This window comes from Citrus sinensis, chromosome 9 (assembly GCF_022201045.2).
Source record: "Citrus sinensis cultivar Valencia sweet orange chromosome 9, DVS_A1.0, whole genome shotgun sequence".
Classification (NCBI taxonomy): domain Eukaryota; kingdom Viridiplantae; phylum Streptophyta; class Magnoliopsida; order Sapindales; family Rutaceae; genus Citrus; species Citrus sinensis.
Window position 1 is genome coordinate 26,634,062 of NC_068564.1, and position 143,623 is coordinate 26,777,684.

The following is a 143,623-nucleotide window of genomic DNA, read 5'->3' on the forward strand; positions in this document are numbered from 1 at the left end:
AGTTACCTTTTTCTTAATGAGTTCAAAACTCTTTTGAGCTTCATTTGTCCATTTGAACGTACCTTCTTTCAAGCACTCTGTCATGGGGACCACAATTGAACTAAAACCTTTAATAAACCGCCAGTAGAAAGAAGCCAAACCATGAAAACTTCGAATGTCATGAAGAGTTCTAGGAGTTGGCCAATTTAAAATTGATTCCATTTTGCTAGGATCCATCTTAATTACATCCTTTAACACAACATAGCCTAAAAACATAAGGCTATCAGTAAAGAAGTTGCATTTCTTTAAATTGACATAGAGCTTTTTATCTCTCAAAGTGTGAAAAACTTGGCGAAGATGCTCTAAGTGTTGCTCATCCGTCTTGCTATATACAAGAATGTCATCAAAATAGACAACCATAAATCTATCAATGAATGGTCTGAAAACATGCTTCATTAGGCGCATAAAAGTACTTAGAGCATTGGAAAGTCCAAACGGCATCACCAAGGCCATCTCTTACTCTGAAAGCTGTCTTCCATTCATCTCCGGGTCCCATTCGGATTTGATGGTATCTGCTGCAAAGATCAATTTTGGAAAAAACTGATGCACCGTGGAGTTGGTCAAGAAGATCATCAAGGCGTGGGATAGGAAAGCAATATCTGATTGTGATTTTATTTATCGCTCTACTATATATCAACACACATACGCCAAGAACCATCCTTTTTAAGCACTAGAAGTGCAGGAATGGCACAAGGACTCAAGCTTTCTCTTATTAAGCCTTTTTTCAAAAGCTCGTCAACTTGTCTTTGAAGTTCTTCATGCTCTTTTGGGCTCATCCTATATACTGCCTTGTTAGGTAAGATAGATCCATGAATTAAATCAATTCGATGTTGTATGTCTCTCACTAGTGGAAGACCGAACGGAATCTCATCAGGAACGACATCTTTAAATTCTTTGAGAAGCTGTTGCATAACTCGTGGTGGCTTACAACTGCCTTTATTCTCTTCCAATACCACTAGGAAACAGGCCTTTTCAATTTTGTTCAACTCTTTTTTACTTTGAGAAAAGGTAAGTAAATTATGCTCTTCTCCCTTTGAAGGTTTGGGAGTAATTTCTATCTTTAAGGGCCCTAAAGTAACTTTGAGACCATCCTTGATGAAAGAGTAGGTGTTTTGTGACCATCATGAATCACCTTCCAATCATATTGCCATGGACGGCCAAGAAGTATATGACAAGCATCCATTGGTACAACATCACACCAAACTTCATCCTTATAATTTTTCCTAATGGAAAATGAAACAAGGCAACATTGATTAACCTTTATTTCATTTTCTTTTTTAAGCCAGGAAAGCTTGTAAGGATGTGGATGTGTCTCAATCTTGAGTTTCAACTTGTCCACCATTTCAGAAGCTACTACATTCTCAAAGCTACCGCCATCAATGATGACGTTGCATACTTTTCCATTATAAGTGCATCTAGTATGGAAAATATTTTTTCAAAGCCAATCCTCCTGATCTTCTACATGATTAGAACTTAAGGTTTTTCGAAGGATAAGAGACTCTCCTTCATCAGCATATGTAACTTTTTTTTCTTCGTCACCTGGATTTTTAGTATCGGCTTCATCACTACCATCACTTTCTTCTTCAACAAGAGTGACAATTCTTCGGTTTGGACAATCAGAGGCAATATGTCCATACCCTTGACATTTAAAGCAACGACGAGAATTAGTGTTTGAAGTACTTGCTGGCTGCTTCAAGTTACCACCAACTTCATCCTTTTGAGGTACTTCAGGAGAGGATTTTATAGCTGAATTTCGCTTTACAGAAATAGGATGACTTCGGCTGAACGAGCCGGGTCGAGTATAAGATTGTGAACTATTGTTACGTGCCTCCTTTTGTTGCCTTTCTACTTTTATGGAAAGCTTGCAAACATCTTGGAAAGTCCAATAAGGCCGCAACTGCACTATGTTCCCAATTTCTATTCTCAAACCTCCAAGATAATGAGCTATGGTTTGTTCTTCTGGTTCCACAATATCACACTTCATCATAAGTTGTTCAAACTCAGCAGTAGATTCTTCAATGAACAGGTCCTTCTACTTCAAATTATGAAACTTAAGAAAATTGTCTTGCCTATAATTGTCAGGCTCCCTTTTCATCTTTTCCCATGACACCATCTTGTTCCTTCCTTCTCGTGCTCTTTGCCTTTTAAGGTTTTCCCACCACAAAGAAGCATATTTTCTTAGCTTCAAAGTGGCAAGTTTCACCTTTTATTGCTCAGGTACATCTTTATAGTCAAAAACTCTCTCAACCGAGTGAAGCCTATCTAGAAATTCATCAGGTTGCATCTTTCCTTCAAATTCAGGAATATCGACCTTGATATCAAAGGACAATCGATAATGTTTATCGCGCCTTCGATCTTGGGAATGAGGACTGGAGCCACTGCTCAAGTCTTGATAATTATGGAAAGGATTTAGGCTATCTTTGTTATTATTTGAAGCTTCATCATCCGAACTTTGATGAGAAACAGTCCATGAGTTGCTTCAAATTGTTGTAGACGTTGCTGAAGTTGTTGAACTTGTCTTGTTAAATCTTCTTTTTCAATATAATCCAAGCCTCTCTCATGACGAGGCGTTTCTTCAACATTTGGACCAGTTGACGACGATTTTCTATGGATTACGAAACCTAAGGCTCTGATACCAAATCTGATACCGGTAGAGTTTTAAAATAAACTTTTATTATTATCTAACAAAGGTCACCACTCAAGAGGGTTATAAAGAGATACAGAGATTTACCACCCAATGATATCCTACAAGAGATACAGGGCTTCTCAACTCACTACTCGAAGGAATCCACCCAAGAGATACAGAGTTTAAAGAAGGAACTCAAAAAAAAGAGAACTTTTCTAGGCTATATTCTCAAATCACTCACTCTTATGTCACCGGATGTGATGAGCATTAATTAATTGTAAGGTGGAATATCACCATTGTTTTGCCCTTAAAACAATATCAATTTTCTTTCTTGATTGTTCTTCAACATTCTGAAATACATTAAATTTATTCTAAATTGTTTTATTTGCATAACAACATAATCAAAAAAATGTAAGGTTCATTTGATTTACGATAAAAAAAAGATATATAATTTTCAAAAATCAAAATAGAATCTGAAAATATATGCCGGAATTTTCATGTGTTTATTTACTGCCTCAACTAGATGGCATCTAAAAATATTAATATGTTTTTATATTATCTAAAAATGATAATTCCAACAACTGAAACATGTCTAACATAATTTCTAATTAAATAAAATATAAAAGTACATATTTAAGTGTTGTGATTTCAGAGGTGACTAATATTTAATGAAGTATTAAGTGTTTACCAAATCACAAATTTGTTTTCTTTTTAATTAATTACATGCTCCAAGCAATAACTTGAAAAAAAAAAACATAAAGCAAGCTTCATCAAGATATATTTCAATATTGATTATCTTTATCTAGTTATTTTAGCCTATGTCCTGTATTTCTGTTACATTGTACATCTAGAACAACAAGAAAATTCGTCCCCAAACTGAAGGCAGAAACACACTAAAAATAATAATAAAATTAATGGTAATGGGGACTGATTTACAATACAAATTGCCAACATGGAATATATATACCCTGAAACAGTACAATTACAATATCCATTAGCAATTTTTTTCATTTTTTAAAAACTTTTTCTATCCATCAGCACCGTCGAGCCTCGTGCAGCAGCTGTAGGTTCTTGGCTATTTCTTCCGTGATGACAAGAATCCAAGCTGTCTTCAATACATGCTTCCTCCTTGCTGTGAGCTAAATACTCTATTGCCGTTACGACGTCGCTCATCATTGGCCTTGTTCCAGCTTCTTCTTGCAGACACATCGCTGCCACTGCAAGTGCCTGGTACAAACCCTTTATTGGGTAGTTCCCTTCCAGCAATGGATCAGCCATCATTGTAAATTTTCTTCTATCTTTGAATAATGGTGTTGCCTACAAAAAGCAGAAAAAAAAAATTTATTCGAAGGTTTTGTAAACTAAAGATGAAATCACTAAGTGCCAAGTAAAAGTCCATAGTTTCGAGGATTTTTAGACGTACCCAAGTGACTAGATTCTGTTCTTCAGTGGGTCTGCTATTGTCGATGACTCTCCTTCCCGTGATTATCTCTAAAAATACAACACCAAAGCTGTAAACGTCGGATTTGGCTGTCAATTGGCCTGTCAATGCATATTCAGGAGCACAGTACCCGTAAGTACCCATCACTCTGGTGGAGACATGAGATTTATCCCCTGTTGGACCAAGCTTTGCCAATCCAAAGTCGGAGAGTTTTGGATTGAAATCTTGATCTAAGAGTACATTTGACGCTTTGAAATCGCGGTATATCACTGGCGGTTGGGCTGATTCATGTAGGTACTCGAGTCCTCTCGCCGCACCATGTGCAATTTTCATCCTAGTATTCCAATCCAAAGCTTTTCTGTTTGGAGGCAAATCTACACGAAGTAAAAGAATCGAGCAAAATTTTGTCTTTTAGCAATTCTGTGTACCTAGAATTAATTGATGCAAGAGAGAAGTTAAATTTTGACATACCAAGAAGGTGGTCTTCCAGGGAGCCATTGGGCATGTACTCGTAAACTAAAATTCTTTGATCCCCGTCAACACAATAACCAACCAAATTGACAAGGTAAGGGTTGGAAAGCATACTCAACATAAGAACCTCCACCAGAAATTCTCGATTTCCTTGAAATCCATTCCTGTCAAGTTGCTTCACAGCAACATCCTGAATGCCAGAAAACAACCCAAAAAAGAAGACAAACTTATCAAAAAAGCTCCTTTGACTAGCAGAAAGGCCATTCTGAAAATGCACACAGACTCATCTTATCATAAACGAATCAAAGGAAGAAGGAAATAGATTGGGAGTGTTACTTGATTTGTGCCTTCAAGTTTTCCTCTATACACCCTCCCAAACCCTCCTTCTCCCAGCAGATTGTCAGGGTTGAAGTTCGTCGTCGCGACACTGAGCTCCCGGTATGAGAAAATCTTAGCAGTAATATTATTATTCCCTTTTCCGATTTTTCTTAATTCTTCTGTTATGTATCTGTGCCTACTGCTCTCTGCAGAACAAATATATATATATATATATATATATATATATATATTCAAATTAGATTTCTATCGTTTAACTTTCTAGCTTTGTTATTTCAGAAATTTTCATTTGTCAATAAATTTGCAGACAGGGCAAAAAACTTATATGGAATAGTCTTGATTGATGCTATTCGGTAGGCACATAGATCACGTGGCGCGCCCGTCTCACCTGAAGGTTTTTAGTGCACAGGTATATGAATATTATTGTTACCTGTTTTAAAAGAGATGTTGGCAAAGGAGGCTAAAGATTTAGCCTCGCGGTAGCCTTTAATGCTTTTCTTTATAGATTTTCTGTGGAATTTTTCCTTTGCAACGCAACAATAATGAAAGCAGCCCATCTTTCCTTCTTCAGTTTCCTCCTTCAATCCAGCCAACATCCTCAGATTCAGCAACCATCATAATCTTGAATAGGAGCCGTTTTTATCAGTGTACATAACTATCATGCTTATACAAGCTTTCATGAATTGTACTTTCTGAAAAAAAATGAAGGACACCCCAATTCAAGACCAAATGATTTGAAAAATCTGAGAAATGGATCTGCTGAGTTGTTGGAAACCTCTACCCCTGGATGAAGCCAATTGTTTTTCTTGGTTTCTCAGGAGAAAACAGAGCAACTTTCCCTGCAATGATTGTATTACTACATCTCTGCATGGAACATTGAACTCGGGTTCGAAAAAGACTCTGTCAAATTTGCTAAAATTAGAAATACACGGGTACTTATTTTAGCTTAACTGTATTTTTTATTTCAAATATCGTTCAGCTAAAACGTGGTCGTAAATTAGCATTTCTTTTCATTTACTTCTAGTCTTGCTAACTTTAGCATTAAAATACCAATGCAAAAGATTAGATTTGAATTTTTTTCGGAATTGGAACCACCCTAACTAATGCAAGGCTCATTTATCAGACTTTTTTTATTAGATAATAAAGTGAAGGTAGATGAGGCAAGGCGAGGAAAGAAACAGAATCCAACCTAGTTAGAATTTCTAACTGACTACATATAGTTATCATAGAGTCCATTTTCATATAATAATATGATACATTACGGTGAATCCAAAAGTAAAACCGTGCACAATAAATACAAAATCAAACAATTTTGCGTGGGAGTGGACCAATACAAAATTACAAATGATGTCAGAATTTCACACAAGTTTGATATACTTAAATCACATAAACTTATGTTGTGTTTACCAACCCGGAACGGGAGAATCAGAATGAACAACTTCTTTACCTATTAAATTGAGGCTCTGATAAGGAAGGAGCTTTGCGGGCCCGACATAAATTTTGGATTGATTGCTGGAGTTCTGATTCCAGGAGGGAGATTGAATCAAACCCCATTCCTGGAATGACAAAATTATCCCACTACTTTTAATATTCACAAAATATTCTTTTGGAAATTAAAAAAAAAAAAACTGAAAACCTAAGCAACAGCTGCTGCCCTAAGGGAAATGATCAGACTCGTCGTCGCCGTTGCTCGTGCTTGTCACCGACATCATAGCTGCTCGTGCTCATTGCCTACATCACAGCTGTTCGTGCTCGCGCTTGTCGTCGCGTTTCTCCCTTCGTCACACACTTGTCGTCGTCCACACATCGCAACAGCCCGTCACCGATTGGATTTGCGCACCTCCGTCACGCATCGTCGTCGTCCCACATCAAAGCTCGTCATCAGGTGACCTAATTTGCGCTCCTCATCACCGATCGTCCCCACATTTATTTGTTAATGCAATTGTTATTAAGATTAATTATTTCTGTTTTGGTTATTAATTATTACTATTATTTATTACTATTTATTTATTATTAATAATATTATTATTACTATCATCATCATCAAATGACAATATTATAAAAAGAGCATTTTAATAAATTAAAATTGTTCATTCCAATTCCCAGACAAAATAAACATATCAATGAAAATAAAATTTATTTTAATTTCAATTCTTACTGTTTAAGTAAATAATTTATTTTAATTTTTTTTTAATTATGATTTTAGTCGATTCTGATTTCAGCACATTTCAATAATAAATGCAGTATTAAAGGACAGCCGATGACCTCAGGCAGCTCAAATGAGTAGGCAATATTCATGAACGTTTACAAATCCACAATGCAATCCAAGCAAATATATTTAGGTTAATTGACTAGAATCTTCGCTGCTCGTACGATGTCAAGATACAAGGACCTATAGCAATGTCATTGCAGTGGATAAAGTCCCGGCTACTTTTCAACATTTTGTGTCGGTGGATTTTCCAGACTGATTCCTCACCAATTTGGCAACCCCTCAGATTTGGAGTATTTTGGTCTTGGTCAAAGCATTGGCTTACATACTGAGAAATTTTGGTTGCTACTCATCTTTCTTCCCTTGAGCACAATGACTCGAGTAAAGTTGATCTCAGCTCAGTCTCTGACTGACTGCTGGTTATAGACACACTCACTTCATTAGTAGTGAGCGTGTTTCAATGAACTTGAATCATTAGATTTAAGTAATCAAAGGGAACGATAATCCTAAAACTTGGAGAAAATTCTCCATCTCGGGAATTGACTGATTGTTGGATGAAATGGCAACACTTTGTCGGTCTTGAATTAGGCAACAGTAAGTTCACCGGTGGCCTCCCCAGTTGCATGGAAGCTTTAAAGTCCAGGGCCAAACGGGCTAGCTGGGCTTTGAAAGCTGGCCTGGATTTTTTTTTTAAAGAAAAAAATGAATATTATTTGAATAAAAATGTTAGAAATACAAAATTATTTGTTAAATTTTGATAATTATATTATAAATGTCTTCAACTTTTATCCTACAATTAGTGATTTACCAAATATATATATAGATAGATAGATAGAGAGAGAGAGAGAGAGAGAGAGAAAGAGAGTCATTCTAAGGTGCAAGCGCACTTTTTTAATGCGGATAAGCTCTTAAACCATGCAGTTTAAAAGCGTTATTTTTTAATGAACTATTAAGTTATGAGATTTAAGAGAGTTAAAAATTAACTCTCTTAAACCCTATGGTTTCTGTATTAAAAAAAAAAAAAGAGGACCCATGCACTAGAGAAAGACTAGTACATATTGATGCTAAACATGCCCTATGTTCCCTCCAGTCATTATACTTTTTCATAAATAGCTCGTTTGAACATGTCACTTAAAAATAAATTTTTAGGGAAGATTCCTATAGAAATTACAAATTTTAGACGTGGATTCTACTATAAGATTGAGGGTTTTTTTTTCTTTTTTCTTTTCTTATGCTAATTGCCAGTGCCACTAATGTAGAGTAATATTATATATAATAACAAACTCTTTGTAGAAATTGACATGATAATATATTTTTCTACTTTATATTTATATTTAACCAATCATATTGATCTACTTTAAATAAAATAGATCATACAAAAATTATGGTGGTATCATTTTTCATAATAAATGATGAACTAAATTGATGTGACATGTCCAAATTTTGCAACAAAGTAGCAAGGGTGCATGATAGAGAAATTAGTAATAATCACACAAAACATATACCAATGAATAAGGTTCGACTTTTTAGTGACAATGCGGAAACAGTTAAAGTTGATTGATAGGAAAAATAAAGGTTTATGGATAATGATGTTTATTAAATAAGTTTGGATGAATAAAATTAAAGTTTCGGGCCCCTTTATATAACAACCTTAAATATCGCGAATTTACTAAAATAAATAACTTTGAAATATTATTTTATAATAAAATTCTCATACTCTAAATAAGAACAGCAAAATAAACAGAACCCAAATCCGACATTTAGAGAAAAAAAGATAAAAATCCTTAAAGAAACCAGAAAAATAAGAAAAAATCTTAAAGTTGAAAAACAATCAGGAAAGAAGTGGAGTTTTCAACTCAACCCATGAGCTAGAACTACACAAGTTGTTCCGAACTTAGTTTATCTTATTGTAAGTTTCGAAACGATATATTATACACCTAAAACGGACATATGTAGTCCAAATGATAACCTCTAAAATGTACCCTACTTGTCCCACGCAACTATCGTATATCATTTAGTCTATACTTTGTCCTTTGGGAAAGATAATTGGGCCGAAGACGTGCATAAGGTACCGATAAATGACCTAAAAATCAATGGCAATATCCAATTTAAATATGGATAATTAACACTCATGTCAAGTTAAATCCGAACTTATTAAAGATGTTCATATTCCATACTCATGCCCACCTCCAGAGAGCTTGGACATAGATATAAATTTTATCCACGTTGATAAAGAGGCAGAGGTTAGTGTTAATTTGAATGCATCTTTTGACTATTTATTTGTTGAATAAATAAATTTCCCACCTTAGATATAATATGCTTCGTTATACATGCTCCCTTTCTTTTTTCTTCAAACTTCGCTCTGCCGCCAGGGATACTAATTAGTTTTATTAATTTTCATTTGTGCATATTACGGGGCAAGGCGAAAATTCATTCCTTTACTATTTTTGTTAGTAATTATGATATATTTGTAAAATTATGATATTGTTGGACCAAAAATAAAATAGGCCCAATCAAAGCCCAATTAAATTTACTCTTAATAAAGCCCATGAAATGGTGAACAAACCACCTAGGATTAAGGATGGCAATATAATCCGGACCCGGCCCGAACCCAGACGAACCCGCACCGGAGTTGAATTAAATGCGGAACCAAATTTAATTTTTTAAACCCGGATGTGTCCGGGTCCGGATCCGAATTTAAGTGAACCTGTATATCCGGAACCCAGACCCAAACATCTTTATTTTAATAGTAATTTTTTTAATATAAATATAAAAGAAAGAAAGGGAAAGAGGAGCCCTAGCACAACCGGACCTAGTTTGCAATTCACATTTTCCTCTTCTCAAATCTCACATCTGCGGGCTGCTAACCATATTTCGTCTTCTCTTCACCAAATCAAATCATTGTCGTCATCGCTTCAGCCATTTCCTCTTCTCTACGTTCATTATCAACATCATCAGTTGCTTTGTTCCTCTTCTCTGCGCTGTCAAGACATCCAACCCTTCTCAATCGTTCAACTGCTGCAAAATTGAGTGGACTAGCTTCCACCTCTAAGCCCACCTCTGCTTCTCTCTTGTCATCTCTTCATAAACTTTCTCTCTCTCCATGGTTCCAGTGGAACTGGGTGGGGGCTCGCTTGTCAACACTTCACAAACTCTCTCTCTCCATAGTTCTCGTGGAGATGGTTTGTGGGTGCTTCCTTTGACGTCATTGCATGGTGGATCTGGGTGGGCCTTTGTGTTTGATGCCATTCAAAATTAACTGTAATTTTCATGCGTCCACTTATTATATTAATTTAATCTTAATATTTTTTGGCAGTAATTGTAGCATCTCTATATCTCTATAAGCTTCTATCATGTGTACTTGACAGAATATCATCAACTAAGAAAAAAATGTTTCATCTGGTTTAATCTGTGATTGAAATGTAGTGTCCAACTTCATAAGGAGATGGAAATTTTTTTTTTCAAATCATAATTCATAAAGCAATATGGGTTTCAAACTCGGATTTTTCCGAGTTGAACCTATTCCGAACTCGTATGCAGGAAAACTAGATTTATATTCAGGTCTGGTACAAGAAAATAGCACCCGGGTCCGGAACCAGAAATGCCGAACCCAGACCTGGACCCGAATTTTGCCATCCCTACCTAGGATAATCCTCCTAGGTAACAAGGCTTAAAAGCCCAAAATTTTACAAGGTCCAAGACTAAAAGTTTCTAAAGTTCTAAGACCCAATCTTAAGATAAACCACCTAGGATAATCCTCCTAGGTAACAAGGCTTCAAAGCCCAAAGAGTTACAAGGTCCAAGACCGAAAGGTTCTAAAGTTCTAGGATCCTATCGTAAGACAAACTACTTAGGATAAATCTCATAGGTTCTAAGGTTCCCATCATCCTAGAGTCTCAGTAAAAACAACATAAGGTTAAAACGCTTAATTCTTTAATCTATGGACAAGTTTGCATATCCATGTGTCAATCAACATGGGCACAAGCAAACAAGTGTCGCCAGATGTCACAAGAACAATGACACTTGTCATAAAAATAATTAGGACTCAAGTCAAATCAACTTCGCCTATAAATATGTCTCATATTCTCACTAAAAGGTAAGAAAAACAGACTTAAAAGGGGAAACACTGACTTTTTTTCTCTAATGTTTCTCTCTCTAAATTTACATAACTAAAAATTTAGTGACTGACTTGAGCGTATGAGGGTTTATGCCGGTAAAGCGCCCCCTTTGATCATTTTCTTGTGCTTATAGAGTATCATTAGGTAAGGGCATTTTCACCTCCTAAGGAAGTAGACCCAGAGGAGACTCAAAGGCCCATTAAGATCAATTCAAAGGGAAAACTCATCATCATTAGATCCAACTAAGAGGAATCCCAGTCCTAAAGGGGGGTCGTCTTTGGTTGGAATTTTTACCTAATAAGTTGGGAAAAAATTTACACCAACAGATACAAAATTCGTTCTTTTAATAATGTCATACATAATGCGTTATTCATTTATTAATTGATATTGTAATATTATCTCATTAATGATAATATAAAAGGTCAACTATTATTAAACACATTGTAATCATTGGTTTGGTGAGACAACATTTATGCATCATTACTGTATTTTGAATTTCTGATCTCTAGTTTGCTAAATTGAAGATATTGATAACAAAATTATTTTGATTTTTTTTTGGGGTTTGGGAAATTATCATTTTACTACCAAAGTTATTCTGACATATCATGTCAGTACCATGGTTTGCCGAAAAGTGTATTTTACTCCCAAACGTTTGTGCCGTTATCAATTCACTACTATTCTGTTAAGAAAACGTTAATGTTTAACAAAAATTGAGTTAAAAGTCGATTTTACCCCCAAGAGTTTAAAAGACAATTTTACCTGTTGTAATTTAAGCATTATATATCAGAATAACTTTGGTAGTAAAATGATAATTCCCCTAAAACCTTGGTAGTAAAATGATAATTTATCTATCAAAATAACAAACAATTTTACTCTTATAGCTGGAAATGTCTTTGATGCCCTTATGACATCAACAAGACATCAACAAATGTTGCAATGGTCTCAAATTATATGGCAAATATTGATGAGGGTGATAGAAAAAAAATAAAAATAATCACAAAAAGCACACATATGATATATGTAGTTCAGCTTTTTAACCCACGTTCATGGGCAAAGAAAAAGAAGAATATTTTATTATGAAAATGGGGAATATAAGAATTGGAGTACTTATTTTACAACCCAAAACCTTAGTATACTCAAGCTCTCGAATCGCACAAGAACCTTTTAATTCTCTCAAATGCTTAGGAATTACTTCTCATAAAATACTCTTAAGTTCTCAAATTGATAGAGAACTTCAACCATACGCCAATGACTTTAGCTTCAAGATCCGTCTCTATTTATGGGCAAAGTGAACATTCAATTATCAAATAATTCGGGACCCAAATCCACTGAAATAGCCTACATTTGAGCTTAATAATCTTAACTTTTATAAGCCACCAAATGAACACAGTAATTGCATGAATAATGGAGCCGAACTTATCCCGCACGCCACCATGCATGAAATGAAGTCATCGAGCATTTATTGAATCTTGACTCTTTGCTATAAAAGTGTGGTAGAATGGCCATTTAGCGTGAAAGGTAAAGAAAGTGGACTAAAGACTAAAGAGCTTGTTGTAAAATGAGGTCCAGCTGTGTTACGACGGTTGCACCATGCCACACTTGTCGTCAACCATTTAGCGTAAATGTGTCTTCACCTTAACATGAAACACATGTAAAGAAATTCAAATGGAAACAGTTTCGGTCATCGCATCACTACAGTAAATTAAACGGGGATGTGAATTTGGAAGGAAAATTCATTACATGACTAGGTCGGCTATGGGGACAAAAGTTTCACCTTCACACACGTGTTAGGCCTCCAACTTCCGTTGGAAAATTTGCAAAACAATTTCCTTGAATTTTACCCTTTCCCATAATTTCAATATTACTTTTTAATTGCTCTACCAAAAAAAAACAATTAACAAGTTGCTTTGAGGTCCCACTTCTGAAAATGGAGTAAACCCCGAGTCAATCGTGGAATTACAAAACCAAAAATAGCATGCATAAGTTAACTATTTTCTGAACAAAAATATCAGGTTATAAAATTTAATAAAAATAATGGTACAATTCAAAATTATTATTATTATTATTATTATTATTATTATTATTTTCTTTTACATGAGTTAGACGGATTTTTTATGATTAATTCAATCCAACTCAATTATTAGATTGAGTTAAAAAAAATTGACTAAATTAACATAGAAAAACTCACTTAACCCGTAAAAGTTAAATTGAATTTGATTAGACTGGATTCAATCCATTTTGTTGGATTGGATTTTCACTTACCCCTAGCTTTGGGCGTAGGGGGTTTTGGATAATGGCAGAGGCTAGGATTTGGGTTCTACTCGACCAGTAAGGTTTCGGTTTTTATGATTCCTGTCTGACTACGAATGCGGTGCGGCGAATGATACGACAGCGAATCGACGGCGAGTGATGGCAATGGCGGACCTACAGCTGGGCTAGACCGGGCTGTAGCCCGGTCTAGTCCAGAAAAAATCATTTAAACCCCTTGTCTTTAGATTAATTCTATATAAGAATAGAGTTTTTACTTTATTTTTATATAAGTCCTTAATTCAGTTGCTTTTATGTTTTCATCAAATTTCATAAAACAATAGAGTTTTTACTTTATTTTTAAATGTATCCCTAATTCAATTATATTTTTTTATTAGTGGCTTATTTTATAAAATGATTAAATTATATACTTATTGAATAGAATGAAAACATTAGGGGTCGAAAATGTTATTACTACTTTAATTTGTTTTTAAAATTTTAATTTAAAAAAGTATGTCAATGTAATATCACATTGTCACTAGTGTTAAAAATACTAAAAAGATATATAATAAAAATTATTAACAATTTCATAAAATTTTATGCGAATGTTGAGATTTTATTTATTAGTTACATTAACTAAGAGGATAAGTTAGAAAACAAAATTTGAGTATTTTGATCTGATTTTTTAAAGTGAGTCAGAGTGTCTGGCAAATAAATAATGGCACACAAATACATTTTTACTACGTTAGAGTTTAGTTTATTATTGAAACTCTTGACAACTAATATTTTTATAATTTAAAAAGATGAATAAATTTTAATTGTTTAATTTATTTAAGCTTGGTAATTAAGTACTTTTCAAACATAAAGTTCTATTTGCAATATTTTAATTGATTATAATTACATGTATTGATTTATTCAAACTTGAAATTCTTAATTGATTTATTAATTCTTATATAATTAGATGTTAATATATGTTGCAATGTTATATTCCATAATTAAAAAATAGTATTTTTATATTTGAATTATCTTTTGTTTTCTATTCTTTTTGTATACTTATTTTTATTTAAAGTACATATTTATAGGGTTTTTTGTATCCCCTTATTTGATGTACTTTTTTTTACTTATAAATGTTTATGTTCACTCCAAAATATAAAATTTTAAATTTAGCCCAAGGTAATATAAAGTTCTGGGTCCGCCCCTGAGTGATGGTCAGCACGGGAGGGCAGCGTTTGAGAGAGAGACGTGAGAATGAGTGACAGACAATTAGAAAAAAAAAGTATTCAGGGTTGTTTTGTTGCATCATTCAATAGGCCATGAAATGGCGTCGTTTAATTTTCCTTAAAAAAAAAGTTATATTTTCTTTAATTATTCAGTCAGTGAAAATACTGGTCAAATTCAAAGTTAAAATAAAATTCTATCTTCACCGCGTAAAGACAAATTTTACATCACTGGTAAATCATAAATGTTTAACAGCCACAAAATCGATCACAGTTATAATATGAACACTCTTCTTCCTCCAAATTGCTTTCTGTCTTCTCTCTCGGCTTCCATGCGGCTGCCGAATAGGTGGCCTTTTATAATATTGCTAACCGCTTCTTTTTGTCAATCACTACGCCAAAAGGATTTCTAATTAAAAACAAACTAAAACCTTTGGGAAAATTTACGAAAATAACCATAAAAGTTTTACTATTTTCACAATTAATCCTCTCAATTTTTTTCTATCAACATTAGCCAAACACACGCTTTTCTCCCCAAATTACCCTTCTTTACAAACCAAAAGCAACTTTCTTTCTCCCCTTTCGTCAAACCAAAGGCAGCTTTCCACTCTTGAATCATCAACCAACGGCGACGGCAAAAGGCAACGATAAAAGTGAAATCCGATCATAATATATCCGGATCCAACACTAATCAGCATCACATAGTGGTATGAGTTATTTTCTCAACTTGCTCGAGAGTTTTAGTCAGATGCGAGTCGTGGATAAATCTGGCGACAGGTTGCCTGTTGCACTAAGAGGCAAATTCATTGCAACTGTATTAAATTGATAGGGCTCAAATAATTTATTTATTTTTATAATTTCAGGCTTAATGGATTCAGTTATACTTGAATTGTGTTACGATGGTTGGTGGGAGACATTAGAGGATGGCCGTATGGAGTATGTGAATGGTAAAAATAGAGCTTTTTTTGTTGGAAAAAATTGTCTGTTTGATCAGTTATTAGCAAGAGTATACGAGGTGTTACAAATAAACCCCAATGAATATAGTATCACAATGAAAACAACTTTGAAATCTAGTAACACATTATATCGTATATGTGCACTGCCCATTGATATATTTGATGATGAAATGGTGAGGGTTGTGTTGCATATGGCATCCAATGTAGCCAATTTTGGATGCATTCCTATATTCGTGACCACATCACCTCGAGTTCCGAGCGAAGGTATTGAGCCACATGTCGATACAGAAACTTCGTTTAGAGAAAATATGTCTGGCCCCGATAATGAAGAAGAGGTGTTGCCAAGGACAATATCGCTGCAGCAATATTATTCTCCAATCCACAACAATTATGACAACATTGATGATAACGACATTACGTTACAGGATGTTGGAGCAACGATATTTCTAATAACGACGTCGTTGGACCAACGGTATTCTTCGTATCACAACCATGATTTTTGGGACAATGATGATCTTCATGATGAGATAGAGAGGGATAATGTTTGTGCAGAACCTTCTAATAGTATGTGGGGCACTCATTTCAATAATGATGGTGATTATGGAGGAGCCGGTCCTTCGAATATTCCGTCGTTTCAGCATGAGGATGAGTGTGAAGACAATACTCCTGTGAATAACAGAGGCAATAGACTTATTCCTCCTATGGTTCGATCGAGAAGGAGAATTGACCCCCTCACAAGTCTTGCTCCAACTTTGCCTTCAAACATGGTTGCTCCAAGCTTTGTTAGCAGTTGTGACTCAGATGATATTAGTGTAGGTAAGCTATTTGCTGAGAAGAATGAGTTTATATTACAACTACGCAAGGTTGCCTTTAGGGATAAGTTTGATTTCAAGATTGCACGGTCTACAACGACACGTTTCGAGGCTCACTGTTGTTCAGAATCATGTAAATGGCGTATTCGAGCAACTAGAAGTTCGAACGAGCAAAATGTTCCTTGGGTGGTACGGAGAATTGATAATATACACACTTGTCATAATGAGGTATTGGTTTATGGACGTCATCAAGTAAGGAGCCGGGTTGTCGGTCATATTATCGCAGAAAAATATATTCAAGACAAGAGAATTTATACTCCGAATGACATAAGAGTAGATATGCAACAGGAATACGATGTTCAGTTAACATACCAGCAGGCATATCGGGCGAGAGAAGTTGGTCTTAAAATAGTTCGAGGCAATCCTGCAGAGTCATACAACTTGCTCTCTAAATACTCTCACGTACTAACTACAGCGAATGAGGGTACAGTTACTCACCTCGAGCAGGATGGAGATGGTAATTTCTTGTACTATTTTGTAGATGGTACTCATCTGAAAGGGGTATATCGTGGAAGTATGTTCGTGGCAACATGTCTTAATGGTAACAATCAATTGTATCCGTTAGCCATTGAGATCATGGATTCAGAAAACAATGATGCTTGGGAATGGTTTATGATTAAGTTACACGGAGTGATTGGCGATAGACCTGAGTTGGTAATTATCTTTGATCGATGCACTGCCATAAGGAGAGCCGTTCTTAAAGTATTTCACTATGCAACTCATGGCATTTGTTTTTACCACGTGAAAGGTAATATTAAGTCACAGTTTAGAATGTCCAAAGCTCTTTGGGATGAATTTAAGCCTGCCTTTATTAATGCAGCAAAAGCATATGGCCACGAGGAATTTAAGAGACAACTTGAAGGGTTGTGGATGATCCACTCGGGTGCTGCTGATTACCTTGAAAATAATGTTGGTACGTGTAATTGGGCAAGGTCTCAGTTTGAAGGTAGGAGGTACAACATACTTACCACCAACATCGCAGAGAGTGTTAATTCTTTCATGAGGGAACCGCGAAAATTTCCTGTTACTCATCTTGTTGATCACTTTAGGAAAACATTGCAGCAATCGTTTTTTGATAGAAAAATTGTGGCTGAATCAATGAGTACTCGGCTAACAATATGGGCGGATGAAATAGTCACTGGGAGGAGAACTATAGCTGAAAGAATGATAGTTCGGCTGGTGTCTCCGCATCGATTTCAAGTTATAGGTGGTGGGCTTAAGGAAGGTTTGATTGACTTGCAAAAGAAAATTTGCTCATGTAGAGTGTTTCAGCTTGATCAGCTTGATCAGCTCATGCAATTGCGGGGTGTCTAACACACCAGGTAGATTTTATTAGGCTTTGCTCGGACTTTTACACTACAGAATGGTTGGCGATGGCTTATGCACAACCAGTGGAGCCAGTTGGCGATGTGGCTGATTGGGAAGTTCCAAATGAAATTAAGGAGATGCAAGTATACCCACCAGTTGAGGCACCACCACCTGACCATCGTAAAGAGCTCCAAATACCCTCGGCTGGCGAGGACGTTAACTGGCGGATTGTACGCTGCGGGCGGTGTCATGAACTGGGCCATAATCGTAAGCAATGTAAGAATCTCATTGCGTCAACTCGAAGTTAGTTGTATTGTTTCAATAATTCGTTGGTTAAAATTGTTATTATTTTTTTGTGTATTGTACACTTATATGTCATGAAATTTGATCTTGCGATGCACATCACCAAAATACGTATTCCGTAGCCTATGCACTGTTTTGTTATCTCTTAGTTCAGTATCAATACCATATGAAAGTCCAGTAACCAAGCACCATTCTACAATTGACAAGCGAATCAAATGCTCACCAATTTGAAACCATAACTGATTCTCACAGCTATCTTCTTCATGGGCCACTTGCCTCAATAAAAGATTGTGCAAAATTACTCCACTAAATGGAAAACTTCGACACTCTAAGAAATGCCCAAATATATCATTCTTGAACATATTCAACTGCCGCTTTGTTAATTTTTCGTCGATGGTTTTTACGACCGAAGATAAATTACACATGCTCAAAATTCGTCACGGAAAGTGATCGGCATAACAAAAATACATCTTGCCTACTTTGATATCAAACGATTCTGATTTCGCCATGTATCTGTAATATTTATAACATTATTACATTGCATTTACAACAAAAATAAATAAATTCACTTGAAAATAAAGTAAAAAAAATTATTGTAATTTGGTGTGACAGCCGCCTGTCGCACCAATTTTTAGTGCGACAGCACGGCGCACGCGCGCGCGCTTGCCCTCACACCCAAAACAAATCCCCAAATCAACATACTCCCAAAACAACCACCACAAACACCACCACCACCACCACCATTATTCTCAAACTACAATCATTATTATTCTAAAGTTTCATTTTAAATTAATGAAAATAAGTAAAATGGCTAACCTAAGTTTTGTTGAAGGCTGTAAATGGTAGACGAGAGATGGAGCCGCCGCCGATGAGAGCTGCTGTTGCCGCCGATGATGGGAGTTTCTTTGGTTTGGGAGAGATGGGTGAAAGAGAGTTGTTAAGTGTTAGAAAATGCATATTTATAAAGGAGAAAACCGTCATTTTATATTTCAAGTCTTACTAACAACTCTTACTTTTATGTATTTAACCTTCTTGTGATTTAATTACGTGTGTTTTATTTTAATTAAGTATTTGATGTATTTTAGGGGTATTATAGTCATTTCACAATAAAAAGAGAGATCAGATGACAAAACGGACATCACTTTTGAACTCAGGACGATCGAAAACCTAAGGAGGAGCACAAAAGGAAAAATGACACTATTTACATGTACGGTACTATTCATGTGTACGGTACTGTCTACGTTACTGTTCACGATACTGTTCACATAGATGGATCGATGACGTGGCATTGACCGATGATGTGGCATTGACTGATGAGGTGTTATGATCCTGTTGGACTAAAATTCTTATGTACTGTTGATGGTGACGTGACAACATATCAGTGAACTAAAAATCTCGCGTATGGTACACGCATCACACAGGATTATTTTCAACCAAACCGCGTCACTGTTCAACCCGGGTCAAACCGTGTTACTGTTCATCCGCGTGGTCAAACCGCGTACTGTTGACTGATGACGTGGCGCAATCCTGAGCGTCCAAACTGTTTTTAATCTGATGGCCATGATTTACTCCATGTATCTATAAAAAGGGGCCTCTCCCCCCTAATTGGATAGCTCTGAATCCATTTTTGGGATTTATTTTCTGTAATTCCTTCTCCATTTTGTATTTTCTACGTATTTTAATAAATTCCCATTTTGCCCCTAGTTCAATTATGAGTGGCTAATTTTCTTTCAAGCTTGGGTTGAAAGTGAAGTCTCAACATGTGTCATGGGCTTTATTTGGTAAATTTACTTTCTCTTCTCCTCTAATTTTTGTGAATGTTTTGACTTCTCGTCGACAAATAATACTAATTTTGTCTAGTACCGCATTGGTTTCACCGGCCCCCTAGTACAAGGTTATTATTATTTGGCACGATAAGCCCTTAGCACCATATTGATTAGAGTGTGGTTCATGAGGTGTGGATTCCCCCCTCATGATTTAATTGGTATTTGATGGGTGTCGAAGCCAACAAAAATAAATTCCTACTCTAAATAAATTGTGTATAGTGATTGAGCAGGGTCGTGTCCACAGAGATCGGTAATTATTTAAATCCTTTTGAAACGTAAAACGTAAAATGGGGGAATTGTTGACAATAATAAAAATCAAATTAAAAATAACAAGAATGCAAATTAAAGTTGTAATTCAAATTGGAGAAAGCTCTGGTTGAAGGAATTAACTCAGCTTGATTCGACTACTGATCATTGATTCAAATATAGATTATTATTACTCATGAATAGACCGGTTATAGCTACTGAAACCTTCTAATAGCCAATCTCTCCTTAACTAGTCGATAACCAAGGTACGACCGTTGGTTATTTCCCTAATCAATAGACAACCCTAGATACGATCATAGAATTTAATCAATTGACAGCCTGAAAAACCAGAGAGACCCAAATCCTAATCAACACATATGATGATTCATTTAAATTAGATTATTTATTCTCACAACACAACTCTCTGCTATGTTATTTGTCACAAACATTAAATTCTTCATACGATGAATCTTTTAATTGACAATAGATTAAGTTGATAATAAAATAGTGGCCAATTACCTAATTAACAAACATAATCATGAAAATAATTCAGAGAATAAACAAATACCCAAAAAGTAATAAAACAATTAAAGCACAAGAAAGATCTCACAGTAGTGATGAATCAAAGCTTCATTAACCTTCAACCAGAAAAATGGGTTTAGTTCCTCATAGAGAGAAGAGAAAAATTAGATCTAGGGTTTCTTTTTCTCCAATCCAAAAATCCCCCCTTTTTCACAATTGATTCCTCCCTTAAATACTCTCTCTCTCTTCTCTTTTAGAGTTCTATTTAAAATAAAATACTAATATCTAAAATATTAAATTCGTAATTACAAAAATAGCCAAAAATATAAAACACGTTAAACTAAAAACTGCAGGTCCGCAATTGACAGCACGCGCCCACGCCTTATCAACAAAGTTCTTCTGCCGCTCATAATTTCTCCAAGGGAACAATCATCCCTAAACATCATCTTGTAGCTCAATTTTATCACCAATCAATAGAATTGCACCTACAAAAGTAAATCACAGGTAAATCACTATTATTAAATGCAAAACATCGATATTAAGGGAAGTAAACAATGCAAAACTAGTGCATAAATTGCACTCTAACAGTATTAGTAAGGAATATTTAGCCCATGGTGCATGTTGATACAGATCCAGATACTCAAGTACGTCATTTCAATAGATTTCTCTTCAATTTATTCTCGCCATTTCAATTTCATTTTTAGAATTTATTCTCGTCAATTTAATTTAAGATTTAGCATATTCCAAATCATTTCCACCACAAATCCAATCACCCATTTACAAAATTAATTCTACACACAATCAAAATCCACCTCCTCGTGAGATCGACACTCGTCACCATTGATCTATACTACAATAGATTCGTGCACTTGCGAGTTTAATAAAATTTGCACAACAAGAGTGTTGGGGGAGAGATGAGAGAGAGGGATATTTTGGTCTCAAAGATTCTTTTATGGCTAATGTTGATAGAAACTTATTTGGGGGGTTAAGATGGAAAAAGCCAAAATTTTTATGACTATTAGTGTAAATTTCCCAAACCTTTGTACATGATCCCATTAACACATTTAGCCGCCACTTATTAACTCTTTAGCCAATAGTTTGCGAAAATAAATATATTGCTTTGCATGTGACATTCAATGTCAAAATTGGTGATCAAATTATTTTGATAAAAATTTTAATTTATATCACTTTTGTATTCCTTTCCTCTTTTTTTTCATAGTCTGTAATTATTTTTCATTTAAGCTCCAATTTGTTCATTCTTTTTATTTGAATATTTCTAATGAAAAAAAAAGTAAGAATCTTAATATTTTAGTCTCAAAATTAAATTTTAATATCATCTGTCACTCATCTATTTAATAATAAATTTCATAATTTATAAAATTATTTAACTATTGTCTAATGAATAAATATCACATCAATCAAAACTCAAAATAAAACTTAAATACTAAAGTACCTTATATTACTCTATTCACTATAAATACCTACACTAAGAAAAATGAAAAATAAGATAAAAGCCAACAGAACAAAAATTAATTTAATATAAAATTATGTCAAGCAACCGTTAAAAATAATATATAAATTATGGGCACATAAGGGTTGCTTTTATAATGCTTGCGACCGACGCTGCATCAATTTTGGAAGCCAAGCCAAATTCTTAAGCCCAAAGGCTTTATAAGATTCCCCTTTTGATTTGAATTTAAAAGTCTTACACGTGCAACTCTATTAATGCCATAATGGATTAGGCTTCATATTTAACTTCTTGTTCTTTGATCTTCAAATCCTTGCGCAGCAAATTCAATAGCGTTTAGCTCTTTCAGATTTTGATCTCTTCAATTAAGTTTATTTCCTAATCTTCAATTCATTATGTTGTTCAATAGAAATAAATTAATTAATTAATAAATAAAAATTAAAGGTAAAATATATGGATAAATGTTGTCCAACAAGATTCAATTAAGAAGTATGAGGTGAAAAACGTGAGCTCAAATCAATAAAAGCTATACAATTTATTAACTTAAAAGAAGCAAATCATGATTTTTTTTTCTTTTATTAGGAATGCATTGTGGAACAACATTAATTGTGCATTAATTAATCACTAATCAAAATGGGTTGGAATCAGAATGTGCTGAAATCAAAATAAAGAATGGAAATCATAATAAATTGTTTATTTTAACTATAGGAATCGGATTCAAAATGAGTCGTATTGGCATTGATGTATTTACTTTATCTTAAAATCGAAATAAAAATAAACTAGATTGTTACAAATTACTGAAAAGTCCTTAATTACCTATTGTCATAATTATTATTTTGTATTTTAATTATTGTTGTTGTTGTTAAAAAATATTATTATTATTATTATTATTATTATTATTAATTATTGTTAATAATAATAATATTAATGTTTACGTTAATATTAATTAATTAAATGTTTTTTATCATTAAAATAATAATAATAATCAACATCATCATCAGAACCGGCAGTTATTGGGGACGGGACGGCTACTGTTGGTTGTTGCCCAAACAAAGTTGACGTGATGGCCAATCGGTGGCCAGCTGCTACTCCATTGACAATGACCAACGGTGACGATGAGGGTGTTGTGCTTTCGACAGCGACGTTTGGCTTTCATGGCTTCGACGAGTTTGGGGGTATGCTGTTCTTTATTTTTTGTTATTTATATTTTTTAATTTAAACTGATGGTAGTTTTGTAATACTAAAAGCTTAGTATGGGTAAAATCGATACTCCTCAAAATGAGAGTCTGATTCCCACCCCTTAGGAATCAATCTCTCACTCTCCAAAATCCAATTTGATGTGGATCCCACCTAAATGATTTTTATTCTGCACCTTATTTTTTGAAGTAAATATTGTCGATTATTCCAATTCTAAATTTTGTTTTCTCAATTCAAAAAGTAAATGCATCGTAAAATTATTTTTGTGAAAAATCGTAAAGTTATTTTTGTGAAAAACCGTAAAGTTATGCTTGAGCCACTAATAATATCAAAATACTTAAAATTTTCTACTTTGTTGAACCAATAGCGATAAAATTGTCTTTGAAATTTAGATGCAAAGTAATGATCAAAGAGACCATAGGCAAATACGTGAGGACTGTTGGAGGAGGAAGCTAGAGTGCGATGGTATGAAAGTAGAAAGTATTCGTAGTAAGAGAATATGGTTAGAGGAAGTAGTTGAGAATTGAGAAAAGATAGGACTTAAAGCCCTTATGGTTTAACTTTAACTTATTTTATTAAAATTTTCCGGTTCACACTTTCACAATTGAGCAAATGCTTCAACTTATAGTGCACGTCACCGACATTACAAATGCATTTTATCTAACTATTTTTTGACCACTCAATTAAACTAACTTATTTTTCTACCACATAAATTTTTCACTAGCTAATTTCCAACCAAAATTACTCTCTAGATATTTAGCGCTTAGCTCTTGAAGATTTACAAATTAATATTTCAAGAAGGACGCTATAAATAGCAGGCTGTATATTGAAGCGTTCTCTCAACCACATGAATTTCTATTTTCTATTGAAACCAATAATGAAACTTGCTGTTGCCCTTCTTTTACTAGAGTTGCTTGCTCTAGCAAATATCAAAATTGGCTATTGCAATGGAAGCGCTTATATTGGTTGTATTCAAAGTGAAAGAGAAGCGCTGTTAAGGTTCAAGCAAGATCTCAAAGATCCCGCGAACCGGCTGGCCTTATGGAGTGATGGGAATTGTTGCACTTGGGCTGGTGTTGTCTGCAACGACTCGACAGGCCATGTCCTAGAGCTCCGCCTCGGAAATCCTTTTCTGCATGATGATGAACCTTTTTGGCTTGAAGATTATAAGGACGAGACGTCAAAGTTGATTGGTAAGATAAATCCATCTCTGCTTGATCTGAAGCATTTGGTTTACTTGGAATTGAGCAACAATAATTTTGAAAAAGCTCAGCTTCCTGTATTCCTTGGTTCCATGGGGAGTTTAAGACACATTGATCTCTCCAGAGCAGAATTTACGGGAATGATTCCTTACCAGCTCGGGAACCTTTCTAATCTCCAATATCTTGATCTCAGTAGTCAAATCCCTTTGTCTTTTTTATATTTGGAAAACTTATCCTGGTTATCTGGTCTATCTTTGCTAAAGCACCTTGATTTAACTGGCGTGGATCTCAGTACAGCCTCTGACTGGTTTTTGGTGACAAACATGCTCCCTTCTTTACAAGTGTTAAAATTGTCAGCTTGCAGCCTCCATAACAGCTTGCCCGAGCTACCTATTGCAAATTTCTCATCTCTCTACACCCTTGATCTCAGTTACAACGAGTTTGATAACACTTTGGTTCCTAGTTGGGTTTTTGGTCTAAGTCATTTATGCTGCGTTTACTTTTTGGATTGGAGTGGGAATCTTGAGGAGTGGGAATCCTGAGGAGTGGGAATTCTTGGATTAGGAGTGTGGAGTGGGAGTGAGAATAGGGTGTTTACTTAGACTAAATGAAAGTATGGATTGTCAATCAGAATCCTAATTATTTGTTTACTTTGTCTTGGATTGGGAGTAAATTGTTTTAATTTATAATTTTATCCTTATGTACAGAATTATAATTTGTAATTAAAAAATTAATAAAAAATATATTTAGAAAATAAAATAAATATTTTATTATATTTATAAATTAATAATAATTACTAATATTCTTAATTATATAAATCATAATTTTTTATTAATTTTAATTTAAATTATGTGAATAAAAATTATTAATAATAGCAACACAAATGAAATATTATTATTGATAATATAGTACAAAATTAATATTTTTTTAGAATAAAATATTTATTATTATTAAATAAATAATTAATTAATATTTATTAAAATTAATGTTTAATATTATTAATTTAAATATAATATTTATTTATTTTTATTTTATTAAATTTAATAAAATAAATATGATATAATTATTATTTTTAATAAATATGATATTATTTATTTTATTAAATATTATTTATTTATTTATTTATTTATTTTTATAAGGATAAAATGGGAAGAGGGGGGAGTGTATTCTCACTCCCACCTCCTCCCATGGGAGTGGGAATCTCACTCCCCACTCTAAAATTAAGTGGAACCCACAAATTCCCACTTCCACTCCCCCTTTTTTAAGGTAAGTAAACACTGGAGTGAGAGGAATCCACACTCTACACTCCCACTCCAGAAAGTAAACACTATCTTAATCTTTCTTGATCTAGGTTTTAATTCCTTTGGAGGTCCAATCCCTGATGGACTTCAAAACTTGACTTCTCTTGAACATCTTGATTTGCGTTCCAACAATTTCATTTCTTCGATTCCCACCTGGTTGCATAAATTCACCCGTCTTGAGTACCTTTCACTTCGTGGCAATAGATTAGAAGGCCAGATTTCTAGCGTTGTAGGAAATTTGAGTAGTACTATCAAATCACTCAATCTCGATTACAGTGAAGTTCAAGGGAAAATTCCAACCTCAATTGCAAGACTTTGTAACTTGAGGTCAATCTCTATAATAGGTGTCAAGTTGAGTCAAGACATATCCCAAATCATAGATATTTTCTCAGGATGTGTTTCAGATGTGATAGAGATTGTTGACTTACGCGATAATAAACTCTCGAATCAACTGATCAATGAACTTGGGCAATTTAAAAGTCTACAAGGTCTTTTACTGGGTGACAACATGATTTCTGGTCATATTCCATCTTCTCTGGGAAAACTTTCATCCTTGCAAGCTGTAAGTCTTTCAAATAACAAATTGAACGGAACTCTTTCTGAAATTCATTTTGCCAATCTCACAAGTTTGTTAGCTTTTTATGTTTCTGGAAATTCATTAACTCTCAAAGTCAGTCCTGACTGGGTTCCTCCTTTTAAAAAGATCAAATCACTAGACTTAGGTTCTTGTAATTTAGGCCCTCAGTTTCCATCTTGGATTAATTCACTAGAGCATTTGCTTTATCTAGATATGTCCAACTCAGGAATTTTAGGTACCATACCCAGTAGGTTTTTTAAATCTATACCCCGTAGATTAAAGCATTTCAATCTCTCTCACAACCATATCTACGGGGAAATTCCTAGTTTATCTGAGGCTACTCAACTGGAGTCTGTTGACTTGAACTCGAATAGTTTATCTGGTCCAATACCTTTTATTCCCTTCAACATACGTTTACTTGATTTGTCCAACAATGCTTTAGCTGGATCCCTGTTCCATTTCTTGTGTTCTGAGAGAAATGAAGCGAAGCATTCGATGGAATTTCTCATCCTTGCGAACAATTCTTTGTCTGGAGAATTACCTGATTGTTGGATGAATTTGCAACATTTGTCGGTCCTGAAGTTAGGTAACAATGCGTTTACTGGTGCCCTTCCAGCCTCAATGGGAAGTTTAACTTCGCTCCACTCGTTGCAGCTTGACCACAACAATCTTTCTGGGCCAATACCTGCATCACTTCAAAATTGTGCAAAGTTAGTAGTCTTTGACATTGGTGAAAATGGGTTCTCTTGAAATATTCCAGCATGGATTGGAGAAAAGCTTTTAATAATGATCCTCCGCCTTCGAACAAACAAATTCCACGGCCATATACCAGCCGAGCTTTGTCGTCTAACTTCTCTACATATCTTAGACCTCTCTCATAATAATTTTTCTGGAACTATACCGAGATGTATCAATAACGTCACAGCCATGATGAACCAGAGCAATTCTATGGAGACTGATTTAGAATATTATACCTTTAGTATTCACTTTATCATTAGGTTCATCGAGAATGTATTGGTCGTGATGAAAGGAAGAGAGCTGGAGTATAATACCATGCTTAAATTGGTAAGATGTATGGATCTGTCTGGAAATAATCTTTCAGGAGACATTCCGGAAGAAATGACAAATCTTGTAGCATTGCAATCACTGAATTTGTCACACAATTTTCTTACTGGAAAAATTCCTGAGAACGTGGGCGCCATGAGATCATTGGAGTCCATTGATTTCTCTGGAAACCTTCTTTCTGGTCGAATCCCACAAAGCATTTCAAGTTTGACGTTTCTGAGTCACTTGAACTTGTCTGATAACAACTTGACCGGAAAAATTCCTTTGGGCACTCAACTGCAAGGCTTTAACGCGTCCTGTTTTGCTGGAAACAATCTTTGTGGCGCTCCACTTCCCAAGAATTGCACAGATCAGAATGTTCCGATACCCGCTGAAAATGAAAATGGCGGTGAAGATGAAGACGAAATGGGCTATTGGTTATATGTGAGCACGGCATTTGGATTTGTGGTGGGATTTTGGTGTGTAATTGGCCCTTTGTTGATCAACAGAAGATGGAGGTACAAATATTGTCATTTCTTGGATCGCATTATTGCCAAATTAGGATGTTTGTAAGAAATGTTGCTTGACTGGACTATTTTATGTAATATATTTACAGCTGTGTCTTTTCATGTATCTTGTCCAACAAATGGAGATTCGAGAATGAAATTAATGGACAGCTTTTTTCTTATATTTCATTCTAGTTCTATTCCTATTCTCTTTCCCTTGATATGTGAAAGTTCACGAAATTAATTAAATAATAATAGAATCGATTCAATAAGTGAGGATCACTTTAATATTTAGCCCTCAATATAACTCAGCGTACTATTTTGAAGCTTGAGAATGTAATATTTTATTATTTATGCTAAAAATCATTGCAGCGTTTTGTGGAACTTTTAAGGCTTAATTAATGAGATACAGTGACCATATAGCATGAAATCTCCCATGAACTTCGTTACTGGTTAGTCATTAGCCTCTACCTCTTCCACTATTGTTTGTCGCTCAATTCTCAATCATTTTTAATTCTTAATTTTTATTGATTTTCTGGTTGAAAAACAGAGCGTGAACAATCCTGACATGTTATAGGCATGGAATTGGTATGTAGCGGATAAGCTGACCCCGTTTAAAGATCCAAGCTTTTTAGCCCCAGCAAATAATCTCATCGGGGCCTATTCCGAGATAGAGGAATTTTATTCATTGTGTGACATTAGATTGTACGTCGAATAAACGGAACAGTTTTTTTTTTTTAACCTTTTACTCATTCAACTGTATTGAATTACATTCAATTTTGCTGTGGGCTATTCTTGTCAGTGAGTAATTGCAATCAAAACAGAACATAGGACCAGCCAGTGCGATATTCTTCCAGTTCTCATTAGGAAAACTACTAAAACACATGTATACATATGCATAAATATGAATCCACAACATTCTTTCGAATAAGAATGTTTTTTCTTCAAATATTTTCTTTTGTGTTTCTTGTTCACAACCCAAAATGATCAAACCATTCGTAAAAAGGCTCAAGAAATTCCAGTGCAGCAGTTGGAGACAGTCTAGGAAACTCCTTTACCTGTCTGCTAATCTTGATGGGATACTTAACACCTGAATATCCCCAGGTAATGCTCATTTTCTGCAATACTTGTCCACACTTTAATATAAACCTTACCAACTCTAGTTGATTCTCGTTACCGTAAAACTCCAATATCTCAACCGTTTTGAGATGATGTGTCAGACATGGAATACCCTTATCTGGTATTTTCCAGAGATCACCATCTTTAAACTGTCACAGTGAAAACAAATAAAATATCAATGCCAAAAGTAAGGAAGTCATTCTGACAAAACAGGTTATATGCCAATCAGGTTTTATGCCAAACAACACTCCAAAATCCAAGTGCTGACCAGGCGAAAATAAATATTCCAAAATTAGCCGATCAATTGGATGGATCCAATTCCATAAGAAACTAATTCTCAGCTAATGTTCACACATTCTTCTGTGCAAACATGACCTAAGCTGTGGTAATCATCAGGATGCTATCTTCATGGGATAGGCCCAAGGAGGCACTCAATTTTTTGCATGTGAGTACTCGCATGCTTATAAGTGTATTATCTTCAGTTTGAACCACAACATTGCCAAATCCAATTAACATTAAACAAGATTAATTACGCCTAACTGGAGCAATAATTCTAGGTATTGAAATTACCCAATCAAAATATATTGCAAGTGCTTCAAGATTGGGAGAGCAGTTGAGCAAGTTGATTGTTGATTGTATGGTCTGGTCAAATGGGCCAACAATCAGCTTTAAAGACTTCAAATTATACAATGGAGAGAAGAAGCAATCCGGCTTAGCAAATACAACATTGAGAAGCTGCAGGTAGCACATAAAAAGAAATGATAAACCATAAGGATCGGGATTCCGAGATAATCACAAGCAAAATTCAACTATGTACCAATGATATTCATAAAGAGTCGTGACTTACATTTGAGTCTCAGTAAGCAACAAAAAAGAGTTTTGCTTACAAGTTGGCTTGGCAATGGTAAGAGCTAAGAACATCAACTAATGCTTTCAATGTTCATAGCATACAAATGTTCTACATAAGGCTCATAAAAAGAAAAATTGAAAGAGTGAGGCGGTAGGAAAAATAGAAAAAGAAAATAGGCACAATTAGAAAGACAGGTCTGCAACTAGCAAATATCAAATGATACAATTACATCCTAATTATATTTATAGTACACAAGTGATATGTCAAACATATATCAAATTCCACAAACGGCTTACAAGATCACAGTTATTTAAAGCAAACTAGACTCCATTGAAACCAGTTGCATTGTCAAATGTAAACGGTCAACAAAATCACCAAACAAGAAACCAAATAGTAGCACATATAAGGAGAGCATAGATTCATACCCAGGAAACAACCATATTTAGTTTCAGAACTTCAGCATTGCGAACTCCATTGAATATTTTACTCACACCATAACAAACATCATCATCACCGTCAATATCTAAGTAAATGTATGCCTTTTTTAAGGACTTTAACCCCTCAAAGGAGAACTCCAGTTCGGCTGAGCCTGAAAATTTCAAAGACAGAAGATTTGGGCAGGCAAGCTTTACCTCACAGTTGGCCAAACCTTTTGGTTCACAGAATCCAACATCATCTATGGTCAAATGCTTTAAACTGGTTGTTGAAATATCAAGAATCTTGAAATCACGGAAAAAACAAGCCGCCATATTCAAATTTTCAAGGAGTGGACAGCTTGAAATAAACTTACGGAACAAGTTAGAATCCAATAACTCAACCTTTTGCAAATCGAGGGACTTGAGCCGGGTAAAACCAGCACAAGTAGGCAGCTCTAAGACACCCTGATGGTACACTTTTTTGCCAAAATCTAACTTCAATGACACCAATGACTCACAAGTTACAAGACAAAGGGGCAACTTAATAGGTTCTTCTGAAATAATATCCAAATCAAGTACTTGCACATTTCGTTGTGCCACAGCACTTAACCATCTGTAAAGTGTATAATCATCGACACAATTGAAGCACGAAAGAAGAAATCTTTGAATATTAATGGACCCATTTTGAGACAGCAACACCCAGTTGACAAAATCTTTGAACTTCTCATTGATTTTTTCAAGTGACCATTTTTCCTGCGGATTTGACCAAATATTGTGAATATTGAAGTTCAAGTAAGGAATGGAAAGCCAGAAGCACCTCCATTTTCGCGAAACAGCGCTTGCTCTAACAACATCAATTGTGCCAAGGAACGAGAATATGTGATGAATAATGGGCTCAGGAAGATTGCTGAGTCTGTCAACATCTTCACCGCCACATCTCAATCTCGGAATTTTTGTGCTCTTAAAAGCGCCTACCATTGAACTAGAATTTTGGGTTTTTATGTTCGTATCGATCTGGGGTATCAATGGATCCACTTACTCATCCATAGATACTTTTCAAGTGGAAAGGAGATTGGGAATTCCGACGTTAGAAATGAATACGGTGGGGGGAAATTTTCCCGCCAAATTAAAAAACCCTAATTTTGGGGATTTTATAAATGGACGAATTGCCTACTTCAAACGAATAGTTGTCTTGTACTCTTGTTCTCCTTTCGTGGATCTTTAAGGCAGTAAGGCCTGTTACTTTCCTTTTCTCAAAAAAAGCATTTTATTTATTCTGTATGTTATGAAAAGTATAATATCATACCAGATCATAGTTGTATAACATACAATTAGAGTGCAAATCGACAACAATTTGAAATAAATATTAATATCATAATTCATAAACCCTTTCAGAATTGGACAACAGAAAACTGAAAAGCTGCATAATTGGATGGTATTTTGAAGCAAAATACATTGCTGTCCTTGTAACTGGCTCTGTTTCCACTTTCCACAAATCCAAAAGAATGTTCGCTTCAAGCAAATCAAATATAGATGACAAACAAAGTTACTCTCACATATATCATATTTCCATCATAAGTCAATCATCTTAATATTTCACAGAAGTCAAAAGATGATTTAGGCTGAAGGAATTTCAGTATAACACTCGAAGATGATCTCGGAAACTTCATTATCCTCGAGATGATCTCCCTACGATTGTAGACATCTTCCAACCAACTAATCCTCAATTTTTGTAACACGTGTCCATTCTTTAGAAGAAATCTCACCAACTCAAGTTCATATTCATGACCTTTAAATTCAACTAAATCAACCGTCTTGAGATGACATGTCAAACACAAAATAGCCTTGTTAGATATTTTCCACTCATCAAAGTATTCATCCTGTAAAGAGAAAATGGATAGGATGTAGGTAAGTAATGCAAGGAAATAAATCTGAACAACAATAATTTTTTAAAGCAAATAATAGGGTAAGATAAGACTTAAGTATTAAAAGGTAAATCATCTTAATTGGCAAAACATAATATTCTCAGTTGGCGGAGCCACCCTGCTGAGTCTAATTTTTTTTAAGAAACCATTTCTTTTTAATTTCAACAAAAAAATTATTTGCTCCAATTCAATTTTTATTTGTTCCAGCCGGCTTTAAATAATATACAAAAAAGTAGGCTCAAAGACTCAAACTCACAATAGATGAGTATGTTAAATCCAAAATGCATTGCAAACAATAAGTAAAATCAAATTCTTCTAAGTAAATTAAATTTACCCTCACTCGGTTTAAGGTCAGGCTATGCCATTGCACATATGCCCTTTCTTGTTATGGTAACACAACAAAAGAGCATCAAGATTAACTTTTACCATCACGCTTTATCAGACCTACTTTGAAAGTATTGTATTAATTGAAAGCAAGCCTGGTGACAATTTAAAAAGATTAAACTCCTAGTACATAGATGAGATTTATGATAAAATAAGTGGGTAGGAGAAACTGTGTCTAACAAATGAACAAACTTAGGTGTTGAGATTACCGCATCAAAATATATTGTAAGAGCTTCAAGGTTTGGAGAGCGGTTGAGCAATCTAATTATTAACGGCACGGTCCATTCAGCCATAGTCACGCAAAGTATTAAAGACTTCAAATTATTGAATGAAGCAGAAAAATATGATCCTTCTTCAAGTGAAGCGTTCAGAATCTAGAGATCCACAAAAAAAGAAAAAATCAAAAGAGTAAACATAGGTCAGAGGAAATGCAATAATTAAAGAGAAAACCTAACTACCGATGATTTCTGCAAATTCGAGTCACATACCAATTGGTCCAATTCTTGATATTAAGAACAAACTGATTATTCAGATTAATGTGGCATCATCATATAATGTCATTATGGCTTACAAAAGTATATTGAGTTCAATTGATGTTTATAGAGCAGATAACAAGTCATTTAATGAAAAAGATTGAAAAAATTAAAGCTGTAGACAAGTACTAATGAAGTCATGTTACAGCACAATGAAAAATATGAAAACATACCTCGTAAAGAGTACACGATAGTTTTAGAACTTCAACTCCACAAAGTCCATTAAGGATTTTGGACAAACGATGACAAATCTCTATATCCTCCATGTGCTCCCCGATAGTTTCCAAGAAAACAAAAGCATTTTGTAAAGAGTTTAAGCCCTCCAAGTTGAAGTCAGGTAATAGTAGAGCAAAAATTTTGAAAGACACAAGATTTGGGCAAGCAATCTTAAGCTTGTAGCTCCCCAATTCATCACCACCAAACTCGATGCGATCAAGTGTCAAAGACTTCAAACTAGCAGAAGAAATGTCAAGAATCCTCAAATCAGGAAAACGACATGAATCCATAATCAAATTCTCAAGGAAGGGAGAGCTTGAAATAAGTTTAAGAAAGAAACTATGGTCCAAGAACTCAACATGTTTCAAATCAAGAGATTTGAGCCGACTAAAACCAACAGAAGTAGGTGGTGGCTTTAAAACATACTTGTCAATCCCCCAACCAAAATGTAACTTCAGTGCCTCCAATGACTCACAGATTACCTCACAGCTGCGCAAACCTTTTGGTTCACTTAATAAGAACTCATCTATGGTCAGATACTTTAAACTGGTTGTTGAAATATCAAGAATCTTGAAATCACGGAAAAAACACTCTTTCATATACAAATTCTCAAGGAGAGGACAGCTTGAAAGAAACTTACGGAACAAGTTATAATCCAATACCTCAACATGTTGTAAATCAAGAGACTTTAGCCGGCTAAATCCAGCACAAGTAGGCAGATTTAAGACACCCTGGTGCTCTCGGTTGCCAAAATTTAACTTCAATGACACCAATGACTCACAAGTAACAAGGCAACGGGGCAACTTGATTGGTTCTTCTGAAATAATATCCAAATCAAGTACTTGCACATTTCGTTGTGCCACGGCATTTAACCATCTGTAAAGTGTATAATCATCGACACTATTGAAGCACGAAAGAAGAAATCTTTGAATATTAGTGGACCCGTTTTGAGACAACAATACCCAGTTGACAAAATCTTTGAACTTTTCATTGGTTGTCTGAAGCGCCTATCTTTCTAGCGGATTTGACCAAATATTGTGAATATTGAAGTTCAAGTACGGAATCGAAAGCCAGAAGTACCTCCATCTTCGCGAAACAGTGCTTGCTCTCACAACATTAATTGTCTTCAGGAACGAGAATATGTGATGGATAATGGGCTCTGGAAGATTGCTCGATCTATCGCCACCTTGGCAATCGCCGCCAATATCAGAACACACTGCGAATTTCAGAATTTTAGGGTTTTTTCGAAGAGCATTTTCCATTGAATTGAATTAATAAATTTATGGGGTTTCTGGTTAGGTTTGTATCTTGAGAGGTGGATTTGGGGGTTTCAATTGAAAAATTAGCGTGAGAATCTATTACGGCGGGAAAATAAATGATTTTCGCGCTTCTTATTTCTCTGATGAGAGTGGGCCTTACGTTCCATTGTGGACCCAATAAAAAGCAGACACCTCATCGCGGTTCGTACAAGCCATAATCACTACACTCACGGTGAACATCGTCACTGTAACTCAACAACGGTGGGAACGATAGCGGGCACTCCTCTAATGTCGTAAGTAGACCATTGAGAGTGCTGGTGCTATCAGTGGCCATATCGAAAATGAAATGTTTATTTTCCTCTTTTGAAAGATTTTTCTTTTATTAGGTCCCCAGTGATGAATAAATTATAAATATGCAGCAATATTTTTTAGGGTACTGAATGAAATTTTTATGGAATTTTTTTCCCCCAAAACTTTATTTTTTCAATTTGAACTTGGAGCTAAATTAGGGCTGATTGAGCTTGCACTATTGTTGGATGCTGCAATAATTGAGGAAGTGAAGTGAGAGAGAATAAATCCTAGAATCGCAGTATTTTATTAAATGAAAATTCCAGTTTGCGGGTGCTGGAAGATTTAGCAGCTTCTTTTGTTACTTTTGCTTAATTTTGCCCTTCTTGTTAGAGATCTACTGATGATGATTCCTTTCTTATGGGTTTGGCTTCAAGTTCAGAGTAAATTAAGTTTCAATTTTTTTTTGGGGCATTTATTTAGGAAAAAAGACGGCACTTTTACATTTAAGGGCAAAAAAATCATATAACTAATTTTCTGTTAATTCTCTTACTTGAGTGAAGATGGAAGTGGATGGGTTTAACAAAATGTAATTTTAACTGAAATTCTGCCAAAAAAAAAGTGTATTCTTAAGAAAATTAAAAAAATATGTAGTTAATGGATAATTGTCTTAAAATTATATGTGATTTTGGAAATACATCATCACCCATGAAGGAGTTTAAGTCTCTCTTTAAAAAAAAAAAATCTATGGGGAAATTCCAGATTTATTAAAAGAGTTTTGGACTTTTGGGAATAAAATGAAGAACAAAACATTATGATCCATATACTAGTAGGTATTTTAGGCCATAATGCACATGAGAACAGGATTATGGAAAAATACATTTGTGCAGTGACAACATTTGAGTCCATTTATTTCTCTGGAAATCAATTTTCCAGTCGAATCCCACAAAGCATTTTATGGTGGGCTTTTGGTGTGTAAAACTGGCCCCTTATTTATCAGCAGAGGATGGAGGTACAAATGCTTCTGGACTGGCCTTTTTGCCAACTAACATATTTGGAGCTGTGTCGTTTATGCATCTGGTTCATCAAATAGAAATTAATGTTCGATAATACTTAAAAACTCATTAATTGAGTGGCGTGATAAAGCTTAACAATGCTTTCGACATACAAAAGCAGAAGGGTCTTCTAATAATTTTCCAGCTTCATTGACAAGATAAATACATGGATAGCCGAGAATTTTGTTTTTCTTTTTTTTTTTTGGGCGAGTATTAACATGTACACATTACAACCATTAAAAAATAGAACACGATCTTCTCCTGATTTGAACACTACTGAACTTTTAAGAATTTTTTATCATGTGTCTTTTATTAGTAGTGTATGGGTAAGATTTAACTTCTTCTATTTGTTTATTTATTAACAACCAATCAATAATTGAGTTATTTACTCATGACATGTTCAGGTCAAGAAAATTACTTATTTGCTCAATACATGCTCAGATCATGAAAAAATCCTAACTTTTAAAAAATAGCTCAGCCTATAAATGCATAGGTGAAGCATATGCCCAATTTAAACATTGAGTTGTGATGTTTGACCTTCCATTATATCTCACCAACCCCCACCAATCACTTTTTAACTAATAAACTAACTATTTTATCTTTGTATAAAATGACTTAAAATGGAAAATAGTTTTTTAGTGTTCCCGCATGATTATTTCTATTAATTTCTAATTTGGCTAATCTAATTTCATAAACCTTAATTCCTTTTAACTTTTTAAATTATATCTCTTCTCAAATATTGTATACGGGTAAAAGCTCATTTAGTCCTTAACTTTTGAAGTTAGTGTCTGTTTAATCCCTATATTTTTAAAAATACATCAAACCATCCCTAGCATTAAATTATTGACACTCTTGTCATTATATTTTGTTCCTTTTAACTTATTTTCAAAATATTACCCTATTATAATAATTTTTTTAGACATTATTAAAAAGAAAAAATAAATTATCAGTTTAACACCAAAAAATAAAATAAAATATATATTAATTTTTGTGAAACACTCTCCTGAGTTAAAATATTAATTTTTCTAAAAAAATTGATAATTAAATTTTTTACAATATTAATTTTTTAGACATACGTGTTACGTGAGCTTCCACAAAAATTAATATATATTTTATTTTATTTTTGAGTTTAATTTGATAATCTATTTTTTTATTAATATCCAAAAAAGAAATAATATTGTAAGAGTGTAATATTATAAAAGCAAGTTAAAAAGAATAATAAATAATGGCATGAGTGTCAATATTTAGCAGCAGGGACGTTTTGAGATGTTTTTAAAAATATAGGGACTAAATGGGTACTAACTTCATAATATAAGGACTAAACAAGATTTTATCCTGGTGTATACTCTACTTTTGTAATTATGGAAGAAATTAATTTACAGTACTCAATAGAAGATAATGAAGAAGTATCAAATCTTCTTTTATAATTATAGCAACCATGGATAAAATATTTGAAAAGAAAAATAGAGATTATAGTGATTTTGAGATTTTTTTAAATTTTAAAATAGATTTTTATAAGTTTTATATAGTGGATCTTTGGAAAAAAAAATAAAAATTATAATAAAGGTAAATTTAGGATTAGACAAGGCATGTTAAGAAATGAAGATTAATTTAAAATTTTTAATAGGATTAACTAAAGAGTGAAGGTTGGTGAGATATAATAAATAGGTCAAATATCATCATTCTTAAAAAATTTAAAAAGATATCCTCACAATAAATGGGAAGGCCCCCCCAACTCACGAACTTCAGAATAAGGCAACAACGTGCTCACCGCTTTTATCATTGTCATTAATGTTCCCATCTAAATCGCTTCCCCACATCCTCACCATATCACGAGTTGAATTTTCTACTATCAGTTGAAATTCCATTGTTGTCTCCAATCCAATCTTAAACTGGTTGATTCTGCATAATCTTTTTCACCAATTTTGTCTGAGGTTTAATAGCTTGAACACTCTCACACTCTTTGAGATTAACTTAGGGATAACAATAGGTCAGATATGGGTTAAATCTATTTGTTCCAAATGTAGCTTCATAGTAAAAATCTAAATTTTTATCTGCCTAAATCCATTATGGATCCATATTTTTTGCTTCATATCCGAATTTAAAAAAGGAATAAGCATCTATGTCTGCTCCAAATCTCAAAATAAAAATTTAAATCTGCTCTAAATCCGTTATGAATTCTAAAATTCAACAATAAAAGAGCAATAAATTTTTAGAATGAAAATAAAAGACTAAATTGTATTGATACCAACTAAATTATATAATTTGTCTTAAAAATCTAGTAAATATTGTAGCTTATACTTTTATACTAAAATAATTAATTAAAAAAAGATAATAAATTATCCTTCAAAAATTAACTTTGTGACAATTTTGTACTATCAAAATTTTATATTTATGCTAATTATAAGAGAAATAACTATATTATTTAAAAATTATTTCGCCAGTGTTATGAAATAAATTGTCAGATGTTATTAGTTAGCTTACAATTTAAATATTGCACGTGCGCGCTGTATAGCTTTAGAGCTGGCTAAAGCTAAAAGGAATGGCTAAATTGACTACACAACTTTTTCAGCGTAAAAACCTGTTCATCCCTTAAACCAAAATCACTTGCAACTTCCAAATTGGATTTGGGAGGAAAACCTGGAGGAGCAGGGGAATCATTAGCTTCATTCTTCAATTCTAAGCTTGGTGACGACGGTGAGGCGATATTAGTGTTTAATTCACGATCTTCACTCTTTACAACCATTAAATCCGTCAGAGACACGAGATTTTCTATAAACGCAGTCAAATCTTCATAAAGAAAGGCCGGTGCAATTGCAATTTGAATGCCTCTAGCTAAACGCGCAGCTAAAGGAATAACAGATTTTCACAATTGTACGATCAGGGCTACACAGACCTTGACAATCATAATACAACAAAGGCTGCGAATTCGACTTGACTTTTTGCTATTCCAGAATTTCTTCAACCACTTAACATGCCTGCTCCTTAGCCCCTCCGGTAGGTTCTGTTTTGCTTGATTCGCTTTCGTTTCTACTTGCTTCAACTCATCAGTTCAAGAGGGCCCAAAACAGAGTATACCCTGCAAATCATCAAATCTTCTACTAGTTTTATGGTTGCTTCACCCCATGGGAAAATGAAACTTCTCGTTTTGAAATTGTATTGTGAAGCTTACCGTTGCCTGTTCATTTACGAAATTTTATAACTTCATTTACAGTATTCTTTATGAAAGAGCTATTATTGTAGTCTTATACGGTTATGCTGTCTTCTTCTTATTGGGCGGGCCGACTAGGTATCGCTGAGGCCCACTCTCATCAGATTAAAAAGTAGCGGGAAAAGAAAATCATTCATTTCCCAGCCGTGCAAATTTCTCGGTCGGAGCTCAAATCTCTTTTACTTGAGGGGATAAGTCTTCAATTCAACCCCTAAATAATCATCCGCGACATAGAAACCTGACCAGAACACCTCCCAAATTTTAATTCAAATCAATGGAAAATTCTCTTCAAAGAAGCCCTATAATTTCAAAATTGACATGCGGCGTATGTTATAATGTTGGCGGCGAAGATGGTGACAGACTCAGCAATCTTCCAGAGCCCATTATCCATCATATCTTCTCATTCCTGGAGACAATTGATGTTGTTAGAGCGAGTGCTGTTTCGCGAAAATGGAGGTACTTGTGGCTTTCAATTCCTTACTTGAACTTCAATGTTCACAATATTTGTTCAAATCCGCTAGAAAGATGGTCACTTCAAACAACCAATGAAAAGTTCAAAGATTTTGTCAACTGGGTATTGTTGTTTCAAAATGGTTCCGTTAGTATTCATAGATTTCGTCTTTCTTGCTTGAATCGCGTCGATGATTATACATTTTACAGATGGATTGCTGTTGTGGCACGATGAAACGTGCAAGTTCTTGATCTTGATATAATTTCAAACGAGCCCATTAAGTTGCCCCGTTCCCTTGTAACTTGTGAGTCATTGGTGTCATTGAAGTTAGATTTTGGCAACCGAGAGCACCAGGGTGTCTTAAATCTGCCTACCTGTGTTGGCTTTAGCCGGCTAAAGTCTCTTGATTTACAACATGTTGAGGTATTGGATTATAACTTGTTCCGTGAGTTTCTTTCAAGTTGTCCCCTCCTTGAGAACTTGTATATGAAAGAGTGTTTTTTCCACAATTTTGAGAGTCTTGATATTTCAACAACCAGTTTAAAGTATCTGACCGTAGATGAGTTTTTATTAAGTGAACCAAAAGGTTTGCGCAGCTGTAAGGTAATTTGTGAGTCATTGGAGGCACTGAAGTTACATTTTGGTCGCGAGATTGACAGGTGTGTTTTAAAGTTACCACCTACTTGTGTTGGTTTTAGTCGGCTCAAGTCGCTTGATTTAAAGAATGTCAAGTTATTGGACCATAGTTTTTTCTTAAACTTATTTCAAGTTCTCCCCTTCTTGAGAATTTGAAAATGGATTCATGTTGTTTTCCTGATTTGAAGATTCTTGACATTTCTTCCAATAGTTTGAAGTCTTTGACACTTGAGCGCATTGAGTTTGGTGGTGATGAATTGGACAACTACAAGCTTAAGATTGCTTGCTCAAATCTTGAGTCTTTCAATATTTTTGCTCCACTCTTACCTGACTTCACCTTGGAGAGCTTAAACTCTTTACAAAATGCTTTCATTTTCTTGGAAACTATCGGGGAGTACATGGAGGCTAAAGAAATTTTTCTTCGCATGTCTAAAATCCTCAATGGACTTCGTGATGTTAAAGTTCTGAAATTGTCGTGTACTCTTTACCAGGTATATTTTTATATTTTCATTGTGCTAAAGAATGACTTTATTAGAACTTGTTTACTGCTATCTTTTTTCTTTTTTCATGAAATGACTCATTCCCTGCTGTGGTGAACTTCAATTGATCTGAATATGCTTTTCTAAGCCATGATGACATTGAATGATGCCACATTAGTCTAAGTAATCAATTTGTTCTTGACGTCTAGAAAGGGACCAACTGATTGACTTGAGTTTATAGATATCATCAATAGTTAGATTTTGTTTTTAGTTAATTACACTTCCATTGACTTCTGATTACTCTTTTCATTTCTTTTGTGGTTCCTCCAGTTTCTGAAGGCTATACTTGAACAGCGATCCTATTTTTCTGCTTCATTCAATAATTTGAAGTCTTTAATACTTTGTGTGACAACAGCCGAATGGACTGTGCCATTAATAATTAGACTGCTCAACCGCTCTCCAAATCTTGAAGTTCTTACAATATATTTTGATTTGGTAATCTCAACGCCTAAATTTATTTGATTTGTTAGCACACATTCTTCTACCCATTTATTTTATCATATCTCTCAACTATGTACTAAAAGTTCAATCTTGTTAAAGTGTCACTAGGCTTGCAGCTTGCTTTAATTTAAGACAATACTTTCAGAGTAGGTATGATATGTTATCTTAATTTTTTCCTTAGAGCTTAATAGTAGAAGTTAATCTTGATGGTCTCTTTTGTTGTTACAAGAAATAGCAGATGTGAGTTTTTTGTTTTGCAAGTTAAAAATATTTCCCTTTTCTCTTAGTCTTATATTATTACCCTATTATTTGCTATTATTCTTCTTAATATTTATTTCGTTGCATTACTTACGTATAGTCTTGTCTGTTTTCTCTTGACAGGACGAATACTATGATGATTGGGAAATACCTGACAAGGTCATTTTGTGTTTGACATGTCATCTCAAGACAGTTGAGTTAATTGATTTTAGCGGTAATGAGAATGTACTTGAGCTGGTGAGATTTCTTCTAAAGAATGGACATGTATTGCAGAAATTGAGGGTTAGTTGGTTGGAAAGGTGTGGAGAATCGTAGGGAGATCATCTCAGCGATAATGAAGTTTACTATATCATTTTCAAGTGTTGCTCTAAAATTCCTTGAGCCTAAGCCATTTCTTGATTTTTTTAACACATTTTGATGATTAGGCGCAGGAGGGAAAGTATTAAATATGTGAAAGAAACTTTGTATATTATATATATTTGCTTGAAGCAGACGTCCCTTTGAATTTGTGGTAAGTGGAAACAGTGACAATTACATTGTCAGCCATATGTTTTTTGAAATACCACTAATTATGCAGCTTTTAATTTTTTTCTGAAAGGATTTATGAACTGTAATATTCATATCCAATTCATATTCTCTGATTATGTGATTATAATTATCTAGTAAGTATTATACTTTGTTCATGATACATAAACATAAATGACATGTGTAACATATGTCGTCCACGCATTCTAAAATGCGGTTTCAACATTTTGCAAGGCCTTAAAAGGTATTGCAGTGGTAGAAAATGCAGGATCTGCGTAGCCCCAGTCAGTACAAAAATTATTTTTTTTTTTTTGAGAATAAAGTAGATCTTTCATTTAAAAGAAGCCATCAAACAAGCACAAAACATCGGCTGGGAATTCATCCCGCCAGATGACAGAACCTGAGCTTTTTAAAGCTCTTTTGACTAGAGAGTGAGCACTAGTATTACATTGTCTTGGTACATGCTGGAAATCTATCGATTGGAAGTCTTGCCTGCTGCTTTGAATTTCTGCTATCGTCCACCATATCTCTGTTTTGTTGCTGACTTTGTTGTTGGCTAAGTCAGCCACCATGCTGCAATCAGTTTCGACAATCACATTTGTGAAGCTAGCTTTGCTTGCCACCTCCATTCCCCATTGGACAGCTTTGGCTTCTGCTATCGAGACATCTCCTTGAAAATTAATGCTTTTCACAGCTGCAACTACCACTTGGCCTTGCGAGTTTCTGATCACAGCCCCTAAGCCTGCCATTTGACTCTCTGCATGCACCGCCGCATCAACATTGATTTTCAGCTTGGAACTAGGTGGTGGATTCCATCTTTGCGCCTCCTTTTCCTTTATGCTTCTTGGACTATCTTGCTCTTTAAATTGCATTGACTGATACGCGACCACAATTGCTTTGGCCTTGGCCACTGTCTCCCTTGGATTTGGCTTTTTCCCCTCAAAGAGCAATTTGTTCCTTGCGTGCCAGGTCGCCCACCAGATAGATGCAACATAATCAATCTCAGACTTGGCCCCCTTCCTCATTAGACTGTGCATAGTACTCAGCATATCATCCCTCCTTATTGACTGTACTGCAGCCTCCATATCAGTGCATCTCCATATTTTCCTAGCCAATTTGCATTCCATAAGAGCATGGAATACGTCTTCTCTTCCCTCTTTGCAGATTGTACAGATTGGTTCCTGCAGTATTTTCCTCCTCCAAAGGTTTTCGGCTGTTGGAAGGAAATTTTTGGCTGCTTTCCACACAAAAATTTTAATTTTTCCTGGCAAGTTCAGTTTCCATAGGTTCTGCCACTCCTGAGAAGCTCCTGCAGAACTTGTTGGTGGTTCGGGAAACTTAATCTTGAGCGCTAATTGATAACCACTTTTTACTGAGTACAAGCCTTTCTTATCATAGTGCCAGATTATCTCATCTTCTTGGGGGGTTCTCGGTAAAAGAATACTCTTAATAATGTCAGCATCCATCCTTGCAAAGCTTTGGTTGATCATACTTTCGTTCCACTGCTGATTTGGAAGGATGAGTTCTGAAACTTTAGCTCCTGTAGGCAGAGAGGGTTCAACAATTGGCTTAAAAGTTGTTGGCCTAGGTATCCAGTTGCTCGCTTGAATTTGTATTTTCTCTCCATTTTCTATCCTCCACCTCGTACCCTTTTGCAGCACCTGTCTCCCTCATAAAATGCTCCTCCAAATAAACGATGGACTTGAGCCTACTTTAGCATTTAAAAAGTCTGTGTTCTTGTAGTATCTAGCTTTTATCACCTTAGCCACCAAGGACTCTGGATTTTGCAGTAATCTCCAGCCTTGTTTTGCTAAAAGAGCTTGATTAAAGCATGAAACATCCCTGAAGCCCAACCCCCCTCTGATTTTGGCATAGCTCAATTTCTCCCATTTTCCCCAATGAATTCCCTTCTTGTCTTCCTTGGATCCCCACCAAAATCGTGCCATTGCTCTTTGGATGTCATTGCACAATCCTAGAGGTATTTTGAACACGCTCATGGCGTAAGCTGGTACTGCTTGAGCTACAAAAATTATTTGGTCTGAAAGAAAATGACTTTTGGGAAACAAACAGGCTTGACTTAAAGATCCACGAAGGGAGAAGGCCTAGGCAATTGGTCCATTTATGATTATGAATTAGAGGTTCTTTAATTTGGCGTGGAAATTTTCTTTTGACAATTCAACTGGTTTCGACTTTCGAGAAAGTCTTGTTTGTGTTTGTGTTGCATAATTATTGCTTGGAGGCATTTAGGTGTTAAGTAATCCCAGCAAGATTAGCAGAGAGGTAAAGGAGTTTCCTTGATTGTCGCACTGGAATTTATTAAGCCTATGTATCAATTGTTTGATTATTTTGAATTGTGAATTAGAAACACAAAAGAGAATCTATGAAGAAAACGCATTGGAATGAACATTGTTGGATTCGTGTCATGTACATGTGATACACCTCCCAGCAAATATAGAGCTCTATCAATTTCACTACACGACATAATCTTTAAACCATCTAGGGGTCTTCTCACTTGTGTGCCTGTGTACTGTTCATTACGAGTTGCTTCTTCCTCAACAGGTAATGTGGCTTCCTTCATGGGCTGCTCATAATTGGACTCATCGATGGGCTGCCCTTCTTGTAAACATTCAGGTTGATCCAACTGAATGTGGAAGGTTGTATCAACATGTGTATTTTTTAGTACATGAGATTTGATGAGGACATTTTCACAAATATGACCATATAAATTCAAAGAGAAGATATCATTCATCTTCATCTTTGTTTCTGAATGCCTTCAAAAGCTCATTGCTTTTATATGCAGAGCAAAACAAGCTAACTTCTTGTGCTATCTGGTTTCGTTGCTGCCTATGGATGTAGAAAACAGAGTAAATATGGTGGATTTAGAAGAAAAGATTACTAGCCCGTCATAGTCTACTACTAATTAAGGTTTTGATTGATATTGAGGCTGGACAGTTGCAGTTTAAATACTATAACTTTAAAGTGTTTAGTAAACACTAACTGTTATAACTTGAAAATTAAGTTTTGTTCTTATACTTGTATTATGAAAAACCTATAATATCTTTACTTTTTTTTGTCAAAATTATTATTTAGAAGTTGTATTTACTATAGATTATCAACTTATATTTCATAATTACATTTTTTTTTTCTACAGAGCTGAAAGTTATAGCATTTCAATATCAAATAGGACATCCATGCTAGTATAGGATGCATCAAAGTTTTGTAGTTGGCTGCTTGAAAGAATTTTTCTGGACAAATTGTTATCGGCTAAATTCTATACACTCGAAAACGTCAAATGCCTCGATTCATTTCTCCCATGATATAAGACGAATTGATTGTTTAAATCAAATGCTTAAGATGAATCCGAGAGGGATTCATCTTACCAATCAACTTTGACTGGTTAACTTTCTTTCAAAAATTCAGATTCCCGAATTTCATTAGAACTTAACGCTATTATATCTTTGTGGCTGAGTTTGATTATAGTGATGGGATTTTTTAAAATCTTGCAATCACTCCCCATGATCGCTGTTACTGCACAAAATTTAGCTGCTATCTCCATGTGAATAACGAGATTCCGAATCATCAAGCTAATTTTATCCCAACACAACTTACCGAGCTAATTGTATTCGCACGTAAAATGTTGTAGTTGCCATCTTTAATTTTTGCATTCCTCACAATTCTCAAACCTAAATATAATTTGAGAATACTTTTCTATCTTTGCCCTTTGTTGTAATCTCAAGCAACTGTATAATTTGATATGCAATCCAAAGTCCTTAGAAGCGATTTTAATTGGTTTTTTATTACTTGATAATTTGGGTTAGATTGAGGAGAATTTAATTTAATTTTTTTTTGGTGTGGTTCATCACCTACTTTTTTTTTTTATTATTCTAATACGAACAAGAAACCATGTAATGATTTCTTTAGGTTTTCATAATATCAAATCAAAAGAAGAAAAAATCATGTAAACGGCAATTGCGTGATAAATTTTGCTTAAAAATAATTAGAGAAATGGTAGGGTTATTTAAACCCACTAAAATACTTTCTGAACCCAATTGTTTATTAAATCCATTACTAAAGTTAAAATTTTTAAAATTTACTCTATAAACTCACCTAAATACCTAATATATCCCTCTTTAAACTAAAACCTCTTTATAACATAGTTTACAGGAAAAACAATGAGAGTTCTTTTCTATTTTCTTTTTTCCTGATCGAGTTAAATAATAAAAATGTATAATCGCAGCCTCTGTTTCTTCCTGCGCAGGTGCACTGCAATTTGGCTATTTTTTTATAACCGAAAAGTGCTTTTTTTTTTTTAATTCAAAAATTTAGAGTACACCACGAATTAAATTAATTTGCTATCACTTGGATCTCAAAATTTTAGGATGCTTCAAATTTTTGTTTGAAACAAATTGCATCATTCCAACGAGAGAATTGAAAAATATTAAAATTATAAGGAGATTATTTTTTATTTTTATTATTTTATGAATTGAATTCTAAAGAGATTTAATTCAAAAGAGAAGAAGAAATTTAATAAAATCCAGTATCAACCACTGTATACCCAAATTACAATTACTAGAACAACAAACAAAAGTTGGAAAGGCTCAACTTTGGATGAGGGATAAGCATACTTCGATTGTGCTTTGCGGTGGGTTCAAAGAGGGAATAAAAAGTAAAATAATTTTATATAATTATTTTTGTCTATAATAGTAATTTAGATTATGAGTAATTATGTAATAAAATTATTAATAAAAAAGTGAGTTTGAAAAGTAATTTGGTAGGTTCAAATAAAAAAAAAAGCGTGATAAATTTCGTTTCTTGTCATTACTAGAATGCCCTTGTGGATAACGAATATTAACAAAAGGTCTTTCTGAAACCATTTGTCATTATAAAATCGTTTAAAGCACCGGACAACTCACAGCTCAATCTCGATGATCCAGATTCAAGCCAAGGGCATCAAGTTTATGCTATTAACGGTTATCTGTGACTCTGTCACCAAAAGGTCACTCTCCTGCTGCTGCTGACTTTCTCCCCCCCCCACCTTCCCTTAAAAGGGAAAGAAAATCAACCATCTAATTCTCTTTTTCTCGGGGAAGCCGAAGGTTTGACATTCCCTCTTCTTGAAAGCCTAAACACACAGAACGCTTAAAAGTTAAAACCCACAAACTCATCACACAAACTCGTCTGTTGTTGAGACAATATTTTATTTGTGAGGTTTCAGCAATGGACGAATTAGAAGAAGACAATGGGTTTGAAGTGAGAGAGGAGCTCATGATTTCACCCAATGGTGGTCCAAAGCCTACACAGAGACTTGGCCATTTTCTCAAACCTTGCGTCAACTCCATTAAAGGCCAAGTTTTTGAGCTTCCTACTCACTGTCTTTCCTCCTTGCCCCCCATTTTTGAACCCAAAAGTTGGCCTTTAAATGTAAACTTTCACGGATGGAGGCCGCCGCAAAAGAAATGGAAAGCTTGGGTTGGAAGGATGGCTGCTCTGTATGAATCTATATGGAAGAAAGCCGGTATACATGAAGTAATCTTGAATTCGACGCATGAAATTTGGAGAAACTATGATTTGGTTCTTGGTCTTGCTGAGAAATGGTGTCCGGAGACCAAAAGTTTCATTTTTTCATTGGGTGAAGCCACCATTACATTAGAGGATACGATGATTGCAGGGTACTCTGTTTTGGGTTCCCCTGTTTTTAGCCCTCTTGAAACAGATGAGCTGATGGAAACACAGGAGAAATTGAATCAAGCTGTAAAGGAACTCAATAGAAGTACAGCTAAGAAGCCGTAACATGGTAAGTGGATGGCTAAATTCATGGATAGTGGAGCGAAATTGATCATGAAGCCTTTCTTTCCCTGTGGCTGTCGAGGTTTGATTTTCCAAACTTTAATTCTGTAATTAGCAGATCTGTTTTTCCAATTGCTGTAAAATTAGCTAGAGGGACTAGAATTGCACTCTCGCCAGCTGTTCTTTCTGGAATTTATATAGATTTGAGTTTTTTAAAAGAAAATATTGTTGCTTTAAGTTTGGTAGACAGTTGGGAAGATGAAAATAGGAAGTTAGAGATTACTATATGGTCACCGTTTCGGTTAGTTCAAATATGGGCTAGGGAGAGGTTTAAAGATTTGAGATCTGAGCCTAGTTTGATCATGAGAGGTGAGCCAAGATTTGCTCAGTGGCACAAATTAATGATGAAAGATGAGAATGTGAGGATGGTTCTAGTCTTCTTCTAGATTCATCCCTGGAGTGTTTTGACTGGCGTCCCTATGCGAAAACTCTAAACAACTTGAAGCTGCCTATGTTTTACGGAGAAAAGGAAATAAGGGTACTGGTTGATGGTGACTTGCCAGAGGAATTACAATCATGGGGTCAATGCTTGAGGGTTTCGGAGCTACTTGGGCTGGACTGTGTAGAGCAGTACCTACCGCAGAGAATCACAATGCAATTTGGGATGGACCAAGACCTTCCAGCTAGTGTTGCTCCAGCAAATAAGAGTCCTAAATCTGCATGGAGTTCTTTCTGTAAGCCTGTCACTTATGCCAAATTGTACATACCTTCCAGGCATTACGAGGCAGGTGTTACCACCCGATATCTGAAGTGGTGGAAGAAATCACTGTCACGTCTGCAAAGTGCAAGTGATGGTGCTTTGCCACAAAAAAAGAAATCCCTCGATGTCTAAGATAATACCAAAGGGATCAAAAGGAAAGAGAGAAAATAGTTTCCCTGGTTTTAAACAGATCCCTAAGAAAGCAAAGAGAATGAAGAAAAGTGATGCTGCTGCCTCTACTTGTTCTCATTTTGCATTGAAGAGCTTGGGAAGATCACCAAAGTCATTAAAAAGGAAGAACAGAAACAATGATAACAATAAAGATAATACCAAAGGGATCAAAAGGAAAGAGAGAAAATAGTTTCCCTGGTTTTAAACAGATCCCTAAGAAAGCAAAGAGAATGAAGAAAAGTGATGCTGCTGCCTCTACTTGTTCTCATTTTGCATTGAAGAGCTTGGGAAGATCACCAAAGTCATTAAAAAGGAAGAACAGAAACAATGATTTCTCTCCTGCCCTTGGTTGTCCTCCAAAGAAAGTTCAAAAGCTAGTTGAGCTTTCAAAACAAAAGAAAACTGAATCTGCCCCTGTTGAATTACCTTCAAATAGGCCATCATTGTGTCTAGAAGTGAAGAAAGATGCTAATGACTCTCCTGTTCCTCCTTGTTTTCCTCCCAAATCTAATCATGTGGTGACAACTGATTCCTCTGAAGAAGATAGTCTGACCATAGCAGAACTAATCAAGTCTAGGAAGAAGCATGATGGTTTGTGGGATGAACATGTTGGCAATGCTGAAAATCTGCCTGATCAATCTGAAGCTTATTCTTCAATTGCAGAGTGTGAAGTTGTTAAAGTTATTCCGCCTGAGACAAATTTGGTATTGGGCTCTGGTGTCCAAATTTTGTATGGTGGAATATTATATGGTTAAAATCTTTGGTTGCTTCATTAGCTGATGATACATACATACTTTTGCTTCTTCTGTTGCATGTTTTGCATCTTTTAATTGCTGGTTTGTTTCAGGGCAATTACCTGTAAATTATATGCATATACTGGAGTTATAATCAGCAGTCTATTTATCATTTGGGTGTAAATTCTTTTTGAGTGGGGCTGGATTTCCATTTCTACAGAATCTAAATTGTGAAGCTCCCCCGCAATCATATCTTGAATTTTCGCATCATACTAGAAAATTTCTGCAACAATGTTGGATGGCAGTTGTTTTAATTTTGATCTAGGGGCAGAAAACTTTAATACTAGACTTTAATGCCAAGTGTTTGATAGTGTCTATTTATTCTGTGAGTCTTTTAATTAATGTTTGATAGAACAAAGTAAAATAAAATTTTATAAATAATCCTAGTTAGATATCATACATATTTTGACAGTTTCAAATGTTTGAATGGGTGACTTCAAATATTGGAGTCAACAAATGACTCAATACAAATTCCTTCGCATTTATTGGCTGATCAAATTACATAAGAAGAAATTAAAAAAAAAAAAAGAAAAAAAAAGTTGTACGTAGGACGAATAAACAAAAGCTTCACAATGAAAACATCTACCAACATTTTCTCACAACCCAGAAAATTTTGTTGCCAAGTCTATCAAGGAAATGATAATACCTATACCTCCATTTTCTACTGACAAGTAAAGGACCCATCACCAACCAGAAGCCAACTACAAATCCCAATGCCAAGCTTACATAGAACCAATTCACTTCATCTTCATCACCATCATCATTTCCATCAATATCATCTTCACTTTCATTTTGTGGTGCGGGAGCAGCCACAAAACAGTTGTTAGGAAGTGGAGAACCACAGAGTCGATTTCCAGCAAAAGATGAGGGATCAAAACTTTGAAGCTGTGTGCTTAAAGGAATTTTCCCACTCAATTTGTTATTAGACAAGTTCAAATGACTCAAAAATGTCAAACTTGAAATACTCTGGGGGATTTCACCATAAAGTTGATTTGCAGAGAAATCAATAGACAATATTGATTCCAAAGCACCGATGCTCTTAGGAATTCTTCCGGTGAAAGAGTTGCAAGACAAATCCAATGACACCAATGCTCTGAGATTCATTATTTCTGAAGGAATCTCTCCTGAAAACTTATTTTTGGAGAGGTCTATAAGTCTTATCAACTTAAGAATTGTGTTATATTCAACTGCTTTTCCTTTCAGCACAAGTAATGCATCCTCAATATACTTTCCTGTGGAAACACTTGGATATTGTATATCAGTGCCTATTGAAAAATTGGCTGTCACCATGGAACTAATGTTACTGATGCATTTTGGTATGCTCCCAGAAAGATGGTTATCAGCAAGGTCTAAGACATGCAAAGAAGTTAGACCACAGAGTTGGTTTGGTAAAACACCACGAAACTTATTTGAACGAAGGTTGAGGATCATTAAGCTTGAAAATCTTATTCCAATCCATGTTGGAACATTTCCTACAAACTGATTTTCGCCAATGTCAAGCATTACCAGCTTTGTGCAATTCTGAAATGACACTGGTATTTGTCCGGAGAGAGAATTTTTCCGAAGGTTTAATGATTGAAGGGAACTTAACATTCCCAGAGAGATTGGAATATTACCGGTAAAATTATTGTTGGCTAAATTCAAGACCAACAAATCTTGCCAATTCATCCAACAATCAGGTATTTCCCCAGAAAAATGATTTTCACCTAGTTTGAGAATTCGCATTCCCTTCAATTGATTGATCCCATCACACAAGAAATGAGAAATGGATCCTGACAGGGAATTGCTTGAAAGGTCAAGAGCATACACACTGAATGAAACAAGAGGTAAGGGACCGGATAAATTGTTGAAACTCAAGTCAAGTGACTCAAGTTGACTCACATCAGTTAGATTTGGGATCTCCCCGTGGATATAATTGTGAGAGAGATTTAGATAATTAATCTGGGAGAGATTTTTCCAAACCCAAGTAGGAATTGTACCTACAATTCCTGTATTGGAAATATCTAGAAAAGTTAAATGCTTTTGTGAATGAAGCCATGGGGGAAATTGATTGCCTAACTCGCAAGATTGCAAACCCAACACTTCAAGTTGAAAAGGGGGAAACCAATCAAGACTGACATTGAAGGTTAATGAGTTACCAGACGCTTTGAAGTCCAGCAACCTCGTGAGATTAGAAAAATGAATTTGAGTAAGGGTTCCATTTAATCTGTTCAAGGAAAGATCTACAACTCTCAATGTTGAAAGTTCACCTAAAGACAATGGAACGTGCCCAGAAATGAAATTGTCACTTAGATCAAGAGTGTCTAGATTTCTAAATTGCCCAAGTTTATCAGTCAAAGGACCAAAAATGCGGCAATTTCGCAAAACCAAAATCTCAAGCCCATCAGAAACACATCCTGAGAAAATATCAAAGATTTCAGACATCTCCTGACTCAAGTTGACTCCTGACAAAGATATTGACTTCAAATTGCAAAGTCTTCCCAAAGATCTTGGAATTTTCCCTTCAAGCCTATTCTTTGAGAGATAAAGCCTATTGATAGAAGTAAGATTTCCCAATGCACCCGAAACCTTACCTTCCAAGCTATTGGAGTTAAGAGAAACTTGCTCAAGAAGGCTAAACCTATGGAACCATTTGGGAACGGAAGAATTAAAATGGTTGTTGGACAAATAAAGGTGTCTAAGGGAAGTCAAGTTCTGAACTCCATCAGGAATTTGACCGCCGAAACTGTTATTTCTAAGATCAAGAGAGACTAAATTATGAAGACCGAAAATCCAATTGGGTTCTAAAGAGCTTTGAAATTGGTTATTGGAGAGATCAAGTGTGGCAAGAGATGAAAAATTTGCAACGGACAGAGGAGGAAAGTAAGAGAGACGACAACCTGAGAGCCGCAGCAAGACTAAGGAAGGGAGTGTGTTCATAACAAGCAACCAGTCAGAAGCTCTGCTGAGGTCTACATTGCTTAAGTCAAGGTGCTCCAATGAAGAAAGACCGGATAGCCACCTTAAATTCTCAGCGTATAAACCCAAGTATTTCTGACTGAGGTCAAGATACTGTAGATTAGAGAGATTTGCAAGTTGGTGAGGAATCATTCCCAAAAATCCAGCACTTGAAAGATCAAGGTAGCTTAAATTCACCATGGAACCAAGAAATGGAGGAATCTGAATTCCTCCGAAGTCATTAAAGCTTAAGTCCAAGTAAACCAAATGCTTTAAATTAAGCAAAGAGGGACTTATCTTACCACCCAACATTGATATCTGGGAAGGATTATTTCTGAGTTGAAGCATACGGACATGGCCTGTGAAGTTGTCACAGACAACACCAGCCCATGTGCAGCAATCTTCTTCATCACCAATCCAACTGGCAAGCCGGTTCGAAGGATCTATGAGATCTTGCTTGAACCTTAAAAGTGCCTCTTTCTCACTCCCCATGCAAGCCACATAAGAGCTTCCATTGCAGAAGCTAATATTGATGGTTGCTATGGCAAGTAATAACTTGAGAAAAAGCAGGGCAGCAACTTCACTCATGGTTGAATGGTTTAATTTCATAATAATTAGAAAATCGATAGCAGTGAATCTCCTTTGGTTACCATACAATAGGCTGTTTATAATGACCACGATTTCCACGTATAAGTTGTAGGAAGTTTCTGCGAGTAATTAAAATGCAGGAAATTATACAGTATATTCAAAGAATTTTAATTGTAATGGGTCCAGAAGTAAAGGAATAGACTTTTAAGTCTATTCGAGAGTTTATTTTTTGGGTAAACCCTCAACGTCTCTTCTCATTCGGAAGTTCTGAAATTTCGTATATCATTTAATAATTGTTAAAAACAAAAAAAAATGTAAAGAATGCTAGTTAAGTTTTTGATTAGCGAGCTGGAGGTCCAAGAGCTCCATGGACAACAAGAACATTGATATTGAACATCAATCGGTTGATGTTATTACATGGGGTTAACAGGCCGGGTTGTTCTTATCAAATCCTTTCTTTAAGTTCTATTAATTCCAAATGATATTGTTTCTTAATTATGTAATTATCAACTATTACTAATCGTTCAATCTAAGTGTGGAATTTTTCTTTTTTTTCCGTACATTGATATTTGACAGTAAAAATTCTACTAATATTATCAGATCTCTACTGAAACTAACTTAAATCATAAATATTATGATATAACCTAGAGTTCTTCCTTCACTATCGGGAGTTGAGTCCGATGCTTCCTGGGACTTGGAGTCAATACTAACAAGAAACTATATATTTATTTATTTCTTTTTCGTGCAGGTCCCGCACTTTTTATCGTATTAGTTGAAGTTTTTGCTTTTGAGTGTGTATTTTTATAGACTCAAGTCAAGTCAAGGCTTAATTAATGTATAACAATTATTGAATTGTATACTTTTAGAGTAATTTCTGCATATGCAGTTAAGAAAGACTAAATGGAAAAATGCCAACCGGGAAACTCTACGTGAAGATCAAAGAAACCACAAGGAAAGTCATTACTCATGACTTATACATATAAAATAAATAAATTAATGGTTTCTTATCAGTCAGTTGCATGTAACGTGGACTGATATTATGGCTAAGCCATTTTAGTCCCCAACGACAAAATTTATGGCTTGTGGCTTGTTATCATCTCCTTTATCATAAGGTAAATCGTTTTTGGGGGCCAATATGCTTATAACTAAATCGTCCCGAGGATGTGAATAATGGTGATTGGAATTAGATGAAGAATTTGAAAAGAATTTCATCCTCCCAAATCAAGAAGATTATGAGCTAAAATTAAGACAATTATGACATACATATTGCCATATTTCTTCCTTAATTCTCTATTGATTGCAGCTGAGTTCTGTAATTTGGCCTCCTTCCTGACTACTCATTTTCTCATTTTCCCTATCTTTAACGGTTCTAATTCTTAACCTGTAGTCCCAAAAAAAAATATATGTTTTATTCTCTATAATTTTTTTTAATATACTGACTCTTTTGAACTTCTCCAAATTTAATTATATAAACTAATCCGCAAAGTTTATCACCAGTCAAACAAGACGCATCGGAGCTATGCAGTACAAAGACGATTTTTTTTTTTTTTCTAATTAAGTTGTTTTCTAGATAAATTTCATGTAGATGAGAGGGAATTGAATTGCCATAAGCATATTAATATTTTTAAACAAAAAGTGTTTTTATTCGAGCCAATGCTCTGCTACTCCCCTTCTTCTTCTTTTTTTTTTTTTTTTAAATTTTAATGTTACCCATCTCCGAACATACAATTGAAGTACGAGAAAAATTTTCCCAAAAATTAAGAAACAGGAACTATTACAACTCCAACAATATATTCCCACAACATTGTTGAGCATCTTTTATTGAGAAATAAGAGCAATTACACTCCAAAAATCAGCAATATAACTCCTAGTAACAAGCTGACATTAAGCCAGCTCAGTTCATGTTTTCCTCCTGATCCACGTTCGTATACAGGTGTTGAAACATTCCCCGCACACAATTTTCGAAGTGGAAGTCCACACAGATATTCGTTGCCGATATAAGAGTCTGAATCAAAGGTAGCAAATTGACCTTGGGCAGGAGGAACTTCCCCGCTCAAGTTGTTATACGATATGTTGAAGATTTCTAAAAACTCCAAATTTACCATATTCTTGGGGATTTCACCCTGGAGCCGGTTAGAAGAGAAATCAAGAGCCTCTACTGACTTCATAGCACCCATATTCACTGGAATTCTTCCACTGAAGAAGTTATGTGACAATTTCAATGTCTGTAGCCCTACAAGATTCGTCACTTGGGATGGAATCTCTCCTGAAAAATAATTGGCTGAAAGGTCTAAAACTTTAAGATAATATGGATAGCCTATAGGGTATTTGACCACTTTCTTTTTGTACACAATTAGTGCATCTTCAAAAAATTTGTCTACTTCAAGAACTTCCTTGGCCATACCTGCTAAGTTATTGATACATCTTGGAATAACACCGGTAAGATTGTTAGAAGAAAGGTCTAAAATTTGTAGAGAAGCTAAACCACAGAGTTCCGGCGGAAAAAAGCCATGAAACAGGTTTGCCCTAAGTGACAGAAGTATTATTCCTGATAATCTCTCTCCAATCCATGTTGGAATGTTTCCCACAAACTCATTTTCGCTAATGTCAAATAATCTTAACTCGGTACAGTTTTGAAGTGACACTGGTATTTTTCCAGAGAACCTGTTACCGCGAAGGTGCAGTATCTGAAGGGAGCTTAAAGTTCCCAGCGACGTTGGAAGGTTGCCGGTGAAATCATTTTCACCTAAATGGAGGAAGAACAAGAATGACCAATTCATCCAACAATCAGGTATTTCTCCGGACAAAGTATTGTTCCCCAGGTTGAGAACTTGCAATCTCATTGAGTTATTCATCTCATTGCATAAAAACCTGGAAAGGGTTCCTGACAAGAAATTGCTGGAGAGGTCAAGTGCAGTTAAACTGGAAGGTATGAGAGGCAAAGGACCGGACAGGCTATTGGAACTCAAATCAAGTGTTTCAAGCTGGGCAGCATCATTTAAATCTGGAATCTGTCCGAAGATTTGGTTATAAGAAAGATTCAAGTAATTTATTTGAGAGAGAGATTTTACTAGCCTATCAGGGATGGTATCTGAAATGCTTGAGTTGGACAAGTCTAGATAAATTAAATGATTTTGTGAAAGAAGCCACTGCGGAAACTGAGGCCCAATAAAACAAGAGCTCAATCCTATTGCTTGAAGTTGAAATGGAGGGGTCCAACTAGGACTGACGACTTTCAACACTAAGGAGTTCCCGGATGCATCAAAACCCACAAGTTTTGTGAGATTTGCAAAATGATTTTCGGAAAGAGTTCCATTCAAATTGTTTGTAGAAACATCTAGGTATCTTAGAGATGAAAGTTGCCCTAGAGATAATGGAATATGACCAGATATGTTGTTGAAACTTAAGTCCAGAGAATCCAAATTTTTAAAGTTCCCAATTTGATTAGTCAAAAGACCAAAAAGCGTATTGTTACTCAAATCCAATGACTCTAGTACATTTGAAGCACATGCTGAGAACATATCTAAGACTTGAGATATCTCCTGACTCAATTTGTTACCTGACAGGTTGACAGACCTTAAGTGACGAAGTCTTTTGAATGCTCTTGGAATTTTGCTTTCAAGTCTATTGAATGACAGATCAAGGCTTTTTATGGAGGTTAGGTTCCCTAGAGAACCTGGGATGGAACCTTGCAACTCATTGTAGCTGAGAGACAGGTACTCAAGATCAATGAACTTGTTGAACCAGTCAGGCACAGAGGAGCTGAAGTGGTTTCGAGATAAATCAAGATGTTGGAGAGAAGTGGAGTTTTGAATTGCATCAGGTACTGCACCTTGGAAATTATTAGTGCTCAGATCCAGAAAAACCAAATTAACAAGGCCAAGAACTTGATTAACAATCGAAGAGTCGGCGAATTGATTATCAGAAATATCAAGAGTAACAAGAGAAGAGAAATTGGCAAAAGAGAGTGGAGAAATGTGATGCAGTAGACAACCTGAGAAACGCAACGTTTCCAAAGAATGGAGTGAATTTGTGATCAGTGGTCCATCAGATGTCTTGCTAAGATCCACACCACTCAAATCAAGGTGCTTCAACAAAGAAAGATGAGATACCCAACCAAAATCCTCAACGTATAATCCACCCAAGTAATTAGGACGAAGGTCAAGAAATTGGAGATTGGAAAGATTACCAATTTGGTGTGGAATAATTCCAACAAATCCAGCTCTAGAAATGTTCAAGTACATTAAATTCTCCAAAGAACCAAGAAATCGAGGAATTTGGATCCCTTGAAAATCGTTGTAGCTCAAGTCCAAGTGAATCAAATGCTTTAAACCGAGCAAAGACGGGTTTATCTTACCAACAATTTTTGACCTCTCATAAGCTTCATATTCAGCAGGTGATCCGTCATCTCTGGAAGGATTTCTGAGGCGGAGCTCAAGGACATGGCCTGTGATGTTGTCACACACAACACCATACCATTTGCAACAATCTCCAACGCCAATATTATTCCAAGAGGCAAGCCGGTTCGAAGGATCTTCCAGATCTTGCTTGAAGCTCAGAAGTGCTTCCCTCTCACTCTCAATGCAACCTGCTGCAGCATATGAGCTTCCATTGCAGAAGTTTATGTTATTATTAATGGTTGATATCACCAGAAAATGGAGGAATAGAAGGGCAACACCGACACTCATGGTTGGTTTGTTTGATTTCTTGATAACATGAACAACAGATTGCTATTTTATTTATAGTAAATTAACATCTCATTTTCAGCTTGCAGGATGCGGGAAATTTCTTTCCCGATAACTTAATTCGTTTTCTGTTCTAGTTAAAGACAAGACTAAAGACATCAATATTTGTAGTCTTCGTTGACTTAATTTTATATTCCAACTTGAACACTCTGTTTCAACTTAATAGTAACTAAGATTGAACACCCTGTTTCTTTCTTTTCTTTTTTAATAATTCTTTTTCATAAAATATGAAATTCTGGAAATGAAATCCAAAGCTTTTGTAATTTCCTATACCTAGAAGTGGGACCAAAAGCAACTCATCTTTAACATCTTGAGACAAAGTAAGATCAAGGAAATTTCCTTGAGAAATTTGAGTGATGCAGATCTTTTTAGGTGGCTTGATAAATCAACACGAAACATTTAGACAGCCTTGATTAAAGTGAAAACTCCATTTCTGGTCAATAACCAATTGAATGGAAAAGTTTGTGAAATTCACTTTGCAAATCTCTCAAGTCTAAGTTTGTGAAATTTGTTAATTTTCATCAATAAATAATAATTAACTTAAATAAATGATTCATCATATGAAAAATGATTTTTAATAATTAAAAAAATTAAATATTTAGTCCATGAAATAATAATTGCTAATTTATCGTTTTACGTAGAACACTTTAAATTATCTCTGTAACTAAATTATTATCAATCAATAATACGACATGTCATCTATTTTCTTATCATAGAAACAACACTTCATACAAATCCTCAAAAATATATGACATGCCACCCATAGGAAGAACTTACAAAACGTGAGATCATACAATCTTAACCCATGTATGAGTTTTACAACGCGTCATCTATGTACTAAAACTATACACAACTTGTCGTGCAGAATTCGTAAATTGCACCAGATGTCAACTTTATGACAAGTTCAAAATGACAAGTCATACAGTTTTCTTTTAAGAGTAAGGTAGCGGTTGTTTTTTAACTTAATAATTTAAAGTGATTTGATTTAATTAATTAAGTTAATTAGAGGTGTTTGTTTTTAGAACTTAATGATACTTTTTTGATAATTTTGACTTAATAAAATAAACCAATTTTTTTGGCTTTTTACTTAATGGAGAAATCTTAATTAAATCAATTACTTGCTAATGTCAAAAATATCCCTACTTTATAATTTATTTTTCATGGCTATCCCAAAACTCACCCATAGACATTTACCCCAAATAAAAATATCCATGTTTTTTCTTTTTTATATTATATACGATAAAATTTGAAATTTATGGTATTTTATATATTAAAATTCTAAAATAATTATGTATTCACTTGAATATAGTTTTACTTATAAATGTTAAAATATTGTAGTATTTAATATATTATTTATTTGACATTCAAATTTAATAAGGATACAAATGTAAAAGTACATATTTTCAACTTTTTAAGTAAAAAAAAAAAACTTAATACTTATTTTTCGAGATTCAAACGAAAAAACAAACATATTATTCAGATTCAGATATTCAGATCTATTCATAATTTAGATTAATTCAGGTCTATTCAGATTTCAAACAAAAAAACAAACGCCACCTAAGTATTGTGTGGCTGTGGTGGTGGCCATGGCACGTCATCTTTGCAAGAACTGTGCTACTGTCGTCCCGGATGATCCTGAAGCTTGGTCATAATAATTTAGTTATAGAGACATTTTAAAACAGAACTTAGAACACGATCTGTATAGTAATGAATATCCCCAACAAGAACAGTGGAATGTTAAAAGTAATTTTTTTTTTTTTGGTTGTGTTAGACCAAAATATGAAAGGTCCAAACTCATGAAAAATATAGGCCCAATGAAATTATTTAATATAAAATAACTCAGGCATGTTCTCTATATGAACGACCAAGATACTAACAATTCTAACTAAAGTGTCTAAATGCAAGACACGACAAAAAAAACCAAAAGCGTGATTCAACAAAGAACGACCTAGGTCCATTCTTGACAAAGAACGACCTAGGTCCATTCCTCGCAAAGAACGACCTAGGTCCATTCCTCGCAAAGAACGACCTAGGTCCATTCCTCGCAACGAACGACCTAGGTCCATTCTTTACAAAAAACGACATAGGCACTTAGAAAATATTTCTAAGTAAAACGTTCAAATGGCGAGTTTTCAAAAAAGTGCCAAAGACATGATTTAACAAAGAATGACCTAAGTCTATTCTTTACAAAGAACGACCTATGTCCATTCCTCGCAAAGAACGACCTAGGTCCATTCCTCGCAAAGAACGACCTAGGTCCATTCCTCGCAAAGAACGACCTAGGTCCATTCCTCGCAAAGAACGACCTAGGCACTTAGAAAATATTTCTTAATACGCCTAAAGGGCAAGGCTTTGGCAAAATGTCAAAGGCATGATTTAACAAAGAACAACCTAGGTCTATTCCTCCTAAAGAACGACCTAGGTCCATTCATCACAAAAAATGACCTAGATACTTCGAAAATATTTCTAAATAAGAGCACACGAGCTACTTGAAATGGGCCTACGGGCAAATGCGGAATGGGCTTACAGGCAAATACAGATTCTACGGAATGCGCCTCCGGACAAATACATATTCTATGGAATGCGCCTACGGGCAAATACACATTATACGGAATGGGCTTACGGGCAAATATAGATTCTACGGAATGCGCCTCCGGACAAATACACATTCTACGGAATGCGCCTACGGGCAAATACACATTATACGAAATGAGCTTACGGGCAAATACACATTCTACGGAATGCACCTTCGGGCAAATACACATTCTACGAAATGCGCCTACGGGCAAATATACATTCTACGGAATGGGCCTATGGGCAAATACACATTCTACAGAATGCGCTTATGGGCAAATATACATTCTACGAAATACACATATGGGCAAATATATGCATTTTACGGAATGCGCCTACGGGCATAATGCACTTACAGGCAAAATGTTGCAAAATCAATCTTCTTTGTAAGGAACGAATATAAGTGCCGAATTTAAGTTAAAGTCCATTAAAGGTTAACAGCCCAAAAACATGACAAATGTCCAAAGATTATTTGTCATGAACAAGCTTGACACATAATGACATGTGTCTTTATGCATGAGTTTTGCAAACACTTGTCACTAAGACAATGCCACGTGTCATGATGGCACCTCAACCTCATAGATCAAATTGCCTATATAAAGACCAAGACTCCCCATTTGAAGGTAAGAGAAAAAGGGTAAGGAAATGTTGTCATTCTCTCTCTAAATTCTCTCTTTACAATCAAATTTAAAAGGCTAACTTGAGTATCGGAGGGTTATTGCCGACAACCCCAGCACCCTTTGATAATTGTTTCTTTTTGCAGAACAATTAACGACAAGGAGACATGTAATTTGAGACACTCGCCTCAAGGAAAAAATAAGCCACAGAACTCGATTTTGAAGAAAGCCCGAAACACAAATCAATCGCTGTACATTGAGCAAAAATTTTGCATCAACAGGTTGAAAACCTAATTACGTGAACACAAATTTCTAATCATATTGTCGATCATCCTATGTATGTCCTATGACTTCAGTGATATTTTACACTAATATTTCGTAAGAAAACCATGTCACAATACAACTGTTATTGTCTAATAAAATTTTCACTGGTGCAAAGACGTTCAATTATATCAGTTAATCATTTGTGATTAATTAATATTGTGTGATTCTGTGAAAAGAAATAATAATAACATCGTGTGTTATGTTAGACAATATATAGATTTATTAATGCACCACACAAATTTTTACTATTTATATCATCTTATTGTGTTTAACGAAAAATAATCTTATGGAATTTTGAAATATTACTCAAGATATTTGCCTGACATATTTGAGCAGGGACTATCACATCAATTAACATATTACAGAATATTAAAATTAATAATACAATAATAAGAATTTTATGAAATGAATTAAAGTGTTGAATGCTTTATGATCCTTTAACGAAAAATTATCTTATGGAATTGTTTTATTTTGTTTGTTGGAATTTTTTTTTTTAATTGTACCTATTCATATCTTTTTGGTGTTTGTCAATCGGCTAAACATAGTTAAGAAAAGAGATATTATTATTGTTAGTCTAAAAGATAGTCGAAGGTATTAAATACTTTCTATCAAGGATTAAATCCAGACTTTGCATTGTTGTCGTGTGATTTTTAATAAAGATTTAATTTGGTTCGAATTTTTAAAGTCCTCTTTTCCAATGTTTGTTATGTTTTCGAATACAGTTCCAGCATATCCTTTGTGTAAGTGGTCATAAATTATGGCATTCATAGTTGTGCAGTATTCCTAAGTAAAATTACTCATTCAACTATAGGATCAGGATTCTCTCATGATCTGATCATGTTCTGAGCAAATAACTCAATCACTGATTGGGTGTTAAAAAATAAAAAAGTGAAAAAAGTTAAATCTTATCCATACACTACCATTAAAAGATACATGATAAAAAAATCATTAAAAACTCAATAATGCTCAGATCAGGAGAATATCCTGATCCTTCAACTATAAACTTTCTAATTAGTCATAAATCAATATAAGTGGTGGGTTTTAGTATTAATTTATATTTCATGACACATTATATAATATTAAACATCATGAAAGAGATTTCTCTTATTTTTATTTTATTGTTATTATTGTTTTTAAATAAGCCATTGCGTACCGTCTAAAAAGAAAAAAGAAAAAAAGAAAAAAGGCCATTGCATAGTGAGGTAGATAAATGCAGTCGTCTATGGATCAATAAATGCAGCCATCTCCCTTGAACTTACTCGCTCTAGCCCACAACCTCATACAGCCCAGACCTAAATTTGTTATGGGCATCGCCGCTGAGTTTCTCAGATTGAATAATCCCAACTCAAATAGAAAATAATATCTCTAGACGAGATACCCACCTAATATTTTTTATATATTATTTTATTATTAAGATTTTTTTCACAATTATATTTTTATTACGTGATATTTCAATTGTTATCATTTTACTACCAAATAATTAATTTCTTTTAAAAAATGATGTAGTCACAAGGCTGTTTAGTGTATTTTAATTTGATAAATTTAAACAATAGTGATAATTTGATATAAACTGAAAAAGATAAATAGTAATTTAATAATTTCCCATAATTCAGGTGGTAAGTAGATAAATTTTCAATAAAATAAAATAATTATTTAGGATTATTAAATTAATTATTGTAATTGATATGTACTTATTAAATTGATTAGCTAAATACAAATGTTAAAAGAACAAGCAACCAAGATAAAATAGTTTTCTTAAAATAATAATTTATTTTTATAAAATTTATTATAATTTATTTTGATTTATTAAAAATGATATAAAATAAATATTATAATAACATTATTTTATTAATATAAGCAGTTATTTTCAAAAGTTTTAATATTGAAAATATTTTTTAGATTTTTTTTAATTTTAGAGGACAAAATCATTTATCTAAGCACTAAGGGTTAAAATAGTCTTTTAACAAAACAATTATTAAATATTCTATTATTTTTAATATTTAGTGGTAAAATGTAATTATCAGAAAATTTGAGTGATAAAATAATATGTAAGAAAACATTAGATAAATATTTCTGAGTATCCTTTCTAAATTGAAACTTTGAATTCTAATAATTATAAAAGTTTGAAGAATTTAATATTTTGTGTTGGTTAACTTTATTATGGATCTGTTAATATTGTAATACTGATTAATAAATGAAATATCACACATTCCACCAAATTTACAACTAATATATATAGTATATGTGGTACTAAAAAGATGGCTAAATTAAATAGTAATAGTGGAGGGAGGAGGGTATTTCGTTGTGACAAATGACCCTTCTATAATAAGTATATGATGCTTCCAGTGCACAGAAAAAATTTCGACTTTAAAGAATACAATTTCAGTGATCAACATTCAAGTTTCAAGCCCACGAAATTTAAGTTCTATGCCTCAAGAATGGGGACTGTGAGTCTGACCAAAAGTATTCTTTCACACGACGAAACCTATTTAAATATTAAAGAATGAAAAAAGGAAAATCAACCATTCAAATCTCAAAATGCTGACACTGTTTCTTCATATTTAACTCCAATCTCCTTTTTTTGGGAAGCAAGAGGCTCTATAGATTCCCTCTTTTTGGAAAGCCACAAACACTTATTATATAACCCACAAACTCATTTCTCATTTTCTTGTTCACAAATAATTCATTTGTGAAGTTTCGGCAATAATGGAGGAATTAGAAGAAGAGCACGGTTTTGAAGTGAGAGAGGAGTTCATGATTGCACCAAATGGTGCTGCAAAGCCTTCAAAGAGACTTGCCTGTTTTCTCAAACCTTGCGTAAACTCCGTTAAAGGGCAAGTTTTTGAGTTTCCTTCAGATTTTTTGTCCTCCTTGCCACCCACGTTTGAACCCAAAACATGGCGTTTAAATGTAAATTTTCAGGGATGGAGGTCACCGCAAAAGAATTGGAGAGCATGGGTTGAAAAGATGGCTCCTTTGCATGAATATACATGGAAGAAAGCTGGTATATATGATGCAATTTTAAATTCAACGTATGAAATTCGGAGAAATTATGATTTGATTGTTGGGCTTGCTGAGAAATGGTGTCCCGAGACTAAAAGTTTCATTTTTTGTTGGGGTGAAGCTACAATTACTTTAGAAGATATGATGATTGCAGGGTACTCTGTTTCGGGTTCCCCCGTTTTTAGCCTTCTAGAAACAGATGAGTTATTGGAAACAGAAGAGAAGTTGAATCAGGCAAGAACGGAACTTACTAGAACTGCAGCTAGGAAGGCATACCAAGGAACGTGGTTGAAGAAGTTCATGGACAGTGAAAGTGAAATCGAACATGAAGCTTTTCTTGTCTTGTGGCTGTCAAGGTTTGTTCTTCCAATCTCCTCTAGAGTAAACCGTGTAATTAGCAGAAATGTGTTTCCTATTGGTGTACATTTAGCGAAAGGCACTAGAATTGCACTTGCTCCAGCTGTTCTTGCTAGCATTTATATTGATTTGAATTTGTTTAAAGAAAAGATTGCTTCTTTAAGCGTGGTAGACAAGTGGGAGGACAAAGACAGTAAGTTAGAAGTTACTACATGGTCTCCGTTCCAGTTGCTCCAAATGTGGGCATGGGAGAGGTTTACTGATTTGAGACCAAAGCCTAATTTGATTAAAAATGGTGAGCCAAGATTTGCTCGGTGGCACAAATTAATGATCAATGTTGAGAATGTGAGGACAGTTCTGGATTCAGCCCAAGGGAGTTTTGATTGGCGTCCCTACACAAAGCCTCTAAACAACTGGAAGCTGCTTACGTTTTATGTAGAAAAGGAAGTAAGTGTATCAGTTGATGGTGACTTGTCTGAAGAATTACAATCATTTGCTAGATGCATGCGTGTCTCGGAGCTAGTTGGGTTTGAAAAGGACTGCATAGAGCAGTACCTTCCACATAGAGTAGCAATGCAATTTGGGATGGACCAAGACCTCCCAGCTTGTGTGGCTCGAGCAAATGACAGTCCTGAACTAGCATGGAGTTATTACTGTAAGCCTATCACTTACACAAATTTGTGCATACCGTCTAGGCATTATGAGGCAGGTGTTACCACCCAATACTTGAAGTGGTGGAAGCAATCACTGTCACATTTGCAAGGTGCAAGCAATGGTGCTTTGCCAGATAAAAGAAAGTGCTGGAGTTCTAAGATAATTCCAAAGAGACCAAAAGGAATGATAGAGGGTAGTTCCATTGGTTCTACAAAGGCCCATATGAAATTGAAGGGAAAGAGTAAAGGGGATGCTGTCCCTACTAGCCCTCATTTTTCTGTGAAGAGCTTGGAAAGATCACCAGAGACATCAAAAATGAATATCAATGATGCTGATTCCTCTTCTCCTCTGGGGTGTCCTGTGAAGAAAGATAAAAAATTACTTGAGTTTTCAAAAGAAAAGAAAAGGGTTAGTGGTGGATCTGCCTCTGCCGAGTTACATTCAAAAAGGCTATCACTGAGTCTAGAAGTGAAGAAGGAAGCTAATGACGCACCTGTTCCTCCTGGCTTTCCTCCCAAATCTAATTTGTTGGCGGCAAGTGATTCCACTAGTGAAGATAATCTGACCATTGGAGAACTTCTCAGGTCTAGGAAGAAGCATGATGGTTTCTGGAATGAAGAGGTCAGTAGTGCTGAAAGTTGGCCGAGTCAATCTGACACTCTTTCTTCAACTGCCGTGTGTGAAGTTGTTAGAGTTTTTGAACCACAGTTGCAGACAGAATTGGTGGAAAAGAGTAGATGGAATGAACCATCAGAAATATCTATTGAAGATTCAACTGAGATTCAATTGGTTAATTCAGCTCATGATTTGGTGAGGATGCAGGGTGGTGATAGAGATGGCAACATTAATGACAATGAGATAAGTGAGAGACCTGAATTGCATCTTGAAGAGTGGGTTAGTAGGCTTGAGAGGATCGTTGCAAAGCTAAAAGCCAAAAGATTTGGACATACAGGCCAGCTTTAGTATCAGCGTTCACTCATCTTCTATTTATATAGTTTTACAACTTTAGCTACACATGTCAGATTCGGCCACTGCCATTTTGCTTTGGATGATGACGAATTAACAACTGTGCAGAATAGCCTTAACCGCTATGAAATCTGATAAGTACTGTGGTTTTGTAATATTTGCTGAAGAAATTTGATGTTCAGCACGTCACTTATGTTTCCTAAGCAGCCACACATAATGTGTGTGTTATTTGCAAATTTAGATTCAGCCGAGTATTCTCCTTTGTGTATCTGAGATCAATGTCTGAATTTCTCAGTTGAAATGCTCCCTCTGCCTAAAATTGAGCTGCTGATGATATACATACATGCTTTTGCTTCTCCTATTTCAAATTTTGGCTCTTTAACCACTGGTTTCTTATAGGGGAACTAGCTGTAGATTATATGTATATGGTGGAGTTATAACCAGCCGTATGTTTATCATTTGACAGCAAATTCCCTTCAAGTTAGACACGGATTTCCATTTCTTGAGAAAATGATGTATTGAATCCTTGTATCATACTGCTGTAATAACTTTCAGCAACAATTATTGATAGCATTGTTCAAGTACATGTATCCTTGTCTCACCTTTCATTATGCCTTTAAGAGAAAGACTTAATAGACCCTGAGAATTGAAAAAACAAGAAATTCTCAACCTTCATCATGGTCTCAAAAATTGTTTGCAGAATTGAACTGATCATCAGCTCACAAATAGCAATTCTAGCGATGGCTTTTCCAAGCATGAATCCTAAATCAATGTTCATAAGAATTTCCATCAAGCTGAGATCTCACTTGTGTGTTACTTTATATTCCTGCTAAGTGATACTTGCAGCACTGATCATGTGAGAAGGGACACCTGAGGAGTTACTTATGCTGCTGACTTGTTCCAAGCTTGGCGTTGAGCCTCCTGATAAAAAGCTTTTGATCAGTGCGACGGCAAGTTTGGGTCTGTGCAATGGTACCTGCATTGATGACCACAACATATTATGGTCAATGCATTTATTTTAATGCAAAACAAAACAAGGTTGGCTCAGTGGCTGGGATGCAGTAGTTTGATCCATTCTGTTGCATAATTGAAGCAAAGAAAGAACATATATGGCCCACAGGCTAGTGGGGAGGCTCAAATCTTTTTCTAGTACTACATTTAGAAACGGGGTTGACCGGGAAAGTAAAGAATCCTGACAATAAAGAGGTTTTAAGGGGGAAAAATTTGAAAAAATGAAATGAAATATGGAGAAGGAAAATTATCTCATATTTCCCCCGAGGTTTGACAATTTATCACTTAGATTATCTTTCACTCAAATGTACTAGGCACTCACCTTGAATCTTGAAACTATTTATTAAACAACTTGCATCCTTTAACAAAATCTAGCAAAAAGACTATTACAACTGTAATATAAAATGAAAGCAATGGCTAATTATTGAATTAGAAAATAATTTACACTTTTTCTTTTGAGATTTATGTGAGATAAACTAGTGGAAATTCCCAACAAATGTACTCCATGCATTTTTAAATAAAATATCACCTTGTATTATGATTGGTCAATTAAAATGGGTGTGTATCAAAATGTTATTAGACAGATGCACAAATGACGTATGGTGTGCTTATTACATGTATTATGTCCTCATTTTTCTCAAACTTATTTCATCAAACCTGTCATGGGCAATTCCTAATTATTCTCATTTCAACTTTCAAGTACCATCTTGAAATGTTTACATATGTAGTTCTCTACACATGACTTTACTAGAATCCAACTGAAAGTTCACCTCAACAAAATCTCAACAATCCCCAATGTGTCTCTATTTTGACTAAGTTTCACTGTAATAACAACTCAACATAATTCTCCCACAAGAAAAAAAGGTAACAATGAACACCAAAAGAAGTTTTTCTCTCTTTGTCTTCCTAGTGTCCACCAACCCAACACTTAAATTAGAGCCTTTTAAGATAATTAGTTTCAATGTTGTAAACAAATTAATACACAATTATAAAAAGGGAAAGGTTGATTTCAATCAAATAATTTTAGGGGTCCTAACCCAGATTTCCGTTGAATTTAATATTTATTTTCATTGCTATTGAAGAACTTAATGCCCAAAATTCTTCTATAAAGTTGATAGACATTAGACAGTCGGCACTATGATTCTCAAAACCTCAGGGGCACCATGTGATAATTAACCTATTGCAGAATAACCAACTTATAGGCGTGAGCGTGATGACAGATGTTAGTACTATGTAAGGGCAGTTCCTCTGATCGCTGGTTATTTTCTTTCTGAAAAAGAATTCAACCACTCACAAATGCTGCCGCAGTCCCTTCTTCAATTTCCAACTCTATATATATTTCTTGGAAAGCCAAATTGTTGACCAAAATCTGTGATGCAAAGTTTCCTCACATTCTCCCTTTTGCAAAAGCTATAAACAAACACAACCCACAAGCCCATTGTTTGCAAACACATCATTTGGGAATTTCGGCAATGGATTTATCAACCGACATTGGTTTTGAAATTAGAGAGGAGCTCATGGTTTCACCAAGTGATTGTGCCAAGCCTACAAAGAGACTAGCCCATTTTCTCAAACCTTCGACAAACTCCATTGAAGGGAAACTTTTTGAGCTCCCTTCACACTCTCTTTCCTCTGTGCCCGCCGCCTTTGAGCCCAAAAAATGGCCTTTGGTTGTGAAATTTCCCGGATGGAATTCACCTCAAAAAAAGTGGGTAACATGGGTTAGAAAGATGGCTGCTTTGCATGAATCCACATGGAAGAAAGCCGGCATACATGAAGCAATTTTGAGTTCAACGTACGAAATCAAGAGAAACACTGATCTGGTTCTTGGCCTTGCGGAGAAATGGTGTCCCGAGACTAACAGTTTCATTTTTCCTTGGGGTGAGGCAACTGTTACATTGGAAGATGTGATGGTTTCAGGGTACTCTGTTTTGGGTTCCCCTGTTTTTAGCCCACTTGAAACAGACGAGCTGAAGGCGGTAGAAGAGAAATTAAGCCAAGTGGAAAAGGAATACATCAGAAGTGCATCTAGGAGAGCAGAGCATTATGCGTGGATGAATAAATTCATGGACAGTGGGAGCGATATTGAACACGAGGCATTTCTTGTCTTGTGGTTATCAAGGTTTGTTTTTCCTCGCTCCTATTGTCTAATTGTCAAATCTGTGTTTCCTATTGCTGTACATCTAGCTAGGGGGACTAGAATTGCCCTTGCACCGGCTATTCTTGCTAGCCTTTATAGAGATTTAAGTTTGTTGAAAGAGAAGATTGTTGCCTTAACCAAGTTAGTCGGTTGTGAAGATGAATATAGTGCATTAAAAATGATTATACGTTCACCGTTTCAGTTCGTCCAGGTTTGGGCATGGGAGAGATTTGTAAAATTGAGACCAAATCCTAATTTGATAAAAAACGGTGAGCCAAGATTTGCTCTTTGGCACAAATTAATGATCAGAGTTGAGAATGTGAGGACTGTTTTTGATTTATCCCAAGAGTGTTTTGATTGGCGTCCCTATGCCAAAACTCTAAATAACTGGAAGTTGCCTGTGTTTTATGGAGAAAAGGAAATGAGGGTATCGCTTGATACTCATTTGTCTCAAGAATTACAATCATTTGCCCGATGCTTGAGGTTTTCTGAGTTGGTTGGCATTGACTGTATAGAGCAGTACCTTCCGCATAGAGTAGCAATGCAATTTGGGATGGACCAAGACCTTCCAGCTTTTGTTCCGCGGGCAAATGATAGTCCTTATATAGGATGGTGTGTTTACAATAAGCCTATCAGTTATGCAGATTTGTATGTGCCATCCCGGCTTTATGAGGCTGGTGTTACCACCCAATATTTGGAGAGTTGGAAGCAATCACTTTTGGGTCTCCAAGGTGAAAATGATGATGCTTTGGCACAGAAAAGAATTCTAACAAGTTCTGAGACAGCACAAAAGAGATCAAAGAAATTGAAACAAACAAAGAAAAGGAAATTCGTTGCGAGGACCAAGATAACGCCAAGGAGATTGGATGGAACTAATGATTTGGATAATTCATTGGAGACTTCAAATCAGAAGAGAAGTACCAATGCCACTAAAAGAGCGAAAAAATCAGTGTACACTACAGAAGACAAGAAGGAAGATAGTGATGCATATGCTTCTTCTGAGTTTCCTTTAAAAATGCTGCCACTGAAGCTAATATTAATGAAAGAAGCTGATAATTCCCCAGTTCCTCCTGGTTTTCCTCCCAAATCTAATTTAGTTCGATCAAGAGATTCAGCTAAAGAAAATAATCTAGCCATTACAGAATCAATGGTATCCAGCAAAAAACAGAATGATTTTCAGAATATGAAGATTAGTAATGGAGAAAATTCTTCAAGTCAATCCCAAACTCTTCCCTCCTTAATTGCAGATAAAGAGGCTGTTAAAATTACTGAGCCAGCAGAAAAGGTTATGCAGAATGAACCTGCTAATGGTGGATCAGAGAATGTTAGGGAAGATTTGACTGAGAGTGGAGAAATGTTTCTTCCTCGTGATATGTCAAAGAATGAGTGCAGCAACGGTGAAGGTAAGAACTTTGTTAGTATGGTACCTGATGAGCTCGAAGCTTGGGTTGGTAGGCTTGAGAGGATTGTTGCAGAACTAAAGGCAGCAAGATTTGGTCATAAAATGCCAGTCTGAGCACAATCATGTTTGTCATTCAGGTATACGAAATTGTGTTAGTTCCAGCACTTTAGCCACACATATTAGATTCAGCTTTTACCAATTTGAAACTGCCTCATGACTTGTTGATCTTAGGAAAACAGCAATTGTACATCAAAACCTTTACCTCAAGCGAACCTGGTAGCCTTTACTCTTGCTTTCTATATGAACACAGATGTTTCACACGAAGTAACATGTGATGCATGTAAGCCACATTTAGAAAATTATCAAGTTCTCTTCTTATTGTATGCGTTATTGACGATGAAAATTGTCAGTTAGACTGCTGTATGGTTAAAAATTTCTGACTGTTATGAGACATTTGAGTTACTGATGATACATGATTTTGGCTTTTCTGCATTTTGATTTCTGCCTCAGAAACATCAACATCTTTTATAGAATAAATTCTAGAATACATTAGAGATACCATGTCAATCATATAACAAATAAATGATGTTATAACATCTGTGTGTTTATTTTGAAAAACCATGGTGGTTATATCAAATTCAAAAGTGTAGATTGTATGCTTATGCTGCATTGATAACCTGCAGGATTGTTGCTTCTACAAGAAATTAAAAAAAAAAGGAAGAAAGAATTATTATTTTTAGTCTAACTAATTGTTGCCGTATGTCTATAGTGAAAGTTCTACAAACATTATTAAATGACTTTGAAAGTATTGAAACGCAGAACTTGGTGAACTTCATTTGCTCTTCTTCTGGTTATGTTTGTTATTTTCGTTGGTACCTAATTAGTAAATCTAACAGGATAGCTTCCTTAGCAAATACATAAATGTGCCTGGTAATAAATTAAAGGGTGTGAACAATGTGCACACGACAATAAATCTTGAAAAACTAAGGCAAGTTAAGATGAGGAGAGCATCCTTAATTTTTTTTTTCATTGTATCGGTAAATAAATGCATTAAAAGAACACGAAAATGGGGGATAGCTAGTATTGAGATATGTGACTTCACAATCTCTAAAAAAAAAAAAAATTATCTCTAAGATGACTGTATATTAACTAAATAATTACAAATATAATATTAGTGTTTTTTTATTGGAATATTTGATGCTACCACCCTCAATACTATACCAAGATTTCCATCAATAATCTTGCAGCTCAAATTTCTGGATCAATTGACCAAAATCTCGTTTAGCACTGCTGGGGTGAGTCAGCTGTTTTTTTATTTTTTTATTAGTCATTTTAAATAAAAATTCATATACTAAGGTGGCGTTTGTTTTTTAACTTAATGACTTAAAGTGACTTAACTTAATTAATTAAGTTAATTAGAGGTGTTTGTTTTTATAACTTAATGAGACTTTTTAGATAATTTTGACTTAATAAAATAAGCCAATTTTTTAGGCTTTTTACTTAATGGAGAAATATGAGTTAAGTCAATTACTTACTAATGTCAAAAATATCCTTACTTTATAATTTATTTTTTATGTCTATCCCAAACTCACCCATAGACATTTACCCCACATAAAAATATCCATGTTTTTTCTTTCTTATATTATATACGATAAAATTTAAAATTTATGGTATTTTATATATTAAAATTTCAAAATAATTATGTATTCACTTGAATATAGTTTTACTTATAAATGTTAAAATATTGTGGTATTTAATATATTATTTATTTGACATTCAAATTTAATAAGAATACAAATGTAAAAGTACATATTTTTAGCTTTTTAAGTTGAAAAAAAAAACAACTTAATACTTATTTTTTGAGATTCAGACAAAAAAACAAACATATTATTCAGATTTAAACATTCAGATCTATTCAGAATTCAGACTAATTCAAGTCTATTCAGATTTCAGACAAAAAAACAAACGCCACCTAAGTCTTACATAATAATACCTGCCAAATACTCATAAGTTCTTTTTTACGGTTATGGTTTTTGTGCGGTGATAAAATGAGTGTAAATCAGTTGTAAAATGGTGCCGTTTTTGGACTCGAAAGGTGACTTGAGACCAACGTTTGATTTCATGTTATATTGATATCTAAATGTCCTCAAAAGCTTACGGCTATTATATGCACAACAGATCAGTACAACTGTACCAGTTCATTTCTTTTCACAGTCTCTCATCATACATTCAAAATTTTTCATTAAAAAATTTCTAAATTGTGTAAAATATTTTACCTCTTTCAAGAACTTTAAAAATGTAACATGAAATTTGAAAACCTTAATAAATAATGTTAAAATGGAATCCTAAAAAAAAAGTTTATCAAATAATAGGTGGATTAATTTGTTGTAACACACTCACTGTTTTGTTTTTAATAGAAAATTCACCCTTTTAATTTGTTTTTAAAAATTCACCATTTTAAGAACTTGCAAAAATAGGTCGGTGTCTACACTCTCTGAACATACTACAACACAGCCAATAGACTGCTACCGCCCAAAGCTTTGTCAGAGACCAAGCAGAGGTGGAAACACAAAAGTGAGAAAACTCAGAAATCCATTTATTCTAAAGCATTGTTCTTGATTTTAAAACAATGGAGGAACCATTAGATGACGGTTTTGAAGTGAGAGAAGAGATGATGGTTTCATTAACTGGTGGTGGAAACCCTACGGAGAGAGTAGCCCATTTTCTCAAACACAACATAAACTCTATTCATGGCCCAGTCTTTGAGCTTCCTTCTCATTGTCTTAACACAATACCAAAAACTTTTGCGCCTAGAAATTGGCCTTTAGATGTGAAATTTCATGGATGGAGGTTACCCCAAAGAAAGTGGCAAGCATGGGTTGGCAAGATGGCAGCTTTGCATGAATCTACGTGGAAGAAAGCTGGCATACATGAAGCCATCCTGAACTCCAAGTATGCAATACGAAAAAACAATGATTTGGTTCTTGGTCTTGCGGAGAAATGGTGTCCTGAGACCAAAAGTTTCATTTTCCCATGGGGTGAAGCAACTATTACATTAGAGGATATGATGATTCCAGGGTACTCTGTGTTGGGTTCCCCTGTTTTTAGGCCTCTCCAAACCGATGAGTTGAAGGAAATAGAAAAGAAGTTGAACCAAGTGAGAAAGAAACTCGATAGGAGTACACATGGGAAGGCAGAACACAGCGCGTGGATGAATGAATTCATGGACAGCGGAAGCAAAATTGAACACGAAGCATTTCTTGCCTTGTGGTTGTCAAGGTATGTTTTTCCATCCTCTTTTTGTATAGTGGTCAAATCTATTTTTCCACTTGCTGTTCATTTAGCTAGAGGGACTAGAATTGCACTTGCACCCGCTCTTCTTGCTAGCATTTATAGAGATTTGAATTTGTTGAAAGAAAATATTGTTGCTTTGATTGAGATAGACCATTGGGAGGATGATGACAGTAAGCTATCAGTTACTCTACGGTCACCGTTTCAGTTAGTCCAAATTTGGGCTTGGGAGAGGTTTATTGACTTGAGACCAAAGCCTAATTTGATCAACAGTGGTGAGCCAAGATTTGCCCAGTGGCACAATAAAATGAGTAGATTTGAGAATGTGAGGAGAGTTTTAGATTCAGCCAAAGAGAATTTTGATTGGCGTCCCTATGCCAAAATTTTAAGAAACTGGAAGCTGCCTGAGTTTTATGGAGAAAGGGAAATGTGGGTTGCTGTTGATGCTGGTTTGTCTCAAGAATTATGGTCATTGACTCAGATCTTGAGGGTTTCTGAGCTAGTTGGTCTTGATTGCGTAGAGCAATACCATCCACATCGAGTAGCAATGCAATTCGGAATGGACCAAGACCTTCCAGCTTTGGTTGACCGAGCCAACAAGACACCGTGTGTAGCATGGAGTGATTACTGTAAGCCGATTAGTTATGCAAAACTGTATGTCCCTTCAAGGCTTTATGAAGCTGATGTTACAACTCGATACTTAGACTGGTGGAAGCAATCGTTGTCGCGTCTACAAGTTGCGAGTAGGGCTGTTCTGCCTCGGCTGCATATTTTCAGTACTTCTGAGATAAATCCAAAGAGATCAAAAAGAGTGAAAAGAAGTTTTGCAGGTTCTAGGAGGATGCTGGAGAGAGTACAAACAATGAAGAAAATTGATAGGTTCTCGTGGCCTAAGATAACAGCAAAGAGATAAAAAACAACAAAGAGAAGGAACTTCATCACAACGGTTAATGCAAAGCCTAGAAGATTGGACAAAATGAAGGAAGGAGATGGTTCCTTAATTCATGCTAGTTTTTCTTGCAAGGGCCTGGAAAATTCACCATTACTGACTTTAAATATCAAGAAGGAACTCAGCGATGCATCTGCTTCTATTGGTTTCCATTCACAAATATTACCATTGAGTCTAAGACTAATGAAAGAAGCAGATAATTCTCATGTTCCTCCCGGCTTTCCTCCCAAATCTAATTTAGTCAAAAGGGATTCAGCTGAGGAAGATAACCTGGCTATTAAGGAATCATTGAAGTTCAGTGAAAAACAGAATGATATCCAAAACACAAGGGAAATTATTATGCAGAATGAATCTACTGATGTTGTCTCAGTGACGGATACAGAAGATGTAAAGAGTAGAGCGAGGGACCATGTAACGGAAGGAAATGGTGAGAACTATGCTAGTGAAGTACCGGAGGATCTTGAAGCTTGGGTTAGCAGGCTTGAGAGGATCGTTGAAGAGCTAAAAGCAGCAAGATTTGGTTATAAAAGGCCAGGCTAAGCATCGATTTGAATAAACTCGTGTTTAACATGATACATGAAATTGTTTTAAGTTCTAGCATTTCAGCTAAAATTCTTGTTCTAATTATCATTTGAAAGAGAATAGAGTTTATGACAATCTTTTTTTAAACCGTACAAATATGTATCAATGACTTCAAGTGAGCTTTTGTGGTCTATAGCTCTGCAGCTAGCGAGCTTTGGGGATTTAGAGCCCTAGTGCAAATGAGCTTTGGGAATCTAGAGCTCTGGAGCAAATACCTTCAAGAATAAAATTAGGTATTGCTTTTTCAATTGAAATAGAAAATGCTATATGGTATTGGGAGTGCATTCATTTAATGAATTTTTTTTCACATTTTTTTTAACAAAAATTTATCTTACACAAGAGGTGTAGTTGATTCTAGTACGTCAAATTCAACTCCCCTTATAATCAAAATGTGGAAGAATATTTTCTTCAAATTTCGGGAGTAAATTTGGTTTCCTGTCAGATTTCTGATCCATGCCATAATAATTACATGATTTCTAAGCAGACAATGTATTAAATATCGCAAATATAGAAGTCGATGTTATTACTTTCAATAATATTTATTTTGCCAAGATTTGAAGACGATGAACATAGCAGCTTAAGAAAATAATAATATTTATAGGATAGCTTAACTAATTACTAGTCTCCGGATTTACATGGGGATAAGGTGATGATTCAGAAGTTCAAAATAGAGGATAACTGGGATACGCTAAGAGGTGACAAAATGAGTGTCAAATCACCTGAAAAAGGGTGCGGTTAATTTGTTGATTCAGAAGTTGACTTGAGCAGCATTGTAGGATTAAATTGTCATTTACAATATCAACATTATCCCTAAAGCTACAAAATTAAAAAAAGAGAATACATGATACAAATACGCCCAAAATAATAATTAATATAAAAATGTTCTAATTCAAGATTTTAAATTTGGCAAAGTCTGGGAAAGCTAGTAAAATGTGTGTATCTAGTCCAAATCTTGGATTCTATTAAAGTTTGGAAAAACTATTAAACCATGCAATTTAACAGTATAATGCCACTACACTTTTAAATCAATGGTTTAATAACTTTCATTGTCATTACACTATTAAAGCTTTTCCAAACTTTAACAAATACAGGATCCTAAATTAGAACATACACACGCGCGCGCGCGTATATAACAAGGAAGAACCTAAGTTCTAAAGGCTTGAGCTGCAAGTTTTCAATTTGAATACACAAAAATAATCAAATGGGAACACAAATCATATGTCATTTAGTTTATAAACTCGTCCATTAAAAAATATCATTTTTTATCTTACCCAGATACCTATTTTGTAATGACTATAAGACTTTCATCATTTCATTTAGTCCAAATATGCGCATGGGAGAGATTCATCGACTTAAGACCAAAACCTAATTTGATTAAATGGGGAGCCAAGATAACGAGTGGAGTTGAAAATGTGAGGACAGTTGTGGATTCAGTAGGACAGATTTTTTATTGGCGTCCCCAGATTAAAACTATGAAAAATTGGAATTTACCCAACTTTTGTGGAAAAAAGGAAATGTCGGTAACCATAGATGCTGATTCGTCTGATGAATTTCAGTCATTTGCTCGATGCTTGAGTACCTCCAAGCTAGTTGGTCTTGACTGCATAGAGTAGGACCTTCCACATCGGGTAGAAATGCAATTTGGAATGGACCAAGGCCTCCCAGCTTGTGTTGCTCGGGCAAATGAGAATCGTCATATATATTGCATGGAATAATTTCAGTGAGCCTATAAGTTATGCTAATTTGTATGTTTCATCTTAGCTCTTTATGGCTGATGTTACCATCCGATACTTAAAGTGGTGGAACCAATCATTATCCCGTCTGCAGTGCAACTGATGGGGCTTTGCCACAGAAATGAATTCTCACATGTTATGGGATTAAACCAAGCAGATCAAGAGGAGCAAAAGAATGAAGATACACTACCTTTGATGGGAAGCCGAAGAGAGCAGATGCAATATGAGGAAAGTTTTAGTCTCCCATGGTCTAAGCTAACATCAAAGAGATCAAACAGATAAAAAAAAAAAGAACTTCGTTTGGATTAATCTAACACCAAGGAAATTGGATAGAATGAAGGAGCCATACGGTGCCTTAATTCGTCGTAGCATATCTCTGACGAGTAAGGAAAGCTCAGTAGAGAGTTCAAAGCAAAAGAGAGATGTGCAAATGTCTCTGTTGCTCTTGGTTTAACTCTGAAGAGAGTAAAAAGATCGATGCCGATTTTGAAAGAAGAGAAGGAAGTTAGTGATGCTTCTGCTTCTGAAAAGCTACCGCTGAGTCTAGTAGCAATGAAGGAATCTGATAATTCCCCTGTTTCTCCTGGTTTTCCTTCGAATTCTAATTTACTCCAAACAAGGGGTTCAGTTAAGGAAAATAATTTAGCAATTAAAGACTCATTGAAATCCAAGAAAAATAAGAATGTTGTTCAGAATACAAAAGTTAGCAATGAAGAAAACTTGTCATGCCTATCTCGAACTTTTTGCATATGCATTTATGACCAGCAGTAAAACTTGTAATTTCAGTGACAGTATTGTTGTTTTAAATTGCGACACATCCGGCAAGGCGACAACAGTGACAGCGAGGATTTCATAATCAACCCTTTGCAACAGATTGTTCAGCCTCTGGTCCATCTCGGGAATGTGGAAATAGGGCAAAAAGCAAACTCCTCAGTCCTCAATAAATATTGTTTGGTAATGAAATAAATTCCCAACTTTAGTGCCTCAAACAAAACTGGAGCGTGAACACAGAAAGATATCCGTGTCTGCATACAACTCTGTTCAAGGACCTTAAAAATATAGTATGATAGTATGATAATACAAACAAGTTTGTTGGAAACGTGTCTTAGTTGCTTCAGTAACAGATTTGCTCAATAATTGGTCAACAGACCAAGTCTTTAGGAATATTTGGTTAGATATGACTAGATATTAGAAAGATATTTTGTTTTCTGTTATATTTTCCAGCTTTGTATAAAAAAGTGTTGCAGTGAATAATAGTTGTATTCCACTAAAATCTCTCTTCCTTTAGTTACTTTCAAATATTTTTCTTTTATTGTTATAAATTTTTTGCCTTGTTCTCTGCAATAAATCTACAGATTGGTGTCAGAGCATTTTTTTTCTTGAAGGACCTGTGAGTTGTGTGAGTCTAAACATAAAGCAAAAACACAATAACCAAAAAACCACAAATATAATTACCTTAAACTGATTTCTCCCATATTACACCACCAATTTTTTATAGTGATAACTATCAAGTCTGGTCTGTTAAAATGACATTCTATCTGGAAGCATTAGATCTTTGGGAAGATATAGAGGAAGATTATGATGTGCCACCATTGCCGGCAAATCCTACAATGGCTCAACTTAAGACCCACAAAGAGAGAAAGACCAAGAAGTCAAAAGCTAAAGCTTGCCTATTCATTGTTGTTTCAAGCACTATCTTTACAAGAATTATGAATTTGGAGTCAACGAAGAGTATATGGGACTATACCTCAATAAGGAATACCAGGGCAATGAAAGAACTACAAATATGCAGGCACTCAACTTGATTAGGGAGTTTGAAATGCTGAAAATGAAGGAAACAGAAACCATCAAAGACTACTCTGACAAGCTGCAAAGTATAGTAAATACGGTAAGGTTGCTTGGTAAGGACTTCTCTGATGAACGAATTGTGCAAACAATTCTTGTTACTGTGCCTGAAATATATGAGTCTAAAATTTCTTCACTAGAAGAATCTAAGGATTTGTCAAGAATATCCTTGGCTGAATTGGTAAATGCATTACAAGCACCAAAGCAAAGGAGAATGATGAGAAAAGAAGAAACGATGGAGGGAGCTCTTCAAGAAAGGCAGAAAGTTCAAGAGTAGGTAAAGACATGAACAACAAAAAGAAGAAAAAGATTGGCAACAACAACAATAGGAACAAGGATGAGACCTATCTAGCATGCCCACACTGCAAAAAGACAAACCATTCACAAAGGAAGTGTTGGTGGAGGCCTGTGTCAAGTGCAGAAAATGTGGTAAGATTGGACACATGGAGCGGATTTGTAAGTATCAACAACCTGAAGATGCAAATACTTCTTCGAAGCAACATGAAAAGGAGCAACTTTTTGTCCCAACATGCTTCGTGACAAGCAACAGCTCTAACGATTCCTGGTTGATTGACAGTGGCTGCACAAACCACATGACTAATGACCAAGAGCTCTTCAAAGAACTTGATAAAACAATCATTTCCAAAGTAAAAATTGGAAATGGTGAATTTATTTCAGCCAAAGGGAAAGGAAAAGTGGCTTTAAAAAGCTTAACATGTTTGAAGTTATTACCGATGTTCTATATGTGCCTAATATTGACCAGAACCTGCTTAGTGTTGGCCAGCTGATTAAAAAAGGCTTCAAAGTTATATTTGAAGACAAATGGTGCTTGATCAAATACGTGGAAGGTAGAGATGTATTCAAGTTGAAGATGAAAGCAAAAAGCTTTGCTTTAAATCTATTGGAGGAGAAGGAGCAAATAGCATTTTCAAGCATTGTAACTAATGCAGAATTGTGGCATAGAAGGCTCAGGCATTTCCACCGTGATGGACTTCTATATATGCATAAACATAATTTGGTGAAAGGTGTTCCTTTGCTGGAGGACAAGCTAGCAGATTGTGTGGCTTGTCAATATGGCAAGCAAACTAAAAAAACATTTCCCTCAAACAACATGGAAATCAACACACAAGCTGCAACTTGTACACACAGATGTTGGAGGACCTCAGAAAACATCATCTTTAAATGGTAGTAAATATTACGTTGAATTTATTGATGATTATACCAGATTTTGCTGGAAATATAAAGCTTTAGTGGAGAATCAAAGTGGTTGTAGGATGCAAAAGATAAGGTCTGATAATGGGAAAGAATACACAAATGAAACTTTTGACAAGTTCTGCAAAGAAGCTTGTATTGAACACCAACTCACAACTCATTACACACCATCATCCCAGAGTCTTAGTAAAAACAACCTAAGGTAAAAAACGCTTAATTCTTTAATCTATGGACAAGTTTGCATATCCATGTGTCAATCAGTATGGGTACAAGCAAACAATTGTCGCCAGATGTCACAAGAACAATGACACTTGTCATCAAAATAATTAGGACTCAAGTCAAATCAACTTCGCTTATAAATATGTCTTCTATTCTCACTAAAAGGTAAGAAAAACGGACTTAAAAGGGGAAACATTGACTTTCTTTCTCTAATGTTTCTCTCTCTAAATTTACATATCGAAAAAATCTGGTGACTGACTTGACCGTCTGAGGGTTTATGCCGGCAAAGCATGCCCTTTGATCTTTTTCTTGTGCTTATAGAGTATCATTCAGTAAGGACATTTTCACCTCCTAATGAAGTAGACCCAGAGGAGACTCAAAGGCCCATTAAGATCAATTCAAAGGGAAAACTCATCATCATTAGATCCAACTAAGAGAAATCCCAGTCCTAAAGGGGGGTCGTCTTTGATTGGAATTTTTACCTAATAAGTTGGGAAAAAAATTACACCAACAGATACAAAATTCGTTCTTTTAATAATGTCATACATAATGCGTTATTCATTTATTAATTGATATTGTAATATTATCTCGTTAATGATAATATAAAAGGTCAACTATTATTAAACACATTGTAATAATTGGTTTGGTGAGACAACATTTATGCATCGTTACTGTATTTTGAATTTATGATCTCTAGTTTGCTAAATTGAAGATATTGATAACAAAATTATTTTGATTTTTTTTTGGGGGTTTGGAAAATTATCATTTTACTACCAAAGTTATTCTGACCGTGGTTTGCCGAAAAGTACATTTTATTACCAAACATTTGTGCCGTTATCAATTCACTACTATTCCGTTAAAAAAACGTGAATATTATGGTACTGACATGATATGTCAGAATAACTTTGATAATAAAATGATAATATCCATGGGGGTTTTAATTTCATAATTGTTGCAATGGTCTCAAATTATATGGCAAATATTGATGAGGGTGATAGAAAAAAAAATAGAAATAATCACAAAAAGCACACATATGATATATGTAGTTCAATTTTTTAATCCACGTTCACGGGCAAAGAAAAAGAAGAATATTTTATTATGAAAATGGAGAATATAAGAATTGGAGTACTTATTTTACAACCCAAAACCTTAGTATACTCAAGCTCTCGAATCGCACAAGAACCTTTTAATTCTCTCAAATGCTTAGGAATTACTTCTCATTAAATACTCTTAAGTTCTCAAATTGATAGAGAACTTCAACCATACTCCAATGACTTTAGCTTCAAGATCCGTCTCTATTTATGGGCAAAGTGAACATTCAATTATCAAATAATTCGGGACCCAAATCCACTGAAATAGCCTACATTTGAGCTTGATAATCTTAACTTTTATAAGCCACCAAATGAACACAGTAATTGCATGAATAATGGAGCCCAACTGATCTCGCACGCCATCATGCATGAAATGAAGTCATGGAGCATTTATTGAATCTTGACTCTTTGCTATAAAAGTGTGGTAGAATGGCTATTTAGCGTAAAAGGTAAAGAAAGTGGACTAAATTACTAAAGAGCTTGCTGTAAAATGAGGTCCAGCTGTGTTACGACGGTTGCACCATGCCACACATGTCGTCAACCATTTAGCGTAAATGTGTTTTCGCCTTAACATGAAACACATGTAAAGAAAATTCAAATGGAAACAGTTTGGGTCATCGCATCACTAGAGTAAATTAAGCGGGGATGTGAATTTGGAAGGAAAATTCATGACATGACTAGGTCGGCTATGTTTCTTTTTTTTTTTTGGGGGGGGGGGGGGGGACAAAAGTTTCACCTTCACACACGTGTTAGGCCTCCAACTTCCGTTGGAAAATTTGCAAAACAATTTCCTTGAATTTTACCCTTTCTCATAAGTTCAAAATTACTTTTTAATTGCTCTACCAAAAAAAATTTAACAAGTTGCTTTGAGGCCCCACTTCTGAAAATGGAGTAAACCCCTAGCCAATCGTGGAATTACAAAACTAAAAATAGCATGCATAAGTTAACTTTTTTCTGAACAAAAATATCAGGTTATAAATTTTAATAAAAATAATGGTATAATTCAAAATTATTATTATTATTATTATTATTATTATTATTATTATTATTATTATTATTATTATTATTATTATTATTATTTTCTTTTACATGAGTTAAACGGATTTTTTATGATTAATTCAATCCAACTCAATTATTAGATTAAGTTGAAAAAAAATTGACTAAATTAAAAAAGAAAAATTCACTTAACCCGTAAAAGTTAAATTGAATTTGATTATATTAGATTCAATCCATTTTGTTGGATTGGGTTTTCACTCACCCCTAGCCTTGGGCGTAGGGGGTTTTGGATAACGGCAGAGACTAGGGTTTGGGTTCTACTCGACAAGTAAGGTTTCAGTTTTTATGATTCCTGTCTGACTAGGGATGGCAAAAATCCCCACGGGGATGGGTACCCTCGGGGATTTTCCCCATTCGGGGAGGGTACGGGGATAATTTTATACCCAATTTTTTTTTCGGGGAGGGGACGGGGAAAATTTTTTTCCCAACTTTTTATTCGGGGAGGGGACGGGGATGAGGTGGAATCCCCATCCCCTACCCATTTCCCCATTTTAATTTTTAATTTTATTTTTATTTTTAAAATTACTAATAAATAAATAACAAAATTATAAATATTGTTAAAAATAATAAATATCAAAATAGTTGTATGTTGGGAAAGTGGTCACCCTTTGCCGGGAATTAGTTGAAGAGTATTAATTGAAGTTTTCACCAACTGTTTATTGCTTTGATTATACTGGTAGTAGTTCTTCTACTAGATCTACAGGGGATTCTTATAAGAAAGCAACCAAATGGATGACAGGTTTTAATGATTATGTAAACAATGGAGATTGTGCAGTTGTTGCAGATGAATTAGATTCATATTTGGATGAGAAAGTTATATCTCGGATGGAAGATTTTAATATTTTGAGTTGGTGGAAGACAAATGCTAATAGGTATCCTACATTAGCTCGAATTGCTAGAGATATTTTGGCAATTCCAATTACAACAGTTGCTTCTGAATCAGCTTTTAACACTAGTGGTAGAGTTGTGAGCTCATACCATAACAAACTTCATCCAAGCACATTGGAGGCCTTAATGTGCTGTCAAAGTTGGTTACGAGCTTACAATAGCGGTATGAGTTTATTTTAATATGATTAATTTAAAATCGAAAATAAAAAATGTATTAGACTATTAATTATTCGGGGACCGGGGACCCTCGGGGATCCCCTGTTATTATTCGGGGAGGGGATGGGGATTCTCTCAAGCAATTTTGACGGGGACGGGGAGGGGACGGGGACATATGCAAAACATCGGGGATGGGTATGGGGAGATTGGTCCCCTCCCCTCCCCTCCCCATTGCCATCCCTATGTCTGACTACGAATGCAGTGCGGCGAATGAAACGACAGCGAATCAACTAGAAAAATAAATAAATAAATAAGGTGTTAAGAGTTGTTTTGTTGCGTCATTCAGTAGGCCATGAAATGGCGTCGTTTAATTTTTAGTGTTTAAGTTTTATTTTTTTAATTATTTAGTCAGTGAAAATCCTGGTCAAAATCCAAAGTTAAAATAAAAATCTATATATCTTAACTGCGTAAAGACAAATTTTAAATCACTGGTAAATCATAAATGTTTAACAGCCACAAAATCTACCACAGTTATAATCTGAGCACTCTTCTTCCTCCAAATTGCTTTCTGTCTTCTCTCTCGGCTGTGGCTTCTATGCGGCTGCCGAATAGGTGGCCTTTTACGATATTGCTAACCGCCTCTCTTTGTCAATCACTACGCCAAAAGGCTTTCTAATTTAAAACAAACTTAAACCTTTGTACATGATCTCATTAACACATTTAGCCCCCACTTATTAACTCTTTAGCCAATAGTTTGCGAAAATAAATATATTGCTTTGCATGTGACACTCAATGTCAAAATTGGTGATTAAATTATTTTGATAAAAATTTAATTTATATCACTTTTATATTCCTTTCCTCTTTTCTTTCACAGTCTGTAATTATTTTTCATTTAAGCTCCAATTTGTTCATTCTTTTTATTTGAATATTTCTAATGAAAAAAAAAGAGTAAGAATCTTAATATTTTAGTCTCAAAATTAAATTTTAATATCATCTGCCACTCATCTATTTAATAATGAATTTCATAATTTATAAAATTATTTAACTATTGTCTAATGAATAAATATCACATCAATCAGAACTCAAAATAAAACTTAAATACTAAAGTACCTTGTATTACTCTATTTACTATAAATACCTACACTAAGAAAAATGAAAAATAAGATAAAACCCAACAGAAAAAATTAATTTAATATAAAATAATGTCAAGCAACCGTTAAAAATAATATATAAATTATGGGCACATAAGCTTTGCTTTTATAATGCTTGCGACCGACGCTGCAGCAATTTTGGAAGCCAAGCCAAATTCTTAAGCCCAAAGGCTTTATAAATTTAAAAGCCCTTAAGCCCAGATTCCCTTTTTGATTTGAATTTAAAAGTCTTACACGGGCAACTCTACTAATGCCATAATGGATTGGGTTTCATATTTAACTTCTTGTTCTTTGATCTTCAAATCCTTGCGCAGCAAATCCAATAGCGTTTAGCTCTTTCAGATTTTGATCTCTTCAATTAAGTTTATTTCCTAATCTTCAATCCATTATGTTGTTCAATAAAAATAAATTAATTAATAAAAATTAAAGGTAAAATATATGGATAAATGTTGTCCAACAAGATTCAATTAAGAAGTATGAGGTGAAAAACGTGAGCTCAAATCAATAAAAGCTATATAATTTATTAACTTTAAAGAAGCAAATCATGATTTTTTTTTCTTTTATTAGGAATGCATTGTCCAACAAGATTAATCGTGCATTAATTAATCACTAATCAAAATGGGTTGGAATCAGAATGTGCTGAAATCAAAATAAAGAATGGAAATCATAATAAATTGTTTATTTTAACTATAAGAATCGGATTCAAAATGAATCGTATTGACATTGATATGTTTACTTTATCTTGTAATCGGAATAAAAATAAACTAGATTGTTACAAGTTACTGAAAAGTCCTTAATTACGTACCTATTGTCATAATTATTATTTTGTATTTTAATTATTGTCGTTGTTGTTAAAAAATTATTATTATTATTAATTATTGTTAATAATAATAATATTAATGTTCACGTTAATATTTATTAATTAAATGTTTTTTATCATTAATATAATAATAATAATAATCATCATCATCATCATCAGAACCGGCAGCTATTGGGGACGGGACGGCTACTGCTGGTGGTGGTTCAAATTTTGTGACAGTTGCTACTGTTGGTTGTTGCCCAAACAGAGTTGACGAGGTGGCCAATCGGTGGCCAGCTGCTACTCCATCGACAATGACCAACGGTGACGATGAGGGTGTTGTGCTTTCGACAGCAACGTTTGGCTTTCATGGCTTCGACGAGTTTAGGGGTATGTTGTTCTTTATTTTTTGTTATTTATATTTTTTAATTTAAACTGATGGTAGTTTTGTAATACTAAAAGCTTAGTATGGGTAAAATCGATACTCCTCAAAATGAGAGTCTAATTCACACCCCTTAGTAATCAATCTCTCCTCTCCAAAATCCAATTTGATGTGGGTCTCACCTAAATGATTTTGATTCTGCACCTTATTTTTTGAAGTAAATATTGTCGATTATTCCAATTCTAAATTTCGTTTTCCCAATTCAAGAAGTAAATGCACCATAAAATTATTTTTGTGAAAAATCGTAAAGTTATTTTTGTGAAAAACCGTAAAGTTATGCTTGAGCCACTAATAATATCAAAATACTTAAAATTTTCTACTTTGTTGAACCAATAGCGATAAAATTGTCTTTGAAATTTAGATGCAAAGTAATTATCAAAGAGACCATAGGCAAATACGTAAGGACTGTTGGAGGAGGAAGCTAGTGTGCTATAGTATGAAAGTAGAAAGTATTCTTAGTAAGAGAATATGGTTAGGGGAAGTAATTGAGAATTGAGAAAAGATAGGACTTAAACCCCTTATGGTTTAACTTTAACTTATTTTATTAAAATTTTCCGGTTCACACTTTCACAATTGAGCAAATGCTTCAACTTATAGTGCACGTCACCGACATTACAAATGCATTTTATCTAACTATTTTTTGACCACTCAATTAAACTAACTTATTTTTCTACCACACACTCTTAACACATAAATTTTTCACTAGCTAATTTCCAACCAAAATTACTCTCTAGATATTTAGCGCTTAGCTCTTGAAGATTTACAAATTAATATTTCAAGAAGGACGCTATAAATAGCAGGCTGTATATTGAAGCGTTCTCTCAACCACATGAATTTCTATTTTCTATTGAAACCAATAATGAAACTTGCTGTTGCCCTTCTTTTACTAGAGTTGCTTGCTCTAGCAAATATCAAAATTGGCTATTGCAATGGAAGCGCTTATATTGGTTGTATTCAAAGTGAAAGAGAAGCGCTGTTAAGGTTCAAGCAAGATCTCAAAGATCCCGCGAACCGGCTGGCCTTATGGAGTGATGGGAATTGTTGCACTTGGGCTGGTGTTGTCTGCAACGACTCGACAGGCCATGTCCTAGAGCTCCGCCTCGGAAATCCTTTTCTGCATGATGATGAACCTTTTTGGCTTGAAGATTATAAGGACGAGACGTCAAAGTTGATTGGTAAGATAAATCCATCTCTGCTTGATCTGAAGCATTTGGTTTACTTGGAATTGAGCAACAATAATTTTGAAAAAGCTCAGCTTCCTGTATTCCTTGGTTCCATGGGGAGTTTAAGACACATTGATCTCTCCAGAGCAGAATTTACGGGAATGATTCCTTACCAGCTCGGGAACCTTTCTAATCTCCAATATCTTGATCTCAGTAGTCAAATCCCTTTGTCTTTTTTATATTTGGAAAACTTTTCCTGGTTATCTGGTCTATCTTTGCTAAAGCACCTTGATTTAACTGGCGTGGATCTCAGTACAGCCTCTGACTGGTTTTTGGTGACAAACATGCTCCCTTCTTTACAAGTGTTAAAATTGTCAGCTTGCAGCCTCCATAACAGCTTGCCCGAGCTACCTATTGCAAATTTCTCATCTCTCTACACCCTTGATCTCAGTTACAACGAGTTTGATAACACTTTGGTTCCTAGTTGGGTTTTTGGTCTAAGTCATTTATGCTGCGTTTACTTTTTGGATTGGAGTGGGAATCCTGAGGAGTGAGAATCCTTGGATTAGGAGTGTGGAGTGGGAGTGAGAGTAGGGTGTTTACTTAGACTAAATGAAAGTATGGATTGTCAATCAGAATCCTAATTATTTGTTTACTTTGTCTTGGATTGGGAGTAAATTGTTTTAATTTATAATTTTATCCTTATGTACAAAATTATAATTTGTAATTAAAAAATTAATAAAAAATATATTTAGAAAATAAAATAAATATTTTATTATATTTATAAATTAATAATAATTACTAATATTCTTAATTATATAAATCATAATTTTTTATTAATTTTAATTTAAATTATGTGAATAAAAATTATTAATAATAGCAACACAAATGAAATATTATTATTGATAATATAGTACAAAATTAATATTTTTTTAGAATAAAATATTTATTATTATTAAATAAATAATTAATTAATATTTATTAAAATTAATGTTTAATATTATTAATTTAAATATAATATTTATTTATTTTTATTTTATTAAATTTAATAAAATAAATATGATATAATTATTATTTTTAATAAATATGATATTATTTATTTTATTAAATATTATTTATTTATTTATTTTTATAAGGATAAAATGGGAAGAGGGGGGAGTGGATTCCCACTCCCACCTCCTCCCATGGGAGTGGGAATTCCACTCCCCACTCTAAAATTGAGTGGGACCCACGAATTCCCACTCCCACTCCCCCTTTTTTAAGGTAAGTAAACACTGGAGTGGGAGGAATACACACTCTACACTCCCACTCCAGAAAGTAAACATTATCTTAATCTTTCTTAATCGAGGTTTTAATTCCTTTGGAGGTCCAATCCCTGATGGACTTCAAAACTTGACTTCTCTTGAACATCTTGATTTGCGTTCCAACAATTTCATTTCTTCGATTCCCACCTGGTTGCATAAATTCACCCGTCTTGAGTACCTTTCACTTCGTGGCAATAGATTAGAAGGCCAGATTTCTAGCGTTGTAGGAAATTTGAGTAGTACTATCAAATCACTCAATCTCGATTACAGTGAAGTTCAAGGGAAAATTCCAACCTCAATTGCAAGACTTTGTAACTTGAGGTCAATCTCTATAATAGATGTCAAATTGAGTCAAGACATATCCCAAATCATAGATATTTTCTCAGGATGTGTTTCAGATGTGATAGAGATTGTTGACTTACGCGATAATAAACTCTCGAGTCAACTGATCAATGAACTTGGGCAATTTAAAAGTCTACAAGGTCTTTTACTGGGTGACAACATGATTTCTGGTCATATTCCATCTTCTCTGGGAAAACTTTCATCCTTGCAAGCTGTAAGTCTTTCAAATAACAAATTGAACGGAACTCTTTCTGAAATTCATTTTGCCAATCTCACAAGTTTGTTAGCTTTTTATGTTTCTGGAAATTCATTAACTCTCAAAGTCAGTCCTGACTGGGTTCCTCCTTTTAAAAAGATCAAATCACTAGACTTAGGTTCTTGTAATTCAGGCCCTCAGTTTCCATCTTGGATTAATTCACTAGAGCATTTGCTTTTTCTAGATATGCCCAACTCAGGAATTTTAGGTACCATACCCAGTAGGTTTTTTAAATCTATACCCCGTAGATTAAAGCATTTCAATCTCTCTCACAACCATATCTACGGGGAAATTTCTAGTTTATCTGAGGCTACTCAACTGGAGTCTGTTGACTTGAACTCGAATAGTTTATCTGGTCCAATACCTTTTATTCCCTTCAACATACGTTTACGTGATTTGTCCAACAATGCTTTAGCTGGATCCCTGTTCCATTTCTTGTGTTCTGAGAGAAATGAAGCGAAGCATTCGATGGAATTTCTCATCCTTACGAACAATTCTTTGTCTGGAGAATTACCCGATTGTTGGATGAATTTGCAACATTTGTCGGTCCTGAAGTTAGGTAACAATGCGTTTACTGGTGCCCTTCCAGCCTCAATGGGAAGTTTAACTTCGCTCCACTCGTTGCAGCTTGACCACAACAATCTTTCTGGGCCAATACCCGCATCACTTCAAAATTGTGCAAAGTTAGTAGTCTTTGACATTGGTGAAAATGGGTTCTCTTGAAATATTCCAGCATGGATTGGAGAAAAGCTTTTAATAATGATCCTCCGCCTTCGAACAAACAAATTCCACGGTCATATACCAGCCGAGCTTTGTCGTCTAACTTCTCTACATATCTTAGACCTTTCTCATAATAATTTTTCTGGAACTATACCGAGATGTATCAATAACCTCACAGCCATGATGAACCAGAGCAATTCTATGGAGACTGATATAGAATATTATACCTTTAGTAATCACTTTAGCATTAGATTCATCGAGAATGCATTGGTCGTGATGAAAGGAAGAGAGCTGGAGTATAATACCATGCTTAAATTGGTAAGATGTATGGATCTGTCTGGAAATAATCTTTCAGGAGACATTCCGGAAGAAATGACAAATCTTTTAGCATTGCAATCACTGAATTTGTCACACAATTTTCTTACTGGAAAAATTCCTGAGAACGTGGGCGCCATGAGATCATTGGAGTCCATTGATTTCTCTGGAAACCTTCTTTCTGGTGGAATCCCACAAAGCATTTCAAGTTTGACGTTTCTGAGTCACTTGAACTTGTCTGATAACAACTTGACCGGAAAAATTCCTTTGGGCACTCAACTGCAAGGCTTTAACGCGTCCTGTTTTGCTGGAAACAATCTTTGTGGCGCTCCGCTTCCCAAGAATTGCACAGATCAGAATGTTCCGATACCAGCTGAAAATGAAAATGGCAGTGAAGATGAAAACGAAATGGGCTATTGGTTATATGTGAGCACGGCATTTGGATTTGTGGTGGGCGTTTGGTGTGTAATTTCTTGTAAGAAATGTAATATTCCATCAACAGAAGATGGAGGTACAAATATTGTCATTTCTTGGATCTCATTAGTGCCAAATTAGGATGCTTGTAAGAAATGTTGCTTGACTGGACTATTTTATGTAATATATTTACAGCTGTGTCTTTTCATGTATCCAACAAATGGAGATTCGATAATGAAATTAATGGACAGCTTTTTTCTTATTTTTCATTTTAGTTCTATTCCTATTCTCTTTCCCTTGATATGTGAAAGTTCACGAAATTAATTAAATAATAATAGAATCGATTCAATAAGTGAGGATCACTTCAATATTTAGCCCTCAATATAACTCAGCGTACTATTTTGAAGCTTGAGAATGTAATATTTTATTATTTATGCTAAAAATCATTGCAGCGTTTTGTGGAACTTTTAAGGTTTAATTAATGAGATACAGTGACCATATAGCATGAATTGAAATCTCCCATGAACTTCGTTACTGGTTAGTCACTAGCCTCTACCTCTTCCACTATTGTTTGTCGCTCAATTCTCAATCATTTTTAATTCTTAATTTTTATTGATTTTCCGGTTGAAAAACAGAGCGTGAACAATCCTGACATGTTATAGGCATGGAATTGATATGTAGTGGATAAGCTGGACATAACTACTCGCACAAAATCATTCAATAACTAAGGCGGCCCCGTTTAAAGATCCAAGCTTTTTAGCCCCAGCAAATAATCTCATCGGGGCCTATTCCGAGATAGAGGAATTTTATTCATTGTGCGACATTAGATTGTACGTCGAATAAACGGAACAGTTTTTTTTTTTTAACCTTTTACTCATTCAACTATATTGAATTACATTCAATTTTGCTGTGTGCTATTCTTGTCAGTGAGTAATTGCAATCAAAACAGAACATAGGACCAGCCAGTGCGATATTCTTCCAGTTCTCATTAGGAAAACTACTAAAACACATGTATACATATGCATAAATATGAATCCACAACATTCTTTCGAATAAGAACGCTTTTTCTTCAAATATTTTCTTGTGTTTCTTGTTCACAACCCAAAATGATCAAACCATTCGTAAAAAGGCTCAAGAAATTCCAGTGCAGCAGTTGGAGACAGTCTAGGAAACTCCTTTACCTGTCTGCTAATCTTGATGGGATACTTAACACCTGAATATCCCCAGGTAATACTCATTTTCTGCAATACTTGTCCATACTTTAATATAAACCTCACCAACTCTAGTTGATTCTCGTTACCGTAAAACTCCAATATCTCAACCGTTTTGAGATGATGCGTCAGACATGGAATACCCTTATCTGGTATTTTCCAGAGATCACCATCTTTAAACTGTCAGAGTGAAAACAAATAAAATATCAATGCCAGAAGTAAGGAAGTTTTTCTGACAAAACAGGTTATATGCCAATCAGGTATTATGCCAAACAACACTCCAAAATCCAAATGCTGACCAGGCGAAAATAAATATTCCAAAATTAGCTGATCAATTGGATGGATCCAATTCCATAAGAAACTAATTCTCAGCTAATGTTCACACATTCTTCTGTGCAAACATGACCTAAGCTGTGGTAATCATCAGGATGCTATCTTTATGGGATAGGCCCAAGGAGGCACTCAATTTTTTGCATGTGAGTACTCGCACGCTTATAAGTGTATTATCTTCAGTTTGAACCACAACATTGCCAAATCCAATTAACATTAAACAAGATTAATTACGCCTAACTGGACCAATAATTCTAGGTATTGAAATTACCCAATCAAAATATATTGCAAGTGCTTCAAGATTGGGAGAGCAGTTGAGCAAGTTGATTGTTGATTGTATGGTCTGGTCAAATGGGCCAACAATCAGCTTTAAAGACTTCAAATTATACAATGGAGAGAAGAAGCAATCTGGCTTAGCAAATACAACATTGAGAAGCTGCAGGTAGCACATAAAAAGAAATTATAAACCATAAGGATCGGGATTCCGAGATAATCACAAGCAAAATTCAACTATGTACCAATGATATTCATAAAGAGTCGTGACTTACGTTTGAGTCTCAGTAAGCAACAAAAAAGAGTTTTGCTCACAAGTTGGCTTGGCAATGGTAAGAGCTAAGAACATCGACTAATGCTTTCAATGGTCATAGCATATAAATGTTCTACATAAGGCTCATAAAAGGAAAAATTGAAAGAGTGAGGCGGTAGGAAAAATAGAAAAAGAAAATGGGCACAATTAGAAAGACAGGTCTGCAACTAGCAAATATCAAATGATACAATTACATCCTAATTATATTTATAGTACACAAGTGATATGTCAAACACATATCAGATTCCAAAAACGGCTTACACGATCACAGTTATTTAAAGCAAACTAGACTCCATTGAAACCAGTTGCATTGTCAAATGTAAACGGTCAACAAAATCACCAAACAAGAAACCAAATAGTAGCACATTTAAGGAGAGCATAGATTCACACCCAGGAAACAACCATATTTAGTTTCAGAACTTCAGCATTGCGAACTCCATCGAATATTTTACTCACACCATAACAAACATCATCATCACCGTCAATATCTAAGTAAATGTATGCCTTTTTTAAGGACTTTAACCCCTCAAAGGAGAACTCCAGTTCGGCTGAGCCTGAAAATTTCAAAGACAGAAGATTTGGGCAGGCAAGCTTTACCTCACAGTTGGCCAAACCTTTTGGTTCACAGAATCCAACATCATCTATGGTCAAATGCTTTAAACTGGTTGCTGAAATATCAAGAATCTTGAAATCACGGAAAAAACAAGCCGCCATATTCAAATTTTCAAGGAGTGGACAGCTTGAAATAAACTTACGGAACAAGTTAGAATCCAATAACTCAACCTTTTGCAAATCGAGGGACTTGAGCCGGGTAAAACCAGCACAAGTAGGCAGCTCTAAGACACCCTGACGGTACACTTTTTTGCCAAAATCTAACTTCAATGACACCAATGACTCACAAGTTACAAGACAACGGGGCAACTTAATAGATTCTTCTGAAATAATATCCAAATCAAGTACTTGCACATTTCGTTGTGCTACAGCACTTAACCATCTGTAAAGTGTATAATCATCGACACAATTGAAGCACGAAAGAAGAAATCTTTGAATATTAATGGACCCATTTTGAGACAGCAACACCCAGTTGACAAAATCTTTGAACTTCTCATTGATTTTTTCAAGTGACCATTTTTCCTGCGGATTTGACCAAATATTGTGAATATTGAAGTTCAAGTACGGAATTGAAAGCCAGAAGCACCTCCATTTTCGCGAAACAGCGCTTGCTCTAACAACATCAATTGTGCCAAGGAACGAGAATATGTGATGAATAATGGGCTCAGGAAGATTGCTGAGTCTGTCAACATCTTCACCGCCACCTCTCAATCTCGGAATTTTTGTGCTCTTAAAAGCGTCTACCATTGAACTAGAATTTTGGGTTTTTATGTTAGTATCTATCTGGGGTATCAATGGATCCACTTACTCATCCATAGATACTTATCAAGTGGAAAGGAGATTGGGAATTCGGAGGTTAGAAATGAATACGGCGGGGGGAAATTTTCCCGCCAAATTAAAAAACCCTAATTTTGGGGATTTTATAAGTGGACGAATTGCCTACTTCAAACGAATAGTTGTCTTGTACTCTTGTTCTCCTTTCGGGGATCTTTAAGGCAGTAAGGCCTGTTACTTTCCTCTTCTCAAAAAAGGCATTTTATTTCGTATTCGTGGAAGAGGTTACCTGAGTTCAAGTTCAAACCTTTGTCCTATTATACATATCATCTATGTTTATTCTGTATGTTATGAAAAGTATAATATCATACCAGATCACAGTTGTATAACATACAATTAGAGTGCAAATCGACAACAATTTGAAATAAATATTAATATCATAATTCATAAACCCTTTCAGAATTGGACAACAGAAAACTGAAAAGCTGCATAATTGGATAGTATTTTGAAGCAAAATACATTGCTGTCCTTGTAACTGGCTCTGTTTCCACTTTCCACAAATCCAAAAGAATGTTCGCTTCAAGCAAATCAAATATAGATGACAAACAAAGTTACTCTCACATATATCATATTTCCATCATAAGTCAATCATCTTAATATTTCACAGAAGTCAAAAGGTGATTTAGGCTGAAGGAATTTCAGTATAACACTGGAAGATGATCTCGGAAACTTCATTATCCTCGAGATGATCTCCCTACGATTGTAGACATCTTCCAACCAACTAATCCTCAATTTTTGTAACACGTGTCCATTCTTTAGAAGAAATCTCACCAACTCAAGTTCATTTTCATGACCTTTAAATTCAACTAAATCAACCGTCTTGAGATGACATGTCAAACACAAAATAGCCTTGTTAGATATTTTCCACTCATCAAAATATTCACCCTGTAAAGAGAAAATGGATAGGATGTAGGTAAGTAATGCAAGGAAATAAATCTGAACAAGAATAATTTCTTAAAGCAAATAATAGGGTAAGATAAGACTTAAGTATGAAAAGGTAAATCATCTTAATTGACAAAACATAATATTCTCAGTTGGCGGAGCCACCCTGCTGAGTCTAATTTTTTTAGAAACCATTTTTTCTTATTTCAACAAAAAAACTTATTTGCTCCAATTCAATTTTTATTTGTTCCAGCCGACTTTAAATAATATACAAAAAAAGTAGGCTCAAAGACTCAAACTCACAATAGATGAGTATGTTAAATCCAAAATGAATTGCAAACAATAAGTAAAATCAAATTCTTCTAAGTAAATTAAATTTACCCTCACTCGGTTTAAGGTCATGCTATGCCATTGCACATATGCCCTTTCTTGTTATGGTAACACAACAAAAGAGCATCAAGATTAACTTTTACCATCACGCTTTATCAGACCTACTTCGAAACTATTGTATTAATTGAAACCAAGCCTGGTGACACTTTAAAAAGATTAAACTCCTAGTACATAGATGAGAGATATGATAAAATAAGTGGGTAGAAGAAATTGTGTCTAACAAATGAACAAACTTAGGTGTTGAGATTACCGCATCAAAATATATTGTAAGAGCTTCAAGGTTTGGAGAGCGGTTGAGCAATCTAATTATTAACGGCACGGTCCATTCAGCCATAGTCACGCAAAGTATTAAAGACTTCAAATTATTGAATGAAGCAGAAAAATATGATCCTTCTTCAAGTGAAGCGTTCAGAATCTAGAGATCCACAAAAAATAAAAATAAAAATCAAAAGAGTAAACATAGGTCAGTGGGAATGCAATAATTAAAGAGACAACCTAATTACCGATGATTTCTACAAATTCGAGTCACATACCAATGGGTCCAATTCTTGATATTAAGAACAAACTGATTATTCAGATTAATGTGGCATCATCATTCAATGTCATTATCGCTTACAAAAGTATATTGAGTTCAATTGATGTTTATAAAGCAGATAACAAGTCATTTAATGAAAAAGACCGAAAAAATTAAAGCTGTAGACAAGTACTAATGAAGTCATGTTACATCACAATGAAAAATATGAAAACATACCTCGTAAAGAGTACTAGACAGTTTCAGAACTTCAACTCCACAAAGTCCATTAAGAATTTTGGACAAACGATGACAAATCTCTATATCCTCCATATGCTCACCGATATCTTCCAAGAAAACAAAAGTATTTTGTAAAGAGTTTAAGCCCTCCAAAGTGATGTCAGGTAATAGTAGAGCAAAAATATTGAAAGACACAAGATTTGGGCAAGCGATCTTAAGCTTGTAGCTGCCAAATTCATCACCACCAAACTCGATGCGATCAAGTGTCAAAGACTTCAAACTAGCAGATGAAATGTCAAGAATCCTCAAATCAGAAAAACGACATGAATCCATAATCAAATTCTCAAGGAAGGGAGAACTTGAAATAAGTTTAAGAAAGAAACTATGGTCCAATAACTCAACATGTTTCAAATCAAGAGATTTGAGCCGACTAAAACCAACAGAAGTAGATGGTAGCTTTAAAACACACTTGTCAATCTCCAAACCAAAATGTAACTTCAGTGCCTCCAATGACTCACAGATTACCTCACAGCTGCGCAAACCTTTGCGTTCACTTAATAAAAACTCATCTATGGTCAGATACTTTAAACTGGTTGATGGAATATCAAGAATCTTGAAATCACGGAAAAAACACTCTTTCATGTACAAATTCTCAAGGAGAGGACAGCTTGAAAGAAACTTACGGAACAAGTTATAATCCAATACCTCAACATGTTGTAAATCAAGAGACTTTAGCTGGTTAAATCCAGCACAAGTAGGCAGATTTAAGACACCCTGGTGCTCTCGGTTGCCAAAATCTAACTTCAATGACATCAATGACTCACAAGTTACAAGACAACGGGGCAACTTAATAGGTTCTTCTGAAATAATATCCAAATCAAGTACTTGCACATTTCGTTGTGCCACGGCATTTAACCATCTGTAAAGTGTATAATCATCGACACAATTGAAGCACGAAAGAAGAAATCTTTGAATATTAATGGACCCATTTTGAGACAACAATACCCAGTTGACAAAATCTTTGAACTTTTCATTGATTTTTTCAAGTGACCATCTTTCTAGCGGATTTGACCAAATATTGTGAATATTGAAGTTCAAGTACGGAATCGAAAGCCAGAAGTACCTCCATCTTCGCGAAACAGCGCTTGCTCTGACAACATCAATTGTCTCCAGGAACGAGAATATGTGATGGATAATGGGCTCTGGAAGATTGCTCAGTCTATCGCCACCTTGGCAATCGCCGCCAATATCAGAACACACTACGAATTTCGGAATTTTAGGGTTTCTTCGAAGAGCATTTTCCATTGAATTGAATTAAAAAATTTTGGGGGGTTTCTGGTTAGGTTTGTATCTTGAGGTGGATTTGGGGGTTTCAATTGAAAACTTAGCGTGAGAATCTATTACGGCGGGAAAATAAATGATTTTCGCGCTTCTTATTTCTCTGAAGAGAGTGGGCCTTACGTTCCATTGTCGACCGAATAAAAAGCAGACACCTCATCGCGGTTCGTACAAGCCCATAATCACTGCACTCACGGTGAACATCGTCACCGTAACTCAACAAAGGTGGGGACGATAGCGGGCACTCCTCCAATGCCGTAAGTAGACCATTGAGAGTGGTGGTGCTATCAGTGGCCATATCGAAAAGGAAATGTTTATTTTCTTCTTTTGAAAGATTTTTCTTTTATTTGGTCCCCAGTGATGAATAAATTATAAATATGCAGCAATATTTTTTAGGGTACTGAATGAAATTTTTATGGATTTTTTTCCCCCAAAACTTTATTTTTTCAATTTGAACTTGGAGCTAAAGTAGGGCTGATTGAGCTTGCACTATTGTTGGATGCTGCAATAATTGAGGAAGTGAAGTGAGAGAGAATAAATCCTAGAATCTCAGTCTTTTATTAAATGAAAATTCCAGTTTGTGGGTGCTGTAAGATACATCCGCTTCTTTTGTTACTTTTGCTTAATTTTGCTCTTCTTGTTAGAGATCTATTGATGATGATTCCTTTCTTATGGGTTTGGCTTCAAGTTCAGAGTAAATTAAGTTTCAATATCTTAATTTTTTTTTGGGGCATTTATTTAGGAAAAAAAACGGCACTTTTACATTTAGGGGCAAAAAAATCATATAACTAATTTTTTGTTAATTCTCTTACTTGAATGAAGATGGAAGTGGATGGATTCAACAAAATGTAATTTTAACTGAAATTCTGCCAAAAAAATGTGTATTTTTGAAAAAATTAAAAAAAATGTGGTTAATGGATAATTGTCTTAAAATTATATGTGATTTTGGAAATACATCATCACCCATGAAGGAGTTTTAGTCTCTATTTAAAAAAAAAAAAATCTATGGGGAAATTCCAAATTTATTAAAAGAGTTTTGGACTTTTGGGAATAAAATAAAGAACAAAACATTAAGATCCATATACTAGTAGGTATTTTAGGCCATAATGTACGTGAGAACATGATTATGGAAAAATACATTTGTGCAGTGACAACATTTGAGTCCATTTATTTCTCTAGAGATCAATTTTCTAGTCGAATCTCACAAAGCATTTTATGGTGGGCTTTTGGTGTGTAAAACTGGCCCCTTATTTATCGGCAGAGGATGGAGGTACAAATGCTGCTGGACTGGCCTTTTTGCCAGCTAACATATTTGGAGCTGTGTAGTTTATGCATCTGGTTCATCAAATGGAAATTAATGTTCGATAATACTTAAAAACTCATTAATTGAGTGGCTTGATAAAGCTTAACAATGCTTTCGACATACAAAAGCGGAAGGGTCTTCTAATAATTTTCCAGCTTCACTGACAAGATAAATACATGGATAGCCGAGAATTTTGTTTTTCTTTTTTTTTTTGGGCGAGTATGAACATGTACACATTACATTACATTACATTACAACCATTAAAAAATAGAACACGATCTTCTCCTGATTTGAGCACTACTGAACTTTTAAGAATATTTGGTCATGTGTCTTTTATTAGTAATATATGGGTAAGATTTAACTTTTTCTACTTATTTATTCATTAACAACCAATCTGTAATTGAGTTATTTGCTCAGGACATGCTTAGATCAGGAAAATTACTTATTTGTTCAGGACATGCTTAGATCAGGAAAAAAATCCTAACTCTTCAAAAATAGCTCAGCCCATAAATGCATAGGTGAAGCAGATGCCCAATTTAAAAATTGAGTTGTGATGTTTGACCTCCCATTATATCTCACTAGCCCCCACTAATCACTTATAAACTAATAAACTAACTATTTTATCTTTGTATGAAAACACTTAAAATGGAAAATAGTTTTTTAGTGTTCCCGCATGATTATTTCTATTAATTTCTAATTTGGCTAATCTAATTTCATAAACCTTAATTCCTTTTAACTTTTTAAATTATATCTCTTCTCAAATATTGTATACGGGTAAAAACTCATTTAGTCCTTATATTTTGAAGTTAGTGTCTGTTTAATCCCTATATTTTTAAAAATACATCAAGCCATCCCTACCATTAAATTATTGACACTCTTGTCATTATATTTTGTTCCTTTTAACTTATTTTCACAATACTACCCTATTATAATAATTTTTTTAGACATTATTAAAAAGAAAAAAATAAATTACTAGTTTAACACAAAAAAATAAAATAAAATATATATTAATTTTTGTGAAACACTCTCCTGAGTTAAAATATTAATTTTTCTAAAAAAATTGATAATGAAATTTTTTACAATATTAATTTTTTAGACATACGTGTTACGTGAGCTTCCACACAAATTAATACATTCATTTTTTATTTTATTTTTTAGTTTAATTTGATAATCTAATTTTTTTATTAATATCCAAAAAAGAAACATTATTGTAAGAGTGTAATATTGTAAAAGTAATTTAAAAAGAATATAGCAGAGTGTCAATATTTAGCAGCAGAGACGTTTTGAAATGTTTTTAAAAATATAGGGACTAAATGGGCACTAACTTCATAATATAGGGACTAAACAAGATTTTACCCTATTGTATACTCTACTTTTGTAATTATGGAAGAAATTAATTTACAGTACTCAATAGAAGATAATGAAGAAGTATCAAATCTTCTTTTATAATTATAGCAAACATGGATAAAATATTTGAAAAGAAAGATAGAGATTATAGTGATTTTGAGATTTTTTTATTTTAAAATAGATTTTATAAGTTTTATATAGTGGATCCTTGGAAAAAAAATAAAAATTATAATAAAGGTAAATTTAGGATTAGATAAGGCATGTTGAGAAATGAAGATTAATTTAAAATTTTTAATAGGATTAACTAAAGAGTGAAGGTTGGTGAGATATAATCAATAGGTCAAAAATCATCATTCTTAAAAATTTTGAAAAAGATACTCTCACAATAAATGGGAAGGCCCCCCAACTCACGAACTTGAGAATAAGGCAACAGCGTGCTCACCGCTTTTATCATTGTCATTAATGTTCCCATCTAAATCGCTTCCCTGCATCCTCACCATATCACAAGTTGAATTTTCTACTTACCTATCAGTTGAAACTTCCATTGTTGTCTCCAATCCAATCTTAAACTGGTTGATTCTGCATAACCTTTTTCACCAATTCTGTCTGAGGTTCAATAGCTTGAACACTCTCACACTCTTTGAGATTAACTTAGGGATAACAAAAGGTTAGATATGGGTTAGATCTACTTTGTTCCAAATGTAGATTCGTAATAAAAATCTAAATTTCTATCTGCCTAAAACCATTATGGATCCATGTTTTTTGCTTCATATCCGAATTCAAAAAAGGAATAAGTATCTATGTCTGCTCCAAATCTCAAAATAAAAATTCAAATCTACTCTAAATCCGTTATGAATTCTAAAATTCAACAATAAAAGAGCAATAAATTTTTAGAATGAAAATAAAAGATTAAATTGTATTGATACCAAATAAATTATATAATTTGTCTAAAAAATCTAGTAAATATTGTACTTTATACTTTTATTCTAAAACAAGTAATTAAAAAAAGATAATAAATTATCCTTCAAAAATTAATTTTGTGACAATTTTGTACTATCAAAATTTTATATTTGTGCTAATTATAAGAGAAATAACTATATTATTTAAAAATTATTTCGCCAGTTTTATGAACTAAATTGTCAGATGTTATTACTTAGCTTACAATTTAAATATTGCACGTGCGCGCTGTGTAGCTTTAGAGCTGGCTAAAGCTAAAAAGAATGGCTAAATTGACTACACAACTTTTTCAGCGTAAAAACCTGTTCATCCCTAAAACGATCATTTTTCTGCAACGGTCAGATTATCTTGATCACCAAAATCACTTGCAACCTCCAAATTGGATTTGGGAGGAAAACCTGGAGGAGCAGGGGAATCATTAGCTTCATCCTTCATGCTTCAATTCTAAGCTTGGTGACGACGGTGAGGCGATATTAGTGTTTAATTCACGATCTTCACTCTTTACAACCATTAAATCCGTCAGAGACACGAGATTTTTCTATAAACGCAGTCAAATATTCATAAAGAAAGGCCGGTGCAAGTGCAATTTGAATGCCTCTAGCTAAACGCGCAGCTAAAGCAATAACAGATTTTCACAATTGTACGATCAGGGCTACACAGACCTTGACAATCATAATACAACAAAGGCTGCGAGTTCGACTTGACTTTTTGCTATTCCAGAATTTCTTCAACCACTTAACATGCCTGCTCCTTAGCCCCTCCGGTAGGTTCTGTTTTTGCTTGATTCGCTTTCGTTTCTACTTGCTTCAACTCATCAGTTCAAGAGGGCCCAAAACAGAGTATACCCTGCAAATCATCAAATCTTCTACTAGTTTTATGGTTGCTTCACCCCATGGGAAAATGAAACTTCTCGTTTTGAAATTGTATTGTGAAGCTTACCGTTGCCTGTTCATTTACGAAATTTTATAACTTCATTTACAGTATTCTTTATGAAAGAGCTATTATTGTAGTCTTATACGGTTATGCTGTCTTCTTCTTATTGGGCGGGCCGACTAGGTATCGCTGAGGCCCACTCTCATCAGATTAAAAAGTAGCGGGAAAAGAAAATCATTCATTTCCCAGCCGTACAAATTTCTCGGTCGGAGCTCAAATCTCTTTTACTTGAGGGGATAAGTCTTCAATTCAACCCCTAAATAATCATCCGCGACATAGAAACCTGACCAGAACACCTCCCAAATTTTAATTCAAATCAATGGAAAATGCTCTTCAAAGAAGCCCTATAATTTCAAAATTGACATGCGGCGTATGTTATAATGTTGGCGGCGAAGATGGTGACAGACTCAGCAATCTTCCAGAGCCCATTATCCATCATATCTTCTCATTCCTGGAGACAATTGATGTTGTTAGAGCGAGTGCTGTTTCGCGAAAATGGAGGTACTTGTGGCTTTCAATTCCTTACTTGAACTTCAATGTTCACAATATTTGTTCAAATCCGCTAGAAAGATGGTCACTTCAAACAACCAATGAAAAGTTCAAAGATTTTGTCAACTGGGTATTGTTGTTTCAAAATGGTTCCGTTAGTATTCATAGATTTCGTCTTTCTTGCTTGAATCGCGTCGATGATTATACATTTTACAGATGGATTGCTGTTGTGGCACGATGAAACGTGCAAGTTCTTGATCTTGATATAATTTCAGACGAGCCCATTAAGTTGCCCCGTTCCCTTGTAACTTGTGAGTCATTGGTGTCATTGAAGTTAGATTTTGGCAACCGAGAGCACCAGGGTGTCTTAAATCTGCCTACCTGTGTTGGCTTTAGCCGGCTAAAGTCTCTTGATTTACAACATGTTGAGGTATTGGATTATAACTTGTTCCGTGAGTTTCTTTCAAGTTGTCCCCTCCTTGAGAACTTGTATACGAAAGAGTGTTTTTTCCACAATTTCGAGAGTCTTGATATTTCAACAACCAGTTTAAAGTATCTGACCGTAGATGAGTTTTTATTAAGTGAACCAAAAGGTTTGCGCAGCTGTAAGGTAATTTGTGAGTCATTGGAGGCACTGAAGTTACATTTTGGTCGCGAGATTGACAGGTGTGTTTTAAAGTTACCACCTACTTGTGTTGGTTTTAGTCGGCTCAAGTCGTTTGATTTAAAGAATGTCAAGTTATTGGACCATAGTTTTTTCTTAAACTTATTTCAAGTTCTCCCCTTCTTGAGAATTTGAAAATGGATTCATGTTGTTTTCCTGATTTGAAGATTCTTGACATTTCTTCCAATAGTTTGAAGTCTTTGACACTTGAGCGCATTGAGTTTGGTGGTGATGAATTGGACAACTACAAGCTTAAGATTGCTTGCTCAAATCTTGAGTCTTTCAATATTTTTGCTCCACTCTTACCTGACTTCACCTTGGAGAGCTTAAACTCTTTACAAAATGCTTTCATTTTCTTGGAAACTATCGGGGAGTACATGGAGGCTAAAGAAATTTGTCATCGCATGTCTAAAATCCTCAATGGACTTCGTGATGTTAAAGTTCTGAAATTGTCGTGTACTCTTTACCAGGTATATTTTTATATTTTCATTGTGCTAAAGAATGACTTTATTAGAACTTGTTTACAGCTTTCTTTTTTCTTTTTTCATGAAATGGCTCATTCCCTGCTGTGGTGAACTTCAATTGATCTGAATATACTTTTCTAAGCCATGATGACATTGAATGATGCCACATTAGTCTAAATAATCAATTTGTTCTTGACGTCTAGAAAGGGACCAACTGATTGACTTGAGTTTATAGATATCATCAATAGTTAGATTTTGTGTTTAGTTAATTACACTTCCATTGACTTCTGATTACTCTTTTCATTTCTTTTGTGGTTCCTCCAGTTTCTGAATGCTATACTTGAACAGCGATCCTATTTTTCTGCTTCATTCAATAATTTGAAGTCTTTAATACTTTGCGTGACAACAGCCGAATGGACTGTGCCATTAATAATTAGACTGCTCAACCACTCTCCAAATCTTGAAGTTCTTACAATATATTTTGATTCGGTAATCTCAACGCCTAAATTTATTTGATTTGTTAGCACACATTCTTCTACCCATTTATTTTATCATATCTCTCACCTATGTACTAAAAGTTCAATCTTGTTAAAGTGTCACTAGGCTTGCAGCTTGCTTTAATTTAAGACAATACTTTCAGAGTAGGTATGATATGTTATCTTAATTTATTGCTTAGAGCTTAATAGTAGAAGTTAATCTTGATGGTCGCTTTTGTTGTTACCAAAGCAAGAAATAGCAGATGTGAGTTTTTCGTTTTGCAAGTTAAAAATATTTACCCTTTTCTCTAAGTCTTATATTCTTACCCTATTATTTGCTATTATTCTTCTTAATATTTATTTCGTTGCATTACTTACGTACAGTCTTGTCTGTTTTCTCTTGACAGGACGAATACTATGATGATTGGGAAATACCTGACAAAGTCATTTTGTGTTTGACATGTCATCTCAAGACAGTTGAGTTAATTGATTTTAGCGGTAATGAGAATGAACTTGAGCTGGTGAGATTTCTTCTAAAGAATGGACATGTATTGCAGAAATTGAGGGTTAGTTGGTTGGAAAGGTGTGGAGAATCGTAGGGAGATCATCTCAGCAATAATGAAGTTTACTATATCATCTTCAAGTGTTGCTCTGAAATTCCTTGAGCCTAAGCCATTTCTTGACTTTTTTAACAGATTTTGATGATTAGGCGCAGGAGGGAAAGTATTAAATATGTGAAAGAAACTTTGTATATTATATATATTTGCTTGAAGCAGACGTCCCTTTGAATTTGTGGTAAGTGGAAACAGTGACAATTACATTGTCAGCCATATGTTTTTTGAAATACCACTAATTATGCAGCTTTTAATTTTTTTCTGAAAGGATTTATAAACTGTAATATTCATATCCAATTCATATTCTCTGATTATGTGATTATAATTATCTAGTATGTATTATACTTTGTTCATGATACATAAACATAAATGACATGTGTAACATATGTCGTCCACGCATTCTAAAATGTGGTTTCAACATTTTGCGAGGCCTGAAAAGGTTTTGCAGTGGTAGAAAATGCAGGATCGACGTAGCCCCAGTCAGTACAAAATCTGAAAGAAAATGACTTTTGGGAAACAAACAGGCCTGACTTAAAGATCCACGAAGGGAGAAGGCCTAGGCAATTGGTCCATTTATGATTATGAATTAGGGGTTCTTTAATTTGGCGTGGAAATTTTCTTTTGACAATTCAACTGGTTTCGACTTTCGAGAAAGTCTTGTTTGTGTTTGTGTTGCATAACTATTGCTTGGAGGCATTTAGGTGTTAAGTAATCCCAGCAAGATCAGCAGAGAGGTAAAGGAGTTTCCTTGATTGTCGCACTGGAATTTATTAAGCCTATGTATCAATTGTTTGATTATTTTGAATTGTGAATTAGAAACACAAAAGAGAATCTATGAAGAAAACGTATTGGAATGAACATTGTTGGATTCGTGTCATGTACATGTGATACACCTCTCAGCAAATATAGAGCCCTATCAATTTCACTACACGACATAATTTTTAAACCACCCAGGGGTCTTCTCACTCGTGTGCTTATGTACCATTCATTACCAGTTGCTTCTTCCTCAACATGTGATGTGGCTTCCTTCATGGGCTGCTCATAATTGGACTCATCGATGGGCTGCCCTTCTTGTAAACATTCAGGTTGATCCAACTGAATGTGGAAGGGTGTATCAACATGTGTATTTTTTAGTACATGAGATTTGATCAGGACATTTTCACAAATATGACCATATAAATTCAAAGAGAAGATATCATTCATCTTCATCTTTGTTTCCGAATGCCTTCAAAAGCTCATTGCTTTTATATGCAGATCAAAACAAGCTAACTTCTTGTGCTATCCGGTTTCGTTGCTGCCTATGGATGTAGAAAACAGAGTAAATATGGTGGATTTAGAAGAAAAGATTACTAGCCCGTCATAGTCTACTACTAATTAAGGTTTTGATTGATATTGAGGCTGGACAGTTGCAGTTTAAATATTATAACTCCAAAGTGTTTAGTATACACTAGTTGTTATAACTTGAAAACTAAGTTTTGTTCTTATACTTGTATTATGAAAAACCTATAATATTTTTACTTTTTTTTTATCAAAATTATTATTTAAAAGTTGTATTTACTATAGATTATCAACTTTTATTTCATAATTACATTTTTTTTTCTACAGAGTTGAAAGTTATAGCATTTCAATAGCAAATAGGACATCCATGCTAGTATAGGATGCATCAAAGTTTTGTAGTTGGCTGCTTGAAAGAATTTTTCTGGACAAATTGTTATCGGCTAAATTCTATACACTCGAAAACGTCAAATGCCTCGATTCATTTCTCCCATGATATAAGACGAATTGATTGTTTAAATCAAATGCTTAAGATGAATCCGAGAGGGATTCATCTTACCAATCAACTTTGACTGGTTAACTTTCTTTCAAAAATTCAGATTCCCGAATTTCATTAGAACTTAACGCTATTATATCTTTGTGGCTGAGTTTGATTATAGTGATGGGATTTTTTAAAATCTTGCAATCACTCCCCATGATCGCTGTTACTGCACAAAATTTAGCTGCTATCTCCATGTGAATAACGAGATTCCGAATCATCAAGCTAATTTTATCCCAACACAACTTACCGAGCTAATTGTATTCGCACGTAAAATGTTGTAGTTGCCATCTTTAATTTTTGCATTCCTCACAATTCTCAAACCTAAATATAATTTGAGAATACTTTTCTATCTTTGCCCTTTGTTGTAATCTCAAGCAACTGTATAATTTGATATGCAATCCAAAGTCCTTAGAAGCGATTTTAATTGGTTTTTTATTACTTGATAATTTGGGTTAGATTGAGGAGAATTTAATTTAATTTTTTTTTGGTGTGGTTCATCACCTACTTTTTTTTTTATTATTCTAATACGAACAAGAAACCATGTAATGATTTCTTTAGGTTTTCATAATATCAAATCAAAAGAAGAAAAAATCATGTAAACGGCAATTGCGTGATAAATTTTGCTTAAAAATAATTAGAGAAATGGTAGGGTTATTTAAACCCACTAAAATACTTTCTGAACCCAATTGTTTATTAAATCCATTACTAAAGTTAAAATTTTTAAAATTTACTCTATAAACTCACCTAAATACCTAATATATCCCTCTTTAAACTAAAACCTCTTTATAACATAGTTTACAGGAAAAACAATGAGAGTTCTTTTCTATTTTCTTTTTTCCTGATCGAGTTAAATAATAAAAATGTATAATCGCAGCCTCTGTTTCTTCCTGCGCAGGTGCACTGCAATTTGGCTATTTTTTTATAACCGAAAAGTGCTTTTTTTTTTTAATTCAAAAATTTAGAGTACACCACGAATTAAATTAATTTGCTATCACTTGGATCTCAAAATTTTAGGATGCTTCAAATTTTTGTTTGAAACAAATTGCATCATTCCAACGAGAGAATTGAAAAATATTTAAATTATAAGGAGATTATTTTTTATTTTATTATTTTATGAATTGAATTCTAAAGAGATTTAATTCAAAAGAGAAGAAGAAATTTAATAAAATCCAGTATCAACCACTGTATACCCAAATTACAATTACTAGAACAACAAACAAAAGTTGGAAAGGCTCAACTTTGGATGAGGGATAATAAGCATACTTCGATTGTGCTTTGCGGTGGGTTCAAAGAGGGAGTAAAAAGTAAAATAATTTTATATAATTATTTTTGTCTATAATAGTAATTTAGATTATGAGTAATTATGTAATAAAATTATTAATAAAAAAGTGAGTTTGAAAAGTAATTTGGTAGGCCCAGAAAAAAGCGTGATAAATTTCGTTTCTTGTCATTACTAGAATGCCCTTGTGCATAAAGAATATTAACTAAAGGTCTTTCTGAAACCATTTGTCATTATAAAATCTTTTGAAGCACCGGACAACTCACAAGTCAATCTCGATGATCAAGATTCGGACACGGCTACCATGCAGCGCATAAAATCCCTGTATGGTGCAGGGGCCAAACTTAAACTGTTGGATTCAGCTTGTTTGAATCCAACGGTTGTGGTTTTAATTTTAAAAAAAAGAGAAAAAATGAACAAAAACAGGAAAAAAATAAGGCAACCGGTTGAATCAAAAACATTTTCCCCTCCCTTCCTCTCTTTCTCCCTCCCTTTCTCCCTCTCTTTCTCCTTTCTCCCCCCCGAACATTGAGCAGATCTTTGTCATTCCTCACACTGTCACAGTCTCGTTCTTGGTCACTCTCCCACTCCGGCTCACACTCCCGCTCCCACTCCCACTCCGGCTCACACTCTCGCTCCCGCTCTTGCTCACACCCAGGCTCCCATTCTCGCCGTTGCTGTTGCTGTTAGTCTTGGCTTTTCTTCCAACTCACACTCACGCCCGAACTTGTTCTCACTTTCGCTCTAGCTCCCAGCTCCGACTTTCACTCTTCTTATCAAGGTTACTGAACTTTAAACTTAGCCTTGTATTTGTTAAAGTGATTTAGATCTATAATTTGTTATATTTGGGGAAAACGATTTGTTAATGATAGTGTAGAAATATAATGCTTACATAATATTTGACAAAATGCCACAAAGAACTATAGAACTATTTTTCATCTTTTAAGATAATAGGTTAATTTTTTTTTGTTGACAAAATGCTGTAGCCGTGTTTTCAAATTTTTTTATAATAATTCGATGATGAAAAAAATTAGACTTGGCCATTCGAGTGTGGTAGCTTTGTGTGATAGTTTGGCGTATGCATTCGTTTGATGCAAGATGCATTTCGGTTAATGCCCATCGCACGTGTGAGGTGTGTTTTGGTGCGATAGGCACCGTCGCACCAACACGTGTGCGAGAGGCAGTAAGTGTTGTTTATTAACTGCTTTCTTGTAGATTTTACAAGAACACATGGAATCTGTTGATGGTAAGAGGAAAAATCGAAAGAAAAATCATTATGGCAAGAAAAGCAAGCAGTGAAAAAAAAAAGCATGGATATACTATTTGTAAGTATAATTTATATGCATTTATGTACCCATTATGTTAAAAGATTCAATTTTTTTAATTAATGTAACTTAAAATATTGATCACAGTAAGGCAGAAGCAAAACGACTAAGGCTATTAGGGGTAGAAAAGGTGGATAAAACGGTATGTAGCAAAAAAAATGACCTGCTGGATATTCAATTTTCTCTTGCCTAAAATGATATGCCACTGATCGTATATATATTATCATTGTTGTAGGTTAGAGTTGATATTGCACAAAATTGGAAGAAATTAACCCCCGAGGAGAGGCATCAATGGATGGTTAGTAATATGAATGAGATATCTAGCTCAAATAGTGGTGAAAATAGTGGTACGAGTAAAAATATTAAGGAATCTGATGTGGAGAAGACTGATGGTGGCAACCTTCTATCTCGATGTCGTGTAGCCTCATTCTCCGATGTGGTTTCATCTTTTTCAAGTGACCAACAAGTAGCAGTGAATGAAACCGGCTTAGGAAGTCTACTTGACCTAAAATGTGGACACTTAAGACAAGAGTTATGTGCAGCACTAATTCAACAATGTGATGTAGGTAGGCAAAGTATAATTCTACATGGGAAAGAATACAATTTAAGCCCTACAGTGTTTGCAACTATAATGGGGGTTAGAGATGGAGGCACACGTGTGGACTTAAATGACCAAGCAGTTGATATAACTGACTTGCGTGTAGTGTATAGTAGTGGACCTAGAGGAATTCATATAGCGGAAGTGAAAAAAAGGCTAATGAATACTTCAACTTCTGATGATGAATTTAAGATACTTTTTAGTCTTTTTGCGTTGGGAACCATATTATGTCCCACAAGTGCAATATACATTAATCTGTTGTATCTTCGTGCACTGAAAGATACAAATTCATATTATCAGGAATGTTTCTAAATTGTTCCACTTTCATGACATGAAACATGTGTCGACATGGGATTCCAGCAGAATCCATCAGTTGACAAGAGCAATCGATTTTGTTAGTGGGTTTATTATATACCACTGTCCACTTTATGTCTAAATTCCCAAATTGTGTCAGCGTGTAGTAGTTAGTATCAGTGCAGTTCAAGGCTTCAAACTGAATCAAAGTGGCTTCTTGACGAATTTCTTCCCTAATCCAATGAAATATGCTAATTGGGAAAACATTTGTAGCATGCTTTTCTAGGCTGCGTAAGTGTGTGGTCAACACAGGAGTACTAAATTTTGTTTTAAACTCATCTTGAACTTCGGTGGTCCGAATGTTGCGAAGTGCGCGATCAATTTGTAGCACAAATTCATATAATTTTAACATGTACTGCAGAAAATGATTGAGATAACAATGAATACTTTTACACCGTTGAGTGCTTCGCGTACCAGCAAAAAATGTTCCTTTAAGAAAAGCTTCGGCCCATTTATGTCGCTTTGCATACATTTGTTTAACCCAACCATGTTCGTGTAGCTTAAATTCATCAACTAAAGCAAACCACCACAGGTCAAATTCACCTGCACTCATGCCTGTCAACATAAGATCACGGAATTTACGAGTGAAGTCTTCGTTTTTAATATTTGCTTGTGCATTTCTCTCTAAATGCCAGCAACAAAGACGGTGAGTAGCTCCAACAAAAACTGTCTTAATTGCCTTTGACATTGCTTTATCGCCATCAGTAATCACGGACTTCGGCTTTCGATTACCCATAGCAGACAAAAAAGTTTGGAGTAACCATGTGTATGATTCAACGGTCTTGTCGCCCAATAGGCCAAATCCAAAAACTGTAGTCCTACGATGATGGTTAGTGCCAACAAGGGTCACAAGTGGTTTATGATATGCATTAGTTTTGTATGTCGCATTAAAAGCCAAAACATCACCGAAGCATTCATAATCATACCGTGCCATGTAGTCAGTCCAAAACAAGTTTCTTAACCTATTTTGATCATCTAATGTGTACTCATGATATAGACCAGGATCATTATCAGATTTTGCCGTGAAATATGCTATAGTTGCCACGGAATCAGTATCACCAATTTCAGCTCGTCTATCTGCATCTAATCTATTTTGCAAATCCTTACGCTTGAACCTGAGATTATGTGAACCCCCAACTTGATCACCCATGTAATCCACAACTTGGCATGTTTTCACGCCAACATGCCTCAATGCCTTAGCTTGAGCAAGATCTCCTTCACTAACATGCCGATGTGAACGAAGGAGATGTACTTCATTCGGAGAAGTCAACGGATGATTGTGCTCAGTTTTAAATTCTGTCACAGTATACTTGCCACTAGAATTGTCGTAATTCACTCGAAACGATGCTTTACAACCTGTACGCGTTATTGGTCGTGGTTCCCGCACTCTATTATCATTTGCCAAATATTTTTCAGCCCTATATCCTTCCAAATTACAAACCCACCGACGGATCATAGTTTGTCCAGACTTAGAACGACGAAGCTCATTTTTTCTAACACTAAAACCAACCAATCTTGAATAGTTCATGTACCATGCATCTGCATCTTTTACTGAATCAAACTGAGCTCCAAGTATATTGGTCCAAGGTAACTTAAGATTATCACAGGATTTACTCATCTGTAAATCTTGAAAGGTAATAGCACAAAATTTGACAAAACAAATAAAATACAATGACAATGGGTATATTTTTAAAAATCAATCCACATTCATCCAGCATCATTTTAATGTCATTCATATATTAAAAAATAAAAATAAAATTGAGATAAAACAAATATTTAAGTCATAAACACTTACTTGAGAAACAACACTGAGATTTTGCAATGGCTGAAATTTGCACCTGTAGTAGCTATGCAGGCGAAAGAAAATGTTGATTCAAGGTGAGTGAGTTATGGTAGGTAGGTGGCATTTAAAATGGAAATATATATATATATATATATATATATATACACACACACACATAGGTATATTTATGAAGGAAGGAATAATGCCATTAATTGGTTCAATAGTTAGTGAGTTATAAATGCAACAATAAATATACTATAGAATAGGTGAAAAAAATTAGTACATTTCAAAAATACGTACATGGAACAATAAACAACAAACATGAAACATCTTACTTAAAATATGCAACAGCGAACACAAAATATGAGTACTTCAGTAACAGTGAACATACAACGTCAAACATGAAACGTAGAACAGTAAACATGAAACGTGGAATGTAAACATGAAACGGGGGCAAAAAAGAAAATATTTGGGGTATTTGAAAAATTATTACATGAAATATTAAACAACAAACATGAAACATCTTACTTAAAATATGCAACAACGAACATAACATATGAGTACCTCGGTAACAGTGAACATACAACGTCAAACATGAAACGTAGAACAGAAAACATGAAACGTAGAACAGCAAACATGAAACGTGGAACGTAAACATGAAACAGGGGCAAAAAAGAAAAAATTTGGGGTATTTGAAAAATTATTACATGAAACATTAAACAGCAAACATGAAACATCTTACTTAAAATATGCAACAACGAACATAAAATATGAGTACCTCGGTAATAGTGAACATACAACGTCAAACATGAAACGTAGAACAACAAACATGAAAAGTGGAACGTAAACATGAAACGGGGGTAAAAAAGAAAATATTTGGGGTATTTGAAAAATTATTACATGAAACATTAAACAACAAACATGAAACATCTTACTTAAAATATGCAACAGCGAACATAATATATGAGTACCTCGGTAACAGTGAACATACAACGTCAAACATGAAACGTAGAACAAAAAACATGAAATGTAGAACAACAAACATGAAACGTGGAACGTAAACATGAAACGGGGGCAAAAATGAAAAAATTTGGGGTATTTGAAAAATTATTACATGAAACATTAAACATCAAACATGAAACATCTTACTTAAAATATGCAACAACGAACATAAAATATGAGTACCTCGGTAACAGTGAACATACAATGTCAAACATGAAACGTAGAACAACAAACATGAAACGTAGAGCAACAAACATGAAACGTGGAACGTAAACATGAAACAGGGGCAAAAAAGAAAAAATTTGGGGTACTTGAAAAATTATTACATGAAACATTAAACAGCAAATATGAAACATCTTACTTAAATTTTGCAATCGCGAACATAAAATATGACTACGTCTGTAGTAGTAAACTTACAACATCAAACATGAAACGTAGAACAACAAACATGAAACGTAAAACGTAAACATGAAACAAGGGGCAAGAAAGAAAAATTTTGGGGTATTTAAAAAATTGTTACATGAAACATAAAACATAAAATATAAAACTTGAAACGTTAAATATGAGACATATTTCATAGAAAATAAATTTAATTTTTGTCCTTATGTTAACACACATTTTACTTCATTTTTTAAATTATTTTTAATAAAATTTTTTTCTATTTTTACTTTACTTATCCTTTTTTATTTATTATTATTATTTTTAAAAAATTTATTTATTTTTTATATTTTATATTTTAATTTATTTTTTTAAAAAATACATATTAATGGCAGCAACCGACTGGAAAACCGGTTGCTGCCAGTCATAAAAGTTGTTTGGCGGCCAGATGGCAGCCAAACAACTAGGGGGTCAATTTATTGACCCCCTCTATGATACAGGGACTTTGAGTCCCTGCATCATAGCCATGTCCGAAAGATTCAAGCCAACGACATCAAGTTTATGCTATTAACGGTTATCTGTGAAGCCGAAGGTTTGAAACAATTCTCTTTTTTCTCGGGGAAGCCGAAGGTTTGACATTCCCTCTTCTTGAAAGCCTAAACACACCGAACGCTTAAAAGTTAAAACCCACAAACTCATCACACAAACTCGTCTGTTGTTGAGACAATATTTTATTTGTGAGGTTTCAGCAATGGAGGAATTAGAAGAAGACAATGGGTTTGAAGTGAGAGAGGAGCTCATGATTTCACCCAATGGTGGTCCAAAGCCTACAAAGAGACTTGGCCATTTGCTCAAACCTTGCATCAACTTCATTAAAGGCCAAGTTTTTGAGCTTCCTACTCACTGTCTTTCCTCCTTGGCCCCCATTTTTGAACCCAAAAGTTGGCCTTTAAATGTAAACTTTCACGGATGGAGGCCGCCACAAAAGAAATGGAAAGCTTGGGTTGGAAGGATGGCTGGTCTGTGTGAATCTACATGGAAGAAAGCCGGTATACATGAAGCAATCTTGAATTCGACCAATGAAATTCGGATAAACTATGATTTGATTCTTGGTCTTGCAAAGAAATGGTGTCCGGAGACCAAAAGTTTCATTTTTTCATGGGGTGAAGCTACCATTACATTAGAGGACATGATGATTGCAGGGTAGTCTGTTTTGGGTTCCCCTGTTTTTAGCCCTCTTGAAACAGATGAGCTGATGGAAACACAAGAGAAATTGAATCAAGCCGCAAAGGAACTCAATAGGAGTACAGCTAAGAAGCCGTAACATGGTAAGTGGATGGCTAAATTCATGGATAGTGGGAGCGAAATTGAACATGAAGCCTTTCTTTCCCTGTGGCTATCGAGGTTTGTTTTTCCAAACTCCAATTCTGTAATTAGCAGATCTGTTTTTCCAATTGCTGTAAAATTAGCTAGAGGGACTAGAATTGCACATGTGCCAGCTGTTCTTGCTGGCATTTATATAGATTTGAGTTTTTTAAAAGAAAAGATTGTTGCTTTAAGTTTGGTAGACAGTTGGGAAGATGAAAATAGGAAGTTAGAGATTACTATATGGTCACCGTTTCAGTTAGTTCAAATATGGGCTAGGGAGAGGTTTAAAGATTTGAGACCTGAGCCTAGTTTGATCATGAGAGGTGAGCCAAGATTTGCTCAGTGGCACAAATTAATGATGGGAGATGAGAATGTGAGGATGGTTCTAGATTCATCCTGGGAGTGTTCTGATTGGTGTACCTATGTGAAAACTAAATAACTGGAAGGTGCCTATGTTTTATGGAGAGAAGGAAATGAGGGTACTGGTTGATGGTGACCTGCCTGAAGAATTACAATCATGGGGTCAATGCTTGAGGGTTTCGGAGCTACTTGGGCTGGACCATGTAGAGCAGTACTTTCCACACAGAATCACAAGGCAATTTGGGATGGACCAAGACCTTCCAGCTTGTGTTGCTCCAGCAAATGAGAGCCCTAAATCTGCATGTAGTTCTTTCTGTAAGCTTGTCACTTACGCTAAATTGTACATACCTTCCAGGCATTACGAGGCAGGTCGTACTACCAGATACTTGAAGCGGTGGAAGAAATCACTGTCACGTCTGCAAAGCACAAGTGATGGTGCTTTGCCACAAGAAAGAAATCTCTTGAGGTCTAAGATAATACCAAAGGGATCAAAAGGAAAGAGAGAAAATAGTTTCCATGGTTTAAAAAAGAACCCTAAGAAAGCAAAGAGAATGAAGGAAAGGGATGCTGCTGCCTCTACATGTTCTCATTTTGCGTTGAAGAGCTTGGAAAGATCACCAAAGACATCAAAAAGGAAGAACATAGACGGTGATTTCTCTCTTGCTCTTGTTTGTCCTCCGAAGAAACATCAAAAGCTAGTTGAGCTTTCAAAACAAAAGAAAACTGAATCTGCCTCTGTTGAATTACCTTCAAATAGGCCATCACTGGGTCTAGAAGTGAAGAAAGATGCTAATGTTCCTCCTTGTTTTCCTCCCAAATCTAATCATGTGGTTACAACTGATTCCACTGAAGAAGATTGTCTGACCATAGCAGAACTAATGAAGTCTAGGAAAAAGCATGATGGTTTCTGGAATGAACGTGTTGCCAATGCCGAAAATCTGCCTGATCAATCTGAAGCTTTTTCTTCAACTGCAGAGTGGGAGGTTGTTAAAGTTATCCCACCTGAGACAGAATCGGTGAAAAAGATTATGAAGAATGTACCAGTTAATGTTGGATCAGAGATGGCTGTGGAAGATTCAACTGATGGTAAAGCAGGTAATCCATCTCATGATATGGTGAGGATTCAAAATGGTGAAGGAGGGGGAAGCAAGTGTGACTGCTGTGATATGAGTAAGCGACAGATATTGCATCTCGAAGAGTGGATTAGTAGGCTTGAGGCGGTCGTTGCAAAGCTAAAAGCAGGGAAATTTCATTATAAAAGCCAGCCTTAGTATTAGAGTAAGTATCTCATCTTCATTCTATTTACCTTCAGCACTTTGTACGTATTCGGCACTTGAATGTTTGGTGGAACACTGATGTTCTGTAAGCAGTCACATAAAAACTATGTTTTAGATTTAATTGAGTTGTTATTGTATTGGACTTAGGTGTCCAAATTTGTATGTTGGAATATTACATGGTTAAAGTCTTTGATTGCTTGATTAGCTGATGATACATACATGCTTTTGCTTCTTCTGTTTCATATTTTGCATCTTTTAATTGCCAGTTTGTTTCAGGGGAATTATCTGTAAAGTATATGCATATACTGGGGTTATAACCAGCTGTCTGTTTATTAGTTGAGTATAAATTCTTTTTATGTAGTGCTGGATTTCCATTTCTACAGAACGTAAATTGTGAAGCTCCCTTGGAATCATATCTTGGATCTTTGCATTATGCTAGTAAATTTCTGCAACAATGTTGGATGGCAATTGTTTTTAATTTTGATCTGGGGGTAGAAAACTTTAGTACCGGACTTTAATGCCAAGTGTTTGACAGTACCTATTTATTCTGTGAGTCTTTTAATTAGTGTTTGATGGAAAAAATTAAAATAAAATTTTATAAATTACCCTAGTTTGATATCATACATATTTTGACAGTTTTAAATGTTTGAAATTTCTGTGGGTGACTTCAAATATTGGAGTCAGCAAATGACTCAACACAAGTACCTTCTCATTTATTGGCTGATCAAATTACATAAGACGAACTTAAGGGAAAAAAAAAAGAGCGTGCTTAGGACAAATAAACAAAAGCTTCAAAATGAAAACATCTACCAACATTTTCTCACAACCCAAAAATTTTTGTCGCCAAGTCTAGCAAGGAAATGATAATACATAGACCTCCATTTCCTACTGACAAATAAAGGACCCATCACAAACCAGAAGCCAACTACAAATCCCAAAGCCAAGCTTACATAGAACCAATTCACTTCATCTTCATCACCATCATCATTTCCGTCAATATCATCTTCACTTTCATTGTGTGGTGCTGGAGCAGCCACAAAACAGTTGTTAGGAAGTGGAGAACCACAGAGTCGATTTCCAGTAAAAGATGAGGGATCAAAACTTTGAAGCTGTGTGCTTAAAGGAATTTTCCCACTCAAGTTATTATTAGACAAGTTCAAACGACTCAAAAATGTCAAACTTGAAATACTCTGGGGGATTTCACCATAAAGTTGATTTGCAGAGAAATCAATAGACAATATTGATTCCAAAGCACCAATGCTATTAGGAATTCTTCCGGTGAAAGAGTTGCAAGACAAATCCAATGACACCAATGCTCTGAGATTCATTATTTCCGACGGAATCTCTCCTGAAAACTTATTTTTGGAGAGGTCGATAAGTCTCATCAACTTAAGAATTGTGTTATATTCAACTGCTTTTCCTTTCAGCACAAGTAATGCATCCTCAACATACTTTCCTGTGGAAACACTTGGATATTGTACATCAGTGCCTATTGAAAAATTCGCAGTCACCATGGAACTGATGTTACTGATACATTTTGGTATGCTCCCAGAAAGATGGTTATCAGCAAGGTCTAAGACATGCAAAGAAGTTAGACCACAGAGTTGGTTTGGTAAAACACCACGAAACTTATTTGAACGAAGGTTGAGGATCATTAAGCTTGAAAATCTTATTCCAATCCATGTTGGAACATTTCCTACAAACTCATTTTCACCAATGTCCAGCATTACCAGCTTTGTGCAATTCTGAAATGACGCTGGTATTTGTCCGGAGAGAGAATTTTTCCGAAGGTTTAATGATTGAAGGGAACTTAACATTCCCAAAGAGATTGGAATGTTACCGGTAAAATTATTGTTGCCTAAATTCAAGACCAACAAATCTAACCAATTCATCCAGCAATCAGGTATTTTCCCTGAAAAATGATTTTCACCAAGTTTGAGAATTCGCATTCCCTTCAATTGATTGATCCCATCACACACGAAATGAGAAATGGATCCTGACAAGGAATTGTTTGAAAGGTCAAGAGCATACACTGTTGGGAAAATATGCTCTTTAAAAGCATATGTGTTTATTTAATTGTAATAAACAATTTTTCTGATTAATAAAATAAATGAGGTATTTTATTCAAATATCTTAATTGCATTAATATTTGTATTAAAGTCCATTTAATCATATTATATGTATTTATGTGATCACCATGTGGATTCACAGAAGACATAAATATAAGTTATCTTATGATTAAATAAATTTAGTTTGCAGTTGATAAATAAAGTTGGGCACTTTATTTAGGTATAGACTGTAATAAATTCATTGAATGATTTGTCTTAATCATGTATGAATTTATTGATGTAGTACGACTACATTGAACAGGATCACATATGAAATTTAATTAACTTTGTAATAACTGTCAGACTTATTAAATCTCATAGGCATTGATTTTACTGTAATCTTAATCTTGAGTTAATTATGATTTCATGATTGTAATTGTTATTCCATTTGAGTTACCAATGGGCACGACACATACTTGTGGTCAAGATTACCCGGTATCTTGGTGGGAGCAATTATGAGTATTGGAGTTATGGATTAACAATATAGAATTTGTACAACACATCTCTTGATGGGTTTTCGGCACTTGATTATAGAATTCTCTGGCCAGAGTGTGTCAACATATTTAGTATGTTGAAAATGATCATTAGAGAAAACCAGTAAGGATCAAGGAATAAGATGTTATTAAATTGATTGGACAGTTGAGATATCAATTTAATTAACGATGTGGTACAAAGGATTGTGCAGTAAAGAAATCAATGTGGCTGGGGACGAATTATTATTCGAGCATACAATTATGGAAGTCAGTTCCAATCTTTTAGTGGAGTAGATTTGGAATTAAATAATTAGGCTAGTTTAATTACAGGCTTAATTGTTATAGCCACTATTGTATGTTCTCAAATGATCCCCGGGTTAGCTCATTTAATTGACTGCACCACTACTGGACTAATAAGCAAGATAACTAGCTATTTGGGTCAAAAGCCTAAATATATCATTTAGTGGGAGGCTCTATTTAATTAGCTTATGTGTAAGGGGCCTTATGTTATTTTACATGGTGGATCCCCTATTAAATGAAAAGTAACGTGAGTTTTATTTAGGGCATTATTTGGAGCCTAGGATTTTCACTAAAAGGAGATATATAAGGCTTATTTTCTCTAAAAGAAAAGGGAGAAGCCACTTTATACAGATCAGAGAAAAATTTTCTCGTGCTAGTTACTTTGGTAGTGATAAAGGCGTCCACACGTTAAGTGCAGATCGAACCTGAGTCATAACCTAGAAGATCATTGGAGACAGTTCGTGATCTAACAAGCGTGGTGGTGACGGATCGTGATCTAACAGGAGTGGTGGTGGCGGATCGTGATCTAGGAGCCTAAATCACTTCAGCAGAAAAAGCCAACTCGGATTTTCAAGGTACGATTTCTAGAATACAAATTCTTATATATTATATGAGAGCGATCTTCAAAAGGTTTTATAAAAATTTAAAAATCTAATTTTTCCCCAACATACACATTGAATGAAACAAGAGGTAAGGGACCGGATAAGTTGTTGAAACCAGTGGCGGACCCAGGAAATAAATTCAGAAGGGGCTTAATATAAATTGATAAAAAAATTCGACAAGATAATAAAAGCCAACTGAAAAAATAATAAGTAAAATATTCAATTTTATTGACATAATCATTTTTAAAACTTCTTCAACTGTTCTCGACGTGTTTTCATATTTTGAAAACGTCGAATAATATCTTCATTGTCAATACAAGCAAATACATCTTTTTCTATGTATACAACTAAGTTATCATTCAGCCATTGATCACCCATCCGGTTTCGAAGTCGATTCTTCACAAAATTCATGGCTGAAAATACTCTTTCTACAGTGGCAGTAGCTACAGGTAGAATTAAAGCCAATGTAACCAATTGGTAAACTAACGGGTACACTTTGTCCTTTTTAGTCTTAACCATTGTCCTTGCAAGTTCACCAATCCCTTTCAATTCTGAAAATTCTGCACTAGATCGTAAATCCATAATGTATACATCAAGTTGCATCTCAAGTGCTATAAGATCTATTGCAGAAAAATCTTTAGGATAAAATTCAGCAAGTCGCAGTAATTTTTCCTTGTCAAAAGCTGCAAACAAATCATTTGGATATAGACAAGCCAAACAAATAAGCAACTGAGTATTTGACTCATTGAAACGATTATTTAGCTCTTGAAGTTGCATGTCTAAGACAGCATAAAATAACTCAACTCGATACCGATGTAAATTTGTGATCTCTCGAGCTTTACGGCGTGATCGCCCTGGAATTAAAAACAAATCATCCATATCTAAAACATCGATATCATGCTTGCTACAGAAAGTAGAAACTTGACCAAATAAAGAATCCCATCCACTATCTCTCAACTTCTGAAGGTTATGCTTATAAACTTCAACCAATTTTACAGCATTCAAAATATCTTGATCTTTCCTTTGTAGTGCTCGTGACAATTCATTTGCATAGCCAAGAATATTTTTCATTAAGAATAAACAAAATACAAAATCAAATGATTGCATCAACTTCAATAGCGTATTAGCTTGAAATCTTTGTTCAGAATTTCCTTCAACTTCAATTACCTCAAGCACATCAACCACAGATGGAAACATAGAAATTATGCTCATTAACGTACCATAATGAGAAGACCAGCGTGTATCAGCAGGACGCTTTAAAGTAATCTCCTGATTTAAACCTTGTCCACTTGAAAGCTCGCCTTTACCTAATGCTTCAATAACTGCAAGAGCATGTTTCTCATGTAGAATGTCACGACGTTTAGCTGACACTCCAACAACATTAACTAGCATTGAAACTAAATTGAATAAAGAATTAACTTCCTCATGCTTTTTTGCCACGGAAATAAGAGCTAACTGAAGTTGATGAGCAAAACAATGAACATAATAAGCAGATTCATTCTCCTCTAAAATGAGCGTTTTCAAACCATTAAACTCACCCTGCATATTACTTGCCCCATCATAACCTTGCCCACGTAACATTGACAAACTCAATCCAAACCTTGAAAACATATTGTCAAGAGATTCTTTAAGTGAGGCAGCTGTAGTGCTAGAAACATGTTCAATGCCTACAAAACGTTCAACCACATATCCATTCTTATCCACATAACGTAATACAACAGCCATTTGCTCTTTTGTAGATATATCACGAGACTCATCAATTAGAATAGAAAATAATGCACCATCCATCTCTCTAATAATAGCATTAGTAGTTTCAGTTGCAACACAACTTACAATGTCTTTTTGGATCTTTGGAGATGTCATTTGCAGATTTAGAGGAGTATTTTTGAAAGTAACAGCATTAATATCTTCATTATGATCAGCAAGGAAGTGTAAAAGCTCAAGAAAATTCCCTTTGTTGCTTGAACCATCAGACTCATCATGCCCACGAAATGCTAGCCCTTGATTTAAAAGAAATCGAATACAATCAACAACAACATTCAAGCGAGTTTCATATTCACTTTGAGTTTTCTCGGATTGTCTTTCAAAAAATGTTGCAATATGTTGTTTCTGATTCATCAACCTTTCACATTTCTGCCTAGCTCGATTATGGGCACTATTGACACCTCCTTCATGAATCTTTAATTTTTCTTTTTTTTTTCCAATTTTTAAATCCTTTCCCAGTAAAAGTATCACTACCTGCTTGATCACCATTATCTTCTTTGAAAAGATAACAAAAAAGACAATATGCAGACTCTTCTTTTATACTATATTCCAGCCAAGAACCAAATTCTTTGAACCAATCCGAAACAAATCGTCGTTGTTGATTTCCAAATTTCTCAAATTTAAAATTGTGCCCCTTAGGTTGAAAAGGACCCCTTTGTAAGTATGTTCTTCGGACTTGATCTCAAATATTACAATTATAACTATCAATACAAGGTCGTAAGCCAGGGTCAGCAGGCAAATTTTGTAAATTGACTTCATATGAACCATGACTAGTTCCTTCTAAAGGAGATGGGAGCTGTGGTTTCTTTTTAAAAATTTTTTCCATATCTGTTTCAAATCAAATAAAACTATTAATTATTAGATTAAATTTCACAGTAAGGCTAAATCCTAACAAAATAACGAACAAGAATAATTAATTTAATACAAATTTGATATTATAAAAACATTATTTGACAACACACCCAATGGGGCTCACGGGAAAGATACATGATTGTAAATTTTACTTTTTCAATTGCTCATTTATTTGCATTAACAAAGTGATTGCTTTTAATTATAATTTATATAATAAATTATACACCACTTAAAACTTTCATCATTTCACAGAGCACCCAGTGGGTGCCACCCACTGTCCCACCACTTTCCCTTTCAATTTTAATATTAAAGAATTGCTCACTTTTCACAAATCAACTTTTACTTTTGGAATTTTGTAGATAGCTATCAGAATAAGAATTGATGAATGAAGTTAGAGAGATGCAGCACATTCATTCGGCCAGAATCATTAGTCAAACTTCAAAACAACATTCAAGCACAATACCTGTTTCAATCTATGGGCTATGGCTGATCTAGCAAGGGACGAAATCATCAAAGGCTCAGCGATCGCGGCAACAGATAACAACGAGTTGGTGGCAGACTGGCAGCAGGAATGGAAACGTTCGTCGGTGGCGGTGGCCGGTCTTTGTGATTTCGTGATTCACAGTTTCATGATTTTGGGGTTTGTTTTTTTATTCCTTTAATTTTTTTATTATTAATATAAAACGATGAGTTTTGTAAGTTAGTTTTAAATTAGAATTTGATTAAATTAAAAAGTTTTTATTATTTAAATGGGTTTAATTTCAAAGCCCAAAATACTTTGTTTTTGTTGAGAAAAGTTATTGGACTTAATAATTAAAAGGGGCTTTATGGGCTAAATTTAAAAAAATTTTAAGGCTCAGGGGGGGCTTAAGCCCCTCCTGGGCCTGAACTGGGTCCGCCCATGGTTGAAACTCAAGTCAAGTGACTCAAGTTGACTCACCTCAGTTAGATTTGGGATCTCCCCGTATATATAATTGTGAGAGAGATTTAGATAATTAATCTGGGAGAGATTTTTCCAAACCCAAGTAGGAATTGTATCTACAATTCTTGTATTGGATATATCCAGATAAGTTAAATGCTTTTGTGAATGAAGCCATGGGGGAAATTGATAGCCTAAATCACAAGATCTCAAACCCAACACTTCAAGTTGAAAAGGGGGGAACCAATCATGACTGACATTGAAGGTTAATGAGTTACCAGACGCTTTAAAGTCCAGCAACCTCGTGAGATTAGAAAAATGAATTTGAGAAAGAGTTCCATTTAATCTGTTCAAGGAAAGATCTACAACTCTCAATGTTGAAAGTTCACCTAAAGACAATGGAACATGCCCAGAAATGAAATTGTCACTTAGATCAAGAGTGTCTAGATTTCTAAATTGCCCAAGTTTATCAGTCAAAGGACCAAAAATGCGGCAATTTCGCAAAACCAAAATCTCAAGCCCATCAGAAACACATCCTGAGAAAATATCAAAGATTTCAGACATCTCCTGACTCAAGTTGACTCCTGACAAAGATATTGACTTCAAATTGCAAAGTCTTCCCAAAGATCTTGGAATTTTCCCTTCAAGCCTATTGTTTGAGAGATAAAGCCTATTGATAGAAGTAAGATTTCCCAATGCACCCGAAACCTTACCTTCCAAGGTATTGGAGTTAAGAGAAACTTGCTCAAGAAGGCTAAGCCTACGGAACCATTTGGGAACGGAAGAATTAAAATGGTTGTTGGACAAATAAATGTGTCTAAGGGAAGTCAAGTTCTGAACTCCATCAGGAATTGGACCGCCGAAACTGTTATTTCTAAGATCAAGAGAGACTAAATTATGAAGACCGAAAATCCAACTGGGTTCTAAAGACTTTGAAATTGGTTATTGGAGAGATCAAGTGTGGCAAGAGATGAAAATTTTGCAACGGACAGAGGAGGAAAGTAAGAGAGACGACAACCTGAGAGCCGCAGCGACACTAAGGAAGGGAGTGTGTTCATAACAAGCAACCAGTCAGAAGCTCTGCTAAGGTCTACATTGCTTAAGTCAAGGTGCTCTAATGAAGAAAGGCCGGATAGCCACCTTAAATTCCCAGCGTATAAACCCAAGTATTTCTGACTGAGGTCAATGTTGATGCCGAAATCTGCTCGTCCTTAGACCGACCAGATTCTTTCACCAACGTTTAAGTTATCAACTGCTGCACGAACCGCTAAGGTTGGAATCACCCTCCTTTCTCTCACTAGACCTGCGTTCACCGAAAACGGATCAGAGACGCCGGTGGTTTTGCCGGCGTAAACCCTCCGATGCCTAAGTTAGCACAAGGTGTTTACGGGAAAACAGTATAATTTGGATTTAAGGTGTTTGTTAGAAATTTGTAAGGAAATGGCCTGGTTGCAATTTGGCAGCGTTTTCCCCCTTTTCCGGTTTTCTCTCCTTTTCTTCATCGATTTCATCTTCTTTTATAGCCGCTGTCCCCACGTTCCCGTTTGCCCTTCATCCCACCTTTTTTGGGCAGTGGCAGCCCCTCATGGGACTCTAACTGCTGCATCATGGGCAAACGTGGGATCTCGCATCTCCCGCAACGGTTCTGGGAAAGCGCAACTGCCGCAATTCTGTGAGATCGTGCTTCCGCTTTTTGGGGTACGGGTACCGGCTCGGTATATACCTCTGATCAGTATTCGTCTTGGCTCGGCTCGTGTTGCCCCTGCTCTGCTCGTACCATTTGGCTGAGGTGATTCATGCCGGGGTGGAAATAGTAGCATGACCGACCTGGTGCTTTTATTTACTTAACACCAGTCCCCTAGTTTCTAGTCTTGTGAGTGAAATGAGTCAAGAGTAGAAACTGATTGTCAAATCTTGCCAATCCGGGGGCTTCTCCTCTGGTTTTCTACCTACAGGGACGGACCTGAGGATTTCTTTTCTTCAGGGGAGGTTTTGACCTGAGCATGGGCCTAAATGAGCATGTCCATTGCGTATCTGGGCTTGCATCTAGCCTGGCTTCTTGTAACAGTTGGTGACGTGGCATCCGCAGACTCTTCATATTTTGAAATTTGAAATGACGGGCTATCTGTCCTCGATGTACGGTGCGTCTCCATTACTTTAATGCTTTCATTTCCCCCTTTTCGTTTCAAATCCCTAGACTGGAGTCATCATCATCTTGTTACTCGTTCCTCCGCCGTTAACCAAATTTTCTCTGAACTTTGCTCATACTCCCAGCGTCCGGAGTATCCATTTGCTGGGTGTTGTCTCTGTCACGGCAGCGCTATCAGTGTCCGTCTGTTCCAGGTATAGCCTTTAACCTTTTCTTTGGTTGTTGTTGATTGGGTTCTGTGTTGCCCCTTTTTGTATTCGTGTACTTGGGTTTGTTTTGGTTTTTCTTTTGAGATTCCGATATGTCAAACCGGAAAAGAAAGTTGATTGTTGATGAAGGTGATGAAGAATCAGGGGATTCAGGCCTCAACGTGTCAATACCCACCGATTTCTTGGGTCCCTCCAGTAGTGTAGGTCCTTCCCATGGCAGGGATACCCTTGAGTACCCACGCCCTCTGGTTGCCTCTTCCTTCCCCGAACTAGCGCTTGTAAAAAATAGAGGTGGGCCTGCGTCGGGCTCTGGTGAGAACCACAGCTTTGGTGGGGTTGGGATCTCTGAAGGAGTTGGCGATGGTGAGGGGAGCAGTTCCGGACCGAGCCGATCTGCTCAGAGAAGAAACCTAGGCCATAGGGTGGAGGCTGATTCCTACCCTATTGATTTCATGGCTTGTGCCACCACCCCCACTGACCTATTTAAACTTAGGAACCTCTACGACATCCCCAGCGAGGTTCTTCTTGTAGTTCCTGGAAAAGGCGATGTCCCTAGTCGGCCTCCAAAAGGGTATGTGACGATGCACTTGGAGAGTTTCAAACTAGGAGCTCGGCTGCCCCTTCAACCTTACTTTGCCAAGATACTGGGCGGTATGCACCTAGCCCCAGGTCAGCTGCACCCAAATGGGTGGAGGGTTCTCTCGGCGATGTTTGTGTTGTAGGAGAGGTGTGGGTCGGAGGAGCCTTCTCTTGTCGAAGTGAAACATCTGTATCAGCTGCGGAGTAGCCCAAATGAGGCAGGCTGGTATTATTTTATGTCCAGTTCTGCCAAGAGGAAACCGATCACTGGGTTTCTATCTTCATGTAAAAATTGGAAGAACAAATTCTTCTTTGCTGGAGGGAACTGGTGTCCAGCAGTTCGGTCGCTTGGTGGGGACATATATCTTCCCACCCATTTTGTCACCCCAGGTCGTTCATTTTTGCCTATATTCTTAATTAAACTGCTACTTATTGGGTTCTTTAACCTTTTGTGCTATTTCAGAGTCGTGGGGTCTGATCGGGGGGCTTGAAGATCGGCCTTTGCTTCAGGTGGAAACGGCTCTATTGTACGCGTCTACCTGCCAAGACCTCCTGTCACCAACAAGTCTGGTCAGCTCGGGCTTAGTGGATATAGCCGCCGGGATGGATAGCAAGATTCTCAGTGCTATGACCAGAAAGCGTGGTCGGGCTTCGAGCAGCTCCAGCAACCCTCCTCCTCCCCCGAAGAAACCTAGCGTTGGTCCTTCCAAGGCGCCTGTTCCTGCTCTGCCCCCACCTCCACCTCGTAAGAGTGTTGGGGAGAAAACCTCCGACAAAAGTCCTGAGGTCAGCTTACAGTCTGGGGACCGTTCTTCTCCTCTACTATCTCGGGATCAAGTGGACTACCTGAGCCCGTATCAGAAGGATTACAAAAGAGCGGTGGGGCCCAAGATGGTGAAGGACATCAAGAGTATGAACCTCTCCGAATTAGCTGCTTCCGTTCAGAGAGTGTCCTTCAGGTTGGCCACCATGGTTTCGTGCTACAAGATTGGGTCCGCGCGCCATGAGAAGAAACTCCAAGCTGACAATCAGGAATTGAAGAAGAAAGCTGAATCTGCTGATCGCTCTAAGGAGAAGCTGGCTGAGCTGAACAAGCAGGTTATGGAGCTAGAGAAGAGAGTTGCGGTTGCTGAATCCACTTCCTCCAAACTCGAGGTTGAGCTGGGTGACCTGAGGTCTGATCTCCATGCTACTCAAATTGAAAGGGATACTCTGAGGGCCGCCCTTGAGGGGGAAATCAAATCCTTGGGTGAGCAGCTGGCTGAGGAGAAAGGCAAATCCGCTGATGTGGACGATCGACTGGATGCCGAGTATGACTCTGGGGTTGCCTTCTCCTATAAGTGCATAATGTCTGTGCTTAAGGAAGAATATCCCGAGCTAGACATGAGCAAGCTGGAGGCTGGAGTGGAGAGGTACATGGCTGAGGTCGGCCAGGGTGATAAGGAGCAGGGCGGGCAGGATCAGGTGGAGGCTCCTTCGGATGGCGTGCAAGAGGGGGAAGCTGGGGGACGCACTCTCGAAGTGGGTCAAGGGTCCATGCCTCCTCCTCTCGGCATTGCTGATCTTCCACCTCCAGATGTTGCTGATCCCTCACTTCCCGAGCTCGCTGATCCTTCAGCTGCTGGAGCCGTTGATTCTCCTAACCTTTAGGCCTATTTTTTGTATAAGCTCTAGATTTGCGTTTGTTTTGTAAACAATTTAAGCATTTATAAAAAAAAAATTTTGAATGCTCTCTATTGGCTTTCCTGTTTGGTTTTTTAGTGCATTGAACAGGAATAGGCATCCGTTTGCCTTAGCGAAATTTTCGCAAAATTGCCTGCTGGTCTTCGGTGACCGAGCAGGAGTAGGCCCTTACTTGCCTTGGTAAAATCTTCGTAAATTTAGCTGCTGGTCTTTCGTTGACCGAGCAGAAGTAGGCACTGATTTGCCTTAGTAGAATTTTCGTAGCTTTAGCTGCTGGTCTTTCGTTGACCGAGCAGAAGTAGGCACTTACTTGCCTTGGTAAAATCTTCGTAAATTTAGCTGCTGGTCTTTCGTTGACCGAGCAGAAGTAGGCACTGATTTGCTTTAATAGAATTTTCGTAGCTTTAGCTGCTGGTCTTTCGTTGACCGAGCAAAAGTAGGCACTGATTTGCCTTAGTAGAATTTTCGTAGCTTTAGCTGTTGGTCTTTCGTTGACCGAGCAGAAGTAGGCACTTACTTGCCTTGGTAAAATCTTCGTAAATTTAGCTGCTGGTCTTTCGTTGACCGAGCAGAAGTAGGCACTGATTTGCCTTAATAGAATTTTCGTAGCTTTAGCTGCTGGTCTTTCGTTGACCGAGCAGAAGTAGGCACTGATTTGTCTTAATAGAATTTTCGTAGCTTTAGCTGCTGGTCTTTCGTTGACCGAGCAGAAGTGGGCACTTACTTGCCTTGGTAAAATCTTTATTGATTAGACTAGCAGGGGGATTTCTTGCTGAATTCATCTTTATTTGAAATTTGAATGCATTACAAGAATACTGAATACATACATGTGCAGCAAAGCCATGATGCAGTTAGCATAGATATCTTGTCAAAATGGGGATTTAGTAGAGCACTTTGCTTACTGGAAATACTTCTTCAGGTGTTCGGCGTTCCATGACCTCTGCACTTCTCGTCCATCTTGGTGCGCTAATTTATAGGCTCTTGGTCCAGTGGCTCGTATCACCCGGTACGGGCCTTCCCACTTCGGGCCAAGAGCGCCATGGTTAGGATCCCTGGTGTTCTGGTTCACCTTCCTAAGTACCCAATCTCCTGCTCGGAACTGCCTCACGCGCACGCTCTTGTTGTAATAACGCATGACCCTTTGTTGGCACTGGGCCACTTTCTGCACTGCCCCTTCCCTTTTCTCCTCCAGCAGGTCTAGACTTAAGCAAATCTGCTCGTCATTTTGCTCCTTTGTGAAATATTCCGTCCGATGTGTTCCTACACCAACCTCTGCTGGGATTACCGCCTCATGACCAAAAGCTAAAGCGAATGGTGTTTCTCCTGTGGCGGTTTTGTGAGTTGTCCTGTAGGCCCACAGTACTCCCGGTAGCTCGTCAACCCAAGCTCCCTTCTTCTCTCCCAATCTAGTCTTTAGGAGCTTCTTTATCACCTTGTTGGCTGCTTCCACTTGTCCGTTTGCCTGGGGGTGTGCGGGGGTGCAGAACTTCAGGTCCACCCCCAGGTTTCGGCAAAATTCCCTGAAGTTGCCGTTGTCAAATTGCCTCCCATTGTCTGTGATGATGGCGTAGGGGATCCCATATCTGCAGATGATATTTTTCCAAATAAAATTTGTTGTCTTCCTCTCTGTGATCTGGCTGAGGACTCCTACTTCCACCCACTTGGTGAAGTAGTCTATTGCCACAATTGCATGTGTCGCCGCTCCTCGTCCCTTAGGCAATGGACCAATCAAGTCGATTCCCCATTGAGCGAAAGACCACGGGGATGTCATAGCCGTCAGCTTTTCCGGGGGTTGTGCAGGAACCTCGGAGAAGCTTTGGCATGTTTTACAATTCTTTGCCATCCTTTTGGCATCCTGGTGCATGGTTGGCCAGAAGTATCCTTGCCAGAGTGCCTTGAAGGCCAAAGTTCTTGCTCCCGAGTGATTGCCGCATATTCCCTCATGAATTTCTCTCAGCACATAATTCGCCTCCTCATCATCCAAACATCTCAAAAGGGGCAAGGTGAACCCTCGGCGGTACAGCACTCCATCCAGTAGCGTATACCTTGCTGCTCGGCATTTTAATTTTCTTGCTTGCCTTTTGTCCTCTGGTAAAACTCCATCGCTGACATATGCGCGAATCGGGTCCATCCAGGATTCTCCAATACTTATTCTCATCACCTCTGCTTCTTCCTCAATACTTGGTGAGGTCCTTACCTCTAGTGGAATTGACTTCGGTAATTTAGGATCTGCAATGGCTGCCATCCTAGCCAGCATATCTGCTCGGAAGTTCTCATTCCGGGAAATCTACTTTACCTCCACTGCTTGGAAAAGCCCAACCATCTGCTTCGCCTTCTTTAAATAAAGACCCATCTTCTCTCCCCTTGCTTGGAACTGATCATTGAGCTGATTACACACCAGTTGGGAATCTGCTCGAATTTCTACCCTCTCTGCTCTTAGAGCGTGTGCAAGTCCGAGCCCGGTGATAAAGGCCTCATATTCAGCTTGGTTGTTTGTGAGCTGAAAGTCAAACTTCATTGCATATGTTATTTCGGTTCCTTCTGGGCTTCGTATTACAACTCCTGCTCCGGATCCTTGCTCACTGCATGATCCGTCAACCATTACCAACCACAACCCCTCTGGTTTCTCCTGCTCTGCTGCTTGCTCCTCCCGAATTTCTTTCCCTGTATCGGCTCGGTCAACCATAAATTCAGCCAGAGCTTGGGCCTTGATTGCTCCTCGAGGCCTGTAGGAGAGGTCGAACTCACTTAGCTCTACGGACCATTTTACTAGTCGACCCGATGCATCTGGTTTTTGAAGCGTTTGCCGAAGTGGCTGGTCGGTCATAACAATAACCTGATGGGCCTGAAAATATGGTCGGAGTTTTCGTGCTGCCGTTATTAGAGCTAGCGCCCACTTCTCCATCAATGGGTATCTAGTTTCCGCCTCTACCAAGGCCTTGCTCGTGTAGTATACCGGATGTTGCTTTCCTTCTTCTTCCCTGACTAATACCGAGCTAGTAGCCCATTTAGAGATTGCTAAGTACAGCAACAGTTGGTCACCCTCTCTTAAAGTCGATAACAATGGGGCCCGGGTTAGGTATTCCTTCAGCTGCCCAAATGCTTCCTCACATTCCGATGTCCACTCCATCTTTTTCCCTTTCTTTATGGTTTGGAAGAAAGGGTGGCGTTTATCTGTGGCCCGCGAGATGAATCGGTTTAGTGCTGCCAACTTCCCTGTAAGGCTTTGCACCTCCTTAACTGTTCGTGGGGACCTCATTTCTGTCACCGCCCGTATTTTCTCCGGGTTGGCCTCGATCCCTCGGTGGCTTACCAGGAATCCTAAAAATTTGCCCGAGCTGACCCCAAATGCACATTTCTTCGGGTTTAGTTTCATCTCATACTTCCTCAGTAATTCAAAGGTCTCTTCTAGATGCTTCACATGATCCGTCGGCTCTTTGAACTTTGTAATCATATCATCCACATATACCTCCATAGTGTATCCAATCAACGGTTTGAAGATCTTGTTTACCAACCTTTGATAGGTGGCTCCTGCATTTTTTAGGCCGAAAGGCATTACCCTGTAGCAAAACAAACCCATGTTAGTTATAAAGGCAGTGCTTTCCTCATCCTGCTCGTCCATGGGTATCTGGTTGTATCCAGAAAAGGCATCCATGAAACTGAGCAGACTGTGACCTGCTGTTGAATCCACCAGCTGATCTATTTGGGGTAGGGGAAAACTGTCCTTTGGGCATGCCTTATTGAGGTCCATGAAATCCACACACATTCTCCACTTCCCGTTGGCCTTTTTTACCAGGACTACATTTGAAATCCATTCTGGGTACTTGGCCTCCCTTATAAATCCTGCTTTCAACAACTTCTCCACCTCGGCGTTTATGGCCTCGTACCTTTCCTGGTTGCAGCATCTCCTCTTCTGTCTCACCGGCCTTGCCCCCTTCTTGAATGCCAACTTGTGGCAAGCTACCCCGCGATTAATTCCGGGCATATCTTCATGAGACCAGGCGAATATATCCGCATGAGACTATAGGCAATTTACCAGCTCGCCTTTTACTGCCCCAACCAATCCTGACCCGATCTTCACTACTCTGCTCGGGTTGCTTTTGCTTACCGCAACTTCCTCCAGTTTCTCAACAGGCTCTTGGCGGCCCTTTTTAGACTCTCCTCGATTATCTAGAGAAGTAACCTGTAGTGTCTCCTTGGCCGCCGTAGCATAACAACTCCTTGCCATCCTCTGGTCGCCTTTTACTACGCCAACCACCCCATTTATTCTGTATTTCAGCGCCAAGTAATGCGTGGATACAACGCATTGGCTTATCCTCATGAATGGTCTTCCCAGTATCATCTGGTAAGGGCTTCTTTCCTCTACCACGACGAAGTCCAGCATCATCGTTCGTTTAAATGGCTTTGTCCCCACCGTAATCGGGAGTTCAATGATCCCCAAGGGAGTTAACCGTCCCCCTTCAAATCCTTTTAAGGAAGTATTTGTCCGCTCCAGCTTTAAATCTGAAATCCCCATATCATCTAGGGCTGACTTAAATAGAATGTCAACTGAACTGCCCGTGTCCACCAGTATTCGCCGCAATTCTGTGCTAGCCACTGATGCTTTAATTACTAGTGCATCCTCATGAGGATACAAAATACCCTCTTCATCCTCATCCGTCCACATAATGGGAACTTGTCGCACTTTTGCCTTCTTGGTTGCTGGCAAATTGAAAAGCACTTCTTTGCTAGTCAGGGCGTATCTCCCATAGTTTTTCCGTGCCCTGTTCGAATCTCCGGCCAATGTTGGCCCTCCTGCTATCACACGGATGGTCGGCTGTTCACGTTCCAGATCCCTCTCAACTCCTTCATCCCGTGTGTACTGTGATTCCATGACAGGGGATGTTCCATCTACATACTCGTCCAAGTATCGGTTCCTCACTAAGTCCTCCACCTGAATCTTCAGGTCACGACATTGGCTGATAGTGTGACCGTGAGTGTCGTGGAACTTGCAGAATCTGCTCTTATCCCGTCGGTGAGTCGGTTTTGTTATTGGGGCTGGAGGGTACAGTAGGCCTCGTCCCTCGATCCTCTCATACAATTCCTCCATGGAGATCTTTAGTGGAGTGTATTGTCTATATGTCAAGCTTTGGTCTACCAGCTGAACTGCTCGGCTATCATGAACGTCACCTCGGGCTGGCATAGTCGCTAACTGATCTGGTTTTCTAGCCCTGGAATTGGTTGCATATAATGCTCTGGGATTGTTATGATAGGGGTCGGCAGCCATCTGCCGGAATTCTCGCTGCCGATCCGGGAATGGAGGACGTGGAGGTTGAGCCCGATTGTGTTGGAACTGTTGTGATCTCGGAGCTATGGGGTAAGGGCGGGATCGAGCTGATGTTCCGCCCCTTACTGAGGGTTCCCCAGCTCGCTTTGCCGACCCGCTCCCATTTGGAGTTCTCCTTTCCTTTCGTCTCAGCTCCTTCAGCTGTTCATTCTTTATCTTTGCCGATTTTTCTTCTTCGATTTCGATATCTCTCTTTGCCTGCTCATATCCTGCTGAATAATTCTGCACCAGGGGGCTTCTCAGGTTATACCATAGCCGGCCTATCCTCACACCCTCCTTTAAACCCCTTAACGCCTGCGGGTGATTGAAAGCTCCTAAATCAAGTACGGCTCGGTGGTATCGCTTTACAAAATCCCGTAGGGACTCGTGCTCCTCCTGTTTCATCCCCATCAGTTCCATCATGTCGTCCTCTGGGGCTACTGCCCCTCAGAACTGCTCGGCCAACTCCTGGCACATCTGCTCATACCCCTTTATACTTCCTCGGTGCAGCTTGCGGTACTATTCTCGAGCTCGTCCTTCTAGTGTCAACGGGAACGCCCTGCACCTCTGAGCTGATGTCAGCCCCTACACACCCGTCATATCGTTGAAACGCTCAATGTGCACCAGTGGGTCACTTCGCCCGGAGTATTTGAGGTCGGGAAAGCAGAAATCTCTTGGGATTATGGTACCCATGATCTCAGTTGATAACGGAGATTCTTCATCTAACATTATCCTCCAACTCGGGGGCTTTCTCTTGCCCTGTATCTCCTCTATCACCTGCGCCAACCTGCGCACCTCCCCCTCCAATTCTATAGCACGGTTAGGATCACGCGCAGCTATCTGGTCTCGCTCCTGCTCGGCGTTCTGCAACTGTTGTCTGAGCTCTCCTTCATCGACACTGGCACCTCGGCCTGTATTTTCCAGTACCCGTCCGGGGCGAGGTTGGTCTCTCCCTTCATCCCCGTGTTATCCTGGGACCTGACCAGTACTTCTGTGGGGATGCACCCCATTAGGTTGGTCTGCGGGCGGAGGAATGTCCTCGACTCTACGTCTCCGGAGGCTGGGTTCTGCTCCGACTTCATCTCTTCCCACGGGGGTTTCACAATCCCTTCTCCGCTCATCCCTCAGCTCAAACAATATGGACGCGAGAGTTTCCATTTGTTTCTCCATCCGCTCCAATCTGTCTTGCATCATCCTCTCTCGGGCTTCATTCGCAATTTCCCGGAGAGTGATTGTTTCCACCGTTTCATTGTCCTCCCTCAAAGTATCCTTTCTTGACACATCCATATCTGATCGTTCGTTGCTTCTCCGGTAACTGCTAATTTGGTGGTAGCTTTTTATTCAACTCCCCACAGACGGCGCCAAAATGTTGATGCCGAAATCTGCTCGTCCTTAGACCGACCAGATTCTTTCACCAACGTTTAAGTTATCAACTGCTGCACGAACCGCTAAGGTTGGAATCACCCTCCTTTCTCTCACTAGACCTGCGTTCACCGAAAACGAATCAGAGACGCTGGTGGTTTTGCCGGCGTAAACCCTCCGATGCCTAAGTTAGCACAAGGTGTTTACGGGAAAACAGTGTAATTTGGATTTAAGGTGTTTGTTAGAAATTTGTAAGGAAATGGCCTGGTTGCAATTTGGCAGCGTTTTCCCCCTTTTCCGTTTTTCTCTCCTTTTCTTCGTCGATTTCTTCTTCTTTTATAGTCGCTGTCCCCACGTTCCCGTTTGCCCTTCATCCCACCTTTTTTGGGCAGTGGCAGCCCCTCATGGGACTCTAACTGCTGCATCATGGGCAAACGTGGGATCTCGCATCTCCCGCAACGGTTCTGGGAAAGCGCAACTGCCGCGATTCTGTGAGATCGTGCTTCCGCTTTCTGGGGTACGGGTACCGGCTCGGTATATACCTCTGATCAGTATTCGTCTTGGCTCGACTCGTGTTGCCCCTGCTCTGCTCGTACCATTTGGCTGAGGTGATTCATGCCGGGGTGGAAATAGTAGCATGACCGACCTGGTGCTTTTATTTACTTAACAGTCAAGATGCTGTAGATTAGACAGATTTGCAAGTTGGTGAGGAATCATTCCCAAAAAGCCGGCACTTGAAAGATCAAGGTAGCTTAAATTCACCATGGAACCAAGAAATGGAGGAATCTGAATTCCTCCAAAGTCATTAAAGCTTAAGTCCAAGTAAACCAAATGCTTTAAATGAAGCAAAGAGGGACTTATCTTACCACCCAACATTGATATCTGGGAAGGATTATTTCTGAGTTGAAGCATACGGACATGGCCTGTGAAGTTGTCACAGACAACACCAGCCCATGTGCAGCAATCTTCTTCATCACCAATCCAACTGGCAAGCCGGTTCGAAGGATCTATGAGATCTTGCTTGAACCTTAAAAGTGCCTCTCTCTCACTCCCCATGCAAGCCACATAAGAGCTTCCATTGCAGAAGCTAATATTGATGGTTGCTATGGCAAGTAATAACTTGAGAAAAAGCAGGGCAACAACTTCACTCATGGTTGAATGGTTTAATTTCATAATAATAAGAAAATCGGTCTGGGTGAATCTCCCTTGGTTAGCATACAATAGGCTGTTTATAATGACCACGATTTCCACGTATAAGTTGCAGGAAGTTTCTGCGAGTAATTAAAATGCAGGAAATTATACAGTATATTCAAAGAATTTTAATTGTAATGGGTCCAGAAGTAAAGGAATAGACTTTTAAGTCTATTCGAGAGTTTATTTTTTGGGTAAACCCTCAACGTCTCTTCTGATTCGGAAGTTCTGAAATTTCGTATATCATTTAATAATTGTTAAAAACAAAAAAAAATGTAAAGAATGCTAGTTAAGTTTTTGATTAGCGAGCTGGAGGTCCAAGAGCTCCATGGACAACAAGAACATTGACATTGAACATCAATCAGTTGATGTTATTACATGGGGTTAACGGGCCGGGTGGTTCTTATCAAATCGTTTCTTTAAGTTCTATTAATTCCACATGATATTGTTTCCTAATTATGTAATTATTAACTATTACTAATCGTTCAATCTAAGTGTGGAATTTTTCTTTTTTTTTTTTCCGTACATTGATATTTGACAGTAAAAATTCTACTAATATTATCAGATCTCTACTGAAACTAACTTAAATCATAAATATTATGATATAACCTAGAGTTCTTCCTTCACTATCGGGAGTTGAGTCCGATGCTTCCTGGGACTTGGAGTCAATACTAACAAGAAACTATATATTTATTTATTTCTTTTTCGTGCAGGTCCCGCACTTTTTAACGTATTAGTTGAAGTTTTTGCTTTTGAGTGTGTATTTTTATAGACTCAAGTCAAGTCAAGGCTTAATTAATGTATAACAATTATTGAATTGTATACTTTTAGAGTAATTTCTACATATGCAGGCAAGAAAGACTAAATGGAAAAATGCCAACCGGGAAACTCTACGTGAAGATCAAAGAAACCACAAGGAAAGTCATTACTCATGACTTATACATATAAAATAAATAAATTAATGGTTTCTTATCAGTCAGTTGCATGTAACGTGGGCTGATATTATGGCTAAGCCATTTAGTCCCCAAAGACAAAATTTATGGCTTGTGGCTTGTTATCATCTCCTTTATCATAAAGGTAAATCGTTTTTTGGGGCCAGTATGCTTATAACTAAATCGTCCCGAGGATATGAATAATGGTGATTGGAATTAGATGAAGAATTTGAAAAGAATTTCATCCTCCCAAATCAAGAAGATTATGAGCTAAAATTAAGACAATTATGACATTCATATTGCCATTTTTCTTACTTAATTCTCTATTGATTGCAGCTGAGTTCTGTAATTTGGCCTCCTTCCTGACTACTCATTTTCTCATTTTCCCTATCTTTAACGGTTCTAATTCTTAACCTGTAGTAGACACTCTTGCCCTATTTATGTATCCAAATGATTAGTGATCACAAACCCCCCCCCCCCTCCAAAAAAAATTATTGATCTATTTTTAGTTTATTTTATGTTTTTTTTTTAATATGCCGACTCCTTTGAACTTCTCCACATTCAATTATTCAAACTAATCGGCATAGTTTATTACGGGTAAAACAAGATGCATCAGAACTATGCAGTTCAGCATCTGAATTTTTTTTTCATTCTTCTAATTAAGTTGTTATTGGATAATTCAATTCTCTCTCATCTACATGGATTTTATCCAATAACGAGTGTTCTTATTTGAGCCAAAGCTCAATTACTTATTATTATTATTATTTTTTTTCAATTTTATGTTACCCATCTCTGAACAAACAATTGAAGTGCGAAATTTTTTTTTCCAACAACAATGAGCATCTTTTATTAAGAAATAAGAACTCTTACAGTCCAAATAACCACCAAATAAATCCCATTGAAAAGCTGACATAAAGCCAGCCCAATACATCTCCAACCCCGTAACCATCTTTTCCTCCTCCATTTTCATCTACAACAGTACACAATTTTTTAAGTACAGGTCCGCAGAGATATTCATCGCCGATATAAGAGGATGAATCAAAGGTAGCAAATTGAGCTTCGTCTGGAACTTCCCCGCTCAAATTGTTATACGATATGTTGAAGTGTGACAAGAACACCAAATTTACCGTATTCTTGGGGATTTCACCCTCGAGTCGGTTAGAAGAGAAATCAAGGGACTCCAATAGCGCCATCGCACCGATATTCTCAGGAATTCTTCCACTGAAAAAATTATGTGACAAATTCAAAGATTGTAGTTCTCTAAGAACTGTAATTTCTGCAGGAATCTCCCCAGAAAACTTATTGTTGGAAAGGTCTATATTTGTCAGAAGTCTAAGTACAGCCTTAAATGTCAATGTTTTCCCTTCCAATGTAATTAATTCCTCCTCGACGAACTGTTCTGTGATATTGAAAAACTTTCCTGGAAAACTGAAATCGGAAGGATATTGAATGGTATAGATACTATCAGAGCCAAGAAATGTCGCCATGGCAGTAAAGTTACTGATACATGTTGGTATAGTTCCAGAGAGATTGTTACCAGCAAGGACTAGGATTTTCAGAAAAGCTAGATGGCAAAGCTCTAACGGAAAAACACCATGAAATTTATTTGAACGAAGGATGAGAATTATCATCCTTGGAAATCTTTCTCCGATCCATGCTGGAACATTTCCAGAAAACTCATTTTCACTGATATCAATTGTTTCCAACTCAGTACAATTTCCAAGTGATACAGGCAATGTTCCTGACAGGTTGTTGTTGCGAAGGTGCAATGATCGGAGGAGGCTCAAAGCTCCCAAAGAGGTTGGAAGTTTCCCGGTAAATTTATTATTATCTAATCTCAAAACCAGCAAGTATCGCCAATTCATCCAACAATCTGGTATTTCTCCTGCCAAAAGATTGTCTTCAAGGTTGATAATTTGCGTTAGCCTTGTCCCGTTCGTCTCGTGGCAAACAAAATGCAAAATTGATCCTGACAACTTATTTTTGGAAAGATCCAGGACCATTACATTTGAGGCTAGAAGAGGCAACTGACCGGATAAATTATTAGCACTCAAGTCAAGGGTTCCAAGTTGAGAAACCTCAGTCAAATTTGGGATCTCCCCATGGATTTGATTATTTGAGAGACTCAAATAATTGAATTGGGTGATCGATTTCCAAAACCTATTAGGAATGGTGTCTACAATCCCTGAGTCAGAGATATCTAAATTAACCAAATGATTTTGTGAATGAAGCCATGATGGAAATGGAGGTCCTAGATAACAAGATCTCAAATCTAACTCCTCAAGTTGAAAAACAGGAACCCAATTGGGGTTTGCTTTCAAAGTTAATGAGTTTCGAGATGCATAAAAAAAAGTTAGACTCGAAAGATTTGCGAAGTGAATTTCAGAAACTGTTCCGTTCAATTGGTTATTGGAAATATCTAGATATCTCAAGGAAGAAAGTTTTCCTAAAGACCATGGAACTTGACCAGAAATGGAGTTCTCACTTAAATCAACACTGTTTAAAACTTTAAATTTCCCAATTTGATTTGTCAAACTGCCAGAAAGAGTTGTATTACTCAGATCCAATGACTCCAGTACATCTGATACACATCCTGAGAAAATAGCTAAGACTTGAGATACCTTTTGATGACTCAATTGGATGCCTGACAAGCTAATAGACCTCAAGTTACAGAATCTTGAAAATGACCTTGGAATTTTCCATTCAAGTTCGTTGAATGAGAGATCAAGGCTTTGGATAGAACTCAGGTTTTCTAGAAGTACACTTGAAATTCTACCTTGCAAGCGATTGCTGCTAAGTGAAAGGTACTCAAGACGGCTAAATTTGTTCAGCCATTCAGGTATCAGATAACTGAAATGGTTGCTAGATAAATCAAGATGTCTGAGAGAAGTCCAGTTTTGAATTGTATCAGGGATTGGACCTTGGAAATTGTTATCACTAAGATCAAGGAAAACCAAATTACAGAGGCCATAAAGCTGAGTAGCAATCAAAGAGTTATCAAACTGGTTATGGGAAAGATCAAGGGTGACAAGAGATGAAAAATTAGCAACGGATAGCGGAGGAAAGTGAGAGAGTTGACAGCCTGCCAACTGTAACACTAGTAAGGAACGAAGTGCATTTGTCACAAGGGGGCCATTGGAAACTTTGCTAAGGTCTACACCACTCAAGTCAAGATTTTCCAATAGAGAAAGATCGTATAGCCAACCCAAATCCTCAACATACAATCCACCCAGATAATTTGGACGAAGGTTAAGATATTGCAGATTTGAGAGATTCCCGATTTGGTTTGGAATCATTCCCACAAACCCAGCTCCAGAGAGATCAAGGAATCTTAAATTTCCCATGGAACCAAGAAATCTAGGAATCTGAATCCCTTTAAAATCGTTATAGCTTAAGTTCAAGTAAATCAAATGCTCAAAATCAAGCAGAGCGGGATTTATCTTACCAACCAATGCTGAGCTCTCTTTAGCTTGGTGACCATGATCATCTTCCCAAGGATTTCCAAGGTGGAGCTCAAGCACATGGCCTGTGAAGTTGTCGCAGATAACACCAGCCCATTTGCAACAATCTCCATCGCCAATCCAGGTGGCAAGCCGGTTTGAAGGATCTTCGAGATCCTGCTTGAAACTTAAAAGTGCTTCTCTCTCACTTTCAACGCAACCCACATAGGAGCTTCCATTGCAGACGCTAATATTTAAGGTAGCTATGGCAAATAACTTTAGGAAAAGAAAGGCAACAACAACACTCATGATTGGTTTAATTTCATATACTTAACGTACGTAATGATCAACAAGATTGGTATTTATTTCCACTAGTCTAAGCAGGGCAATTTCTTTGCATTTTACTTAATTTGCTTATCATTCTTTTTCAAGAATTGACTTCAATTTTCTGCGTGCAAAGAGCAGGAAATCTCTTAGATAACTACTTTTTGTAAAATATATATAAGACTTTTAATTGCAATGGGTCCTACACAAATAAAGGAGTAGACTCTTGAGTCAATTTAGAATTTCATTTTTTTTTTAATTTGTTAATCCTCATCATCTCTTCTAAAATTCATGGAACATTTCATATATCATTTAATAACTAAAAAACGAAAGGAAAAGAATGCTAGCTTAAGATTATGATTAGCAAGCTGAAATCACAAAGCTCCATGGTTAAGAAGAACATATTAACGACCTATGTATACGGAGTAGTGCTATTAACACTCCTTAATAACAAACTCATAATTAAACTCATCTACCGTTTGTTTTCACTCTCTTCAAACTCTTCGAAGATATGTTAAATTGTTTGTTTTCTCTTCAAATTCTTTGAATACATCATCAGGGAGGAATTCTCGTCATCAGGGATGTATAGTAGAATTTCTCATAATCAGGAAGTCATTTTCTTTTCTGTTTTCTGTTTGTGACTCTTCATCTATATCTCATAGTTCAGTTGAAATAATTACCGTTTCTTCCATTTTCTTTACAAATTCATTACTTCCATGTTTCTTTTTCTTTTAATCAATTATTCTCATATTTATAGAATATTTTAAACTAAAATAAAAATATGCTTATTTAAATCATCAATAAACAAAATTGTAGGAGAAAAGTGACTTCAATTTTTTTGAGTCAGAAAATTCAAAAAGTAAAAAAAAAAAAAAAAGAAAGAAAAGGGTACCTTTGGTATTAAAACAAGAATAAAAAGGGTTTTATAATAATTTTAAAAGAGTGTGATAGAAGCTCAGATGCAATATAAGGAAAGTTTTAGTCTCCCATGGTCTAAGCTAACATCAAAGAGATCAAACAGATAAAAAAAAAAGAACTTCGTTTGGATTAATCTAACACCAAGGAAATTGGATAGAATGAAGGAGACAGATGGTGCCTTAATTTGTCGTAGCATATCTCTGACGAGTAAGGAAAGCTCAGTAGAGAGTTCAAAACAGAAGACGAGATGTGCAAATGTCTCTGTTGCTCTTGGTTCAACTCTGAAGAGAGTAAAAAGATTGATGCCGATTTTGAAAGAAGAGAAGGAAGTTGGTGATGCTTTTGCTTATGAAAAGCTACCGCTGAGTCTAGTAGCAATGAAGGAATCTGATAATTCCCCTGTTTCTCCTGGCTTTCCTTCGAATTCTAATTTACTCCAAACAAGGGGTTCAGTTAAGGAAAATAATTTAGCAATTAAAGACTCATTGAAATCCAAGAAAAATAAGAACGTTGTTCAGAATACAAAAGTTGGCAATGGAGAAAATTTGTCATGCCTATCTCGAACTTTTTGCATATGCATTTATGACCAGCAGTAAAACTTGTAATTTCAGTGACAGTATTGCTGTTTTAAATTGCGACACATCTGACAAGGCGACAACAGTGACAACGAGGATTTCATAATCAACCCTTTGCAACAGATTGTTCAGCCTCTGGTCCATCTCGGGAATGTGGAAATAGGGCAAGAAGCAAACTCCTCAGTCCTCAATAAATATTGTTTGGTAATGAAATAAATTCCCAACTTCAGTGCCTCAAACAAAACTGGAGCGTGAACACAGAAAGATATTTGTGTCTGCATACAACTCTGTTCAAGGACCTTAAAAATATAGTATGATAGTATGATAATACAAACAAGTTTGTTGGAAACGTGTCTTAGTTGCTTCAGTAACAGATTTGTTAAATAATTGGTCAACAAACCAAGTTTTTAGGAATATTTGGTTAGATGTGGCTTGATATTAGGAAGATATTTTGTTTTCTGTTGTGTTTTCCAGCTTTGTATAAAAGAGTATTGCGGTGAATAACAGTTGTATTCCACTAAAAAATCTCTTTTCCTTTAGTTACTTTCAAATATTTTTCTTTTATTGTTATAAATTTTTTGTTGGTGCTAAATTTGTGGGGAATGGCAAATGTAGAGAAATACAACAATAATGGTGGAACTTTACTATGTAAAGTAATGTGTTTACAACTAACTCTGTATGTAGGAAGAAACTGCAGAAATTTTGTGTGCTTAAAGGCACGTTACAAATGTTGCTTTTCTTAAGACGTTATTTGCCCCCACCAATTGAGTGATGCACATGGGTTAAGCAAATACGCCTCCAGGATACAATGAAGCACTTGTTTGTTTGCTTGAGTTGTGCATCGACGAAAGCAAACCAAAATACTCTTGAATGTTGTAAGCCTGCCAAGAAACAATATATTGGAATGTGAATGCACAAAAGAAATGAGTGTTTTGTGTTGAAATTCGTACTAGAAAGGAATGCTAAGAAAAAAGTGGTATAGGATCATTCATTTCATGTCTAAATGGCTTAAACATGACCCTTATTTATAGATATACTTGTGCCCCCTCATTTGAGTTATCATCTTTCATGATACCTCTTCATTCATGGCCATTGGATCTAGATTTAATTTTAATCAATGGTCCAAATTGAACCATCACCATTTCAAATGAAATGTCACCATGAAATGATGCATCTCTAAGTGAAATGTTGCCATGAAAAGTTATATCATTTAGCAAAAAGATATATTTTCTACAAGACAAAATTAAATGGACATGTCCTTACAACAAGACATCATTTAATTAGACATGTCTTTAGTGAAAGGTACCTTTTCTATAAGGCA

General features: G+C 35.9%; 15 protein-coding genes and 1 pseudogene across 24 annotated transcripts; 8 read left to right on the plus strand and 8 right to left on the minus strand.

The window, feature by feature from the left end:
* Positions 1-3,596: 3,596 nt before the first annotated feature.
* Positions 3,597-5,693, minus strand: LOC102621649 (probable serine/threonine-protein kinase PBL23). 2 transcript variants are annotated; one of them, XM_015525858.2, is made up of 5 exons: positions 5,344-5,693; positions 4,914-5,101; positions 4,578-4,767; positions 4,089-4,480; positions 3,597-3,982 (listed from the first exon to the last, which is right to left on the minus strand). In XM_015525858.2, the coding sequence occupies exons 1-5, from the start codon at positions 5,507-5,509 to the stop codon at positions 3,680-3,682; spliced, it is 1,239 nt and encodes a 412-aa protein (XP_015381344.2). In that variant the 5' UTR covers positions 5,510-5,693; the 3' UTR covers positions 3,597-3,679. The 2 variants fall into 2 exon arrangements, with proteins under 2 accessions (XP_015381344.2, XP_052290171.1); XM_052434211.1 differs by having other exon boundaries at positions 3,597-3,984; positions 4,064-4,480.
* Positions 5,694-24,145: 18,452 nt separating this feature from the next.
* Positions 24,146-25,293, plus strand: LOC127899680 (receptor-like protein EIX2). Its single transcript, XM_052433221.1, has one exon. It carries the CDS (start codon positions 24,250-24,252, stop codon positions 25,144-25,146), a length of 897 nt encoding a protein of 298 aa, XP_052289181.1. The 5' UTR covers positions 24,146-24,249; the 3' UTR covers positions 25,147-25,293.
* A 456-nt stretch (positions 25,294-25,749) lies between these two features.
* On the plus strand, positions 25,750-28,099 carry LOC112496366 (receptor-like protein EIX1). Its single transcript, XM_025093752.2, has 3 exons — positions 25,750-25,765; positions 25,956-27,192; positions 27,481-28,099. Exons 1-3 carry the CDS (start codon positions 25,750-25,752, stop codon positions 28,097-28,099), a joined length of 1,872 nt encoding a protein of 623 aa, XP_024949520.2.
* A 681-nt stretch (positions 28,100-28,780) lies between these two features.
* On the minus strand, positions 28,781-31,671 carry LOC102621946 (F-box/LRR-repeat protein At3g58900-like). 2 transcript variants are annotated; one of them, XM_025093744.2, is made up of 3 exons: positions 30,427-31,671; positions 29,722-29,886; positions 28,781-29,300 (listed from the first exon to the last, which is right to left on the minus strand). In XM_025093744.2, the coding sequence occupies exons 1-3, from the start codon at positions 31,393-31,395 to the stop codon at positions 29,004-29,006; spliced, it is 1,431 nt and encodes a 476-aa protein (XP_024949512.1). In that variant the 5' UTR covers positions 31,396-31,671; the 3' UTR covers positions 28,781-29,003. The 2 variants fall into 2 exon arrangements, with proteins under 2 accessions (XP_024949512.1, XP_024949513.1); XM_025093745.2 differs by lacking the exon at positions 29,722-29,886.
* An 89-nt stretch (positions 31,672-31,760) lies between these two features.
* LOC102618124 (F-box/FBD/LRR-repeat protein At5g53840-like) lies at positions 31,761-98,340 on the minus strand. Of its 7 annotated transcripts, XR_008051628.1 has the most exons (6): positions 96,493-98,336; positions 95,992-96,156; positions 93,414-95,354; positions 92,986-93,096; positions 92,709-92,873; positions 91,890-92,287 (listed from the first exon to the last, which is right to left on the minus strand). XR_008051628.1 is itself a non-coding variant. In XM_052433272.1 (4 exons), exons 1-4 carry the CDS (start codon positions 97,795-97,797, stop codon positions 32,001-32,003), a joined length of 1,767 nt encoding a protein of 588 aa, XP_052289232.1. In that variant the 5' UTR covers positions 97,798-98,340; the 3' UTR covers positions 31,761-32,000. The 7 variants fall into 7 exon arrangements, 3 of the variants coding, with proteins under 3 accessions (XP_052289232.1, XP_052289230.1, XP_052289231.1); XR_008051629.1 differs by lacking the exon at positions 92,986-93,096; XR_008051627.1 differs by having other exon boundaries at positions 92,709-93,096.
* Positions 38,608-42,206, plus strand: LOC102619378 (putative FBD-associated F-box protein At5g56430). Its single transcript, XM_025093749.2, has 4 exons — positions 38,608-39,744; positions 40,587-40,866; positions 41,185-41,349; positions 41,737-42,206. Exons 1-4 carry the CDS (start codon positions 39,563-39,565, stop codon positions 41,926-41,928), a joined length of 819 nt encoding a protein of 272 aa, XP_024949517.1. The 5' UTR covers positions 38,608-39,562; the 3' UTR covers positions 41,929-42,206.
* On the plus strand, positions 47,356-49,774 carry LOC107176684 (uncharacterized). The gene has a single exon (XM_052433273.1). It carries the CDS (start codon positions 47,356-47,358, stop codon positions 47,926-47,928), a length of 573 nt encoding a protein of 190 aa, XP_052289233.1. The 3' UTR covers positions 47,929-49,774.
* On the plus strand, positions 68,693-71,437 carry LOC102607230 (uncharacterized). Its single transcript, XM_006495310.2, has one exon. The coding sequence runs from the start codon at positions 68,899-68,901 to the stop codon at positions 71,080-71,082; it is 2,184 nt and encodes a 727-aa protein (XP_006495373.2). The 5' UTR covers positions 68,693-68,898; the 3' UTR covers positions 71,083-71,437.
* LOC107176680 (receptor-like protein EIX2) lies at positions 87,108-88,316 on the plus strand. The gene has a single exon (XM_025097845.2). The coding sequence runs from the start codon at positions 87,212-87,214 to the stop codon at positions 88,097-88,099; it is 888 nt and encodes a 295-aa protein (XP_024953613.2). The 5' UTR covers positions 87,108-87,211; the 3' UTR covers positions 88,100-88,316.
* A 3,360-nt stretch (positions 98,341-101,700) lies between the features above and the next one.
* Positions 101,701-105,419, plus strand: LOC102618892 (putative FBD-associated F-box protein At5g56440). The gene is given in 5 exon segments (XM_052433274.1): positions 101,701-102,200; positions 102,494-103,525; positions 103,714-103,993; positions 104,312-104,476; positions 104,871-105,419. Coding segments are annotated over 4 exon segments (1,473 nt in total). The 5' UTR covers positions 101,701-102,200; positions 102,494-102,689; the 3' UTR covers positions 105,063-105,419.
* A 3,017-nt stretch (positions 105,420-108,436) lies between these two features.
* Positions 108,437-110,422, plus strand: LOC127899994 (uncharacterized). 2 transcript variants are annotated; one of them, XR_008051893.1, is made up of 4 exons: positions 108,437-108,953; positions 109,388-109,497; positions 109,585-109,639; positions 109,733-110,407. XR_008051893.1 is itself a non-coding variant. In XM_052434220.1 (3 exons), exons 2-3 carry the CDS (start codon positions 109,483-109,485, stop codon positions 110,405-110,407), a joined length of 690 nt encoding a protein of 229 aa, XP_052290180.1. In that variant the 5' UTR covers positions 108,461-108,953; positions 109,388-109,482; the 3' UTR covers positions 110,408-110,422. The 2 variants fall into 2 exon arrangements, 1 of the variants encoding a protein (XP_052290180.1); XM_052434220.1 differs by lacking the exon at positions 109,585-109,639 and having other exon boundaries at positions 108,461-108,953; positions 109,733-110,422.
* A 171-nt stretch (positions 110,423-110,593) lies between these two features.
* Positions 110,594-112,067, minus strand: LOC102613071 (protein FAR1-RELATED SEQUENCE 5-like). The gene is made up of 2 exons (XM_052434125.1): positions 110,864-112,067; positions 110,594-110,622 (listed from the first exon to the last, which is right to left on the minus strand). The coding sequence occupies exons 1-2, from the start codon at positions 112,065-112,067 to the stop codon at positions 110,594-110,596; spliced, it is 1,233 nt and encodes a 410-aa protein (XP_052290085.1).
* A 5,356-nt stretch (positions 112,068-117,423) lies between these two features.
* LOC107176678 (receptor-like protein EIX2) lies at positions 117,424-118,566 on the minus strand. The gene has a single exon (XM_015529496.1). It carries the CDS (start codon positions 118,564-118,566, stop codon positions 117,424-117,426), a length of 1,143 nt encoding a protein of 380 aa, XP_015384982.1.
* A 1,777-nt stretch (positions 118,567-120,343) lies between these two features.
* Positions 120,344-122,353, minus strand: LOC127899956 (uncharacterized). Its single transcript, XM_052434126.1, has one exon. The coding sequence runs from the start codon at positions 122,351-122,353 to the stop codon at positions 120,344-120,346; it is 2,010 nt and encodes a 669-aa protein (XP_052290086.1).
* Positions 122,354-122,546: 193 nt separating this feature from the next.
* On the minus strand, positions 122,547-136,074 carry LOC112497976 (receptor-like protein EIX1; annotated as a pseudogene).
* A 1,837-nt stretch (positions 136,075-137,911) lies between these two features.
* LOC107176683 (receptor-like protein EIX1) lies at positions 137,912-140,794 on the minus strand. Its single transcript, XM_015529503.1, has one exon. It carries the CDS (start codon positions 140,792-140,794, stop codon positions 137,912-137,914), a length of 2,883 nt encoding a protein of 960 aa, XP_015384989.1.
* Between the last annotated feature and the right edge of the window lie 2,829 nt (positions 140,795-143,623).

Excerpts from the sequence above, each read along its gene's own strand:
- LOC102621649 (XM_052434211.1), bottom strand. The coding sequence starts at position 5,509 with ATGTTGGCTGGATTGAAGGAGGAAACTGAAGAAGGAAAGATGGGCTGC. Across the intron at positions 5,102-5,343 it reads CAACATCTCTTTTAAAACAG|AGAGCAGTAGGCACAGATAC; the intron begins GTAACAATAATA and ends TTTGTTCTGCAG. Across the intron at positions 3,985-4,063 it reads TCTAAAAATCCTCGAAACTA|AGGCAACACCATTATTCAAA; the intron begins TGGACTTTTACT and ends TCTGCTTTTTGT.
- LOC102618124 (XM_052433272.1), bottom strand. The coding sequence starts at position 97,797 with ATGGAAAATGCTCTTCGAAGAAACCCTAAAATTCCGAAATTCGTAGTG. Across the intron at positions 34,138-97,197 it reads TTGATTTACAACATGTTGAG|GTATTGGATTATAACTTGTT; the intron begins GTATTGGATTAT and ends CAACATGTTGAG. Across the intron at positions 33,101-33,432 it reads TATCGTGTACTCTTTACGAG|ATTCTGAACGCTTCACTTGA; the intron begins GTATGTTTTCAT and ends GTGGATCTCTAG.
- LOC102619378 (XM_025093749.2), top strand. The coding sequence starts at position 39,563 with ATGGAAAATTCTCTTCAAAGAAGCCCTATAATTTCAAAATTGACATGC. Across the intron at positions 39,745-40,586 it reads GCTGTTTCGCGAAAATGGAG|TTTGAAGTCTTTGACACTTG; the intron begins GTACTTGTGGCT and ends TTCTTCCAATAG. Across the intron at positions 40,867-41,184 it reads TGTCGTGTACTCTTTACCAG|TTTCTGAAGGCTATACTTGA; the intron begins GTATATTTTTAT and ends TGGTTCCTCCAG.
- LOC107176683 (XM_015529503.1), bottom strand. The coding sequence starts at position 140,794 with ATGAGTGTTGTTGTTGCCTTTCTTTTCCTAAAGTTATTTGCCATAGCT.
- LOC102621946 (XM_025093744.2), bottom strand. The coding sequence starts at position 31,395 with ATGGTAGGCGCTTTTAAGAGCACAAAAATTCCGAGATTGAGATGTGGC. Across the intron at positions 29,887-30,426 it reads TAAATATGGTTGTTTCCTGG|CTTCTCAATGTTGTATTTGC; the intron begins GTATGAATCTAT and ends TGCTACCTGCAG. Across the intron at positions 29,301-29,721 it reads TTGCAATATATTTTGATTGG|TTTAAAGATGGTGATCTCTG; the intron begins GTAATTTCAATA and ends TCACTGTGACAG.
- LOC107176684 (XM_052433273.1), top strand. The coding sequence starts at position 47,356 with ATGGACGAATTAGAAGAAGACAATGGGTTTGAAGTGAGAGAGGAGCTC.
- LOC102613071 (XM_052434125.1), bottom strand. The coding sequence starts at position 112,067 with ATGAGTAAATCCTGTGATAATCTTAAGTTACCTTGGACCAATATACTT. Across the intron at positions 110,623-110,863 it reads TAAAGGAACATTTTTTGCTG|GGAAGAAATTCGTCAAGAAG; the intron begins GTACGCGAAGCA and ends TCATTGGATTAG.
- LOC127899680 (XM_052433221.1), top strand. The coding sequence starts at position 24,250 with ATGAATTTCTATTTTCTATTGAAACCAATAATGAAACTTGCTGTTGCC.
- LOC112496366 (XM_025093752.2), top strand. Across the intron at positions 27,193-27,480 it reads TCACTTCAAAATTGTGCAAA|GTTCATCGAGAATGTATTGG; the intron begins GTTAGTAGTCTT and ends CTTTATCATTAG.
- LOC107176678 (XM_015529496.1), bottom strand. The coding sequence starts at position 118,566 with ATGCGAATTCTCAAACTTGGTGAAAATCATTTTTCAGGGAAAATACCT.
- LOC102607230 (XM_006495310.2), top strand. The coding sequence starts at position 68,899 with ATGGATTTATCAACCGACATTGGTTTTGAAATTAGAGAGGAGCTCATG.
- LOC127899956 (XM_052434126.1), bottom strand. The coding sequence starts at position 122,353 with ATGGTGATCAAGCAGGTAGTGATACTTTTACTGGGAAAGGATTTAAAA.
- LOC107176680 (XM_025097845.2), top strand. The coding sequence starts at position 87,212 with ATGAATTTCTATTTTCTATTGAAACCAATAATGAAACTTGCTGTTGCC.